At 44.5% G+C, this 122,702-nt stretch overlaps 7 protein-coding genes across 9 annotated transcripts; 3 read left to right on the forward strand and 4 right to left on the reverse strand.

The window, feature by feature from the left end:
* The first annotated feature begins 16,055 nt into the window (after window positions 1-16,055).
* On the forward strand, window positions 16,056-29,662 carry GDPD2 (glycerophosphodiester phosphodiesterase domain containing 2). 2 transcript variants are annotated; one of them, XM_048514759.1, is made up of 16 exons: window positions 16,056-16,393; window positions 18,930-19,052; window positions 20,343-20,446; window positions 20,537-20,630; window positions 21,426-21,485; window positions 22,223-22,321; window positions 23,655-23,748; window positions 24,207-24,352; window positions 24,843-24,925; window positions 25,130-25,280; window positions 26,209-26,424; window positions 27,364-27,515; window positions 28,130-28,277; window positions 28,417-28,499; window positions 28,837-28,865; window positions 29,274-29,662. In XM_048514759.1, the coding sequence occupies exons 2-16, from the start codon at window positions 18,951-18,953 to the stop codon at window positions 29,324-29,326; spliced, it is 1,614 nt and encodes a 537-aa protein (XP_048370716.1). In that variant the 5' UTR covers window positions 16,056-16,393; window positions 18,930-18,950; the 3' UTR covers window positions 29,327-29,662. The 2 variants fall into 2 exon arrangements, with proteins under 2 accessions (XP_048370716.1, XP_048370718.1); XM_048514761.1 differs by having other exon boundaries at window positions 16,056-16,251.
* A 3,612-nt stretch (window positions 29,663-33,274) lies between these two features.
* FOXO4 (forkhead box O4) lies at window positions 33,275-52,385 on the reverse strand. Its single transcript, XM_048514685.1, has 3 exons — window positions 51,503-52,385; window positions 38,968-40,208; window positions 33,275-36,818 (listed from the first exon to the last, which is right to left on the reverse strand). Exons 1-2 carry the CDS (start codon window positions 51,947-51,949, stop codon window positions 38,985-38,987), a joined length of 1,671 nt encoding a protein of 556 aa, XP_048370642.1. The 5' UTR covers window positions 51,950-52,385; the 3' UTR covers window positions 33,275-36,818; window positions 38,968-38,984.
* A 3,297-nt stretch (window positions 52,386-55,682) lies between these two features.
* On the forward strand, window positions 55,683-61,043 carry SNX12 (sorting nexin 12). The gene is made up of 4 exons (XM_048514687.1): window positions 55,683-55,968; window positions 58,424-58,519; window positions 58,673-58,797; window positions 59,405-61,043. Exons 1-4 carry the CDS (start codon window positions 55,804-55,806, stop codon window positions 59,505-59,507), a joined length of 489 nt encoding a protein of 162 aa, XP_048370644.1. The 5' UTR covers window positions 55,683-55,803; the 3' UTR covers window positions 59,508-61,043.
* A 660-nt stretch (window positions 61,044-61,703) lies between these two features.
* Window positions 61,704-73,314, forward strand: LOC125442905. The gene is made up of 6 exons (XM_048514686.1): window positions 61,704-64,607; window positions 66,546-66,738; window positions 67,998-68,148; window positions 69,196-69,290; window positions 69,685-69,768; window positions 71,086-73,314. The coding sequence occupies exons 1-3, from the start codon at window positions 63,570-63,572 to the stop codon at window positions 68,078-68,080; spliced, it is 1,314 nt and encodes a 437-aa protein (XP_048370643.1). The 5' UTR covers window positions 61,704-63,569; the 3' UTR covers window positions 68,081-68,148; window positions 69,196-69,290; window positions 69,685-69,768; window positions 71,086-73,314.
* Window positions 73,315-75,447: 2,133 nt separating this feature from the next.
* SLC7A3 (solute carrier family 7 member 3) lies at window positions 75,448-82,970 on the reverse strand. Its single transcript, XM_048514161.1, is given in 12 exon segments — window positions 75,448-76,089; window positions 76,596-76,704; window positions 77,753-77,919; window positions 78,286-78,497; window positions 78,668-78,770; window positions 78,865-79,004; window positions 79,105-79,327; window positions 79,879-79,991; window positions 80,647-80,827; window positions 81,132-81,290; window positions 82,594-82,804; window positions 82,806-82,970. Coding segments are annotated over 12 exon segments (1,914 nt in total). The 3' UTR covers window positions 75,448-75,958.
* LOC125442645 (nuclear cap-binding protein subunit 2-like) lies at window positions 75,448-113,142 on the reverse strand. Of its 2 annotated transcripts, XR_007246024.1 has the most exons (15): window positions 112,966-113,142; window positions 109,059-109,237; window positions 106,856-106,994; window positions 106,049-106,165; window positions 82,594-83,010; window positions 81,132-81,290; window positions 80,647-80,827; window positions 79,879-79,991; window positions 79,105-79,327; window positions 78,865-79,004; window positions 78,668-78,770; window positions 78,286-78,497; window positions 77,753-77,919; window positions 76,596-76,704; window positions 75,448-76,089 (listed from the first exon to the last, which is right to left on the reverse strand). XR_007246024.1 is itself a non-coding variant. In XM_048514163.1 (4 exons), exons 1-4 carry the CDS (start codon window positions 113,050-113,052, stop codon window positions 106,067-106,069), a joined length of 504 nt encoding a protein of 167 aa, XP_048370120.1. In that variant the 5' UTR covers window positions 113,053-113,140; the 3' UTR covers window positions 105,616-106,066. The 2 variants fall into 2 exon arrangements, 1 of the variants encoding a protein (XP_048370120.1); XM_048514163.1 differs by lacking the exons at window positions 75,448-76,089; window positions 76,596-76,704; window positions 77,753-77,919; ... (6 more) ...; window positions 81,132-81,290; window positions 82,594-83,010 and having other exon boundaries at window positions 105,616-106,165; window positions 112,966-113,140.
* Window positions 113,143-115,744: 2,602 nt separating this feature from the next.
* On the reverse strand, window positions 115,745-120,719 carry NCBP2 (nuclear cap binding protein subunit 2). Its single transcript, XM_048514162.1, has 4 exons — window positions 120,564-120,719; window positions 118,720-118,901; window positions 116,912-117,050; window positions 115,745-116,292 (listed from the first exon to the last, which is right to left on the reverse strand). Exons 1-4 carry the CDS (start codon window positions 120,648-120,650, stop codon window positions 116,197-116,199), a joined length of 504 nt encoding a protein of 167 aa, XP_048370119.1. The 5' UTR covers window positions 120,651-120,719; the 3' UTR covers window positions 115,745-116,196.
* Between the last annotated feature and the right edge of the window lie 1,983 nt (window positions 120,720-122,702).

Consider the following 122,702-nt stretch of genomic DNA (forward strand, 5'->3'; position numbering starts at 1 on the left):
ATTTATAAGTTGGCTGAAGGCTCAAAACCATTCCTATTCAGCCTATACATCTCTGAAGTTAACAGTCCAGGGACACTTGCGCTTTAATTTTCCTTGGTTATGAGGAAATTGCCTGGTTCCCCCTTGTTTCTTTGAAGGTTGGAAATGTGGCAGATCCACCTAGCAAAGAAGACTGGCTGTGCCCCCATTTCCTTGGGTGATGAGTCAGTATGGAAAGATACAAGCTGCACACAGCTCTGACTCAAAGTACTGCAGAAATGTCCTTGATAGATCATGGTGGCTGCAGACGCAAGCAGGTGGGTCGCTGCGACTTGGCCACAATGCTACAAACTGCCCTGGTTGTTTGTGCTAATGCTAATTAATCCATGTCATTGGCAGTGAAAAAGTGGAGGTAATTACACCCCCCCCCCCATAAATAAGGGAACACAGGGGACACAATGGGTGTTTTAGGAATGTGCGAGGCAGCTTCTTCCAGGAAACTGAAACAGTTAAGGAGCACAGGAACCTTTTGTGCGTTAAGCATCATCAACAGCCTTGAAAATCTATGTGGTACAGAACACAGTGGTTGAGGTCACTGAGTCAAGCGAATCTTCTTCCTTTCCCAGCTGACCCTGACAACAAACATGAGATGATCAGGAGTAAACTAAAGTCTAGCTCCCTTCACTTGCACAGTTCAAACACATTGGTGGATTCCGCTCAGGCCAAATATAATGAATGTGGGGCACAATACAAAATGTTTGGGGGGGGGGGGGGAAGGAGCTTCTGACAAGTCCCATTCCTAAAATGAGTCTGGCCCACTTTAGTTCCCTCAACCCAGGATTTTGGAAAGTTGCTAAACTAGCAATTCTTTTGCAAAATCCCGGGTTTGAGCAGCTCCTGTGTGAATGGCCAGGCAGGAGATGCTTTATTTCCCCCCACCCCTTCCACCCGTTCACTGTAAGTTCTCCACCATCCACCATGAGGGATAATCCGCTCACCTGCCATTCTGTGCAGGTTGCTCAGCAGGTTGTGGGCAGACTCTCTCAGGGCCCCACAGGGTACAAAGTCCGCCAAGCATGTTTTCTCTCCATGGCAGCGAGTCTGACCAATCTACAGCAACACGTTCATCATTGCCCTGCCATTGCAGGGAATTCCCTTTTTCTTTTTCACGTTGCACATGCGCAGCTACACAGGTGCAGCTGATCAGATTGTGGGACAATTGGCATGGCTGTGGGGGTTTGTTTCTGTGTGCCTGTGCAGCTACGCATGTGTTGCATGAAATTAAAGAAAGAGAGATGCATCTCCGTGTGAAGGCGCAAAAGCAACCGGAATTGTTTCCGTGTGCTCCAATCCTTGCCTGCATGGCATGCATATAAACGGGGAAAACGGGTTCCTTTATATAATGACTGCAACCCATCATACATTTGCTGAGCAGAATCCACCATTAAGAGACTTAAGGAAGGATTTTTTTTAAAAAAATTGCAGCGAGCTGGTTGTGCATTTCTCTACCATGCATCTCACCAAAGAACCGGGAAGGGCTTGAACCTCTCATGTGCGAAACAGCAGCAGAGCCTCCCTGCTGCTCATGCTTGTGAGCATACTTGATCCAGAAGTTTTTTGAAGGTCAGGAAGTAGCACACCTGGCTCTGGGCTCTCTCTAGTATGGTTGGCTTCCTGTAGTTCCTCCCTTGTCCAGAGCTAGATGATAGGGAAGAAGCTGGATCACTGTGTTGGCATCCCTCAGGCCCCAGGCTTAGAGCCTGCTGAGATCTCAAATCCTGACACTGGAAGAATAATAACTGTGTGTCGTCAAGATGCAACTGACTTGTGGCAACCCCAGGAGCACGGGGGTTTCAAGGCAAGAGATGAGCAGAGGTGGTTTGCCACTACCTTCCTCTGCAATAATAATAACATTTAGATTTGTATCTCCCCTTTCTCTCCTGCAAGGAGTCTCAAAGGGGCTTACAATCTCTTTTCCCTTTCCCCCCTCCACAACAAACACTCTGTGAGGTGGGTGGGGCTGAGAGAGCTCTGAAGAGCTGTAACTAGCCCAAGGTCACCAGCTGGCATGTGCTGGAGTGCACAAGCTAATCTGGTTAACCAGAGAAACCTCCACAGCTCCTGGCAGCATGGGGAATCAAACCCGGTTCTCCAGATTAGAGTGCACCTGCTCTTAACCACTACACCACAGCTGGCTCTCAATAACATTGGTCTTCCCCTGTTTCCCATACAAGTACTAACCATGACCAACCCTCTTAGCTTCCAAGCTGTGACAAAATCAGGATAGACTAGTGTAGTGGTTCTCAACCTTCCTAATGCCGCGACCCTTTAATACAGTTCCTCATGTTGTGGTGACCCCCAACTCCGGGGGAGGGCGGTATAAAAATGCAACAATAAATAAATAAATAATAAATAAACCCTAACATTTATCCATTTTACAGATGGAGAACACTGATGCAGAGAGTCTTAGGCGATCCCTGTGGAAGGGTCGTTCGACCCCTAAAGGGGTCTCGACCCCCAGGTTGAGAACCACTGGACTAGGCTATACAGGACAAAATGAGCATTATATTCATATGGTTGGGAGTACCTGGGGTTTCCACTCTGTGTAATAGTTAAACAAGAGTTATAGGGAATAGAGGAAATGCATGGGAATAGAGGAAAGCATACAATTCACTAACTGTTGTACAGGGTGGGGACTCCACACCCAATGTGTATGCTGTAACGTGATTTGGCTACTCACCCAGCTTGTTAAGTGCAGAGATGTTGTCAACACCAGCAAGGCTTCATGTGGGAAAGAACATCTGGTTATAAGTGACAGATGACACAGACATAGCATGTGGATTGTTAAAAGTTGCTGGGAAAGTTTTTCTTCTCACAAGAATATGGTAGCATGTGAATTCAACCTTGTGGCACTGAGACAATAGCGAAGCTATTTGATCATATGAGGGAGAGGAACTTTTACAGAAGATCATTGGCAAGTCAAAAATCAAATGTAGAAGCTAGCAGAACAAATGATGTTTAAATATCTTGTGCATAGCATGCCCCCTGGCCAGCTTTAATCAAGCCTGACTTTCTTTTATGCCTCCTGTCTCTTTTTGTTAATTTCAGCCTTTTAAGTGAACGAAGAAATGCAAATGAGCATATGGTCAGCCTGATCCCTCTGGCAAAGGAGAAGAACCCCACAGCTCGGCTTTCTTTTCTTTTCAAAATCAGTGGGAGGCACCTTCACGTTTTTGATTGAGCATACCTCCGTGTTTCCCTGAATCTCTTCCAATCCTTGGAAAAGAAGATGGGCATGTTTACCTGGAAAGCACAGTTAGCGTAACAGGGCTGTGGATTAACAGGATGTAACCAGAGTATTCGAAAGTGTTAAATTCTATTGGGGACAAAACGCAGTTTATTTTCAGAAACTGACAAGAAGCTCTCAATGTGTTATTTTATTCCGTAAATCAAAAGGCAAGGTCACATTTTGCTAAATATACCAATGCTTCTGCAACATATTTTACATTTAAGCCACCAAGCAAAGTAGCTTGACGTGAATACTTAACACAATGAAAAATCTACATTTGGGGGCTGTCCTGTTGCTTCTTAATTCCCACAGCAGCGCCTATTGGTGGAACCATTCTTAACACCCCAGAGCAGTCACTGTTCTATGTTGTACTATACAGGTGCATTGGTGGGAAGCAAGGACTCACATTTGGACATGAGCCTGCACGGTATAGGTTAGATTATCAGACTAGGATCTGGAATTCCTGGGACCGAATCCCTACTCAGAAACTCACTGGATGACCTAGGGCCAATCACACAGTCTCAGCCTAACATATCTTACAGGGTTGCTGTGAGGATATGATAGAAAAGAATTATGTTAGCCACTTGCATCCTCGTTGGGAAGAAAGGCAGGATATAAATGAAATAAACAAACCAATAAAAATTAACTGAAAATACCCCATTCTTTAATATTATTATTACAACTAACCAATCACAAAATTAATTTTAAAATACTTTTAAAATACAAAATACTTTTAAAAATTGCATTTATTCCAGTCTTGTTTGAAAGTTTAAGAACATTGTGACAGAGGACAGAGCCATATGTAACTATCAGGGACATTTAACAACAGCAGAATCACACACAGGTCTTGCCACTGGAAGTATTGTGCTGATTGCCTTGCTGTGTGTTTCTCATACCAATCCCACTGCTCAGGCATGGGGAGTCTTTAATATGATATTATATAAGCACCAGTTTGCTTGCTACTATCTTCTTTTGGGGACAGCAGTTGCTAGGCAGAGGAGCAAAAATTTTGCAGGCACTACCATAAAGACAGGAAGTGGTGGGTGCAGTCACATGGCACACTTGCCTCTCTTCCCTAGGTCAGTCACCTTCGGCCATGTTGTCTTAACCCCTCCCATATACACACATTATTGCAAGAGAAACAGAGAGACTCAGGGGGCACTTTCAACTCCCCACTGGATGGTACACACTTCTTCAGCATTCTCACTTGCATTTTTCAGAGCTGCTCCCACTGCCTGCCCCAGTTGAAAGCACAGAAGTACCTTTGCTGGTAGCCTTCGGGGAGGCAGGTTTCTTTTGCAGAACTTCTTGCCAATTTACTTTTAAAAACTGAGTTTGGTTCCACCTGCTGGATTTCTCATTATTGAAAATTTTTAAAAAGATTAGAGGGAGAAAAAAGGACTAATAAAGAGGAAAGACAAAAGGGAGCGGGAGGTTGTTTCCAAGAGCACAACAGCTCACTCACACTGCTGATTCTGGATTTTCTCCAAACTAGTAGGTCTAAAATCCAGACCCTTGCGCTCCACCTGACAAATTCAACGTCCCCAATACCTGGGGAGGCGAGAGCTGAGAAAACTTGCTCTGCAGCTGGCAAAGTAGCCCTTATCAGCAACGTGTGGAGTGGGAGCTATTAGAGGCTCAACCAGCTTGAAACGTCATTCCACCTGCTGGGTTTCTCCTGTACACTGCTGTGTTTGATACCCATGATACTTTACTGTGTGTAAAGGCAGATTAGTTCTGCATATAAGCGTGGTTTAGATTAATCCATTTTAAGGTGTTTGTCAACTATCTTCAGCTTTACAGAAAGGCAGGATACAAATATTTGAAAATAAGTAAATAAAACAAACAGATCTTAGTTTACTTGCTTCCCCAGTCCCTTTCCCAAACATCCTCAAAGCAACAATGAAGATACACAAATACACACACACACACTATGCAACATCGCATTAACATGACAGGTCAATATAGTGTAACAGTTCAAGATTAGGGCTGAGAAGACTGAAGCTCAAATTCCTCGGTCATGGAGCTTATTGGGTAATTTTGAGCCAATAACTCTCAGCCTAAGCTACCTCTGAGGGTTGCTCTCAGGGTATTCTGGCAGAGGGGAGAAATAAGTTTGTTGCTTAGAGCTTGTTGGAGGAAGAAGGGGAAGAGGAGGATAAAAATGTAATAAATTTCAGAAGACTGACTTAACAATAGTACCACAAATACCACTAACATTCTCATCCAACGTACACCCACTGAATGGAAGAGTTTTCACCTTTCTAAAGAAACCTGTTAAGGTTGGGTTTAAGACTCATTCACACATGCATACTTAGCGGCTGCAGCATAAAGTGGGGACTTGCTTCTACAAATGGAAAGATGTAACACTATAGACCCAACTTCACATCTCCAGATGCCTACTGAAATGCAGCATTTTGCAAGAGAAATAATTCATACACTTTCAACGTTTGACCAGCATACATGCATGCATAAGCTTGCTCTTAGGTTGGCCTCTCGGGAAAGAGAAGAAGGCAGAACTAAGCAGCTGAGGTTGCAAGCACATAATGAGGAGTCTCCGTTTTGTGCCACTGCAAGTACATGTGTATTGACAACAGAGCATTCACATGGCAGTTTTCTGCACACTTTCTGCCATCAGCTGCCCTGTTCCCTGCATTTTCCCTGCTGTGCAACCAAGACTTTTCCAGGGACTTTTTATTTAAACAATAAGTATTTGCTTAAGTGTTATTATAGCAGCATAGTAATTGCAGGAACAAAACGCTGCACAAACTCTTTTGTGGCATACCAGGGAAGATAGTGGCCACATGGGGTTGATGGAAAGTCAATGGTTTCCATGTAGGTGGGACCTTTGAAAATGAACAGCTTCCTGCCTAGATGGCATTCTAATACACCTGGATTTTATTCTTCCAGAAACGTTTATAGGAAAACAGGTTTCAGAAAGCATGTGCCAATGAGGGGATGCACTGAAAAGTGGGTGATTATATGATGAGGTTATGTAGCTGCTCCAAAAAACACAAGCTGCAGTTTGGGAGCAAATACAGAGGAATAGTTCATGTAGAAGCAACCTGAGTTGAACACACAAGAAAGGCAGCAGCATCGGCCACTTATCTAATTTGTACCTCTGGCTTTCATCTCCAGTTGACCATGGTCATGTTGGAAGTGTCCATGGTCATGTTGGGAACAACAGCAGCTTACAGGCAGTGGGCCTATGTCAAATTATTGGATCCAGTTTTCATTTGCTTAGCGTAACAGCAGCCGCTTTGCAAGACCTAGTCTGATTTGTCAACCAGCAGGATGGTATTGTCCTTTGAGCCTGAACCACAGCAGCAGCAATAGATCTCCTTTCACTGCAGATGAAACAGAGTTGTGTGAATACAGGAACGTGGATGGTTCTTGCTCATTGATATTACCAGTGCAGGACTGTTTCATTCCTGATACGTTACAATAACGCAGTGGCAATGTCACCGTTTCGGAATTTAAAAAAGTTGTTTTCCTTTTAGAGCCCCCAGGAACAGACATTTTTCAAACTGAGATGGAAAGCCTCCATTTCAGCCGCCTTTTATAGTAAAAGGAGGCAAAACACAGTCACCGCATAAGATATACTGTCCTAACTAGCACATTTATAAGTTGAGACAGCCAGTTTCATGGCTCTGCTCTTTTTGTGCACAGGCCGCTTTGATATATGGTTTCAAATGGATTCTTACATTTCTTCATAGTTAAGACATATGTTGAAAGCAGAGCAAGAATATGCTGGGAAGGCCTTTCACTATCTGTATGTTGCTATCCTCCTTTGCTGTTCCAGCATTCCCTGCAGGATACCTATTAGCACTGCCAGTATATGAGCTTTCTGTCCTATAAATACATTTAGAAAACACCAGACAGAACTCCAACTTCCAGCCTGAGCCTTCAAGCACAGCAACAGGGAGAGATGGAGGCTGCTGCTCTGGCTGGGGCATTCCTGGGCTCTTTCCCCATCCCGTTGCGTCTCTAGTGTTGGCATGCTAAGTTGCCAACTGCCCTTTCGACCTGCCCGCACAGGGCTGCTAAGCCTTCAAGTGCAGTAACAATGACGGACAGGGATTGTTGCTCGTATTGCAGGAAGGGACTGGCTTGGCTCCCCCATTTCCCTTTGTCCCACACCTGCGCAGCCAGCCAAACATCAGTCCTTTGTACACAGGAGTGGGAAAGCGGCACTTGCATCTCCTCCTTGCTGTGTGCCCAAATGGCAGCTGCCAGTGTCCTCTTTGTCCTTGTCATTATTCTCCTCTTCTCCTACTCTAGGTAGATCCCACTCTCCTCCATGAGGTTTTTCTATTTGAGAATACTTCAGAACAGTTATATCACTACATTTTTTACAGAGAAATGATTGAGAACTACAAGGCTGAACTCCCAAATGCCGCCAACTTTTTATTTCAAAAATATGATGCCTCTGATTAGGACTCAGAGGGGTCTTTGGCTGGCTAAGCAGGGAGATTAGTGAGACCAAGGAAGGTTACCTGGGGGCCTCTGTCTCCCACGGCACATGTGATGCCCAATATTTCTTTAGCAAATATTAAGCCAACAGAATAGAGTTTTAAGTAGCTTTATTTGCAAAGCAAGGGGAGCCGTCCCCACAAGGGCAGACTCCACCGAAACAGTATATTCACAGCATGTTTATTCCCTTCTCCTGAATTCGTCACACCCTTTCTGTTCTCCCATTGGCTAAGGGTACATAGAGTCATAACTTTCCAGTTTGCCTATTTACACGTTACTCCTTAATATGTGGCCCCTCCCATATTCTTCCAGTATGTTCATAATAATACAGTTTGTCATCAGAACAGGAGGAAAAGTTAATATGTATTAGTCTATTAAGCATGCTCAATATGAACAACCTGATACATGCCTTGCCCTTCAGCCTAGTCATCCAGTGGTCCTCCCTTATGACTCATCTCCTCATTCCTAGTAGAAAACACATTGCTCGTTTATCACACATAGAGCATGACATCTTTGAACATCTTCTCAGGAACCTTTAGGTCCTCCTCTTTGCTCACCATAGTCTCCCCCAACTAACAGTCAGACCTTTTGCCTTACCAAGGGCTGCAGCTCCTCTCTGAGGCTGGGGTCTCCCTCTCCTTCCTCTTCACCTCCAGGCGGCTACCTAATTGGGGAAACCAGTCACATGCCTGTAGAACAAGTTATCAATGGCTGATTCTGCAAGGGCAGCAACGGGTTCGTGGAACTCATTTCTGCTGCCTCTGCAACCGTTTGCACAGCAACTGCAGGAGCCAGCCGGGATTGCTGGGATCCCAAAGGCAGAAAGCAGCGAAGTTTGCACACAAACACTGTGTTTCCCCCACCTGTGTTCCCCCCCCCCACCTGCATGACATGGCAGCACCCTATTAGAGTATCCCCTTCATTAATGATGGAGGGAAGGGGGTGGGGATTGAACGCTCCTGATTGCTGTAGTTCACACAGCCAAACAGGAAGCATTTGCAACCTAGGTTTAAGGGGGAAAGTCACAGAATTAGCGATTTTCATTAAACCTGGGTTCTGGCCACTAAAACAGGTTACCGGTGGCAATGTTTTGGGGGAGAGTTCTGTGCGCACTTCCCCAAAACACTTTTTAAAAGGGCCTCAAGCTGCTTTCCTTGGCCCATGCAGAATAGGCCTCTGCTGGACAATTCAGCCTGCCCCATCTCCTAGTAGCAGTCTATTCAGAGGCACATGTGCTGCAAAATGAGCTATCTCTTCCATGCATTGGAGCCTACCCCACCTCTTAACAGCAGCCTAGTTGGAGGAATGGGACAAACACACTGCAGAATGACCCACCTCCTGCAGCTGCCCTCTCTCTGCCTGCTGCCCAGGATACCTGCTCCCCTCTTACCCACCTTAGATCCAGCCCTGATATTTGGAGAGTTTGAGAATGGAGCTGGGGAGGCGCGGGGGACAGGGTTTGGGAAGGGGAGAGACCTCAGCATGGTATAATGTCATGGAGCCCACCCTCCAAAACAGACATTTTCTCTAGGGGAACTGATCTTGATCATCTGCAGATCTACTGTAATAGCAGGATACCTCCAGGTGCCAACTCTTCCCAGAACACAGGACCCAAGGTAGAGACATGAGGACTAAGTATGATTAGTTCTATTGACTCCTCATTATTTAGGCTAAGCTCCTTGACTGGATTGTCTTTTTTGGCTTGCATTACTCCTTAAATAGTCAAGAATATCAGTCTAAAGGTAAAAGCCAAATAAGCACCCTTAATTTGGACCAATGAGGAAAAAATAACATGAAAGCTTCTGAATTCTCCAGAAGTCTTCATTAGGCTATGATACGGGGAGGGGGGGGGGGCGGGGTTGAGAGATCTTAACTGTGCTGGAAAAAAATTACCTCATAGGTTTTCAAGGCAAGGAGGTGCTTCAGATGTAGTTTGCTATTGCCTGCCTCTATGTGGGCTGAGAGAGTTTTGAGATAAGCGTGACTGGCCCCAGCACACTTCATGGAGGAGTGAGGAATCAGAATCCAGTTCTCTAGTCCAGATTAGAGTCTGCTGCTCTTAACCACTACACCACACTGGCTCCCCATATTAGCCACTAAGCTCCAGCAAATCAAGTAAGAAAAGAAAGCGGACAAGAAGGCTGGCAGCAGAGAATTGTTAACAAAGACAGCTTTCACCAGATGTCACTTTGTTTTGGCACAAAACGAGATTCCTCAGAGAAACATCTTCAAGTGACACTTGGAGATTTGGAGACAGGAAACAGATCTGACCCTGAGGCAAAGCCAGATTCCAGGAAACTGCATGAAGAAGCTTGGAGTCACATGCCCATTAGCTGCTCTATGAGAACCGCACTGAATCTATAATCAAGTCCGAGATACATTTTGAATACTGTCATTGTCCAAATAACTTTGAATAGAGAAAGCACAATCTCCATGCCCTGGATCTGTTACTTGGGAAGCAAAAACCTACTTATGTTATTCTAAGTTGATGGAGAAACACTCATTGCGTCTGATGCTTCCAAAGCTCCCTGCCCTGCTGCTTCTGTACGAACAGATTCGCATTAAGAAATTAATTTTAATTCCATGCCAGTCTGCAGTATTATTGATCTGACACCAGCAGGAATTATGTATTTTTCCAATGCCGTCTACTGTACAGCTTAGTTAGCAAACTTCCTTCGGGGAGAGGGAAAAGGAGAACATGAGCGGGGAGCTTACTGAACTCAAGTTGAAAGGAAACATTTGTAAAGCTTCCTCAGACAGAAAAACAAACATTCTGTCAAAGACTCCTTATAAGTCTCCCCAATGCCCTGGGGACGAGCTGCAAAGATGAACACAATGCTGCATAAAAAGCTCTCCCGCCCAACCCAGGAAATAAAATAGCAGCATATTTATGCTTTTGTTACCTGAAACCAAATACAGATGGGACTACAGTTCATGTAGCTGAAATAGACATTAAGATCTCTGGCCTGTAAACCGCCACAAGGCACAGCAGCCTCCTCACTGGGGGTTGTTGCTTTGTGGAACCCACACAGCACAGAAAGCTGCTGCCACTAAAAGGTTCTTTTTGAAGCAGGGACAGGGAACATTGCTGCAGAACTGCTTTGGTTTAGAACAAGGGTATCCAACTCTGGCCCCCCAGATGCTCATGGACTACAATTCCCATGAGCCCAGAGGTGGGATCCAACCAGTTCTCACCACTTCTCTAAAAGTGGTTACTAATTTTTTTCTGAGTGCCGAGAAGGGGTTACTAAAGCAACCTCCCTGCCCAATAGGGACTGGAGGTGCGTGTGTGTGGCGGCACCACTGTGTGAATCCCACCACCATCAGAACCTGTTATTAAAATTTTTGGATTCCATCACTGAGCCCCTACCCGCCCCCCCCCCTCTCCAAGCAGGACTGCTGGAGTTTTAACAGCTGTGTGGTAAATGCAGCAGAATCACCTTGCAGTCTAACAAGGTTAATTAAAAACAAAAGCTTTAGTGGTCTGTAATGCATTTTGTCAACTGCATGAAGGTGGTTTGTACGTTTTTCTTGATGGCAACAGGAGCGTCTGATAAATCTTTCCAGATACTGCTACTCACCCAGAGCCTCTAGAACTGCAGAGCTTAAATAGCTCAGTAAGAGTCTTTCAGGGACTGGTGAACCTCTCTTGTACAAACTGGCTTTTTCAAACTTCAGTCATTCCAGAGAAAATCTTATACAGCCGTATCCAAAGTCCTCCTGGCAGCTACAACCCACCTCCCAGCATGCCTTGGTGGTGGGAAGGGGCTAACCTTTTAAATTTGGCAGAAAGAAACAGAACAAAGGTTTTTCACGCAGCTGTTGCTGTTCAGCTGACCACATAAGCCAGAATAAGTGTTTGCTCGATAGTGTGTCTTGCTTTCTTTGCTGATGAGAAACCAGGCACTTCGACCTAACTTCTTCTTCCTTGGCAGCACTGGGAAGCTGTGACTTGAGAGGTATATTACTGAAAGAATGAAGGTAATGTGGTTTGGTTTGGTTTACCTTGCTAAGGTTTACCTTCTTATAGCACAAGCAGAATGTGTGGGTCTATCTATCCTCTGAGGAGTTCTGAGTATGTGGAAGACCACCCTCCTTCATAACATTGATCTCAGTGCATACTATGCTAGACTGGAAAGAGCAAGGAGGGTAGGGTGTAGCTAGGGGAAGGTGGGATGGAGTTGAGCCCTCAGTCCTCCCTTCCATCTACTTTGCTGATGTCAAAAAAGTAGGATAAATGCTGTGCAATGAAAAATTAAAATTGGGTGCGATGCTAAACTATTTGCCTAATCTGTTTTTAATGTTTATGGGGTTAAAACGTCAGATTACTGAACTCTCTCACCCACCCTGCTGGTATCATGTGGTACTGCATTTAATCAGACACTTAAGCACTTATAAACCCTTGCTACCTTGATAAATTGCTTATTATTTTTCTAAATGAAGACTGAGTTTCTGGGGCAGTGCAAAATTCTAAGTGGCAGTGCAAAAATATAGTTGAGAATACACATTGACTGGGGAGTATTCGTCTGGCTGCTTATTGCTTGAGTCTTTTGGCAAGTGTATTTGAGCGTGTGCAGTTGAGCACAGTTCGTTTTCCTCATCTCTGGACACCCACACCACACACATGCATACCTGGGACTAGGGAGAAGGCTTTCCAAGTCAGGTGCCCATTGCAGGCTTTTCTTCAGCCCCTCTTCATGCAGCCATAGCCTGCAAGCTTTCTAGGCTTTACAGGCCTCTATCATGGAACGCCAGGAGCCCCACAGGTATCTGGTAGAGTCTTCTGTCTTGCACGCTAGCTAGGAAATCTCTGCTTTTCCAGGTTTGTTTGATTGAACAATAGCTGTTTATCTTGAACATTCTTATGTGTTCATGCAAATGGTAAAGTTTTCATTTTCAGGAAAATGTTATTTGTCTCTAATCAATTCTTATTGCTAGCACTCCAGCCTTCTCTCTTTTTTAATGAAGAAAACCCATTTTCAGGAAATGATGGCTATTAGCATATGAATATGTGTCTAACTGTCCTCTCTTCTAACTCTGGGAAGTAATTGACAATGTTTGAGAAGCAAGAAGGTTAAGGAACAAAGTCCTGCCTGCATTGGTGATGGGAAATTATGCCTCTTCTAAATTGCCACTACCCAGGCACTGTCTTTCCTGAGTACAATAGAAACCTGTCATTGCACCAGTAACAATAACCTCAAAGCTTTTCTTAAAAGAATTGCAATTACACACTTGACAATAGACATTGCAATTAACATAACTATAGTGTGGAAGCTCAATTGAATTGGTCAGAGTCCACAGACAAAATGGCCTTGAAGATTGTCCCAGGATCACACACACACACCCTCTCTCTCCTCTAACTTGAAAAAGAGAGCTTCATGTTTCTGATCTAGAATGGAAAGATAATGGGTGTCTAAAGCGGAAGTACCACTGGCTAGTATAAGTCTACCCCCCCCCCCCAACTGTAAAGCAAGAATTAAGTGTACCATGTTCTTATGCATATTTTTGAGGACAGGATGCCACCTAGAGGCTGAGTATTTCCTTAATAAATGGTTTATAATAGCATTATTTGTCATAAGAAGGATAACATAAAGGCAATCCACCCAATGTGTTTCCCAGAAAAGGTATATATATAGTCTGCCAAATGTCATGTGGGATTTTTTATTGGGACGTGTGTGGGTGCTGCTTGCAGGATGGTGGAGCATTTGCTGTTTCAGCCAGGATAGCTGTCCTCTAGAATGCATGCAGCATGAGGTTACTTTAGAGCCAGGTGACAGATGAAAAATGTTTTATTTAGCTGTGGTTTGAGTTGGTTTGAGTTGGTTTTACTCCCAACCATGATCCCATAACTGTCTTCTTATGTCAATGTTTTAATCTGTTCCTCTTCATGCTATTGCTATGTTGCTGTTTTTAATTGTTTAAAATCTGCAGCTCTATAACCTATTTAATTAATACTTGTGATCTTTGCTTAATTTCTGAACTAAATAAGAAAATCAGGGTACAAATGATCTGCAAAACATAGTTCCTGATTTATGTTTACAATCCACCCTAATGATGGTATGCGCCCGCCCTTCTGCCTACAGGGCGGGCAAGGATATATATATATGGGTTTTTTTAACCTTTTACTTTGCTTATTCGAAGTGCATGAATGCGCCCGCCCTTCTGCCACCACAGAGTGGCGGAGCTTAAAGGGATAAAAAAGTCGGTGGCTTTCGGCCTGGAGTCGGCCGCCCGGGGAAGCCGCCCACCCAGCTCCAGCGGGGGCGGGTGAGAAAGGAAACCCAGCCAGTGCGGCTCAGCCAACCATGGGCAGTTGGTGCGCCCGCCCTGCTGCCTGCAGAGCGGGCAAGGATGGGGCTGGTGGCTCGACTCATGGAGCCACAGTGCAAGGGCAGAAGAGCCGCATGCGGCTCTCGAGCCGCAGATTCCCTACCCCTGATCTAGACAGTATTTGGAACTCCCCATATACTATTCTCCCCATATACAGCATCCTAAACTGTATGTGGAACAGCCACAATTCTGCTACCTTGGGATGTTTTTTGCCTCTACTCTTCAAAAAGTGAAAAAGACGGAAGCACAATGTAGGAAAGATGGGCAGAACTCCATATTCCATCAGGTCTCATAGGACATCCTGCTTTAGGTAACGCAAGCTCTTCTTGTTTGCGCCATTGGGGGACCCACAGTCTCCACATACACTCAGGTTAGGTAAAATGTTTACATTCAAGAAGCACATTTCATTTTGAAGGATCTCAAGGGGCATCATATACTGTTCACTGAACAGTCTTCAGTTGCTTGCAGCAAATACCTGGGCTTTAGCAAAGCCCAAGAGGAGGAAAGTTGGAGAGAAGTTCACAAGACTGCAAACTTGTATGGACAGGTGCAGGAAGGATTATTGCAATGTGCTCTCCAGCTTGTATTGTTACAAGGGTGACCCATGTTGTTTATGGGACACATGGGGTGAAAGCCATCTGAGAAGAACATAGGGCCATATAACTGTGCATTGTGGAGGTACAGTGATCCTTCAGTGGTTCTATTCTCTATACAGTATTTATTCTGCTCACAGAATATTCCAGGTCTGGTTTTTGTGGCATCAGCGTCTAAAAGGTTCTAAAAGGTTCTCTGATACTGGTTATAAGATACACAAACACGCGTGGCACATAGGCGCTGGCTCAAGCAATTTATATTACCTATTAGCTACTTGTAAAGTATGCCAAATTGTTGGCTATTAGACTTATCAAACTATTATATCTCCATAACACATATATATCTCCTCTTTAAATCTGATACTGGGCCTGCTTTTGCTTGGGAAGTTGTAGACATGTTGGACAGGGTAGATCAATGGTCTGACTCATTGTACAACAGCTTCGCATGCTCATGCATGTAAAGGTATATTTACTCTTAGTCATACCAAACGGAGTGGGACAAGGTTTTGTCTTACTAACCAGAAGCACAATGCTAAACTCAAAAATTAGGAGGGGCAGACTTAAGGCTGCTCTGTTCCAGTTTAGCACATTAAAAAAAATTTGCTACTTCACCATACTGAAATGTGCAAGACAAAGGCAATCCCTCCCCAGCTGTCGAATCAGGATGGAAAGCTGGAAGAAAGAGTGGAGAGGCACAGTCAAGGTCCACCAAGAAGGACTGTTGCTCCAACACTCTAGCATATAAAGGACACTGTTTGACCATAGTGATCATTTATATCCCGCACCTTTTCAAAGCTGCTGGGCAGAAACTGCTCTTCCTGAACCTCTGGTGTGTGCTGGAGTGGAGACTGTGTCTTCCTACAGGGCAGCCTAGCACAGCACTACAAAAAGGTCACAATGGAACAACAAACACGGCAGCATCCCGGAAGTGTGTGCACCTGTGTGTATTTCCCCCTCAAGAGAGCTCCAAGGGGGCACTCCCTTCTTCTGCTGTGCTCTGGTGAAGAGCCAATTGTACTTGCCCAGGTCAAGGGGAGGCAGCCTTTTTCAAATGGCAGGTTTGGGGTTACTGCAAAAAAGCTGCACTGCCAATTGTTTGCTTGATCGCTGTTTTATTTGCACTTCCCGCAAACAAACACCACAATGCCCCAGGCCATTTCTGAGGATACAGGGCCAGGAAGGATTCCACCCACCAACACCCTGGTCAAAAGGAACCCTCCCCCCGCCCCGACCTGCACCTAAGAGCTCCTATTTTGACCACCACTGCCCTTTGTCTGTCTCATACCTCCGTCTAATCCAGTTGGTGCGTGGGCTGCCTGCAAACTCGGAGTCTGAGAGGTGTGAGAGAGGCTTCCCCCACCCCGGGCCCCTTCTCTAGTCTCCGAGCAGCCACAAAACAAGCTGCCCAGCCAGGCCTAGAAGTAACAGGACTGGAGTGAGCAGCACAAAAGCAGCTCCTTTGTTGGCCCGCGGCTGCAGCAGCATCGCAACCAACTGGCTCTTGCCTCTCCGCCTCTCCCAAGTGCACCTGGGCTTGCCTGGCCCTGCCCATTAGCGGCACAGCCTGCCTTGCCAAGAACTGTGCAGGTGAGAGATCTGGAGCCTGCAGAGGAGATCCCAGGATCAACTGCAGCCGTCCAGTTTGCGAGGAGAAGGGCAGCTGTCAGCAAAAGTGCTTAGTAAGGCTGCTGTCCGCCTGACCTCCAAAGGAGCTGAGCCCCTGGGCAAGGTGAGTGAGTTGGGAGGAGCACCAGAGCCCAGTTTCCACGGAGCCAGGCCAGCTTGGAGCAAAGAGGGAACTCTCTGAGACTAACCCAAAGGGGAATCATCATACTGGAATGATGCAGGCTGGGGGTGGAGGCAGTTCTGAACAAACCGCTCTCTTTAAAGGAAGGAGCTATCTGCAGATGCCTCTGTACATTGAATGGGAAGCACATGCTGGTGAGCTAGAAAGAAACGTTTCAGTTTCCAGTTCACATTGGGCAGGGTTTCGTTTATAAACTTCTTTTCAAATGTCTTTTTGCAATGAAAGTGAGATCGTCGGGTGTTGCCTGGAGCAATTTTCAGTTTTGATTATTATTATTATTTTGCGCAAAGGCACATATTGTTCCACAGAGAAAATGTGATTTTAAGTGAGAAGGGAGAGATGGCTCTGTAGATTTTAGAGGATGATATCTTCCTTCCCCAGTAACCTTATGTTGAAATGTTTCCGGTTAAAATGTTGTTGTATAATAACCAAAAAAAATCTGTTGAAGTTGAGCAACTTCTTTAGAAGAGAGAAAATGAGTTTGATTCCCCCTTCCAGACTCATCAAAATGTCACAATGTGACGTTTCGCAGGACATGAATGGGAATTGTGCTGACCGCATCATCAGCAAGATGTGCAAAGGCATCTCCTGACTGCTCCTTTTATTACACTTTACCAGCACGATGCTATACCCACCCCCCTTACCCCTTCGTTTACTAGCACTATTACAGTCACTGCATAAGACTAGAGTTTTTGAGTTGCAGCACAGCCAAACTGCCCTCACCCTGGTGCCTTGTGCACCAAATCCTGAAGCCTCTCTGGTCTCCATGGAAACACCTTCCCCAGGTCTGAGAGGCCCCTGCAGGGTTGAACTTCCTTTGCCTCTCAAATCTGCTTTGCACAGGACATACTTTACTTCATGGAATTAATCTTCATGTAGGAAAAGCTTTGCATGCTATATAATGTGTGACAAACATGCAAACTTTTCCGACGTCATGGCTGCCTCTTCTGCATGTTTAGGGCCAATCGGTGCTACCGTGTTTCCCCGAATATAAGACAGTGTCTTATATTAATTTTTGCTCCCAAAGATGTGCTATGTCTTATTTTCAGGGGATGTCTTATTTTTCCTGTGTTCTGTTCGTTGGGCATGCTTCCAAACAAAAACTTTGCTATGTCTTACTTTCGGGGGATGCCTTATATTTCGCACTTCAGCAAAACCTCTACTATATCTTATTTTTCGGGGATGTCTTATATTCGGGGAAACAGGGTATTATAGGTTAGGCCTGACAAATGCATCTATTTATTACACAAGATGGTGCCCAGTTGTTTCTCAACACAATTTTCTCTGAGCAGGAAAAAAATATCCCCAAAAGCTTCCCATGATCCCATCCCTTTTAGAGCACATTCAAGGCTCAAAGGGACCTCTTGTGTCTTTCTTGTGCAAATGCAAATAACGTTCAGTGTGGTTTGAATGTGAAGGGATAGGCTTTGAATTCAGTTGAGGGCGGTTCAGGAAGTGGGTTTACTGCCACATTTCAATTTTAATATACTTTTGCGTCCTCTGCAAACAGACCCTCCTCCACTTCCACCAAGCACTCAGTCAGTCCTTCCTTGAATATTATCCTCATAGTTTTGAAGATTCCTTTATTCCCTGGAGGGGCACGCCTTGGGACCAGAAAGGGGGAGTATTTATGCAGCATGTGTGAATGGGGCAGAGAGTTAGTTATATAGGAAGCAGCACCAGCCTAAAGTTGCCAACAACCTGGAGAAAAGCGTCCAATCCCTTTAAAAGCGGTTTAATGTGTGGAAATAGGCAGCTGAAGATTGTCATAGCATGGAGTTAAATAACAGTCCTTTAAGCTTCTTTTAAAGGAGCAGAACACCTTTTCTCCAGGTGTTGGCAACCTTAACCTGCTATCAAGTACAGCTTCTGGGCAAAATTTCCAAACAACAGCACGGAGGATTTCCCAGCTCTTCTGTTTCATGCACTACTGCAACTCTCGCTCGCTCGCTCTCTTTCAGTAGAAAGCTGCAGAATGAAGCTGTCTGCAGCCCTGGGCTTCACGCAGCACGGGCCTGCCCTGACTTGACTGTTTGGGGTGGGGAGGCCAAGGTGTGACTAACTGTGTAGGTTTCCATTGGCTGCCTGCCTGATCTGGATTAGCCTCTGCTGGGAATCTGTCAGTGAGTTTGTGCCAGATGATGAGAGTGGCGAGTTTGAAACGTCAAAGAAACCTCAAAAGTTTAAACCTCCTCAAGCTTCATCTGTTCTGGGGCCGGGTGGGTGGGAAGAGGAGGAGGGATAAACTGGTTGTGCATTTAAGCTGGAATCGTGTCTCTTCTCCTCTCCAACTTTGCCACCGTGATTTCCTCTTGGAAATTCCCACTCTGAAACACACTGTATTAGTGGATCAGAGCCAGGGGGGGGGTGGGGGGTCGTCACAGTGCATGCTCAAGGATCACAGGAAGTACATCCATCTTTCTCAGACTTCTTCCTGTCTCTGTGCTTTTTCCTTTAGGGCTTGGCGCCCCACCTCATCATGGCAAAGGATGGGGGCTGCTGCCATGCCTGCACCACCTGCCTGCTTTGCCTTTACAGCTGCCGCTGGCCTCGCAGCAAAAAGGGTATGAAGACCAGCAAGGTGAGTGAGTGGGAGTCTTCAGGCAGCATCTTGGAGGGTCAGCAGAGGGCTGCCCTGGTTCGCTGAGCTAGGGGTATAGAGGATAAAGTGCTGGAAGACCTGGGTTCAAATCCCCACCCTCCTGTGGAAACGTGCTGGGTGACTTTGGGCTTGTCGCTTTTTCTTAGCCTAACCCTAACCGCTACAACCACAACGTTGTGGTTGTGAGAATAAAGGGGAAAGAGAAAAATGAAATAACACCAGCTTGAGCTCTTTGGAGGAAGGGCACTAATCAGCAGAAACATTTAAAGATTTTTTTTCCAAATTGCCAAGCTGTGGAGAGGGGCAGAAGGATTTCAGATCTGGCCTCCTTCCCTTTCTAGAAGCAGCCTGGCTGTGTATCTCTCCCTGCATCCTTGTGTGATGCACGGTTTTACTAATTCATTTGGCTTCCTTGTTGCGACAGCAAGATCTTCCCCGCTTTTCTTTCTTTCTTCCTGACATTCCCAGTATATGCACAATCCCCTTCAGGTGGGATCAGATTCATGCTCTACTGCCAAATATTGGGCAATATGGCAGCAAAAACAGGAGAAAGCACAGTCTGGTCTACCCCATGAGCCGACAGAGTGAACGGAGCAAGCTGGGAGGAGCTGGAAGTTGGCATGGGGGGGGGGGGGCGCTGCATCTTCTTCCTTCCCATTTCTCCTGCATTGTAGTACCGGAAACAATGCAAGTCTGCAGTTAGTCCATGTTTGGAAGGCTGTGGGAAAGGTACAGACTCTCATTCAATTTTTGTGTCTGGTAAACAGGTTTAACGTGATTCTTTATTTCCATTTGTTTACTTGCCTAGAGGCAAGGGTGGCATAAGCAGAGGATGTGTGCGCATTCGTGCCTCATGCATAGTTGCACTACTGCCACTCTGACTGGCAGCAGCTCTCCAGGGTCTCAAGCTAAAGTCTTTACATCATCTTCACTGGAGACGCCAGGAAGTCAGCCTAGGATGTTCTGCATTCGAAGCAGCTGTTGTTCCACTGAGCCTGGCCCCCCGCCCCCAAAAAGCACCATAGAAAATTCTACCTTCCTCTAGCCTTTATCCAATTCCAGCCCAAGCTTCCCTTAGGACAGAACACAGAGTTTAGTTTGAGACCCTGTTTACAATGCTGTGCAAGACAAGACTGCCTCTAAGCAAGTGCAGAGTGACGCTGAGCAATGGCAATAGGCTTCCCAGTAAGAAAAGGTGTCTTCTAGGGATCTTGGTGTGACGATGTCACTTCTGGGGTCCTTTTTCTAATACAGTCCTTTGCCTCACAGTGCGACTGTGCCTGGTTTTTCTTCCTCTTCTGTGTGTGTCTTTTCACACTGGCCTGGCTTTATCTTGCCCTCGTCACCCTCAACGACTTCCACATCCTGAATGAGTGAGTAGAAAGCACCACGGTTCCCACCCTCTACTGCAGACCCTTCCTGATCCAGGCTGGCTGTGACCTGCCCTTCTTTCTTTCCAACAGATTTATCTTCCATAAGTTGGAGTGGTGGCTTGATTGGTCTGTGGTGATGCTGTCTGGAACAGTGACTGTGGTCACCTACTCATCCCTCTTGCTGGTATGATCTTTGTTCTGATCCTTCCTTCCAAAGTGTTCCATCTGAAATTCTCTGATCCAGCTTTGGGAAAGTGTCCAAGCAACTAACTCTGACCAAGAGCATGGTTGCCCCACCTGCTACTTGGAGTTAATGGTTGACATGCTACAAACTGAAAACAGTTTAAATGTTTCAGCTGCCCTGTCTGATTGGGAATGTAGCTTTGCAAGAGGGCAAGAAATATCCAACATAGGAGAGCTACTGGTATGACACAAGTGTCATCAGCAACCTGAACTCACAAGTCTCAGAGACCTTAAGAGAAGCCAAGGTTAAATCAGCACGAGAATACCAGCTTACTTTTAAAAAATAAAATTATTATTATTATTATTATTATTATTATTATTATTATTATTATTATTATTATTATTTATTCGATTTGATAAACCGCCCTACCCCAGAGGGCTCAGCAAGCTTCTGAGCAAACAAAATAAAGCAGGCTTCAAGACAGAGTGCATGGCAACGCCTAATGAAATCTCAGGAGCCAGAACGGGATGTTAAGAAAGATTTTGGTGCTCTGCATAGTCATGGGGCACTTTACCAGCAGTTGCAGCATTAATTACGTAGAGGAAGCAATGTTCATAATTCTTGGTATTCAGCTTTTCTCTGGTCAGAATGGGGGTTGCCTCAGTGTATGATTCTGATTTATTGCAGGATCAACAGAAGGTTTTGCCCTACACAAGTGTCATGTTCTTACACTGTCCAAGAAACTATTCGGAAGCAGACTTATAGGTTGTGATCAATTTCCTCTTTTTATTCCAGGTTCTGGCACTCATTCTACAGTTTTGCCATCAGCCTTTAAAGATCCACTGGCTGCATAAGGTAACCTTACCCACAATTCTGGCTGCACTTCTAATTTCTCAGGGCTGCTCCACATTATGGCACTCCACATTATGGATTTCCTAAATGGAAAATGTAAACCCACCCACAGATATCCTGATGTTTCATGTACAGTAGGTGGATAGCCTAGATTAGGATGTATATCTTCCCAGTGTATGTACTCCAGCATCAGTCTAATCTACCTCATGGGACTATTGTGAAAATATAGTGGAAGATAAGAAGCATGTATGTTGCCCTGAGTTCCTTGGAGAAAAGATAGGATAAAAATATACTAAATTAAAAAAAAACCTATCCCAGTGAATTGCACAGAAGAAGGGAGATGTGGACCCAGATCTCAGATGCTAGTCAGACACCCTAAGCCAGGGGTGTCCAACTCTGGTGCTTCAGATGTTCATGGACTACAATTCCCATCAGCCCCTAGCTTGTAGTCCATGAACATCTGAAGCACCAGAGTTGGACACCCCTGCCCTAAGCATCACAACCTTCCTCACAAGGTTGTTGTGAGGCTGAAATGGACAAGTGAAGAATGTTGCAAGCTGCTTTGGGTCCCCCATTGGGGAGAAAAGCAGGGTATAATTGAAGTAAACAATTATAATTGAAGTAAACAATTGAAGTAAACAATTAAGCACACTTCCTTACAGAAGGAAGTTTTTTTTAAGCATCTGCAAACCCCATTGCCCTTTCCAGGTGTTTGAAACTGTTTTCCAAATTTCTTCCAGGTTCTGCTAATCTTGACTGTGCTTATAGTAGCAACTGCTTTTGTGGGATTGGAAATTCAGTGGGCAGAGCAGTGGGAAAGCGCTTATATTGCCTTACAGGTGAGTCCACAGTAGATGCATTTTTGAGAGGGAGGGTTGTGTTGCAATTGAGATCTGCTGCACGGATGCTGCTTTGAATTGCACCATGTTTTTGTGTCCATGGGGTTCCAACACCTTTCCTTACTCTTCATATGTGCTGGGCTGCTACACTTGATCAAGACAGGGTAACAACCCAAGCAGCTTCTGCGTGGCAGCTCTTAAACTATTAAACCAGTCCTTGGGGTGCATATTTGGTGGCAGTTGCTTGTGTCCCTTGTTGGGTGTTGTGCTGTATCACAAGGAATGTGGGAAGTATCACAGGAAAAGCAGGAGATCCCACAAGATCATACTCAGTGGATACCAGGCTGCAAATGCTGACTTGATCACCAAAGACCACAAGAATTGATTGAAACTCCCTACGTATGTGCACAGAGTAAAAAGAGTTCCACTAATAAAGCAAGTTGGAACATGGCCTTTCCTTCTTGATGTTTGGGGACAGCAGATGTTGCTGTCCTCTCCCCTCGTACATGACAGGGTTCTTGGTAAGTGACAAGTTTTTGAGGCCCTGATGTGGCTTTTGTCTGATCCCTGGAATTGGCCCCTCTTCCCTATCCTTTTTCAGGACGCATTGGCTAATCACACATGGCAAGGTTCCCACGACTTCAAAGAGAATTGACCGGGGAGTCTTTGTTTCGGGGCATGTTCGGCCTTATTACCCATCAGCTGACATTTTGCTTGCGTACAGGGGGGCAATGTTTCACAGGTTCTCTATCACACATGTGTGCTTTAATTTTTAATATAATCTTTAATTTTTATCTTTAATCTTATCAATAGATCACTGTATCAATCTATTGATAGATCGGCATATCAACATCAAAAGGCAAACTATTAAAGAATAGGGCGTCTGTACACTTTGCCTGAACCCCGACTGTCTTTCGTGGTGGCAAAGGGGGGGGGAGTAATGGCAGTGTGTGCAAACTGCAAAACCACAAAAGGACAATGAGGGTAAGGGGAAAATGTGCAAAGCAGTCCGAGGGAGTTTAGGGGTGGGTAAGACTAGGCAGAGCTGGCTGCAGGCAGAGGGAAAAGGGAAGAGGTCCAGAAGAGGTCCAGAGCAAATCTGTCCTCCTGTGGCAGCGAAGCAAAATTACAATCATGCTATAAGTGCATTGCTTGCTGTGGAGAGAGTAGAAAGTGAAAGTGGGGCTAGAGGAAATATGTCCATACAAAAAAACTTGCTGTGGTGGATTTGCCTCTACCATGCAGCAAACGCCTTGTGCGTAATCAGCCATTGATGCAGCTTGAGTTTCCTCCACAGCCCTAGATGACACTGCCTTTTTCTCTGCCATACAAGGCAACAGGCCCCTTCCTACACATTGGAGCTGTGGTTGGTGTGACGCTGCTTGCCTGGCCAGTGGCAGACTGCTTCTATCGTACATCCCGCTCAGGTACCAGGGAGACCAAAGCTTGCAGGTTGGGGCTTTCAGCTGAGGTCACTGGAAAGTCACTTTGGGTCCTCTTGTCTCTCCCTGTTCCCCAGTATTAAGTCATTCAAGCCCCTTCAGGACACCTTTACGTCTTTTAAAAATGTGATTTTTGGTTTTACTCACGAGCTTGCACTACAGTGGAGTGTGCTGGAGTGAACTATGTGGGCTAGCTGTCAGCAACTGGCACTATTATTCTATTTAGCTCTGCTTTGGAGATTTAGTACCTCATTATAAGGAAAGGAAGACACGGTCCAAGATATGAGGGGGGCCAGGGCAGGGGTTCACAGTAGATGCTGTCATAACTAGGTCTTTGCAAGGATGGGTCTGCAAGCCTTATAATCCGTCACATACTTCATGGCTGCAGGAAGAACATCTGTTATGGTATCTCATGTGCATTTTCCATTCACGTGTCTTGACAGCCATCAGAGTACCACTTCTGCTACTGTATCTCGGAACTGTGATTGCTTTGTATCTGGTTCCATTGGGCATTGATTCTCCCTGTCTTTTGGAGCATAGCCAGCTACCCCCCAAGCCAGCTCTGTTTGGGCATCGTGGGGCTCCCATGGTAAGTAGCCAGCACCTCTAGTTGCTTCTGTAGCACAAGGAAGCACACAGTATAAAGTGGCATTTGCAACTTGCAAGCCGCCTTGAGTCTCCACGAAGTCAGAAGACAGCTAATAAATGTTTTAATTAAATACATGGAGATTGGGTGGAAGAAACCACAACCAAGAGGCTGAAGGGAGGTATTGGAGGTTACTTCCTTGCTTCCTTCTAAGGAGCAGTCCTTGGAGGCTGAACTGTTTCCATATCCCTGGATTCCTCCCAGATGTCAGCAGCAGAAACCTATACAATACCTCCTACAACCTATTCCCTCAGACTCTTCCAACTAGTGACATTCAGCCTCACACACTCCATGTTGAGATGTGCCACTTCATAGATCACTGCTGAATTCTGTCAGTGGCTCTGGGAGTGTGCACTGCCTACCAAAGCCTCCAAATTAGATGGCTGATGAGGGATCAAGGTCACAAATCTTATCACTCTTTCTCTTCCTTCAGCTAGCACCTGAGAACACACTGATGTCCTTCCAGAAGGCCCTCAACTGTGGTGTGCATGTACTGGAGACTGATGTCCTAGTGAGGTAAGGGCAGAGCAAGGCAAATGGCATGATTTTCAGGAAGGGGAACCTTCCCTGGCGTCTTGGGGCCTCCTTTGGAATCTTTCAGTCATTTCTAATAATAGATTTCATTTGCTTTCATCTAGGTTTTTTTTAAATAAGTTTTTTACTTCTTCAGGAAGTAGAGATGCATCTACTGTCTGGTCACACACTCTTTATTCCTTCCAGTGCTGATGGAATCCCTTTTATCATGCATGATGAGAAGCTCACCCGGACAACAAATGTGCAAGAACTCTTTCCTACTCGGGCCCAGTCCAATGCCAGTTCCTTCAACTGGACAGAGCTGCAGCAACTGGATGCTGGCAGCTGGTTCCTGCAGGTGAGGATCCGGGGAGACTAAGATGAATCCTGCACGTATTTGATTTAGAAGAAGATACTGCTCACAGGCTTTACAAGCAGAAGGTTGATCTGTGGAATCTCCAGGTGAAAAGTTCTCTGGTAGCAGATATTGGGGAAGGCTTTTTTTGCCATAAGTCCTGGAAGGCCTCTGACAGTCAAGACTAGACAGTGTGGAGTTTGATTGGTCTGTGGTCTGATTCAGTATGAAGTAGCTTCATATATCTGCGTGTGGCTTGGCTTTCTTGCACAAGTCATACGTTAGTTGCTGTCTTCTGCAGTGCACCTGTCCTCGGCAAGCAGCACAGTGTAATCTGGGTTATGGGAAGTCTGCCCGGTGAAAGACTGCACCATGAGAAAAGGAATGAGGAAACTTATTTTTTTTCTTATCAAATGTTTATTTTAATAAAGGGCTGAACTGCAAATTCTTGGAACTAAAGTAGCACTTGGTAAAATATAACTTCTATGCTGCCAGATAGTTAACTGTAACCGCATAAATACGGCATGTCATCAGGCCCTGAACAGGAACAAACCTCTTGAATCCACTGAGTCTGTGGCGGCTGCAACAATGGAGCAAAACTCCAGTTTAGGAATGGCAGGTCCAACCCAATAGACATATAGAATTCTATGGCTGCAGGCTGACTTGGGAAGGCCTCTAGAGATCCGCATGATCTGTGAGGGTAGTTGTGCCATCCCATTATTGTAGCCCCTTACTCCTGTTTTCTACAAGTGAATGTATAGTTCTTATGTGTCCCTTTCCTACTCCCTTCACATGTATGGAACAAGAAGAGAGAGTTGTTTCCCCAGTGCATACCACAACTTTGTGGGGCAGGATAGAGAAAGGCCTGGGTTGGAACACGCTAAAGCAGTAGGTTCTGACGTGTTCTTGATGGCTCCCTCTGCCTTCCCAGAACTCCCCCTTTTTGCCAGCGCAGAGCCTCTCAAGCTCAGAACAGGCCATGGTGCACAAACAGAAGATCCTATCTCTGAATCAGCTGCTGGGAGAGGCTGCGAGACACAACATATCCGTCATGTTCGACTTGCGGCCTGAGGAGGATCCCCAGTACGAGCACTTTGTCAACATTACTGTAGAGACCATTCTCCAATCAGACCTCCCCCCCGAGCTGGTGAGTGTGGCTGGGGCCAAGCATGAGGACTGGACTTCTAAGTCAGCATCTCAGCAGAGCATTGGGAAGGGGTTGGGTGAAAAGGGAGGAAGACTTCCCAAGAAGGGGAGCAAATAGGCTTGTCTTGAGGAACTGAAAGTAAGGTTATCTCTCCCCTGTTCTAAAGGTGATGCAAAACAGAAAGCACTTGGACTAATCCCGTGGTGGCGGACCTTTGGCACTCCAGATGTTATGGACTACAATTCCCATCAGCCCCTGCCAGCATGGCCAAAGGTTCACCACCACTGGACTAGTCTCTTGATGCGCAGCTATCCAGTTAAAATCCATGCTGTGTATCCTGCTTCCATGGACTTCATCATGTATCCCCTTGGTTTTGTGATACTGGCTACTGTGCCGATCCTTGGGAGAGTACGGCCTACTCTCTCACCGCTGTTCCCATTATATAGACTGAAGAATTGAGGCTGAGTTTCAGAGTAAAGGGCCATCAATGTGGGCTCCTATGTAGCCAGTTAGATGGCCCAGGGCAGTTCACAAGTGGATGTAGTAATAGTGTTAATCTAACAAGCAGGCAGAGACAGCCTTCAAGCAGAAGGGGGAGTATTTGCCCAAACTTATTCAACCAGTCTACTTGAGCAAGCACTTCAACCCAGGTCTAAGACCAGTTGTCTGTTTATTGGATAAAGTCAGGTTAGCGCGTGACTGTTTATCTGGAAGCTGCAGTATGTCATCTTTTTTCTGTCCTTCCTTTCAGAAAATCTGACTAGCAGAAGTCTCCCATGTCATCCTCTGACATGCCACCTTAAGTACATGTAACGCACAACCTCATGCTCTGGAGTGTGCCTTAGGCCTCCTAGTTTTATCTTCCACTGACTGTTAGCTGCTTATGGTAGTAGAGAATGGGGAAGGAAGCATACCTCACATGTTTTATTTCCGCTCCAGATTCTGTGGCTACCAAAGGAGTTTCGAGAGAAGGTAAAGCAGCGGGCACCCAAATTCCAGCAGATCTATGGCCGGAAGAGGCTGAACAATGAGACAAATGAGTCGCTATACGTCAACCTACCTTACCAAAATCTGAGCATCTCAGAAATCAGGTTTGATGGGAAAGGGGGTGGGGGGTAACTAGACAGTGTCAATAGAGGTCTGTGCATAATCCAATCAGCTGTGTTCAAGTGCAGTATTGTAAGCTCAAAAGTCAACAACCTGCCCATTGCTACATGTGTATTAAGCTTCTAGCACTTACAGCTGCAGAGATCAGTTTTAAGATGTGAGTGGAACTCAGTAAAATCTTCAAAGCTAGAGAGGAAGTAAGCAACATCAATAGAGTTCAAGAAATAAGACACCAGTGCTCTGCATAGCAATCATCCTTCCCCATTGCTGGCCGAAGCAGAGTAAATTAGAAGGTATCTGGAAATCTTATATAACTTATGCAGATCACAAACCCTCAGTCGTTTGTTATAGGATGGTGATATCCATCTCTAAGTACTGAACAACTCTAGAATGTGGTAGCAGTACTGGAAGATAATGCTCTGGAAGTTGATATGTTCAGTTTCCCTGCCATTGCCTTCTCCAGGGACCCACCTTTCCTCACTTTATTCCAGGAACATGCAGTCTAGCCACTGTGCTTCTTCTCTGGAAAATCTATTCAGCCACCTGTTTTTGTGTTGGTACTAGTGTGTCCAACCCCCCCTCTTCCATTGTTTCCTAGGGAATACCGCCGTGACAACATCTCTGTCAACCTGTATGTGGTGAATGCTCCATGGCTGTTCTCCGTCCTGTGGTGTGCAGGAGCCAGCTCAGTCACTACCAATGCCTGCCATGTGTTGCAGAAGATGGAGCACCCCCTCTGGATGCTGGTGAGGGCTACTCCAGTACCCACTGACCCCCTCTATTTGCAGTGTAGATGGATGTTCAGGGAGATTGGCAACTGCCTGTTTACTTCTGCCCTCCCAACCACTCCACTGATCACCACTCTCTTTACTGCCCCCAACCCAGCCTCCTGCCACATACCAAATGATCTGGATTGTTACCAACTGTGTCTCCTTACTGCTGATTGGCTGGGCCTTCCTGCTGCTGAAGTGAGTACCTTTTGATTTTGTGCCTTTCCTGCTGCAATATCAACTCCCTTCAGTATTTGGAAAGACATAGTCCAGTGGTAAAAGAATTGCCAGCTGGCTGACACATGTGCAGGGGTGAAGTCGCCCCTTGAGGGCTTTTTGAGATCCCTTTCTCATGGAAGCAGGTCTTGGCTCCATGCAAAGTACACAAGTGAAGCATTCCATTTTAGCAAAAGGCAGAGGCCTGTTTTTGTTTTCTAGCTGCAGCTCAAGGGGATATCTTCATGCCCACAAACCAGACACACGTGGCAGAAGATGGATCTCTTTAAACTAACTCTTCCTCTTTGTCTCCTTATAGAAGATGGTCCCGGAGAAAAGAGTCAGCAGGTAAATAAGAGCAGTTGTGTTTCTGGAATTGTTGATATTCCTTGTGCCTTGCATGCATTGCAGGCCTGTTCAGTGTTGAAATGTGACTTTGTTGTTGATAGTTGCAGCTTAAGAACTTCCCCAGCACACTCTTCTAACCTTTCTTATGGACTGTTACAATTATGCTATTGGCTATTTATGTAGCTTGTGCATTGACTCTTCCGCTGCACTTTCCTTTTAGGACAAAGCTGCTTCACCTCCAGACAGGGCTTCTTCAGGTGGTCCAAACATATCTTAGATGCATCAGTAATTTAAAATACAAGTGCATACTGAGCTACTCCCTCAGGCAGAGGGTGAACAGCAGTACTCAGGCTGTTATATTACAGTTCAGCGACTCCTGTGCTGAAAGCCGTCTCCTTGTTCTTCTAGGTTCTGATTCAGATGTGCTGCTGACAAAGATCCACAGCCTTCTGTCTGAGTGAAAGGGAAGTAGCGTGACGAGATCTTCAGGTCCTGCCTCCCATGACTGGCTTTGAGGCCCCTCTTCCTTGAAATACCCTCATGGGGCTTATTGTGGTCTTTCCTCACTAAATCCAAGAGCAGTGGCATTGGGGTTGCCTTGAACCAGAACAAACTGGACTCCTGTATTTCAATCTGTACCTTCCCCTGTGGGGCACAGTTGGGGGACTTTGCAGGTATTTGTTCACCCCAGTAGATTTATACCATCCATCTCCTCGATGTGAGAACCGATAGGATTTTTTTTCCACTGTGGCTGAAACATTTGTAAATAAAGCATCCTCTGTGGGTTAGAGGTGAAATAGGCTGTGATTCTTTTTTTGGCAGGGTTGGGTATCCTTTTGACCTGTAGCAGTCAGGCTGGCTTGATCTCAGAAGCTAAATAGGGTCAGCCTGGTTAGTATTTGGTTGGGACAGGGTTGCTATGCAGAGCAAGACAATGGCAAACCTCCTGTTAGTCTCTTGCCCTGAAAACCCTGTGGGATTGCCTAAGCCAGCAACTTGACAACACTTTACACAGACACCCTTTCTCACTGCAATCCCCTGAAAGAGTTACTACAGCTTTCACACCCTATCTTAGGAGTGCCATCTGCTGGAAGTTTTATAGAATGCTTGCTGGAGCAGTGGTGTACTCCAGCTCCCCAGTAGTTGGTAAAATGCTTTCTTGCAACCTTATTGGTAATTGCTTTTTTCCCCACTTAGTTCTCAGCCCCAGAATCTCTTGCACCAAAGTTCACTCATATAGTGTGTGAGGCTTTGTTGCTGGTTGTCTCTTAGTGCTCCTTTGAGATCAAGAAAAATATTTGTGCCTGTCACAGACAGATTGAGGAGAGAAGAATACAATTGAAAAGGAAAAAAAAGGATCCAATTTATTTCCATACTACATACTTAGCAATAACCTCTTTGACAGCAAAATACATTGGGCTTGTTTTGATGGGTTTCTAGAAGAATGTTAGGTCACCACTGACAAGACTGAAGGAGGTATTCTTCCTGGCTGCCTTCTGTGTCAGTTGCACAACAAATTCAATCTTCAAAACATACAGGACTTCACAGGTCTGCAGCACCTTCACAAAGAAGATAAGAAAGTCCACGAAGAAGCCAGAGCAGAAGCAGGGTGGGCATCACTCCAGCTTCTTAGCAGCTTCAATAATGCACAGTACAATTCGTCACATTGCTTACAAAGCACTTACAGATCCTGTCTGATTTGACCAGCAGGTGACACTCTTTCCTTGTAACTGGCTGCCTGTACCCAAATGAAACTTGGGGAGAGCTAGTTGTGTTCTTTCAATCATTCTACTGCAACAAGATCAGCATAATTTTTTGTGTTTTATGTACCGTATGTACTCGAGTATAAGTCGACTTTTTCAGCACATTTTTAATGCTGAAAAAGCCCCTCTCGGCTTATTACTATATATACCGGAGCTGTGGCACACCGAGAAAGGAGATTACACCAGCTGTGGCAGAAGCATTTTGCCTGCATCCAACTTTGAGTATTAAATTCACCATTCCCTTTTGTGTTTTTATGTAAAGCTAGAATTGTAAATCCTCCAGCTTTGATAAAGCCACAGTCTTTGCAATTAGAGTCGCTCCATTGGCTCTGAATGCCGTGTTAGGTATTACTCTGTGCCCTTGAAATTTGTGTTCTGACAGGCATGGCATCCTCTTGGAGAGAGATTCCATTGCACTTGTAGCATTTAAAGACTGCAAAATGCAAGTAAAGATTTGTTACTAGTAAATCAGGTCAAGCTGAGTTTTTGTGCAAATTCCTCTCTGTAAAGCAGTACAAATTAAAGGTGAAAAGAGCGGGTCTTACAGTTCTAAGGACAGAAATACCCTCTGTGCTATTTAGCAAGTATGGTAGGCGACAAAGAGACACTGTAGATCTTCTTAGTGGCTAAATCTTACCTTTGAATAAAATATGTTCCTGAACACACAAGGATAAAAGCGTACACTGTTCACCAGGTAGTGCTAGCAAACAGTATCTGCTTCCTTTAAAAACTGCCTTGCTTAATGACATTTTAAAAATTCTAGTGAGCCAATTTTGAGGGAGGCCTTGTGGGTACTCACAGTCTTTGGCATGAAGCAGCGAGGAGGTCTCCCTTCTTGTTTTTATCCTGTTTGTCCTCTGATCATGAAAATTGCTTTTAGTCACCTTTTCTTACAACCAGTGAAATACCTTCATGAATTTTATTGGTATCTATTTTATTTTTGAAATTTACCAGTAGCTGCTGCATTTTCTACCCTAGATTTATACTCGAGTCAATAAGTTTCCCAGTTTTTGTGGTAAAATTAGGTGCCTCGACTTATATTCGAGTTGACTTATACTCGAGTATATATGGTGAGTCAATCTGCATAGTCACTGGATGGATGAAATGGGAAAAAAATTACCAAAACTATGAAAACCAGCTACCTGGTTTCAGCTCTAATGGTTATGGTTATGGTTTCAGCTCTAATAGCTCTAGGTCTTTTGCCTTTGGTAATGTAAATATAGCCAAGATTGTGTTTATCATATCTTATATAGGTTACATGCTTTTTTGATACAGAAGGGGGGGCAACAACCAACCATAGTTGAGAGAGCGAAAGGATTTGTGCCAGAATCTAGTTTTCCATGGGCCCATACTCACTCTGGATGCACCTAACCCCAAAACCTCCCTGCGGCTAATAATACCACAACCGCAGACAGGTCACAGCTAGGCAAGGAAGAAGAGAGCAAGCTGCTTCCTAAGAGTGCATAGAGCAGCCACCAAGCTTGGATGCAGTTGGGAGCAGGCGGTTATGTTGGCAGAGACATACAAGGGCTGCTCCCAAGCCTGCTGGTGGGAGGAATGGAATGGAATGTGCTGGCTGCCTAAGAGCAACTCTCTGTGCTGGAATGCAGCCTGCCCAAGAAGTCATCCAGAGCAGGCAGGGCTGCTCTCTCCACAGAGCAGAACACAAAGGGGTTCTCTCCTCTTCAAGGCAGGGGCAACAACGTGAAAAGTGAAACAAATGGGTATGACTAACAGAAGGGCCAGCAGCAGCTTAAAATCAACTGCAGATGTTCTTAACCCCCCCCCCCCAAGCAAATAGGGCCCTGTCACCTTAGAAGATAAGAGACTCATTTAACTCTTCCACTTTTATATCAACTAACACCTCCAAGAATCAATATACAACCATCCATTGGGCACATCAGTTAAAACGTTGAACCTTCATGATCAAACCAACTCTGTCTCTCATCACCAGATATTGGGGACAAGCAGAACATTGTTTTCCCCTTCATGCCTGGCTTCTGAGCATCCCAGGAGCATCCAGAGGGCCACAGGCACAGAGGGCTTGAAGAAACAGATGGTTTTGATGCGGCTCAGCAAAGCAATTCTTATTCACTTGCCAAAGCACAAAACTGTTAAGACTAGGGAGAAAACTACACAACATGTTTAGCCTGGAAGCCACCCACTCCAAGATAATCCTAATGTGTGAAGACTGACCAGACATACTCACTAGCAAGGAAATGCACTTTACACATATTCACGTTTTTACTAGATTGCTTGTTCCAGAGAGAGACCTGCCTGGGTGCAGTCCTTAAGACAGCAGCAAGATGCCCCTTCTAGGGCCAACTACAGCTCTAATATTTTGCTGAAGTTCTGGAGAGTTGTCCAATTACTCCAACACTACCAGAGGGAAGCTGAACTGGTGTGTGTGTGTAGGGAAAGGAGCTTTTTCTCATTTGCACATCAACTGGACATGTCCTACCACCTAGCAGTGGATTTTGCAAAACTAACACACCAAGCTAGTTTCTTCCTGAAGAATTACAGAGAAGCTTCTGCCTCCTTGTCAGCAAATGTCCCCATTTACTAGTATTCCATACCCTTCTTGCAGACTTCAGGAGGTCCTGGCTAGCAACAGGACATGAAGCATGAACTGCACTGACACAGGCAGAGGATTACAGAGATTTATTTGTCACATTTTGCCCTCTAGCACATTCCATACAGCCTCCCTTGCAAAGGGGGATATTGGAAAACCCTGGAAGAGGACAGAGATTCTATGGCTACGTGGGACAGAACTGAAGTTAGAAAGGGCAAAAAATAATTCCTCTGAAGAAACAAGGTAGGATCTATCCAGATCAACTTTCTTCCTACAATCTACCAGTCCCAGTGGGAGAGACAGGACCAGCCTGGAAAAGTATACACACTGCATGAGCTCTACCACCTCCACGACACACTCCTAGGAGGTGCATAGTTCCAGGTCACCTGCTTCTAGGGGAAAAAACCCATCCTGAGACATGCATAGAAATCTAACAGGTAACTTCCAGATGCGCCTGAATCCTACTGCATGCCATAGATGACACTGCAGGCAACCTTAGCAAGAACTCCTTAGTGAGAGATGCCATCAGGACCTGTTCTAATCCCCTGTCATCTGCATCTTATTATTAATCAACAGCAGAAATATTATCATCATGCACCAAGATCAGACCTTGCATGCCAGCTCTCTTTTCATGTATACCCTACTAGCAGTAGGGGAAGAAGAGTGTCAGGGCGTCTATTTACTCTCACAACGCAAGCTAGCTAAACTGACACGCTTTAATGTTCCTTCAATTGAAATCGGCATATGGGTTGATATCGTTCACTCTTTTGGTGTATGGTTGTGAGCGAGGTATAGATTTCAAGTCTACATTAGTAGTTGTGAATATGAAAACAGGTGGGGACAGTTATACCATTAATCAACTCTAATTCAATTTTGCCCTGCAAACATAACACTCTTCCTAGAACAAATGAAAGCATTCAACTGCCAGTCTTTTGGCTGCAGTATTTCAAGCTTTGGCTCACATTTTGAAGGATAGGGAACTTCGCTAAGCAGCCCTGACTCTGGATCAGATGTTTTAAAATGCAGTTATTGTATTTACCTGAAAGGAAGACATAATTTGTCCCAGTTGTGTTGGCAAGAAAAAAATGTATTAAATTCATGCATAAGTTACAAGTAGGTAAAGCAATTTTTAAAAGTTTGTGCATAATATTTTCTTTTTAGAGAGAAGGAAAAGTAATTTTACAGTTAGGTCATCTTCCTTTGGGGTAAAAATAGGTATTCAGGTATTTGCCTTGAGGAAGCAAAACTGATGTACCAAACTCATGCCCATGAGGGCTTCTAACCCTCTGCCAGTTCCCTCACTTTCATGTTAGTCCTACTGCTGACTCAGCTCCACTATCTGGCAAGGGACAAATCCACAGGGAGTGTTTCTGCTGGCAAAGTGTGAAAAGGCTTTTCTGAGTCAGACCATTGGGAGTCTCCCACTGAAACACAACAACCACTGGTCACAAAGTGCACACATGACATAGCAAGACCAAGATACAGTCAAAAGGCTGGTACTAGAAACCTGTGCTGCCATGGCAAGGAGGTGATGTCTGGTCTGTCTCTTCTTTCCAGCAAAACAGGCTTCCCAATGCTACAGTCTATACTGAAAGGGAATTACACATAGCCAGAAATTCCCTAACTGCAGGAAAAGAATGCAAACTGTGAAGCCTCCATGGAAAGATTTTATTAACTGTGGGTGAGAAGAGGGACCTGTGCCACTTAATTCTTTGACCAGAACTTAGTCTTGATTCATAAAGCAGAAGCCTCATGGTTTCACCTTCTCCAGTAATAATAATGGGTTTCCAAGCATATCAAAGGAAGGAAGGATAATCTTGAAGCAACACCCTAGATAAAGTGAGAGGGCCAATGATAGAAGAGAGCCCATCCGTACCCCCTATTCCTGCCACAGTAAATACACCAGTGCCGATAAGGAGCCACCAGATCTGCCCCAGGGCCTTCCTGGCTCCCAAGAGTTTTTCCCCAGAGCAATGAAATGATCTCCAACCTCAGAATCCAAGCTGTTCCCTTTGGATCCTGCCTATCAGGCTAATTATCAAAATCCAACTCAAGTTAAAGCTACAGATCCAGTGAATGCCAGGCCATTGAATTACTAAGTGGAGATAGGATGTACAACAAAGTGACAAGCGGGCTACCTGCCCCTCCAATTCTACAAAGCAGTCAAGACTCCAGAGGGTTCACAAGTGACAGCTGTGAGCCAGCTATTATAAGGCTTAATGGCTACCTCCTCCCCACCCTGCCAATCCCTGAAATGCAACCTGTTGGCAATTCATGATTAGTTGCTGAAAGCATAAGATGGCTGGAGGATCCTGCCAGGCAGGAAAGGCCTCTAAGCCTTGTCCCCGGCACACCCACTTACCCCTCCCCCCAAGAAGCTTCCCCTTATCCCATCTTCAGACCCCCAGACTCATGTACTGTAGTGTCTTGTCTGATAAATGTATAACAGTCTGTGCTTGTAGCCAGAAAACAGTCTGTGCTTTTAGCCAGTAATCTCATAGGATTCTCTGTTAAAATATAGACTGCCCCCTACACCCAAGGTTTACAAAAGCTTCTAGTTAATCTGCAACTAACTGTACAGGCTACCTATAATGTACAGCCCTGCACTTGCCCCAGTTCCAAGGAACATTACTTGCTTGGTGCCCCTCTCCCTACCCCACTACCCCAGCTACATGTCCGAGAAGGTGCAAAATTATTCTTAATGCAGCTCAGAGAAGCACACCTCCTACTGGGACTGTCCTTGAGGGAAGGAAAGGCACCCAATATGGAGACACTTATATATTGGTTTGAGGACTACCGCAGAAAGCCCTGTCCAGATTACTTTTTTAAAAGCCTCCAAAATAGTTCATCTGTAGAAAATGCCCCTCTGGATTTATAAAAAGAAAGAAATACATGAACATCAGGGCTCTGCTTAAGGCCAGATCCGGGTTTTCCATTTCTTGGCTGCAGCAGGACAGCCAGAAAGAAACCCAAGGAGAAGTTTTGGTTTCTTAGCAACAGCTTTTAGCACCTGCTTGTCTGCTTTCGGGCAGTCAATGTTTTAGGGAAGTGCTACCAACGGCTCAGGCAATGCCTTCGACAAAGCCAGACTTCAGCTTCCAAATGGGCCCGATGGCTAGCACAGAGCACAACTTTCTCCCCCACCCATTGCTCCCACCAGAAAAATGCAGAAAGGTAAGGACCTCACAAGTAGCCATATGACGTACATATTGCCTTCCCATCCCATTTACCCATCAAGGCTTAGGGTACTGAGTCAAAGGATAGCTGAGGCAGAGATCAGGTGGAAGGCTGACGTCAGCACAAAGCCACTCCCTTCTGACCTCACTGACCCATCTCAGCTGGTGCTATCGTATCAATTCGGAGAATGCTCTTTCAGAGCGCAAACAGTCTTTGGCCATGTTTGGAACGCTTCTCTGGCTCCTTGCAGGGAGGCTCGCTGTGGCATGGAGGGCTCATAGTAGACTCAGAAAGAGACATGGCACTTAACAGGATCTCCCTCTTCTTGTTGCAGTTAGCTCTTCTTCCCAGCTGGCTTGAAGAGCAGTAAGACCAACTCCAGGTGCTTCCTGCATTCCAGATTCTTCTGGGGGGGTGCAAAGCTCCAAAACCAGAAGGGCACTGGAGAAAGAAAGAAGCATGCGCTTATTTGTCTGCAGGGTACAGATAGCAATGGAAGTACACACAAGCTCAGGATACACCAAGCCTCAAGTTTCTATATATTCAGTATTCCCCTTTAAGGAGAACCTCAAGTTCTCAAGCCAAAATCTGCAAACCAGACACAAGGTCCCTTTGACCTAGGAGTCTGTGTTTACTAACAGATGTTTGCGAGATTCAGCACTCCCACACCAGACAAATGTAGGTTAATCTCCCCCAACAGAGGCTCCATCGTAATCCTCCAGTGTCAGATTGCTTTTAGTCTCAAAGCTCAAGAGATTGTGTGCTTTGCAATAAATTACAAGTTTGGAAGCCCAGGCTGTTTTCCCTTTCCAGTTTCTGGCTTCAAGTACATCCACTCATAAAAAGTTCCACGAGCTAATTCTGCCCTTGGCCTATCTTGTTGCTCTACTTTCCTCTACTTAGAGAGTCTGGAATAAACTCCTAACTCTATATAGTAACTTCCCAACCACCATGTTACCCTATTCAATAACTGGAATGGGAACAAGCATCTGAGTTTGGGGAAAACCTGACATGGCTTCCTGGGTAATATTCTCTTGAACACACAGAAAGTGGAATTAAAATTGGGTCAGAAACAGTGAAGAGGATTGATTATTCTACCAAAATGGCCAGTCACATAATTATCCATGGCAAGAACACATTATATCCAGGCAACCGGATAAGTGAATCTTTACAGAAGCTGGCTCCTCTTTTGATATGGGCAATGAATGACAAGCATGAATGTATCTGCAGGCAGGCAAACTACTATGCTTTCTGTGGCCTAGAAAATGCTAAAGGCATACTCATAACATGAATGAGAAACTTCAGAACAGTGCCTTCCTTTTCTGTATCTCCAAAGGCCTCTGTCCACTAGAGAGGATGACTATGGCCATTCTAGAAACTCCTTGTATGATAGAACTTTCCGTTAGCCAGTTAGGGCTTAGAAAGTGCCAGTGTGGCACTTCTGCACTATTTGTACTGAACCTTTCATCTTTTCTCTGGCTTCAATACACATTATATTGTGCAGTCTTGTTGCCGTAGCTAGGAGTTTTGTATTCTTTGTAAACTGGTGCGCATGATTGTTTCCTTTGCATTATATTATGATATCCTTGCACCTTTCATTCAATATAATTTATTAAACCTATTATATGTATTGTGTAGTGCAGGTATAGTGCTTTTCCCATAGTGTACCTGGCCATGCCTAACAGGACATCCTTGGGCAAAGACACGTCTGCTGTCCACAAAGGAGACAAGAAGAAGAGTTCATAGCATATTTAGTCTCCAATTAAAAGGACCTCACTGACTTGATGTCGCATCCACCTCCCAACAAATGACAAGGCTCTGAAGACTGGAATTAGGAGTACTTTGTTAGGGTGAGTAAAGTAAAGGCATGCAGATTAGTCTCTGCATAGCCACTAGCAAGTCACCAACTGTTGTTTGAAGTTGCTATCCTAGAAACATTAAAGCAGATTTAAAGACATTTAAGTTAAACCTCAACCTAACAAGACAGGATCATGTTTAAGGACATTCCCACGATGAGATCTTGAAACTTGTATTTGCTGTTCCTGTTTTATCATTCCCACAATAAGAGCCACCTATTTACAAATAATTAATGGGCTGCTGTAAAGCTGGACAGACTTTCACTTGATGGAGTCAAAACGAAGTACTGGGAGGGGAAGCTGGAAGAAGTTTCCAAAAGAAGCAGAATCAGGTCTACCAGCCATGCCATTTAATTTTGGCCTTTCCACTTACCTTCCAAATTCGTGTGAAGAGAGGCATAAATTCCAAAGTAACAACTCCTCAAAGTTAGCCTGACATAACAATTGCTTGGGCTAGAACAGCAAACTGGATTCAATCCAAGATTGGATAATTCTTACCAAGAACTGGAAACAATTTTCAGACCTATTTAAAACTGGCACAAAAACGCAATACTGACTCCTAGACATGTAAAATATTTTTCCGAGCCCTGGGCAAAGCAACTCTGGATCTTTCCCTAATTTATGACTGTCTGAAACAAGAGGAAACACTGCTTAAGTATAAAGTTGGGAGAATAATAAACAATAAACCCATTGCAACCTTGAATCTCAGCTCCAGCTGTGATACATTTACTTACCTTTGTCAATCTTGAAGTTAACTGGGTACCCATGTGTGGTTGGAGGCCTGCGAAGTGCTGGGATAGGTAGGAGCAGAAGGAATGGGTTCAAAATTGAAGTCCAGCCCTTCTCCGTCCATGAGGTCGGTATTGATAATGTAATCCACATCACATTCAAGGTTCTCCATGTACATATCAACATCCAAGTCATTAGGCAGCCTATCCTGATTACTTCCAAAAGGAGTAAGAGTGGCAGCAGACACAGGTGGCAGAGCACCCAGATGGACCACCTGAGTAGACTGCGCTGGGCTGGACGCCTTCAAAGTGACCAGGCCAGCTGCATTTTGCGGAGCTGTCACCATAGTAAGTGTGGAGGCCAAAGTGGTGGTACCAACTGAATCCAGCTGCTGTTCCAAAGGCTTTCTGAGCAGGTTAATTGGGCTTATCTTGCTTTTAGAGGATTGGTCCCCCAACAGTAGAAAAGTCTGGCTGTTCAACCTGCTTCCACTCTGTGGGAGGATAGGATCTACCTGCGTCATCATCACATCACTAGGAGGTGGTGAATTGGAGGTCAGGAGAGCTTCTAGCGTCTGTGGGCCAGAGAAATGGCCCCCAGAACTGTGCAGCGAAATATCAACAGGGTTGAACAGGGAGCTACTGAACGATGGTGCTGGAGTAGCTGTGCTCTGGGTCTGCAAGGAAAAACTGGAAGTTCTCTGGCCCAGACCGCTCGAAGTATGCTGCTGAGCTGACAGCAAAGATGAACTTGGTGACATCAAATTTAGGCTATCAATGAGTTCCAGCTCCTCTGTCACAGTAGGTGGAACGTTGCTAGATGCACTGGAGTAGACGAGGGAAGGGAGAAGCTCCTCGTCGGGAAGGTCATCCTGCTCAGTCAGGATTGGAGAAAGTCCTAAACTGATGGTGCTGGCATTGGAACTGGTTCGAGGCCGGATACTGGTCCATACATCAGAGTCCTCATTGCTTCTTGCCGAGGGGCTGCCTGGCCACTTGGGGAACTGAGAGCCTGGGCTGTCAGCAGGAGGTTCTGGGGTCACCTGCATAGCCGCTTTTTTCTTTGAGGCTTTCCCCCGCACTTTTGCCAGTTTGCTGCTGTTATCCATGGAGGCAGCTCTCCTCCGTGGAGCTTTCCCACTTTTACCACCTTCTGGATTGAGCATCCACCATGAGCTCTTCCCTGTAGCTTCATTGTGAACTTTAATGAACTTGCTATGGAGAGACAGGTTATGCCGGATGGAGTTCTAAGGGGAAACAATGGGAAGGACAACACATTAGCATCATTCCCATCATCTCTTTACATAATCTAGACCAAAAAACAACACCCCAGAGGAAACAAATGGCCCACAGGGGAGCCAGCAAGCTTAGAAACATTTCTTGGCTATAAATATGGTGCCTGGATTTCTAGTAAGTCGCTCATTCAGAAAAGTCTCTCAGTGAAATCTATTTAAAACATTTGTTCAAGCAGCCTGTACTATTCCTGACTTGAGAGAGCATTCAGTTGGGGGTGGATATCCAAAGTGCAAGAAGCCTAAGACGACGCGCAAGCCAATAAGCTGTCTTTTTTCCTTCCAAAGTGCCTCTAACATCTTTCACCTGTTTTCCCTTTCCAAGTATCTCCTTGCAACTCCTATGCCACATCTTCTGCATGCAAAAGAATATTTAACAGAGAAGACTCGCTTGCACTCACTGGTATGCAGACAGAATCAGACACACCCTTTCACGGGTTCTAAGCCTGCAGTAGACATTCTTATTGTGGTGACATTGTATTTTCGTTAGGCAGCAAGGTGCCAATTCAACCTGCAAATAAGGCCAAAGTCAAATTCCAAGCAAGAATGAAAATAGAAGCAATTATCCCTTCCAGGCCTATCTAAAATTACAGGAATATTCGACTAACCTCACCATTGATTTTATGCATCCAGCCCAAGTGAAATAGAAGATAGTCCAGGAATACTTTCCTAACTTTGCCTAGGCCTCTCATGCAACACAAGGATCCTTGCCTCAAAAAAGGGTAGGCCTTGAAAATGTTGAACTGCTGCCCAGATTGGACTGTGTCCACTACTATTAGCTGACCAACATCTGGTGGCAACAAAAGCAATTATATCACTTGACTTCTAAACCTAACTATGGCCTTTTCCGCATGCACAGATTACTTCCAGTTTTCCTCCCAGTGGTCAAACCTTGTGTGTTGGAAATGTTTTCTGTGAAATCATTCCACACAGCTCAATTCTCCCCATTGTTTCCCCCCTTGTCTCTTCAGTTGCATTTATTCCATATGCTACTGCTGAAAATGTATTATTGGTGGGATGTCATCTGCGATGAATAAGAACAATGCTTCTCCCCTTTTTCGTTTTGCGCAAGCACTCTAGCGTTACTGCACAGTTACATTGAAGCAGCAATTCAAAAAATGTCTCACCCTCCATTTCTATCACTGAGAACTTCCCAAACCAAATGGAAATAAAAAACCCTACAGAAGCAGAGACTATTACCTGAAGGAAAAAAACACATACCTCCCCAACCCCCACATTTTCAGCCAAATTACAGCTGCAGTAACACACAACAGTTACTGCAGCAATCCCTTGCCATTTCACTCACTCCTACTTGCCTTAGTGTTACATAGCTAGTTTAATATGAAATTGACAAAGTTGATCCAATTCACTCTGCTTCTTTGTATCTCTGTCTCAATGTTACATCTCTAGCTCCATACAAAAAATAGAAAAAAATCCAATTGTGGTGGGTTTTCCGAGCTATGTGGCTGCGGTCTGGTGGATCTTGTTCCTAACATTTCGCCTGCATCTGTGGCTGGCATCTTCAGAGGTATATCAGAGATAAAAGTATGTTTCCTTTTCTCTGTGATACACCTCTGAAGATGCCAGCCACAGATGCAGGCGAAATGTTAGGAACAAGATCCACCAGACCGCAGCCACATAGCCTGGAAAATCCACCACAACCAGTTGAATCCGACCATGAAAGCCTTCAACAATACACAGAAAAAAAAATCTGTTTGAAAACAGACGCGAAAGGGGTGGAGAAAATGGCTGAAGGGGAAATTGGGAGACTAAATAAGGGCGTGGATAATAACCAAGTGTTTGGTGGGGAGAAATGAAGACCATTTCAACATGATAGCACACTCAAGGGGAGATGCCTTGGAAACAAACATTGCAATAGAAGTGCTCAGGAAAAACAACAGAGGAAAAAATTAAGCACAAGCGTTTCCAGAATCAAATAGGGGGAAAATGTAGTAAATTCAAAGAAAAAAATGTAGAATTTGGAGGCAGGATTCATTTTAAAAAACATGCGCAGCAATCATGAATTTATTCATTTGCAACATATAATGCTGTTTTTAAAAGAATCCCAACTCCCTGGGATTATTTTACTTGCAGGGAACCCCTCTACAGGGTTTGTACAAAAAAAAATCCAGTACACCACAGACCACTCATGGCTGCTCCTGATTTAGAATGGGAGTCTCATTTACTATCCCAGTGGTTTGCAAACTATGAGAGGCTATACAACCCCACCCCAGAGGGAATGAGCCAACTCGCTGGCCAAGAACATCCTCCTCCCCGCCCCCAAGGAATGGCTGCTGTCTAATTGCCTAACCACAAGACTTTGGCTCTGCTTACTTCAGTGTGACTTGAAACCAAGAGGTTCGGAACAGCATGTAACTTCCTAGGAATAGTAATAAGGTTTTGTTTCTGGGTAACAGGCCGGCTCAGCCAGAACCACAATGTGCTAAGCCTTGCGTCAAGAGGCATCTTTGGCCCAACAGCAGAACTGTTCTGGTACACTGGACTTGCCGGATGAAGCCATAAAGCCTTGATTTCTCTTATGAAAAGTAAGGCACTTTTCAAGATTTTTGGGTTATAAATAAAAAGGCAGAAATGATGGCATGACAGCACACATATGTACCACATGATAGTAACCTTTTAGTCTGGTACCCAGGGTAATCCTGATAGTTTAGAGACTACTACACTATAACTGAGATGGTTAAAACATCCAGGGCTCATGTGAAGACAAAAATCTAATTTTTAAAAAAGCAGAGTTCAAGATTTACCCAGCCTCAAATTAGATCCTGTTACCATAAACAAAGCAGGAGTATCAAAGAGCAAGCAATAATAGGAAAATTCAGAGGAAATCTGGAGAAGGGTTAGAAAAAAGCTTGGAACCACATAGCTTCCAAGGCTAAATTGGTCAAATGGCATTTAATCCAAATTAAGCATTTACAGTTATTGACATCTTAATTTACAATCCAAAAGCACTTATCAGCCCCTTCCCAATTTTATGTGCAATTTCAACAGCACTTTCTGCTACACCCAAAACAAGGCTGTATGAACATCATTTTTTATAAAAGAACGCTACAGGGAATTATAAGACAGTTCTGTTGTGACTTAGAAAGCTGAATTAATAACCCCCTGCGCCTAATTCCCTCTCACACAAACAGAGGCTTAGAGTATGTATTCTGTTATTCTACTTGTTCTTTAAGACAAAAATATAAACAAATAACATTGTCATTCAAAATACCTTCCTACTGGTTTAACACCTAGTTAGTTACCCATGCCTTTCATAGCAGAATAGGTCACACACCATCTCTGGGCTCATGTTTCAGTGATCCTTCCAGGGAAAGAGAGTAGCAGAGTCACAAGACAGCTACCTTGGATGTTCTACTGCATACTTTTGTCATTTAGACATGATACATATATGTATTATGGTGATGCTACTAATGAAACCCAAATGACTTCTAACCATTGGTTGAAGTGGGGCACAGAGGAGCAGCATCTCAAAATCCACAGGACTTAAGTCACTTAGCATTTTATATATCCCATCCCCTTCCTCCAAAAAAAAACTCCCACCAGCTTTCTAACACAGCACATTTTGGGGAGAGAGAACTCCAAGTTTAGAATTTAGAAATAGCTACATTTAGTTAATATGAATCAACCAGGCCTGTACCTGAAGCAACATCACAGAAGAAAAAAATCACTGGCTTTATTTGTATGTATTGCCTCATGTCTAGTACATCCCATTAACAAATGTTTTAAAATATAAGTTAACAAAGGAATTAATAGGGAAAGAAAAAAGTCAGCCCAAAACCTCCTTGGCAGGGTGGGGAGGAGAGGTGACAGAACTTTTTCATGTATCCATGAACTTGCTTTAAAAATAGCCCCCTCTTTTATTTATGTTTTTCCCGTGCTCTTTATCTGAGGGATGCTAATTCAACACAGCCCTTGATCAAGAGTGAACATAACTAACAATGACTATTTGTTTGGCCCATTTTCAGTAACAGGCTTTTAAGAAAACTCAGAAAATGCTTCTCATGGTAGATGCCATTGACTTACACTGACCTTCATTCGCCTTCACTCATGTCAGTTTCAACATTATACACTTTTCTCTGTCCTCCAGATTTCCTGGGCATTCTTCCTCCTGGAAAGCTACCGCTTTCTTAATTTTCACTTTGCTTTGGAACATCAGGTTCAATGAAAGTATCATTAGAGGATACTTAAAACTCATGGTTCTCTAGGTTCTGCCTCCAGACACTGTCCATGCCAATTAAATGTGACATCTTTCACTTGAGCTAGTTTTGAAAATGCCTGGTGCCCACTCAGAGTTCCTTAAACTCTTCAAGGATTTAGCAGCAAACCAACCTCATCAGGAGAGGAAATAATGTTTTAAATAAAATTTGATATACCAAATGTTCAGACTTGCCCCAGACAAAACACACCTTTTCTATCAAACTGCAAGATCCTATTACATGCCAAGGAAGAAGCTAGTATTCTCCAACACAGCTGGAAGTTTCAGAGCCAGAGAGCATCAGTCCACTCACTACTTATTTGTACAGTAGTAATGTACTTTACAATAGAAACAAGAAAACTTACAATTTGATGCATGATCCAGGGATGGGGGCTGGGCAAAGATAACATGATAGTAAGATACTGCATTCTATGCACTTTGGTTTCAGTGAGATCAGAAATCAAGAAGAGAGTCTAATGGCTTTACAAAAAGATGAAGTTTGAGGCAGAACATGAACAGAAAGTGACTGCATTACACAGGCATTCCAACAGACAGAGAAGCAGATTTTCTACAGAGAAGCTGATTATACCCCACCTCACAATTCTGTTACCCTCTGCAAGCATGCTATACTAGAGAAAACCCTGTCCCTGGGATTTTTCCAGTTCACAGAACTAGACAATTCAAGTGCCACTGACTCAGCCTTCCTTCTTCATATCCTGACTCTCAGTGAAAGCAATGAACTTCCACAACATTCAGATATGTCAGTAGGAAGTTCCACCAAGTTAAACTAACAGAGTAGCCAGTGGCTCTATTTCCTCCAGTTAATAGCTCCTCCACCTCAAGCCTCATAAACAATGCTTTCTAGTATTTCACACAAAAACTGCACCCCATCAAGTTCTACCTTGTCAAAGTCTACCTTTCTTCTCCCGCAGAATTAAATTGGGAAGGAAGAGAGAATAGGAGGCAACACACAGGGCATGTGCTAAAATATGCTTCAACCCAACTCAAACCACATGTGTGTGTGTGTATGTGTGTTAAGTGTGTTAACTTTTTTCACCAGTCACCATTTCAAGTTTTCACAACTGTCTGCTAGTAATGTGGAGTCATCTTCATATCTCAAATTGAAAATGTCCTTTCCACCAATGTCCACTCCACCTTCTTCTAAATCTAATCCATTTTATATGTTCTGCACATAGACTGAAGAGATAGGGAGACAAAACATATCCTTCTCTGACACCTTTGCCAACTAGTAACCATTCTGTTTCTCCATATTCTGTCCTAACAGCAGCCTCTTGTCCAGAGTACATGTTGTGCATCAAAAGAAGCAGATGTTCTGGCACACCCATTTGTTTTACAACCTACTAAACCACACAGGAAACATTAAAAGACAGACAAGGAGGGGGGGGCATCAAGAGGGGTAATCAGTGGAGCTGCATTAGTATTCCTAAAGCAGCTTTCTTGGGGCCCCAACACAGCTCCAGGGCACTCTTGGCACATAGTCTGCAAGGGGAAAAGCTTTCATAAACTGGTAAGAATAACAGTAAAGGTTTCCCAAGATATTTCAACCTGGGTTACAAACAGCAATCAGAACATTGTGTGAAGAAAGAGCGGGAAAGTGCCCTCTGGGACTCTGAACCCAAATGGCTCTGGGGTGGGGCATGTTTGTCCTGTTCTGTTAAGCACACCCTGTTTTTAATCTACAGACAAGGTTGACAACACCTCAAGAAGGTGCTTTCTGTGGGTTGCCAACCAAAGATGCCTACTGATTCTTGAGCAAATGAGCCTACTCCTCTCATTTTTCTTTCTACCTGTCATCTTCACTGGCCACCCACAGTCAGGATTTCTTCCCATTCTCTGACATCAGCAGCTCAGAACTCCTTCTTGGCTTCTTTTGCAAACCCCTACCAATGCTACCTAAAGCACAAATATTTGTGAGGGGAAAAAAGAGTGACATGTTCTTCCTAATTTTCCTACCCCTTCTATTGCCAGTTTCCTGCTCCTGCCTCAGTTTCATCCACCCAGCTGACGTGTGCCAAGCAAAAATTCCAGTAGGTCATAAACATCAAGCAATCATGCAAGTCAATAATACAATTCCCACATCACTAGGATTATTATAGCCAGTCTTTACCTGGACACCAACCTTTTCTAGATATGTGCACAGCATGAAGCGGCACAATGTTCAGATCAGCACTACAACATTTACTTTGCTCTACACCTACCACAAATCTTTCCAAATCATCTTGCTATACCACTACTTTCTTTGGATAATATAGTTTTACAATATAACTCCTACCCTGCAAAAAAAACAACAACCCCCAAACAAACAGCTAGATATGTTTGGATTACAGTGCACCAAAGCTAAAGCAAACACAAGGTTAGCCCCTGGCAATTCTCCAGAAGACCATGAAACCACTTTCCTTGGTTCTTCCAGGAAGAATTCAAACAAAAGTGTACCCAACCTTACAAAGAGGATGTCTCACAAAAGTCTAGTCTTTCATTGAGAAAATAAGCATAGCTACCTTTTGTGTACCCTCACATTTCAGAGTGCTGCCTGTAGGGCAGGGGTGTCCAACTCTGGCGCTCCAGATGTTCATGTACTACAATTCCCATCAGCCACTGCTGGAATGGCCCAATTGGTCATGCCAGCAGTGGCTGATGGGAATTGTAGTTCATGAACATCTGATGCTCCAGAATTGGACACTCCTGCTGTAGAGTCTTCTTCCACAATGCCCACTTAGATGGCCAATCAGTCACAAACATGGAAGTAAAGTAATTCCTTCCTGACCCCAAATAAATTTGGACTCTGTCTACTTTTGATCTGAGTCAACCCTATCTACCATAAACTTTCAGCTCCAAGGGGACAAGCTCGAGAACAGCAGGCTACAACAGACTGCAGCAGCACAGGAAGGCAGCATAGCTGTGTTTATTCCACAGATCCCTATATGTGGATTGGGGCAGAATTTCTAAGCACTTTACTTTTAAAGTATCTTTGTCATTAAAAAAAACTCCACACTTATGGCATGTATATTCCAAAGGACATTTTCTCTGCTTCTGCTTAACAGATAGAAAGCGACTTCACTAGTTAGCAAGGCCAGAAGAATTTAAATCATTATTCACAAGGCATCAACAGGACCACTGAATCTATCACTGAATTTTTTAGATTCCAGTTAATTCTTAAATTCTACATTGCAAAGAGACAAGTCACAAGGCCAGGATCTAGGATTCAGTTTAACTTGTATTTACAGAATGCTACTCTTAAAAAATGGCAAAGGAATAGTAAAATGTAATTTTTAGAGATATACGTCTACATTGCTATGCTTCCTGTGCAAAAGGTCATGGCACACACACATGAGCCTTTCGACTGCATGCTTAAAACCTGTGTGGGAGAGGTCTACAACAGGCACTGCCTGCTCTAGATGAAAACAGTCTTCATTGCCTAGCAATGCATTTCAGCTTCATCTCATACGAGACCTCTCCTTCAGTGATTTGATCTTACTTTTGGTTATTCCAAAAAAAGAAAATGTTCCCTAGACATAAAATAACTGCAAGTTTAGAAAGGCATGCCTGCAGACTTGAACCATGTGCACCTTTGAGAAATACAAGCAAATGAAGAAGTGAATAAAGAAACATCAGTGAGTCAGTGTAAGAGGTAGAAACTGTTGGATCTGTATGCTGGAATCAGGGTTAAAACTCCTATAAAGCTAGGAAGCTCACATGGTTTCTGGCAAACCTCAGCCTCTCAGATTAACCTACATGTTAAGGATAAATAGATCTATTGTAACCTTGTGGCCATTAACCATATTTTGCAAGCTCACATTTATGACAGCAAAAATATTACCCTAGATACCTAACAGAGGGTCAGAATGGGGTCCAACAGCCACACTCAGTTGAGAAGTAGCCCACTCAGAACTTCATAGTCTTTTGTAGATGTTGCAACGGGGAAAGGGGGGGGGGGCATAACTACTTGAAATGCAAGTTTGGTAAGTCTGGATAATCACACAGGTGCTGCTATTCTGAGATTCAGACTAGGAATGGGGGAGAAGAGAATGCTCTCATCTAAAAAATCACTACAGGAATCAACTCGGTTTAACGCTGGCATTTCCCATTTTTGGAACAAAAAAGGCTCATATTTTAAAAGAAAGAGCCTTCTTTCCAAGTGCCGTTTCATGCCTGAGCTTCCTCAAGAGAGGGCAGACATATTTTGTCTCTGCCCAGAGTCCCCTTTCTGAAGGAAGGGCTGTGTAAGCCAGGAATGCACGCTATGAAGGAGTTATTTATACCAAGCATCAGCGCAACTGGGTGACAAAGAACTGAAGCCCAGTACTGAAATCAATTCAAATGACACTTGGCCTTACACAGCAGCCTGGCCCAGCGGCTCTGATTGGGCTCTTGTCTTTCCAGGAAATATCCAAGAACATTTACAAAGGAGCCAGGGAGTGGCCTTTCTTGGAAGTCCTGAAACAAAGTGAACTGAAGGGTCATGCACAAGGGACAACACATATACACCCCTCCCCCTCTTCACACCTTTTATCAGACAGCCAGGGATAGGGGAGCAGTCTGTTGTAATCTCTCACCACCAGATTTCGGTAAAGCAGTGATTTGTAACCTGTGGGTTGGGACCTTCAAGTAACTTCATTTGCTGAATCATCAACCTCTTCAGAGACTATACCCCCTCCCTAGTTTTTGAGAAGGACCTGCTGCTACTGCACATACAGCAAGTACAAATGCAAACAGAACAAGGGTGTCATGCTCCTTGTCTCTCATTGTATATGCTTGCACCTCAGCATCAGAACAACAAGATAATGTCACTAATGAGTGCACAGGATTCCTATTCTTGAACAGGGAGGTTCAGATGCCACCCAACCCTCAATCCCTCCCTTGCCTTCTTTCGGTCCCCCTGCCCAGCACGGAGAGGGCAATTGACACAACCCTCAATTAATGTCTTCAACATCTCACATATCTGCTTGCTGCATGAAGCTCCCACTTCCCACAAAAGCAGTTCTTTGTTTTCCCTCTCTTTTCCCTCTACTTAGCTCAATCACTGCTGCTCCTCTTGCCAGTGAGAACTTCATTGTTCTGCATGTGTGTTTCCTACTTGTAAGCCCCTTCCCCTCCAAAATTCCCTCTTGCTTTCTTTCCTTCTCCCTCAACACAGCCAAGATCCACACCCACCAGTCCAACATTCTGCACATTTGCTTGCAGAGTGAAATCTTTGGGAAAGGAAGCTCCACACAGCCAATTCACAACCAGTGGCGATGGCAAGGCATGGGAGGTGGCGGAAGAGAGAAAGGGCAGGGGAGTGTTTCTGCAGCAGGGAGAGATACCTGAACCTGTCTGTGCTGGCTTGTTCGTCTGTACTTCCTGCTATGCCTAGCTCTGTCTTCAACTGCCCACTGTCCCAGCTCTGATACTGGTGAAGTCATAGTTCTGGCTCCTCCTGTTCTCATCACATGTCCAAGGTCAGTATCCTTTTAAGCAATGTGCTTGTAAAGGAGTCCAATGCTGCTTCCTGGAGTCTATTCAGAATAAATCTGAGCGATTATTATAGATAATATGGCATCAATAGGAGAGGGCTTTACTGTTATCAAACTTATAGACATGTGAGCTTTTCTGAGTCTCGGAGAAGACCATTCTTGTCACTCTTTCCAAGCAATGAAATCAACAGTATTCCCTAAACTTGCACTGCTCACAGCTGCAGATGGGGTTATGGTCTCCAAACTTTTGCCCTAAGACACCAGGGAAAGGAGATGACACCAACACTAGACTCCTAAACAGACAAAGTCCTTGCAAAAATCAACAATCATAGAATCTGCAGAGAAAGCACAGCACGGGAATTCCAGTCAAATACACTTGCCTTAGGCCCATACAAGGGTTAAGCTCTAGCAACTGTAGCATCCATACCAGACAGAAGGGTCAGCACCAATGACTCATAGGTGATAAGTGACAGGTCAATCAGAACAGAGTTTATTTGGACCCCTTCTCTCTCAGTCTCTCTCAGCAATCAGAATCAAAGATCTTAATGAAAAAAAAGGCCATCTAATCCAGCCTACATCACCATCACTCCAAACCAGTCTAACCTACCAATATATCACTTTTTGACTAGAAAGCCTTTCCTCCTAATCAGAAATGTTTTAGAGGTATACCTTCCACCACAGTTCTTAGTGGTGTAAGAGTTCTAGATCAATGCTGGCTCATGTTACGTCCCATCAGTACACTTTCAACAGGAACTACAGTAGTAAATTCTGGATCTGCTGATAAATCACACCCCATGACCCAGAAACCTTGCAAACTAATTCCAGAAATATGGAATTGGGTTGATTACTCAGCGCTGAAGCCCAGACAATAAACAAAAAGATTTTTAAAACCATATTCCAGAATTGTAGCTTTGCACTGCAAACTGATTCCTTTGGTGGATCTAAACAATTCCAATAGCCACTTCAGAATGCCTAATCCTCTAATGATTCCATTTTCTTATCCTTAGCTGAAACAACTCCCATGTTTCAGTGACATCAACAGGTTTTCTCCTCCCACTCCTGCAACTCAGACTGAAGAAACATCACCTGTTGAATTTTATTGCACGCAATTCCTAAAAGCAAAAGGACAACAATCATTTTATTGTGAGCTTTAAAAAGTCACAAGGCAGCAGCAAATGATTTCAAGAGGCAGGGAAAGGAGGAGGAAAGACACCACTGGCAAAGGGCCTGAAATGCGTTCACAGTACAGTAACTGTGCTGTCAGTTACACGGCCAAGACGGGAAAGAACCCCTGCCAGGAAAGGAAAGAGGAAGGGGGAAAGACGTAGAAACTCTACACTCTAGTGCAGCCCGGTGACGACAGATCAGGAAGTCCTCGGTTCGAATCTGGCCTTTCACAGAGCGGCCTTAGGCAACTCTTGCAAGCTGAAACACATAGGGCGAATAGGAAGCGACAACGCCACCGGCCTTCCTCTCAAGTGCATGTAAAGAGTGCAAGATCACGCTGCAGCCGTGTCATTAATTCTCTCCTTTCCCTGCCCCAGCCGTCGGGGTCTCACCTTCCACCCGGCGGAGCTGTTGCTGTCTCCCTTGTCGCGGAAATAAGGCACGGAACGGACCATCCACTCGTAGATCTGCGCCAGGGTGAGCCGCTTGTCCGGGGCGCTCTCGATGGCCTGGCTGATCAAGTCCGCGTACGACTGGCTACCCCAGGCATTGCGACGCGCCCCGCCGCTGCTTTTCCGCGCGCCACCACTGCCGGGGCCTGCCGCCGTTGAAGCCGCCGCCGTGGCGACTCCGCCGCTGCCGGGCTCTTCGGGGCTGCCCAGGCCGCTCCCGGGTCCCACCCCGCTCCCGGGTTCTGGGTCGGGCTCCGCCGGCGGTCCTGCCAGCTCCGGCCGGGGTAGCGGCCATGTGCAAGAACGCGGCCGGCTCTGTGGAGGGAAGTCGGGGTCCAAGACGGCTTCTGCACCCGCCGCCGAGGGGCTCCCAGACGCCTCCGCCATGGCGCCCCTGCCGCTCTCAGGCTGCCTCAGCGCCGCCACATCACCGCCGTCTCCTCAGGGCCACCGAGCGCGCGCTGAGTGACTAGCGCGCACGCGCTCCGTAGTCCTCCCCCTTCTCTCCGAGGAAGGTACAGCCTAACCCCTTCAGGCCGCACCAAAGTTCCCCCCTTTCGATTAATGGCACCGTCCGCCTTGCCTTTCTCTCTCGACGCTCGGCCTTGGCGCGCGCGCGCTCGCTCGCTTTCTCCCTCTCTCCCCCCGCCTCGCTCCCGCCTCTTTGCCCGAACAGTCACAGCCGCCAACCTCACGGCGACACAATGTTTACCGGACTTCGGCAAAGATGTCTACGTTTGCCCGCCGCAGTGTATCTTGGGAGATGTAGTTTTAAAAACGGATTGCCTGCAGGAACAGACGCTCAAAAGGACTCAATCTCCCATCGAACAGAGCGCAGCCCGACTCAAGAAAGAATACAGTGGCAAGCTGTGCCAGCTGGAAAAACTGCAACTCCCAGAGAGCGTCGCGACAGTTTTCCCCTTATTTTTCCTCGGGCCTTACACTTTACATAAGCGTCCAATCGGCTCGCTTCAAAACAAACCTTTATTGCCGAACAGGCCGACACGGCACTCCCACTTGTCTGTTCTGGTCAGCAGACGGTAGACCCTTTCCTCCAGCTCCGTGCACTGTGTGTTTCCTAACTTTCAAAAGTTGAAGCTAAATTTTGAACAGCGTAATTCCCACGTATTGTGTTTTAATGCACCTGCTATTGCGAGTGACTCTTAAGATGAAAAATAGTCGGTCTGTAAATTAAGTAAAACAAACTTTTTGGGTTTGCTTGTGCCTTACAGTCCACTACTTTATTATTGGCTGGCTTCCCAAGCAAAATTGGGTGACTTCACTTGTCCTCAATAGCAGTGAGAAGAACAGGGCACACAGTAAGAGAGTCCTCGAAAAATGCTGACTGCCCCCATCTCATCAGTAGTTTTAAAAAGTAAAAAGTTTTTAAAAATTTGACAGACAAAGTATTCTGGTTGTATATACTTTATTGCTATGTAAACTTGTAATTTTACTCTGCAATCATTTAGGACTTGTAATTAGGGAACTCACACAAATCTCCCATACCATCAACAAAAGCATGCATAGTTTTTCACAAGTCTAATCAACTGAACGTTTCAATAAACTTGCAGACAATAAGCCATATTGCTGCACCACAAAGACTAAATGGCAATTCTGGATGAGAACAACCAATCAAATGTTTCTAGTATATACCAATGCTAAGTCTCCCCCGCTCCCACTTCCCTTCGTGATGTGTCATTTGTGAATGCTATGGCAGCACATAAACCAATAAAGTGAGCATGCATTCTAGTCAATGTAGTGTTTTTAATTGTAATTACAAATATAGGAAATACCAAATGTTATTTTTAGACATCAGATATGAAAACAGTCTGAACAGTTACTCCAGAAACTCCTTTTGTTTTCTTTATTTTTCACATATGCTGCCCCCTTCTGAGATACGACCAACAGTGCAAAGTTTTGGTCATACATTTTATGGCAAAAGCCTTTCCCATCTCGTAACCAAACCTTCCAGTTGTAGCTGTTTTGATACACAGATAAATTCTATATGTACTGGCACTTATTTAACAACCAAATGTAGTCTAGAAACAGTACAATGTCAAAGTCACACCTTACAATGTTGTTGCATCAAATTTTGACATGTCACAACTTTTTAGTTTTGGGGGTAAAATGCAACAACTAAAATTTTGAATTTGTAGCATCTGAAACTGCATCTATGCAGTGTTATAATCAGGCTGAACTATTGAAAATGTGATTTCAGGAGGTGTTTTTTTTTTGAGCTATCAAGTCACAGCTGACTTCTGGCACCCCTGTGCAGTTTTCAAAGCAAAGGATGTTCAAAGGGGGGTTGCCGTTGCCTACCTCTGTGTGGTAACCCTGGACTTCCTTGGTGGCCTCCCTCCCAAATACCAACCAGAGCCAACCCTGCTTAGCTTAAGTGATCTGACAAGATTGGGTTAACATGGACAATGGAAAATACTAACTCTCCAGTACCTAACTAAGGCCAATTGTGAATTTTACAGCATATTTGTGTATATGTAATAATTATAATTAGGAAAGGGAGAGCACAGAGGAAAAAATGCTATTTTTATTTACTTTATTTATAACCTGTCTTTTACCCCAACAGGGACCCAATGCGACTTATATTTTTCTCTTTCCATTTTAGCCTAGTAACCCTAAGAAGTTGGATAGACTAAGAGTATGTTGCTGGCCCCGGGTCACCCACTAAGTTTCCATGGCCTGAGTGCAAATTTGAACTGAATTTCCCAGTTCATAGTCTGACACCTTAACTACTGCACCATGCTAACTCTCAGCCTTTATCAGGGGTTGATAACTTCAGTTTTTCCTTTGAGCAAAGGAAAATGATATGCTATCTATTTTTTAAGTTTATTTTCCTCTAATGAATTTAAGTTTTTCCTATTGACTGTGGGATGCATAATGGTTAGCCTGTGAGTTGCAGAAGTTAGATTAGACATTATGGAACAATTCCCATAGCTAAAAATGTAATGCTGAATATTAATGGCTGCTGACAAGCGGAATTCCTAAGACAGTTTGAGTCGTAGGCAGTTTCCGTAAGGCCAAAAACAACGGAGTGAAAACGGTGTGAAAACGGTGTAAACCCTTTTAAACCGTTTTAAACCATTTTACACTGTTTTCACACCGTTTTCACACCACTGTTTTTGACCCATGCAGAATCTGCCTCAGATGAGTTTTTAAAGCTACATTTTAAAGGTTACAGAACAAATTCCCCCTCCAAAACTGTACATTTTAATGGTACCAAATGGCTTAATAATAAGAATCAGGAACAATGCTACAATGGGAGCAAACTTTCCCCAGTATGGCCCCCAAACCCACCCCACAAACTGTCAGTTAAATGTATCTCTCAAGGTGGCTTACAAGTGTAAACTGATAACATTACAAAAATATCAACATAAATAATTAACATTAAAAACCTGTAAGATCACTTCATACCATCATGTACTTTGCCAGCTGGATAAATATTTTCAAAACACATAAAACCAGCAGATCCACTAACAAAGTCACCATAGTAGAATCAGACCTTTTAAAAACCAACGCAGGTACATGCTCAAAAATAGAAACCAGTTTTATAAAGATCAGGGAAAGAGTGATACACACAGAAAATATAAACTCAGCATTGTCTCAAGCCAGTTCTCTTTTCCGTAGAAATATTTTACCCTTTCATCCCGCATTGCATAATACAAACCCTCGCAATCCCTTGTACGCTCATTCAGACGCGCAACTGAACTAACACCCAGCAACCTTTCTCAAGTCACCGAGAAACAAGGTTGCGCGTGCGCATCAAAGTGACGCCTTGGGGCGTCTTCGCGCCTATTCCTCCAATTATACGAGTCGTTTCGAGAATAACCCTTACCGTAGAGTTCAAAAGGAAACTGGCAGCGGCCCTAAAACATGAATATCCTCTTTTCTTTCGACAGGGCACTGGCGATAGTGCTGAGCCATACATGTTCCGAGGATGAACCGCTTATAACCCCGCGCTATGGATGAAACAATCTCCACTTCTTCAGAAAAGCTACCGTGTAAGTTTATACAGAGTGAAGGGCAACATGACCAACCACCCAGGGCCCTGAATTGCCACTATTGTTATGCGCGGCGGAGGTGGTGCTGTGCCTGTGCACGCACGTTCCGGGGCGGCGCTATGTATTGCGGCGCCGCGGCGCTGGGGGGAGAAGAGAGTGGCGGTTCCGCTAAGGCGGTTCTGGGTGTGAGAAAGACCGTCATCGTCCCCGCTACGAGCGCCCGCTATGTCTGAGGCGGCGGTGGCCGATACGCGGCGCCTCAACTCGAAGCCGCAGGATTTGACGGACGCCTACGGGCCGCCTAGCAACTTCCTAGAGATCGATATCTTCAATCCGCAGACCGTGGGCGTCGGTCGGGCCCGCTACACCAGCTATGAGCTCCGCATGAGAGTGCGTGAGGAGAACGAGGGGGGAGCGCAGGGGGCGGGGCTACAGCGCGTGAGGGGTGTGGCCTGACTTTCCCTGGCTGGAGGAAGTGGGGTGGGTGGAGGGCGCCCCTGGATGTTCTTCCTCCTTGGGAAAAGCACCGTGCGGTTAGAAAGTTAGGTCAAGAGGGGGGCTGTTTGCAGAACTGGCTTTCTGCATTCGGTTACTTTTTATTTTTAAAATGCAGTTCCAAATTGTTGTTGTTTTGCCTTGCCTGGCTGAAGTGGTGGAGTCCATTCTATCTTGCCATATTCCTGCTTTTCTTGCATGTGTGAACATTTCTTAGATTTCCTGTTCGTGTCACACAAAGATGCTCTACGTGGTGGCGCCTATGGCACTCCAGTTGTTCATGGACTACAACTCCCATCAGCCCCTGCCAGCATGTAGTCCATGAACATCTGGAGTTCCATAGGTTCGCCACCACAGCAGGGCAGGAGTATGAGAGTTTTTACTCTGTTGGAAAGAGAGGATTTATGAGATGGAGTAGTGTGGTTTCTCTCCATATTTCTTGCCTCTCACTATGTTTATGAATTCATAAGGAGCACTGCTGGGGGGCATGCACGTATGATGTACAAAGACTGTTCTTGTAGGGTTTAGTTACAGCTGAGGATGGGACTTAAGACGTGTTAAACCAGACTCTTCTGGGTTTTTTAAGAGTCTTATTCTGAAATTTTTGCACCAACAACTTATTTTGAATGGTCACAGAGTAGCTTCTAAGTCTCCTTGGTATTCTGTCTTGCTATGAGAAGCCTGGAATTAGAGCTTCTCTTGAGCACAGTCAGAGCAATTCTTGTAGCCTTCTTCTATAAATGAACAACTGTAAAATGGGCTAGTTGCGTGGTAGTTCCGCCACCTTTTGTGCTCAGGGCCCGAGACTGGTCTTGTTCCTGCTACTGTTAGGCTAGCACAGGGGTAGGGAACCTGCGGCTCTCCAGATGTTCAGGAACTACAATTCCCATCAGCCCCTACCAGCATGGCCAATTGGCCATGCTGACAGAGGCTGATGGGAATTGTAGTTCCTGAACATCTGGAGAGCCGCAGGTTCCCTACCCCTGGGCTAGCAGAATGTCTTATGACTTCTTTCTACACAAAGCATCTCAGGCCTTGTCCCAAAGATTGCAGTTAAGTCTGCAACAGATGTGACAGCTGTTTGTTTTTAGAAGTACAAATCTATTCCCTAAAATGTTCAAGGCTGAGGTACCAAGAACTTGTGAGTCAGCTGATAGACTTGAAATTTGTGCAGAATACACAATTTGTCGTGGAAATGAAAGGTCCATACTCTCTCAGCGTAGTAGTAATTTGTTTCTGGTAGCCACGGAGACTGCTCTATAGAGGCAAAGTATGTTCATTCCATACCTACACCCCATTAAGAGGACTTTATAGAGGATATATAGCAATTGGTCCTTGGAGAGCATTTGTGGCAATTACCCTGTTTCAACCCAAGATGATGATGCAGCCTAGTGCAGTTTTGAGAAATGCACTTCTGCCTTTCTGTTGCAACAGTACTTTTACAAACTTGTTACTCATAGGGTGTGTATGTGGTTTACTTACACAATTTGAAAATGGCATAATAAACTTAAGGCAATCAGCAATAGATAGGACACAACCAAGATCACGGTAGCCCCAAGTCTCAAAATAATGCATCAGAAACTCCAAAAACTTATCCACTCCAAAATAATCCTCTGTAGTGGAGGTGATTGGAGGAGAATCTTGACTAGATATCTAAAGGAAAGGAGTGCGTGGGCAAGCTAGGCTTCTTTCTCAGTTATTAAAGTAGCTGCCCAGGGCATTATGGTGTGACCTGAGCAGAAGATATAAGATGATGGGTATGTTCACATGCATGGAGGAAGTACCATTGTTACTCTGGCCCAAGCCTTTTAGGTATTAACTCATCCCCTATTACTCTGAATCAGGTCCAGAAAAAGTCTGCAAACCAGTGAAGATGATTAATTTCAGAATTACATCCCCGACAGTGGGTTCATGTTAATAATTTTGCTGCTGTATTCTGCACCAACACAATTTCTGAATTCCTTCAAAGGCAGTACGGAGACTATGCAACATTAATCTAATCTGTGTATCACAAGGCCTGTATTAGTGTTGTCATATCTGGCATGAAGAAGCTTTTTCTGCTGGTTGCCAGAACTAAAAGTAAGCTGATAATAATATCTGTGGATCCTAGATACTCATAACTTAGCCTTGCTCTAATTGCTTGCATAACATATAAACAGAAAGAACTGAAAATTAATTTTTAATATGTCTCTGTGTTTTGCTCTTGGTAATTGCCTTCTCTGTGGTCTTCTGTGCCCTTCTGTGCCAAGGAAAGCAGTACATGTGCCACTGGGCTGTAGCGCTGCATGTATTGTAGAGTGAACGGAATGATTTGTAAAGCAGCTGCTGAGTGTTATGTGTCTTCTTGCAGACAAATCTACCCATTTTCAAACTGAAAGAGTCTTGTGTGAGACGACGATATAGTGACTTTGAGTGGCTGAAAAATGAGCTGGAGCGTGACAGTAAGGTGAGTGCAAGGGAGCATCTACTGGATGTAGTCCTTGACCTTAACTACAGAATAGATACATATGTGTCACCTTCCATCTGCCACAGAAATACTCTCTTTTGTCAGTTAATCTATAGTTTCGATGGTTTAAGATTCTGTTCTCTCTGCTTCCAGATTGTAGTGCCTCCACTTCCTGGCAAAGCCTTGAAACGCCAGCTTCCCTTCCGAGGAGATGAGGGCATCTTTGAGGAGTCTTTCATAGAAGAAAGAAGACAGGGCTTAGAACAGTTCATAAACAAGTAAGATGCACACTGGTGTTCACTTTTTAGGGAAGTGGAACACTGGGAGAAAGGAAATAAGTTGAGTCCAAGTCTCACAGCACAGCCAACATGTGCATCACCGCTATTTTGCTAGTGGAAGTGGCCATTGCCAAGTGAACTATAAATATTTATCTTGTACACAAAAGGTTATCTTATGAGGACTGATTCTGTGTGACACAGATTGGTAGAAGCTTGACTTTAAAAAATCAGTTCCTTCTCATTGCTTCTGTTATCAGCAATTTAGGGCATATCAAGTGTTGCTATGGCAATGCCCCTTCCCTCTGAATTCATGCCAGCATGCTGGCATGGGCTGATGGGAATTGCGATCCATGAACATCTGGAGAGCCACAGGCTGCAGACCCCTGCTCTAGAGGCTGATGTATTTCTGCCCCCCCTTTCCCCCCCAGAACCTGGAAATTGGGGTAGTACAGGATTATCTTCTGACCATGTTTTGTGAAGTCCAAAATCAGATATCTTTCCCCAAGAGTTTCTGTGTTTGCCAACATTTTTTGGGAGGGTCAAGGTCAGATATAACCACAATGAAGACCTACTGAAACCTAACCACCTTCTTGATTTTTCCTGGCAGAATCGCTGGACACCCGTTGGCACAAAACGAGCGCTGCTTACATATGTTCCTGCAAGAAGAGACCATTGATAGGAATTACGTCCCAGGGAAAGTTCGCCAGTAGGGAGAGTCTGACATTCTCCATTTCTCTCTCTCTCTCTCTCCCCCTGCAAAAATGACATTTATTTTTACAATGTCCCTTCTGAACCAGCTTCTTCTCTCTGAATCTCCCCACTTGTCCAGTGTTGCCTGCCATGCTGTCCCATTCCACCCCCTTACCAGGCAGCAGTGTTTGGTTCTGTTGGTCTTTGGTCTCTACATTAAAGGTGAGAATCTCCACCTGTTGCTTGTTGAAAGTGAGCCAAGAACTAGTGTAAGGTATTGCAGCATGCATCAGATCTTCTTGTCTCCCCTTGTGCAAAGATGTGGGGAGTTCTGAAGCCTAGGCATTTGTCCCCCTTTCCATGCAGCCACAGACCTCCGATGGTGAGTAACTGATCTTGAAACTCTTCCCACAGCTATTGTGGATGTTTCTGTGGGTGTTCTTATGGGTACCCTTCATCCCAGAATCACTGGAAAGTAACAAGTATCTCCAATCCCTGCTAGGTTGATACTGCAGACCAGATGCTCCCTTATTCAGACCTTGAAAGCTCCCTTAATGAGCAGGAAAAGGTATTCTGAGTTTTTAGCTGCTGATGCCACTCCTAGGAATGTCTTTAGCTTTGAATCATCCATATCAAGGGGGAATTTTTTATCCAAAGCATGAGGCACCTTGTTGAAAGCCACTGCACTCCACAGAAGGGAGCCACCCTCCTGCTCCTCCAGATGTGATTAGCCTAGATGCCAGAATCCTACTGAGCAAATAAGATAGCTGGTTTCTTGGGCAATTTGACTTTAAAGCCTGCACAGCAGTGTTTCTCCAAGGATTCCTAAGATAGTGGCATAGAAAGTAGTCAAAGCTAAAGTATATTTAAAATACAGATTCTGTGGCTGCTAAATGTCTTCAGTTATACTTGTTTGCCTCCATTTGTGGCTACAATGTAAACTTCATTTTTATTATTCATCAGCAGTGTATATTAGAAGGCCCTGCAGTTGCTCTTTAGGTAATCTAAGGAGCTTCTTAAAAGGGCCCCCCTTAATCCTGGATGTTGTGGATGAGGGTGGGTTTGGGGTTACAGACCTCAAAAGGTGTGTATCTTCTGCTTCTTCCACTACTTGGCATGGGAGAAGATATCAGAGAGCAAGAAAGAACCTTTGTACAAAACTCCATATATGCTTGGGTGGGGGGAAGAAGGAAAGACAGGAGTAACTCGATACCTAATGTGGGGTTAGGCAGAAAAGAATGTCATCTGGGCTGCCACAGAAAACACTAAGAGAAAAACCTGCCCAAGCCCAGGGTGGTCGTATCTGTTGCTGGAGAGGTGCTAACTGTTGTGGAACCTTGCTAACTTTTCTGTTTGAAGCAGCCTACTGCTTCCTCCTGGACCAGTATTAGCTAAGGGTTTTTTAAATCCTTCATTGGTGCACAAGGCTGAAGATCAAAGGCTGTTAATGCTGTGCATATATTCCGATGTGGGGCTTATAATTCAGCAAACTGTCTTTGGTTTACTGTCTAATGTAATGTCCAAGATTTGTTCATATTAAACCACTGTGAAGCCAATATGTGTGTGTATGATCAGCAGTGGTCTTATCTAAATGTCTCTGGATAGGCCTTGGTGAAGTCAAAGCATCCTAGGGGCTGTTATCTTATAACTACTTTCCATTCTACTCCCACATAACTATGGAATGCTAGGGAACATTGTAAATGGTATGTAAGGCTGAAATCTTATACAATTTAGGTGAGAAGCCCCATTGTATTCAGTAGGCCTCATGTCTTAAATATGCCCAGGATTAGACTTTGTGTTCCCATGATAGAGTGCTTGATTATGGGAGAAGCAAAAGGAAAGTCACTTCTGCTCTGGTCTTTAGAAATATAAAGGCCTGTTTAAACTAGGATGCCTGTTTTGGGATTTAATTGTAAAAATAATTCAGATTTTTCAAAAGGTGTATGAATGATAATAGAGTTTTGTGTTGTCCATTCTAAAACAGCCCATTCTTCCTCAAGGTAAATTGGCACTGTAGATCTTATCCTTCTATTGAAAGGCATATGCTCAGTAGAGCTATAGTGTTCCAAGTGACTCCTAAATGAATAGGTTCTGAGTCTCTGGAATGTAGTTTAACAAACATGAGAAATTAACCCTGCAAATAATGTGCCCTGTTGTCTCATGTTTCTCTTTCTTTGCCTCCTACTATCATGTTGGTGAGAAAAACCATAATGGTATTGGAGTCAAGTGCTAATTGTGGATTGAACTTATTCTGGGATTTCTATGCTGGATGCCAGGCTCAGCTGTGAGCCATGTAATTAGGAGACAGTTACAAATGAGAAGAGACAGAAGGCAAGAAATATAGCTCCTAGGACAGTTGTGAGACATGGCATCCTTTTTAGAAACCAATTACTGGTCCTTATCAATTCATTTGATTTTTTCCTACCTCCTTCAAGTGAGCTCAGGGCAATGTACCTCCCCCCAACCTCCTACCTTGCAACATTGTTGTGAGAAAGTGAGATACACTAACTCAAGAACATCTGGCGAGCTCTGGGTCAAAGAAAGTGTTCTAAGCTGGGCCTTTCGAGTTCTAACACCACTATACCCTTGCATGCTTTTGCTGGGGTATTTAGAGGTGTTTTATTTATTTAAAATATTTATATCACAGGAATATATGATGGATCCTTATATTATAATTATAATGGATCAAAGCATTGGTCTGTTAAGGTTAGTATTTTCTACTCAGAGCAACAGTTGCTCTCCAGGGATCTCAGGCTGAAATCTTTCATATCACGCACTACATGATCCTTTCAGCTGGAGATGCCGGGCACTGAACCTCGTGCTATTTGAACTGGACCCTGAGCGGCGGAAATTAGCATGTTAAAGGGTCTATTCCAAGAGAAAAAGCAATAGATACCGATTCAAACTAAATGAAATATTTATTTACTAACAATCAGACACACAACTAAAAGTAGACAAAAATTGTTTCTCATCTTTAACACAACTATATACATATAACTCCTTCCCTATAAACACATGCATGCACAAAACTGACAATGGGGGAAAGAAAGGAGAGGGAAAATGGGTAATATACTATTTGATTCAAGGAGGATAATAAGTTAAGAATTGCATATAGAAAGGAAGCTGCATATCTGTCGCAGGGGTGTTCAACTAATGGAAGAAACCTGACTCACATTGCGCAGACCTGCGCTTGTCCTTTTATGGGAGAAAAGTCCGTAGTTTGGCATGGGATCTGACCTTTCCAGGCTCAGGACTGGTCCAAGTAATAAAGTTCAAATTTGATTGGGCAGTTTGAAGAGCAAATAACCTTCACAGGACAGTCCATCCTGCGATAGCTGAAATAGTATCGTTAGGAAGCTTGATACTATCCAATCCGGCCTGTAATGGCAATTAAATTAATTACGGGTGGGATTATAAAACAATGAATCAGTTAAGAACGTTAGCAACCACTGCTTTTGTGAATAGTCAAAGTGCTTGTATGCTTTGAGTTTACCTCTTTTTTCCCCCTCCAGGACCTTTGTGTTTGTAATCTGCCAGCTGAAAGATTGGAGTCTATCCCACAGAAGCTTCTGCCACAATAAATGTGTTAGTCTGTAAAGTACTGAAAGACTTCCGGCTATAAAAGAGCCCACAGATATCGCGATCTAATTTAATAAATGCAATCCAACGCCTCTTTAGATCAGCCTGGTTTGCTGCTTCCCTCTTCCTTCCCTTTACTTCCGCCCGTTGCTGCTCATCAAGCACCGGCAGCCAACCTCATCCAATCGGAAAAGCCCAGGGCTTCTTCCCACCATAGATAAAAAGGAAGCACCAGGTTTTTAGTGCCTAGAGAAGAAGGAAGGGAAACCATAGCACGATCAGGCTGGACCTCCGTCCCACCCCTTGCTGGTCGACAGGTGACCAGCCTTTCTACGATGCTCATTGGAGGAAAGATGGAAGAGGCGCGTTCGAGCGATCTAATAGGCGCAAACTGAGCCAATGGGGAGCAGGCGCGGAATGCGAAAAAGCGACTGTTGCCTCCAGGGTGGGCCCGGGGTCTTTGAGGCGCCTGAGGGACTAGCGGCCTTGCTTTCGTGGCCGTTATGAGGCGACGGAGTGGGCTGCAGAGCGCCGGCTCTTTCCTGGAGCCGCTTTCCCAGTTGTGCTTAAGCCCCATGTCCCAGACAGAGCCCGGCCAGGAGGCGCCCAGCTTCCTCTACCGCAGCTTCTTCGCCCAGGAGTGCGACGCGGTCGTGTCCCAGCTGAGCAGGGCTGCGAATGAGAGGCGGCCGCGTTGCGTCTCGACCGTTCAGGATGAGACGCTGACCCCGCTGGAGTCTCCCAGCTCCTTCTTGGAGAGTCCCGACGGCGGTTCTTCACCTCGGCCTGTCCCCGAGCCCGCCTCTGCCGGCTTTGGCCCGCCTGATCGTTCCGCGGCAGGGCCGTTCAGTGAGCAGAGCCCGAGCCTGGCAGGGGCTTCTCCTGGCGCAGGAGCACAGCCAATCGCCACGTCCCCTGGCTTCGACCTGGTAGGGGCTTCGTCCAGGCCTGAACGGGAGAAGGACTCGCCACCGCCTAGCGTGGCCAACATCACGTATGACTGCATGAGCTCTGGTGGCTCTGCCGACGCCACGTACCTCTGCACCGGGTCCACTTCGCCGGGGAAGAAAGAGATGGCCGTAGACGCAGCGCCCGCCCATCCTGGCCTGGAGGTTTGTGGGCAGCTGCTGCCCATTGTCACGTCCACCCCCTTGATGGTGCCTCCCCGTTCAAAAGATGCACCCCCGACAACAGAAGGCCCCCTGAATAGGGAAGGCTCCGCGCCAGACTCCTGGCAAAAGTCTCCGGAAGATCCGCTGCAGGAGGCAACGTTCAGGGTCAGTTTTACATCCAGCCATGAGAGCCTTCCTGCAGCTGCCAGAAATGGGGCTAACCAGGTGCCTCGTGTTTCTGGTAAGATTCCCCTTGCCAAGAGAAGTCTGGCTCTTAGAGCTCGAGGGGCTCAAGGCATAGGAGGTCTTCCTAGAGGCACTGGTGTAATGAAGAAAATCCTGCAGTCAGCTGGTGGATACAACTTTCGGAACTTCCTTGGGCCACCAGAGAAATCAGGATCAGCCATACAGAGCCAGCCAGTGGTTCAGGTGAGCAGTAGCCAGGAGGCACTGTGGTATTACCTACCTATTCTGTTTAGTGCATGGGCACGCACAAAAAAAATTCAAAAGACCAAGAGAGTTATTATTGTTCCTGCTTCCCTCTGAAAATCGTCCTTTTTGTAAGACATGTATTGGTTTAGCTGGGAGAGGGTCAAATTCCCACTCACTCATGAACCTCATTGAGTGACCTTTGGCCAGTCATCCTCATCCTGACATGTCAGACAGGATTCTTAGGGTACAATGGAAAGTGTAGGACCAAGCAGATTTCCATGGGTACCCAGGAGAAAGAGCAGGATAAACATGCTGATGGGCTAATGCGTGGAAAGTAGCCTGTGCCACCTAAGCAGCTTCCCTGGCGTGCTCTCACTGAACACACAAAGCTGTCTAATGGATTTTTTATTCCAATATATGTGATTAAGTCTTCTCATAAAAGTTTTGTATATAGGAATTAATCTGAAGATTAGAACGTCTGTAGCTGGATCTGTGGCTAATTGTCCACAAATGGGAAGTTTCAAGGTCTCTTTCTAGCTAATTTTTAAATACTTATGGTAGTGGTCATGGTAGAGAGGGATTTTCCCCGCCAGTGGAAGGGAGATTTAGATTACAAGATATATATATATACTGAAAATCTGATTGATTTACTACATGTATTAGGGGACTACTGATTGCTAGAAGCTCTGAGTCGTTGTGAGAGCTGCTTGATATAATCTGTGATAAAACTAAATAAGTTGTGTTCTCCAGAGAAACTTTTCCTGGACAGGTGTCTTTTATCTGAGCATTGAGGAAGTAGTGGTGGTCTCTTTTTTGTAGCCGAGGAGTTCTCTGAGAGTGCTGAAGCCCTCTTCCGAGAGCCACTGTTTCACAAACCTTATTGATAAACACAGGATCATCACCTTTACTAATTAGCCATGATTTACATATAAAGTGCACATAAAGAGGCGGATGGCCTCTTATTTGATCTGTGTAAACTTTAGGGTGCTCATGCAGCTCTATATCAAATAAGAAGTCAGCTTCAGTCTTGCGTTCAGAACCTGTGTTCAGACTTTATGGCTGCCAAGAATTATTTGCATGGTTTGATCTGGTGGCTTTTGCACTTAACTACTTTCAATCACTAGCTGCCAGAACTAAACTTTAGAATAGGTTGTTAGTTATATTTGTACAGAAAGGTTTGTCTGCATTGCCAAATATTTAACATTTATCCAGGATACAACTCAAAACCAAGTTGGTGATTTAAGTAATTTCTCTTTGATGGAAGCCTTTAATCTTCTCTGAATTCATCATATGCTGTTGGCATTGCAGGATGGGAGATACAGAAATATTCTGTTTCCTCTGTGGTCACGGGAAATACAGATCATTCCTCATTGTGTTTCTGTTTCCTGTCTCTGACACTGAGCAGAATATATCTAATTTCGTGATTTACAAATGATAATGAAAGGCCCTTGGAAGCCTATGTTAATGAGCTGCTATTTGGACAATGGGACATTTCTGCACTTTCTTTGGTATTGAGTTGATTGTGTAATTGTTAAGGGTGTCGGATCCCTGTTCTTGCCATGGAAGCTTGCTGGGTGACCAGGGGTCAATCACAGCCTAATGGTCTTACAGTGTTGTTGGGAGGATAAAATGGAGGAGAGCATATTATTGTTGGCTGCTTTGGGTTCTTACTGGGGAGAAAAGTAGAGTATAAATGAATTAAATTTTTTAAATTGTTCTGTAATTCTATTTTCTGACGCATTATATATCATATATTATATATCATATATTCTGATGCATTTTATATAATATATTATGGTCTGTGATTAAATATTTAAATGTTCTTAGAAGTGTTAAATCATTCTAATGTTGGTGTTTGGAAGTATAGAGAGGGTGATGGATTCACATCAGACTTCTTTTAAGGCCCATCTAATACTTGGGTCTTATATCATGTAGAAACTCCTGCCTGATGAGATAACAAAGGCAGATTTGACAGAACTGCCCTGCAATAAGAAGCCCCCGATTTCCATCCAGCCTCCCTCCAAACTTGCTGGTAGATCTGGAGTTCAAGGCTCCCTAGCATGTCTGGGTCTGAAGCCCCACAGTTTGTCAAGAGATACTTCAGCAACAAGGCTTCCAGGTCCTGCAGGTGAGCTGGGTTGGCTTCTGGATGAATGGTTGTGGGTAACAGGGAGGCTGGTCTGTCTGACAAGAATGAACCAAAGTGGGTTGTTCTGACCGTGGAATGTCTGGTTATTTACTATTTTTCTTCAGAGGGTTACAAATAGGGAACTGTTTTCTTCTCATCAGCTGGCTTGTGCATCTGTACCAATGGTCCAGAAACTAAATATTAACCAGTTGTCAAATATTTTGTGTGTGTGTAGTCAAGGAACAGGGCATGTTTAGAAAGGGTGCAGACCACATTAAGAAACCCATAAGCTAGAAAGTGGGTGGAGTGAGTGGATCTTCAGAAGACCTTGCAGCCTACTGGGGCTGGTAGTGGTGTCATCACTTCATTGTGACCTGCAACATGCTAGTACAGAACTTGTCAAATCCCAGGAGCCAAAGTGCCTAGCATTTTAGCAGTAACTTTATTGCCATGTAGCTTGGAGGTTCTTAGTAGAAATACAAATCTTATTTATAATTTCAGATTAGAATGTGTTGTAGTATGACCTAAAAGGTCAAAGTTGTTTGTTTGTATATTAACTTTACACCATTCAGTGGCGATAAAACATATCCATTCTTAACTATTGCTTTCAAACTAAACCTTTTAAAACAACAATAAAATTGGAGAGATCAGGTTAGACAGGTTAGCTTTTCATTGCCACGATGATAACCTGGATTACTCCATATTTTTTTAATATGCTACAATACTTTTCTCAGAGCTTTAATAAAGCTATAAGAATCTGCAAAGAGCGTAGGGTTAGGTTCTGTAGCAATAATTAGATGATACAATTATTAAAATACAATGCCATGTCGAAAAATTAGCGTGGTTCCTAAATTTGGAGGACTTGCTCTTAAAGCGGAAAACATTTGTCAAGACTTATGCTAATATTAAAGTGGCAGTTGCGTTTACTGGCAAAATTAGAGGGCCAGTGTGGTGTAATGGTTAGAGTGTTGAGCTAGATTAGAATATGGGAGACCCAGATTCAAATCTCCACTCTGTCATAGAAGAGTGCTGGGTGACTATGAGCCACTCAAATGATTTGAGCTGCTTTGTATCTTCTTCTAATGTAAGTAGATCTTTCCTTGGAAGAGGACTCCTTAGAGTGGGGAAAGGCATAAAACTTTGCTCTGTGGTGTGATAGGATACATGCCACCATGTGGGGGTCCAGAACACTATGCTTTGTCGAGAGGTTAAATGCATCTCCAAGGTTTTGTTAACATTTTTATTACTGTGACATTCAGGCAACAAGACAACAACTAAGAGCATAGCTGCGATTCAAAAACGCCCTCCGTGCGGACAAAAACCAATTCGACAAAACTACTAAGCATCCCCCCCCTGAATCCAGCTTTCATTTTCCTCAAGTTGCCGCATCCCATTTGCTTCTGTGCAAAAGTAAGTTGGAAAAGATATTTTATCTCAGTAGTAAATGCAGTGAGTTCATTGGGGGGGGGGGGGGGGGCGGCAAGAAGGGTGAGAACTCTGCCAGGTTAGAGATGCTAGGAATACCTAGTGAAACTGTTTCTGGTTCAGGTTGCTGTATACACTGAAATGCAGGAGCTTCTCAAGCCCAGTACTATCCAACTATAGCAGTGATGGCGAACCTTTTCAAGACCGAGTGCCCAAACTGCAACTCAAAACCCGCTTATTTATCACAAAGTTCCGACACGGCAATTTAACCTGAATACTGAGGTTTTCGTTTAGAAAAAACGGTTGGCTCCGACGTGTGCGTTACTCAGGAGCAAGCTTGGTGGTAGTAGATGGCTTTGCTTTGAAACAGCTGTGCAACTCTTTCAATGGGTGAATCACGACCCTAGGAGGGTTTACTCAGAAGCAAGCCCCATTTCCAGCAACCGAACTTACTCCCAGGTAAAGGATTGTGCTTTAGTTTAACAGCGCTTAACAGGGTTACCTACACTATTTCCTCAAAACTAGGTCTTAGGTTTAATGCTAATAATCGAACCCAACGACCCAGGCCAGTCGGGGGGGCACTCTGTTTGCGCGTGCCCACAGAGAGGGTTCTGAGTGCCACCTCTGGCACCCGTGCCATAGGTTCGCCATCACTGAACTATAGCCACAGTGGAGGCACTGTCATCATCTTTTGGGCTATAGCAATTTCATGGTCATCTATTATGGAATGGAATACATGCTCCTTCAGAGAGTTGTGAGAGTGGCTTCAATCAAGATATTGTGTATCAGGTGCAGAGGTGATAGTTTGCCAGTAGAGGGCAACAGCAGACCAAAGACGCTTCTCTCCCTTTCCACAAGCAGTCTTCTAAGGTAGGAAAGTTTTAGGTATCCCTCAGGGGAGAGGGAGGAACATCTTCACCCTTCCCAAAAATAGTAGGTGAGTATATCTTAGGTTAGGAGTTCCACAGAGCAAAACTCTGAGACTCCAGTTTGTAAGGCAACAAAGATGGGAATCACTTCTCTTTCAACCAGGTCAGAAAGAGAAGTCCACAAGTAGTGATCTGATGGCTGTTGGACAAACCCGAAATGCTGCTCTGAAGAAGGACTTCACTGCATCTTGCCCAAAGGTAGAACTAGCAGAGTGAATGGCTTTAAATCACCCAAGAAAAAGAGGGTCGGTCTCTCTCTTAAATGTTTAGCATCTCATTCATGTTTCATAAAGAAGCATGTGTTCTCACAGCAAATATATATATATATATATATGTGAGAAGGTTCTGTCAGAGTCAGACCACTGGTATGCATAACCCAGTATTACTTTCTGTGGCTGCCCACAGCTCTCCAGGTAAACTTGAGGCTGAGAAGGATCTTTCCCAACCTTGCTGCCTGGGATTTTGCAACTGCAAACACTGGCATTGAACCTGGAACCTTGTAGTTGCAAAATAGTCCTTGGTTCTCTGTTGTTAGGAATATAGCCATGTATTTGCTGTGATGGCTAACATGCCATCTGTTTTGCAATTTCAGTGCCAATGGCTGGCTGAAGAGAATCAGCGGTTGAAGAGCATGTTAGAAACATGTCAAAAGACTATTGCCTCCCTGAAACAAAAGGTAACCTCCTCGGGAGCCCTGCATTTACAGTTCTATATGCAGATTGTGTAATGCAGTGCAGTCTATTGCAGGCAGCTGCTAGCCTCAGCAGAATTGCTTTCAGTATTCACACCTCTAGTAGAATGGAGCTTATCCACAGTGCCGGTAAATGGATTGTGGTAGTCTAGTCACTTGACCTTGTTATCCAAATTGGTACAGTGTGCAAAGACCCAGTCACTGAAGCAGTTATTTTGGAACCAAGCAGTCTACCATATACGGGAGTGCCACTCTGATACACCATTTCAATTTGGGAAGGAAAAACAAAACACAGAGAATCTCAAAAGAAATAACCTGTATTCCCCTAACCAGATGAAAGACTAGAAAGAGTAAATACAAGGAAATGCAAAAACATTGAACAAAACCTTATATATTCTCCAGAGAACTTTGTGCTCTGCAAATAACAACTTGATGATGGTCCCTGGCCCCAAAACTATTTGGCTGTCCTCAAGCAGGGCCAGAGCTTTTTTGGCTCTGACCCCTGTCTGGTAGATCACTCTGTCAAATGAGACCCGGGTCCTGCAGGATCTATCACAGTTCTACAGAGCCTGTAAGATGGATCTGTTCCACCAGACCTTTGGTGGAGGGCAGCAGTGGTGTCTATCTGGCTGGCCTCCCTGCTCTTCCTTCTCCTTTCTTTGCTGTTTGTTTTGTTGTCTTTTTTCTTTCTTTTTTATTGTTCTATTAGCATAGACTGTTGCTAATTCCATCCTTTTAACAAGATGTACTTAGGGTGCCATGAGCTATGTATCTGTTTTAAATCTTTATGGAATTCTTTGTTGGAAACTGAGCTTGGATGGAGAAATGCTGCTTAGAAATCAAATTATAAATAAAATAGAATTGCAGTGCGGTAATGCATTGCTGCCCTTGGTTGTTGTCTGAGTGCATGAGGATAGTCATCTGTGAGGATAGTGGGACCATTTAGGTGAAGTGTTAGTTATTGGAATGATGGACCTGAAAAATGCTTAGCAGCTTTGTTTACATTCCACTGGGTTGGAGATTCAGTTACTGGAGTAGGCCCTAAAGTAAAAAGAATTGTATAGCCTTAAGGTATTAGGCATCAAATGAGACAATTACTCCACTGGTTTGAGGAAACTTCTGGACACTTGAAGTCAGAGGTCTGTAATCAGTTTGCTACTGTTGGGGGAGTATATTTGCCGTCGGTTCCAAATATTAGTAATGAACAAATGTTGATAGAATTTCAATTGTCATAATCATGATTGTTCTGTATATCATGTAACATGTACCCATTTTAATCAGTTCTTTTTCCTGTTTTCTTAGCAAGCTGCAGTAGAAAATGAAAACTGTCCCCCTGAGACAGAAGCTAAATGAAGAGGCTTCTTGGAGTTCCTGTGTCAGATTATATAAATGAGACTTTTTAAATGAAGAATACCAGTGGATATTTTATAATAGACAGGGCCTTTCTGGATATATATTAGGAGTATAATGAATATAATAAAATGAACTTTTGCTGTAAAATAAATATAGTCCCTGTAAAGCAGAGACTGTGTTTTCTTGTGTGTAAACTGCCTTGAATGGTCATAGAGGCATGAGAGAAATAACATGGTTTTAGACTGCCTGTCAGGAGCTTTGCTAGTCCCTACACCTTAACTGTCGGTTGTAATCCTTGGTTTATCTGGCCATACCAGAGTGCTCATCTGAAAATACAATTTTGCACTCCTCCCAATTTCAGTGACATGGAAATTAAAAAAAAACCCTGCCAAACTCCTTTTCATCTGCCTGTCTGTTTCCTGCTGTCTTGCAGGCTGGGCTCTGGAAGATGTCCAGCAGATGGAGTACAAACTTAGTTAAAACCATGGCAATGCTGATTATCAGGATATAGCATAACTGCTGTTCTGAATCTGTCTCCCTCTGGGCAAATTGCTGGAATCCAGATCTACTGACAACAAAGCTAAGTCAAGACCCAAGCCCTTTTTCTCTGCTCTTTTGTTGAGCTTGATTTCTTTCATTTCAGCAGTTGTACCAAGGTCTGCCAGCCATTTCTGAGGCTACAGCAACCTATGAACTCAGTCACTATTTTCTTCAAAGATGCTCCTATCTATATACCTTCTACCTTCTTAGAACTCCTTCAGTGCAACTGTGCTTTGGAATGTATACCAAATACATGCTTCTAATTAGTGGAACAGAGGTTTTCTTGGTGTGTACAGACCTGTCATCCTACATTGCAGGGAATAATTTGGCCTCTAATTTATTTAAAAAAAACACCAAATCTCCTGTCCACAGTGGAGTTGGTAACAGTATCGTGGCCTGCTAGCTTCCTTCTTCCTTGTTAGAGTGCCTTGCCACCTGGCCATCTTTAGGGTTTGAGGACTACGTTAAGTTTGTGCTGCTCTTACTTCCCTAAAAGTTAAGGCAAGGGGGAGCTGCATCCTATTTGGTCTTTCAGAACGAGAAAATGTTACTTTAGTCAACTTAAAAAAAACACCTGTATTCCACATTCAAATGGCATGAATTCCATTCTTGTGCTGTGAAGATTTTATATCTAATGTTGAAAGATCCAGAATCTGCTCTTAACCCAAGCTAGTAGTGTGGGACTTAGCAAGCTGTAACCATAAGATATGAAATCACATGATATAGTCATGAGGTTTTGAGACAAGAAAAGGGAGAAACAGACTTTACTAGTGTCAAGGCCAAGTCTGTGTACAATAGACCAAAAGAGCTAGAGCTTGAAACTGCAAACTGAGCAGCAATGCTAAGTCATGAAGAAATCTTCTCTATTAAGTGACCCCCATATTTCTGTCCAGCTGCTTCTGGAAGTCTTTCCTTTAGAAATAATGCCTCTGTAGGGGCCTGGCACCCAGTTGGTGGTGGTTGTCTGCAACCTACCTGATGGTCCCAACGCATGGGCTGAATACTACTGTTCTAGAGCATCTGACTGCTAGAAGCAATCAAATACAATTATAAATCCCGACAATTGTTGACGTTAACCAGTTCAATGAAATTCATCATATTTTTCCTCCCTTATTCCATGTTCTCTTTATTATAAAGCTGTTCTTTTTTTCCTGAAAATTTATGTTATCTGGACACTGGAAATATATGTAAATGTTTCCAATTAGAATTTGCTTTCACAAATTTAAGCAGAAGACTTATGATCTTATATTATTATTAAATTTATAGACTGTCCTTCCCCAAAGGGCTGGAGTTAAATTAGGCTGGAGTTAAATTAACAGGACTGAAAAGGCTTCTGTACTTTATAATTTGGCATCGGATCAGATTTCCTATAGCCCTTCTTGAATGCCCAAATTTGCATGAAAAGCAGATGAGTCATTGTTGACCTTTCTTTGGAGAGTTCTGGACTTTTTTCTCTGTCAAAACAGTAGTGACTTGTTTTATGAAGGAAAACTATCCTGTGCACTTAGAATACAGAAACAACAGGAAAGAGGTTTATACATATAAAAGATGAGAATAATTCCAAACAAAACAGCTCACCCTGCTCAGCATAAATGTTGTATATCTAATTATTCTCCAGAATAAAATATATAAATAATCCATCTGAAATGTGTGTACTTGTTCTTCATAAGCAGAAGGTGAGGAAGAACCGTCTTAGTCAACACAGTCATGGGAATGGCTGAAAATTAGAAGTGTTGCAGTAAAATCTGAGTTTACCGTTATTTATAACCTAGGGTGTGTGATCTGCTTTCTTTAAAAATACCCTCCCTAGATTGGAGCCAGTAGCTCTTTATTAGCTAATTTGCAAATTGTTTTGTTAATACTGATGGACAACAGTTAACGATTTGGCCATTTGCCATCCTTTCCCATTGGTCTGTTGCCCTTACTTTGGCTACCTTGGCAAGCTGTTCTTTTAAAATTACCAGGTCTTATGAATTCTTCAGGATGGTCAAGGTTTTTAGGCTTCTTGACCATCAAAGGCCCTAATTTGCAACAAGTGTTGTCTTCATGCTTACCAGTTTGCAAAGGAAGGAGGTCATGAGTTCTGCTTTCTGGCACTTCTCTTATCTCCCATTAACAGTATCAGTATTGCCTCTGAGCTTCCTCTAGCTCAGCAGCCCTAGTAATGCCATGGCAACAGGAGGGCAACTTTATGACCTAATCCCCACTACCAACTTTTTAAAAAGCTATCTGGCCTTCCAGATTCTCTATCATCTTCTCTTCAGCCAAAGATGACAGTCTTAAGAAAAGGCTGTAATTAGGAATGTGAATGTTGAATGCCCTAGCCAGCCTTTTCAATGCTCTGCGGATTAGCAAGATCACAAACCTGCCTGGCTCACACTATTAAACTGGTCTAGATGCTGGGCCCCTGCAGGAATATGCATTGTGGCTACACGGGAACGAAAATGGTGCATGCTTTTACAGGAACATTTCATCAGCCTGTGTTGTGCTCAGGAAATCCTCCTGTAACAGAATATACCTGCCTTAAAAAAGGAACCATATGACCCAGATTGCTGACACAGCACAGATACCAAGTGCTTCATGGGCATGCATCCAACTACCCCACAGATCTACTAAGACAAACACCGCCATGAACTTGGGCTGCCTCTGCGCCTGAAATTATACCACACATGTCCATCCATTTGAACAGAACTCTGCTGAAAATTTCTAAATTTAAAAATAATCTAGCGCAGGCAAGTTCCTAGGCTTTATGACAGAAAATAAGCCTGAAGGCATGAGAGAGATACAGGAGGAAGGAGAATTAGTTTCCAATACTTCAAGTAAATTCCTTCAGCAAACAGCAGCAGGCTCTCACGTCCTACATTTCCAGCAGGCATGGACTTTGTTATTTAACACCATACTACAAATGATAGAAATACAATGGAACCTCGGTTTTCATCAATTTTTTCAGTGAAAAATTTGTCTCTGTTTTCATCAGTTTGCCTCGGTTTTCATCGATTTGCAGTAAGGTGCAGGGGTTTGTGGAGAAAAATCACCCGGACAAAGCTGTTGCAGGCCATGTCTGCAGCTTGTTTAATGACAATGTCTTGCCCCATTTCAGACAAATCTGAAAGAGGCGTCAGAAACAGACCTCTTTGGACAGCTTTCTGGTGCTACATTGTCCACTGGCTCTGAAGTTGGTCCTAGTGTTATTGTTTGTTACTATTTTCAGCATTAAACACTATGTTTATTCACCACAAAATGTGTTTTTGGTATGTTTTTTGGAGTGCCTAGAACGGATTAATTGGCTTTACATTGATTCCTATGGAAAAGTTTGCCTCGGTTATCATCAGTTTCGGTTTTCATCTATTCTTTTCGGACAGATTACCAATGAAAACCGAGGTTCCAGTGTACTATGAAACCACTGAGAAAGCAAGTGTCTGGTTTGCACAGTGCTCAGTTTCTGGCTATAGAAGATTTATTACCTCTACATACATCATCATCTGAGTGGGCTCCAGCTAAAAGATAGCCTGCCCACAGGACCTGAGATATGCTGGACAGTGAATGAGCCATGCTTCAGCAAGATCTACAGCAGGGTTTCAGTTCGCTCCTGCCATTTAAGAGGTGGGGGCGGGGTGGGATGGAAAGAATCAGTGATGCTGGATTCTTCAGCAGCCCGAGCATGAGGGAATCTTGGCTGAAACCTGGGGCTACCAGGTTCCAGAAGAACCATTGCCCAGTACATAGTGGAGAAACTTCATAAGGAAATAAACTGGCACAAAATGCTGGCAGTAAGACAGATCAACCTTCCTTATTTTTATGAAAAAAGTTATTTGGATTTTTAATCATATAAAACACAAACATTTCTGACAAAAAAAATACAAAGAAAGTTAAAAGGAAAGCAAAAACTTACAACCAAAGCACACTGGGACCCCATTTTTTTGACCTCTAATCACCTTACATACACACATGCTTCTTACTACAAAAGAAAGGCAACTGTATGGCCAGACAATAAATACAGACATCAGGTATATATGGCAGTTTGCCTGCCGGTCAGCTTTTTCCAAGGGCAAGAGGGCTGCAGTGCTTTGCATCTGCCCCCCTTGCCCTTCAGGTTGGTGCTTGCTTTGTCTCCTCAGCAGGATAACCTTGTTTGGGTTTACTGCAGTGTACAAGGGGAAGCAATGTGCCCAGGATCTTTCCCTCTCCTGCTTGTTATGTGGAAGGGCAGGAGACAGGCAAGAGCTCAAAGACAGCTGTCGTGTGGAGGGCAGGGCAACTGGAGAACCATCACCTCCTTCTCTCAGATAGTTGTATCTGGACTCGGGTCAGAGCTGGCAGAATTCAGAGGCTTGTTTGTCGTTAACTGTGATTGCCGAGTGGTCTGTGCTTCTACACTGTGCCGGATCCCATAACCAAAGTAGATGGCAAAGCCTGCATGAGTTACAAAAAAAGCTTTTATTTCATGTGTTAGTAGCTGCTAAATTGCTTTATCTCAAACATTCAGTGTGGTATAGTGGTTAGTGTTCTAGACTAGGACTGGGGAGACCTTAATTCAAATCCCCATTTAGTCATGACACTTGCTAGGTGCTGTCAGCTCAGTCACTGGCTCTGCCTGAGCTATCCCACAGGGCTCGAAGTGATGACAAAAGGCATAGGGGGGGATTTCTGGGAACTCCTCAGAGGAAGAGTTTCCTCTCTGGATCACCTTTGGATTGTTTGGATTCCTACTTGGCCAAATGCCTCCTAAAACTCTAAATCTCTGTTTGCAGATTCAAGGTGTAGTTGGCTCATCAGATAACTAAACACTTAAATGCCACCCCAGATAATGTCTCCACACAGAAAAATCAGTACCTCCTTGCTGTCCTGTTGAAAGACGATAGGCCATTATTGAGATCAGTCCTGCATAACAAAGTTTCAGACACTATCATGCTCCTTACCTATGGCCATCCAGACACCAAAGCGGGCCCATGTGCCTGCATCCAGCTGCATCATGAGATAGATATTCACAAAGATACTGAAAAGAGGGAGCAACGGCAGGGCAGGCACCTGGAAACGAAGAGAAAGCACCCAAGACAAGTGTATATAAACATTTCTCAAGATTATGGAAAATTGAAGTTCTTTCACAAGATACACAGTTCAATATAAAACTGGACTAAATTCCAGTGAATTGTCGGAGTCTTCCCAGACAACAGAGAAAAAGTAATCGAGGGGGGGGGGGGAGGGTTAGATGCAGTGTGAAGACTGCCTCATTGAATTCCTATAGCATTGATATCCAATATGCAATGGATATTTCCCTTTTTTAACTGCAAGGGAAAATAGAATCTTTCATTTTCATTAGATTTTGTGGACATGGTTTTCAAAATATCTTTCTCCCTTATTAGTTCTGAAATACTACTATTCAGGAGAAGATAAACCTGTTACTTTATAGGAGATTACTCTGCTCATTAGAGTTTCAGCAGTGGTTACATGTATGGGGAGGGGGAGATGGCTAAAAAAAGATCTTTACCAAACTGAACAGGAATTGGAGACAGCACACTCTGAAGTCACAGCTGTTGGCCAATAGATGCTCAAGAACCATCACCCACTATTCCACACGTTCGCATTTCCAAATGGCTCAGAAGTGGCTTCAGAATGCTTGAAAAACACGTTTCCAGATAACAGAGGTACTAAGTAAGGGGAATGTAAACTGGACTGTCCAAGCCAACTTAGCTTTCAATCCATTTTTTCTGTAATGATTCAGAAAAGCTGCCCTGATGTAGAAAAGGACACTTTTTTGCAAAGAGCATGGAAGTTGCTAAGGCAAAACAGAAGTCTTTTCATGCCTATGGGAGGAATCAGACTACAAAAGCATTGTGGGAAGAGGGACCGGAGGGTTGGAGAGACAGGAGTTATTCCTTCTGAAAGGCAGACAGTGGGGTTGCTATTTGAATGGGATGATCCAGCCATTCAGAAGCAACAGCACAAGTGTTACGATTCCTTCAGCAAACGCTGCCCACAAAAGATACCAAGTGCAGCATGCCAGATCTATGCCAACACCCAGCTCAGTCACCGACATTCCCAGCAGGATGAGCAGTTTTCTGGCCAGGACTCTTACCTTGAAAGTGAGGCGCTTCTTGCTTTCTGGCTGCCTCCAGATGATAATTGCAAAAATCACAGAAATACCCAGGAGAAGTGCACATGCCACAGTCCAACCAATGCTGCCATCCATGAGTGCTTCCCGCTTCTGTGCCAGGAACCCGCACAGGACAGCGATCACGACAGCTGCAAAATAAACCTCCACTTTATATCAGAGGGAGCGTGATCTTGATCTAGCAGAACCTCTCTAACGTTTCCCAGGAGTCGTCAAATAGAAAATGTTCAGGGCCAGAACTGAAAAATGGCTTGTAGCATTTCAGATCTGCTACTGAGCAAGATCTATTCTCCTCCTGGTCTCCAGAATTGCTGTTTGGGCTCTCCCAAGGCAGAATGCAGTTGTCTTAAAGTGCCCAGTTGACCAACTGATGTTGGACCTCCCCTTCCCCAACTTTGCTGGAACTTTTAAAGCACTTCTAGTCCCAGTGCCACTGTTGGCAGAACTTCCAATACAAATCTAAATTGAACACCTCAGTTCCACCCCCCAGAACTTACAAACAATTGTGGTGCAGATGTAAACAGTGCGTCCCGAAATGTTGGTTGGGAACTCCCCAGAAGGGCAGAAAAGGCTCCCCCAGGTGAACTTCTCTTTGAGTCTAGTCTGATTGCTGTTGACTGATGAATTCATTATCACCTTCTCTTCTTCACTTCCATTCACCTCCAACATCTCCACGTCCTTGGAAGAGCTGCCGATCTCAGGCTGGTATCTAACAACAAAAGCATTAAGACAATCCAGCATCAGCGCTTATGCAAAAAGAGTCTCCACCACTCAGAGATCAAGCAACCCCCCAGTCCCCCAAAACACCCAGCTGGGACATCACAGTGTTTGGATGGACTTTGAGTACCCAACATCAGTAATCATTCCTAAGACACCCACCTGAGGATGAGAACGCAAACAGCTACCAGTGAGTATGCCAACAAGGTGCCAATTGACATGAGGTCTACCAGGGCCTTCAGCTCAAACAGGAATGCCATCAAGGCTGCAAGAAAATACATGTTACATGAGATTCATCCTAACCCACGGTTGGTTGGGGGAAGAGCAAGGGAACAGACTTCTTGGCTACCTATCCTTACCAGATATGATGCCCGACACAACGGTAGCCACCAAGGGAGTCTTGGTGCGGCTGTGCACCCGGGACAGCCACGTAAAGAGGAGCCCATCTTCAGCCATGGAATATATGACTCGCGGCATTGGGAACATGGAGCCGAGCAAACTGCATTGAGCAGGAAGAAAAGTGGTCAGTACCTGGGCATGAAAAGAGGCCTTGGACAGCCACTGTCACTGCCAGGCTCTGCCTTCCACCCAGACCTTACCTTGCGCTGAGGGCGCAGAGTGAGCCAATGGCCACGACATAACGGGCAGGCTCCCACCCCACATCCTTGAAAGCCTCAGGCAGGGGGCTCTCCTTGTTCACCAGGAAGTAGGGTACCATCAGGGTCAAGGCAGCAGAAACCCCAAAGTAGGCCACAAAGCAGATGAGAAGGGAGACAATGATGCTGATGGGGATGGAGCGCTGGGGGTTGCGAGCCTCCTCACCTGAGGATGGGGATGAGAGTCCAATGAAATCAGCCCGCTCTTACAGTGCCCAAGACAGGAAGTGACTGGAAAATCCCCAATTCAAAAACCAGCTAATTTGAGCAGGAAATGCAGATTTTCTTTCAAACGTGAGAACATGTAGTACAGAATTTGTTAATAGTTGTTATTATTATACACTGTCAATCTATTACCTGGGCACGTGACTGTCACCGTGCATGAGCACTGTTCTGTGCAAAGGAGTCCTCAGAGCTCCCAAGCTAAGCAGCCATCTGTGTCATTGGGCTGCACGGCTAATGATTCATTTCCCAGACCACAGGGAGATGCTTTCTGAAAGGAGTGCAACAGGCACAGCACAGCAGCCCCCACACCCCTGGCTGAGCAGGGATCCCATGTGAACGTGCTTCTGTACACAGCCCCAGTGCCCAGTCACTCAGCATGAAATGCCCCCTCCAGGACTAAATACCAACCAAGTGTTCTGTGGAACAGGGGAGGAGGGTGAGGGCATGGAGCAAAGTTCTCCCTACTGTTCCGTTCTTCCTGCAACTGTTTACCTGTGGTTGCGATGCAGTCAAATCCAACAAAGGCATAGAAACAAGTTGCAGCACCAGTGAGGACCCCCTTGAAACCAAAGGGGAAAAAGCCACCTGACCCAAAATTGCCGGCCCTGAAAGAGAAAAGGAAGGAGGAAGAGAGGGAAGGCCTCCAGCTACACTCAGAGGACCCGAGCAAGCGACTGAGGGGGTTGTCTCCTCCACACAGGGAGTGGACATTAATACTTAAATGGCTGTTGGACAAGTATTTCCCTCCAGCTCTATTGCTTTTCCTTTCTCCACCAGTCTAATGCCCCATGCCTTTTTTTGCTTTGCAGCATTTTAAGAAAACTTGGTGGAAAGATCTGTGTTGCCCAGAACAGTCAGATGCAGGAGGAGGAGGAAGAAGGAGAAGAAGAGTTTGGATATATATTCCCCCTTTCTCTCCTATAGGAGACTTAAAGGGGCTTACAAACTCCTTTCCCTTCCCCCCTCACAGCAAACACCGTGTGAGGTAGGTGGGGCTGAGAGAGCTCAGAAGAACTGTGACTAGCCCAAGGTCACCCAGCTGGCGTGTGGGGGAGTGCACAGGCTAATCTGAATTCCCCAGATAAGCCTCCGCAGCTCAGGTGGCACAGCAGGGAATCAAACCCAGTTCCTCCAGATTAGAGTACACCTGCTCTTAACCACTACACCACTGCTGCTAATCCCCGGGGAGCTGAATGAGAGGAGACAACTCGGAACAGCAAACCAGGCAGTTGCCACCTCAGGACGAAGGCATCTTCTTACGTGATTCCAGTCTTCAGAGCTTCTTGCGACCGGTTCTGATAATACTCCTCAGTCACACTCCAGTTCTTGACATCGCCCTTCACAAAGCCAGAGATGATGACAAAGCTGAGGACCAGCAGGTTGATTGCAGTGAAGATTTTGTTCACTAGCGCAGATTCACTCACACCAAATGCTAGCAAGCCTGGAAAGGGAGGAAGCAAGAGGATTGGGGGGAGAGGAGGTCACAGGAATATACCGACTCCCCTAAACTCAGCAGTGCTGGAGTTCCAGCCTCCTTGAACATACCTGCCCTCTCCTCTAGAGAGCCTGACACCTAGTCCCAGATGCCAAGGTTGGCTGGTTTACTTTTAGTACTACTTTCCCATGCCTTGAAGCTAGTCCAGGCACTGAATAACCATTTCGAGGGAAGTGTGGTTCAGTTTAAGCTCTACAGCTTGTGGGCTTTTGCAAGGGAGGGCAGCTTTGCCACCTTAGGATCATCCCACCTGTCAGCAGCAACACCAGGAAGAGGGCAAAGAAGTCAGGATATTCAGCCAGCACGTTCTCCAAGTGCAGGGCAGTGCTGTTCCGGAAGAAGGTGGAGATGTGATTGCCAATGATGTTGTCAAAGGCAGAGCTCCAGGCACGAGCAACACTTGCCGTACCTGGCAATCAAGAAAAGAACCCTTCTTTAATCCAAGAAAGCATCATAGACACCTTATCAACACTACCCAAGAAACATCAACAGCAGAACTACAAAAGAGCCTCACAGCTATTTAAAAAAATCCCCAAAGCTGGATGGTTCATCCTAACGCATCAGCTTTGCACACATCCCTTCTTGATCGACCTAAACCTCCACAGAGGAGCACTTCAGGGTAACTCAAGTAAAGAATCCTAGCCTTGGTCTCTGGAGAAAGGCCTGTTCCTACAGCCCTCCTCTATCATTGTTGGGGCTACCCAGATAGAGTCAAAGATAGATTCTGCACAGCCTTGTCTTGCCCAGCTCAGATGCCCGTGCTCTTCCACATTCTCCAGTTACAAAATCAGATTCCAGTTATGGAAATCAAAGGGGTTTTCCCAGGGAGCTTGGATATATCACATACTTCTGGGTCCTGAAAAAAACTGTTCCAAAGAGCAGCCTTAAGAGCCAGAAGATTGGGATGAATGACTTCAAAGGGGAACTCTGTATCTAACACTGAACAATACGCCTCAGAAGTGTTGGAACTGGCCTCACACAGAGAAGCTCTGCTTTGGAGAAGGGGACACTTCAAGGGACTATTTCAGGCCTGGAAAAGCTTTTGATTGTGTTCTGGAGCAACATGAACAAGAAGTTAATATATTCATCAATTAAAATATTTATATTCTGCCTTTCCTCATGACTCAAAGCAGCTTGCAAATCATCATTAAAAATAGCACAATTTAAAACCAGCCATATATCACCCTCTAATAACCCCCATCAGATGTGAGGAATCGTGACGAATAGCGATTAAGGGCCAGTGTAGTGTAGCAGTTACAATGTTGGACGAGGATCTAGAAGACCCAGGTTCAACTTCTGCTGGGTGGCCACGGGCCAGTTATACACTCTCAACCTATCTTACCTCACAGGGTTCTTGTGAGGATAAAATGGACAAGGGGAGAATGTTGTAGGTTGCTTTGGGACCCTATCAGGGAAAACACTGGGATACAAATCAAGCAAATTAACAGGGGATAAGTGTTCAAAATATCTGTGTGATATCTCTTATAGCAGTGTCTGGATTGTAGTGTTGTTTGGAGTTATAAATGAAAATCTAGTCTGGGATCTCCAATTATGAGAGGGTTAGCCTGCTGAGGAAAATGCAACAATTATGTTTCTTCAGAACAAAACAGAAAGCAAGCTCTGGTTGTGTCAGGAACACATTCTGTTACCATGATCTTTAAAAAAAACCCCAGAGGTTCCTCCCTCCCCACACTCATCCCAATGGCACATACCTATCACATACGATAGGATGAGGTTCCATCCTGTGGTAAAGGCCCAGATCTCCCCGACAGTCACAAAGCTGTAGAGATAGGCCGAACCAGCCTTCGGAACCCTGGCTCCAAACTCTGCATAGCACAGCCCAGCAAGAATTGATGAGACAGCCGCAATGAAGAAGCAGAGCACAATGTATATGTGTCAGCATCCTTCACGCCCAGCCCTGCCAAGCTTACATATAACATCCGTCCCCCAGGGTGCTACTCCGGCCTCCAAGTTCTACCAGTCCCACGGTGGAGAGGCAACGGGCAAAACGGGTCTCTTCTGAGCTCAGGTCCAGCACACGTCGCCGGATCAACTTTTTGCCAAAGTTTGTCATGGCTTTCTGCAGCATCTTGCTACTTGTGTGCAAGGCCTCACTTTTCCCAAAATACCTAGAAGAGAACATATTACAGCATGACAGGCAGCAGTGCAAATGCTATGTTGGCAGATAAGACTGCAACAATGATTTGGAGTTCTAGCAGGTCCAACCCAAATGCAATATTGATACAAGGTTGAGCAACCTGAGACCTTTTTCTGCTTGAAATGTAGATAGCTTGCAGAGAATTGCCATGATGGTGTCTCTCTCCTCCTTTTCCACGTGGGGAAGGACAACTATTCAAGGCAGGATGCTAAAGGTTCAGGCATATAAAAGCAAGCATAAGAATATAAGAGCCACGCTGGATCAGACCAAAGGCCCATCTAATCAGGCATTCTGTTTACACAGTAGCCAACCAGCTGCCTCTGAGAAGGCAACAGCATCATTCTACCTGTGCTCCCCAGCAACTGACAGAAAGAGGCATGCTGCCTCTTGTATCGTACTACATATCTACAATACTGGTTCTAAAGAACAGCATCAAAAACTGGGTTTCCAAAACCCTAGCTTCCTTCTGTGCTGGAGAAGAGAGAGGGCCCCAGAAATCAAGGCATTTCAGACTTCAAATCTCAGTCTAGCGACTTGATCTGCTAAATCTAGTGTTGGTTCAGTGCCATTATAAAAATGAAAAAAAAGAGAAAGAAACCTAGACAGCCACCATACAACACAGTTTCCAACAAGCTAAGGCTTTGTTTTAGAGAGGGCCTGCAGTGGGATTTTGTCGACAGTCACATGACAGTGTCAGCCCAAAGTATTATGCCTTTAGAAGTGGCAAGAGGGCAGCTTACGACTAAACAGGCTGGGGTTACACATTACCTTCATGCCTGTTGCAGATGTCCACCAATATTAGCACAAAGCAAATCTCAGGATAACTGTGTTTACACAAGTCATTCATTGGATAAAATGTCAGGAAGCCATCTTCAGCGATTAACCAGTTTAAGCAAACTTTAGACCGACACTTAGAACAAACTATTCTCCAGAAAGCCAGGCTGTGCAATAACTTATGTCAGCATTAAATATGGCATGTAATACCTGGGACAACCTAACACTACATATCCCAATTTATGGTTAACATTACGATGCTCGTTTTTTAGTATTTCAAGATGGTTTATGCAATGTTAAAACACGGTCAAGCAACCAAAACAGAAAAAGTACAGGGTGATTCAGCCTTGACGATATCCACTAAAAGAGAAAGGCTAGAGAGAAAAAAGTTTTCCTGGCCCACTTGCTCGATGCATGTCAGTGTCAATCAACAATGGCACATCAATATCCAGGAGAAAGAGGAAATCCATTCTCATCCCATTTATGAAAACACCACTGTCTGCTCGTCTGCAAGCAGTCTTTACTGGGCACAAGCAAGTCAATGAATGATAATTTTCAACAATGACATGCAGGTTCAGGTCTGGCAGGATTCACCAACATTCAGAGGTGAAGTATGTAATCTAACCTTATTCTCACAAGACATTTCAAGTATGGAAAAAAGGTAAGCCTGGAAACTGGGACCAGTTCTACGCCCAGTACCAGTGTCTGTGATTGGATCTTGAAGCCACAGCAAAGGCACAAACATGGCCACAAGCTTTCAGAAGCTGCAGCCTGTTATATCAGGTGCAGAAAAATGGACTGTGAAAGCTACAGAAGACACACGCTGGGGTACAGGATTTCAAACATGAGCATAAGATATGTCCACCTTGGAAAGAAGTTCTCCAAACTCAGCAGCTTACAAAATGTGTTCTTAGCTCACACATTCCTGGGTTAATTTATGGCCTTGATTGAAGAAGGAAAAAGCACTCTCTCTTTTTTAGATTTCAGCAGTGCCTCTATCTGATTGCCTGTTCTTACACGACATAAGCAACTGACTCTTTGCAACGACACGCTTAGCTAGGACTCCTGGCTTTGTTAAGTGGCTAGACTGTTGGACTGGAGCCTGGAACAACCAAGTTCAAATCCCTGCTCTGCCATGGAAGCTTGCTAGATGATCTTGGGCCCATGATACTCTCCCAGCCTAACCTATCTCACAGGTTCTTATGAGGATAAAATGATGTACATGATAAGCTGCTTTAGATTCCCAATAGTGTAAAAAGTGTCATATAAATAAAACACTTAGCTTAAAACAAAATGCACACAATAATAATTAATTTGGAATAGGGGTTTGCAATGCTACTAGAATCTGAATGTGCATTAGTTTTTGAATTAATGTTGAAAGATCAGGTGATTTTAATTAATAAAATAGTTGTTTTCCCCCCAGATATAAATCCTATATAATCAGTCAACGGAAAGCTCCTGTTATTTCCAAATGACCTCCATCATCTAGTCTGGCCCATGGAATCAATACAGGTACCAGCCCGTCCATCAAGCTGAATTGATAGCACTGACAGAGGATACAGCAAAACAAAGACCTACTCATTTCCCCTTTCTGCAGCACTAATCTATGAAGATTAATGACTGTCTCCTGCTACAAGGTGCCTTCGGTATGAGAGGGGGCGGGGTTGTGTGCACTCTGAATTGCAAGGGCAGGGAAAAAAGAACTGGCCAGCTTATTACCAAAGGATAGTCCTAAGTCAGCTCTATAGTAGGCAGGTGGGATTGAAGGAGCAACACAAGCTCAGTTGCAGAAAATAAATTGGAGGGATACACTGCAAAAACCACATATCACCAACAATATAGGCAAAGCAACATTTCTAGATTAATTTGGATTTTATTTTAGCTAGCATGGGTTTTTTTTCTTTCTGTCCCTCTTTAGACACAAAAAGAATATAAATCAAAGAGAAGCTGAAGTTTTTCCAAGGAGCTGATTAGCAAATGGCAGACAGCCAGAGCCATCTACCAAGAACCTCCCGGCACGTTTTCCACAGGCCATAAAAACATGTATGGGCTTTTTGATGGGAGTTCCTTGGAGTTTGTGTGAGTCAGAAATCCCTTCAGAAGCAGGAAAGAGCAGACTCCCTTCCCCAAAGTCCAGGAGTCACATGCACAGTGCCCTGCACAACTACCTCGGGCTCCTAACCAGCAGGGAAAATGATGGATGAGCACCAAAAGAAAACAAACGTCTGCTTTTAGCTGAGCAGAAGGGAATCTCACACTCTCTCCCAGGAAGCATATTTTCCCCACAATGCTGGAGTGTGGCAGAACAAACTGTTGAGATAACAACTGTCTACACAAGCAGCAGAAAGAAGCTTTTACCCTGGGCTGCTTCCTCTCACAAACCAAAGCACTTACACAACACCAGAAGTTGCCAAGCGAGGGGAGCAGATAAAACCTACACAAACAAACACCAGGGCAGCTCTTTTCCCCTCACCAAGCCCAGCCAGCACCTCCGGGATCAAACAGTCCAGCTCAACATCATTTTTTTCTCAAAAGCTAGCAGCTTTTACTCATCTCTCTCCTTTCTGCAACCTTTTCCACTTTGCACACAAATCTCTTCAGCAAAATGAGGGACAAAAGGCAAACCTGCTCGTTTCTGAACTGGGAGCCCTCTTTCCTTACAAACCCATCCGGTGTTGATTCTTGGTCAAATAGGAGGCCCTGCTGTCGTCACCAGGGACTGAAAGCTTTGCAAGAGAGAGGCACCTCTTTCTGCCAGGAACCTGCTTATGGGGAGGGGCAGCTGCCAAGCAGCATATTCTACTTTAGAGACAAGGCAAAGGGGACGGCTAAGCTGCTTAGAAGGCCTTTTAGTGCAACGGCAAATGTATCACAACCCCAGTACAAGATTAACTGGCCAGACGTGCCCACTGGAATACTGGACTGAAATATACATACCTGCCTGGTATAGAACACCTGGAGGAGAATGCTTGAGCACCTGCTAGATCACACTGAACATAAGTGTTTGCAACACAGCCAGTCAGGGAAGCTATCTAAACAGACCCCAAAGGACTGACACATAGGGAAGTGTCTTATTAGAAGCATCACCATCATAAAACCCTAGAGGGACCCAACTGGTTGCTTGCTTCCCGCCGAAGATGGAAGTCTTGAGGCTCACAAAGCTTGCTGCCACTCATCTGCTTCAAGCAGTGTGCAAACGAGAGGCTGGAAAGGGTCTTTGGAGGATCTCCAGGTGCAAGCATTCAATGCTGATGGCACAAGCAGGGCAAGGGAAAACAGGGCTGAGCAGCCATCCAGAGACGGAGGGTTTGTGTAAGAGGCACCAGAACAGGAAAGAGGAAGAGAAGAGCTATTGATTATAGGTCCATGTGAGGGTAACAGAAACAAAAGAAAAACATTAAGGATGCAGAAAAACTCAACCTGCTTAGAAGTCCAAGCCTACTGCATATCAAAGATGTAGGAGAAGCTTTAATCTGTGCGATTAGCAAATACATGCACGTACACACAAAGCCGGTACTTTGTAATCACATTTCAGTACCCCCTTCCTTTCATTTAATAGTGTACGCTGTGAAGTGTAGCCTAGAAACGCAGATGTTGCTCAGAACAAATTAGAAATGTGCTGGAGAAATTTTTACCTGCTCATTTCATTTACACCTTGCCTTTCTCCCCAGTGGGGACCCAAAGCAGCTTATATCATTTTCCTGTCTTCTGTGAAAACTAGATGATGGATAGAAAAGCACAACCACAGTGGGTTATAGATGACGAATCTGAGAACTTAAGAAAGCAGCCCATTCACTTACACATTGGGCGATTCCGCACATGAGTAAAATAGGTTCGACCCAGTTCCCTGAGAAGGGTACTAACCTAGGTCGAAGCCATTGTTGTTCCCCACTGCAACCAGCTTGATCCCAGCTCAGAGGGCGGGATCATCCTGTGCCTCTTCGCCGCTCCATTCCAATTGGCTACTGTTCTACGGCCATGTTCCATCTATCCCCACACACATTATTAAAAAACTGCCACAGGAATGGAGGGACGAAGGTGGTGTTTTTTGATTGGCCGCTTACATTGGTACGTGGAAATTGTGCGCCGTTTGTGCGACCAGCCATTGCTTCGAATGCAAGAAAGAAGAGGGGGGAAAATTAGGCACGATTTTTGCCGCGGCGGTTCTCCAGCTGTACGCATGCCTAAAACACTCCGCTGTGATTGGCTGAATGGGGGACTCCTGGCACCAGAGATTCCGCACTTTACTGGAATCAAGCTGAGTTCGAGCGTGGTTCCCTGAAAAAGTAGTAGTTCCCAACTGGAGTCGGGGCAAAGCTGGAACAAAACCACGTCGATCCCAGTGGTTATGCGGAGAACTTAGGTTGAATGCAGCTCGAACTTAGGTCGATAACGCAAGTGCAGAATCGACCTTAGTGTAGTGGTCAGAATGTTGGAGCAGCCTGGAGAGACCAACATTCAAATGCCCACTTAAGTCATGAAGCTGACAGACCTTAGGCTAGTCACATGTTCTCAGACTACCCTGAAAAACCATTGTGAACATAAGGGGATAGGAAGCATATGTGGCCAAGTTGCTCAAGAGGAAGGGAAGTATAAAAATATAATAAATATAAATATAATAAATATAAATATATTAAAATATAATAAACAGCATCACAAATTGCTCTGAAAAGGTCATATGGCATACTTTCAAGGAGTTATCTGGTTCAAAGTATATCAGTTGACTGTCCCATGGGTACATGTATAAATTGGAATAACCAAGTTTAAGTCCTATTTGAAGGGATCAAAGGGTCCCCCCTCTCACACCTGTTATTCTGACTGTAATCCAGCCTTTATACAAGCAGCTGCTCAGTCCAGAAAAATATTGAGCGTGTAGAACATGAGCGGCCAGAAACTTTTAGCACAAGAACCCTGGTGAATGGGCATATTCTTCCTTTTGATCCAGAATCCAACCTGCAGAAACTGAAAGCGCTCAGTGAAACTGTGAATTGGTGGTGATTAAGTCAGAAGGGAAGAAAAGCACAGTTGCATTTGTAGCAAAAAATGATACCTCTGATAAGAAGCAAAAATTACCCAGTTTTAGCCAGGGCTTTGCATTTGTACTTGGATCCATGCACAGCATGAACAAGGAACCAGAACGGGAATGGAAAGAAAAGAATGAGAGACTGCAAATTTGAGGGGATTCATGGATCTGAGGTCCAAAGTAAAGCAGGAAACCCAGGCAAAAGATAGCTTTGCTGAGGGAGAATAAGATCGGAATGTGCATTTGTTCTTCAGAAAATCCTATCTCTAACATCAGGAATCCTTGTAGTAAATTGTTGATTTAAATACTAAAAATTGAATTTTGTTAATGGGAACTTGATGGCTTGGGCTACAGGATGAAATTACACTTTATAAATGTGTAAACAGTTAATTGAAATAATTTATAGTCTTAACCTGTCCACATATTGTGTCTTCTATGAAGCACTGTAAGTGTTATAGAGAATTTGTTTGGAGACCAGACTTTGCACCCTTCCCCCACCCCATAGCACACCTACCCACCCACCCACCCCCCACCCCAAGCCACAGACTCAAGACCAGATAAGTGGAAAGTGTTGTGCCGGGAGGAGTAGGCAGCTGCTTACAGACCTGGTTAAACCCACTACAGGAAAAAAATGCTTTCTCTCCCCACCCCACTCCTGCTAGTGGCCATTACATCTCCTATAGAACAATAATGTTTACGACTAGCGTACTAGACATCAATTAAAAGTAGAAAACACCGCCAGTCGTACTGCTACAACAATTGATACATCAAGACCTGTGTTAAACAAAACCATTTACTTTGTGAGGTGAAAAAGTAATTAAGGTGCCTTAATAATAGTATAAACACAAAACCTTCCACCGTGCAAAAGTACGCAACACATATAAGTTCAAAACAATTCCCTTAGTAACAGTGTTGACTGTACTGTAGGGAACTAAAGAGATGCTGTGCTTCTTCTTTTGGAATGCAAAGTGTTCAGCAGAAGGCCATTCTATCTATAACACTGTTTCGTGGGTTACTTCCTCAGTAGATGAAAAACAATCCTCTGCACTGTGATAAATAAACCAAAATATTATACAATTATCCACACAAAGGAATTTTAACTCCTAGACATTTTACACACTTACAGTGGATAATTCAGTATCTCCTTAACACAGCTTGCTTAACCATTTTTAAAGCACAGGTTTCAGGACATGATCAGGTGCAGCATATAGGAAATTATCCGGACATCCTTTAAATAGGTTGTCTTACCACAGGTGAATGACATCCAATTAAGGAAAATGTCTATACAATTAAGGTAAATGTCTAATTACCAATTAAGGTAAATGTCTATAAATGTCTATACTGTGTAATTAAACAGGCTCCATCTCTTTACTATACAAAATTATTTACCATTTACAAGACAGACAAGTATAACATTACAACCACAATCATGCACTTAAATTTTGTGATGTAATGGGCTTTGCTGCTAGTCCATAATAAAGCACTCTTGCAACTCCTCGGATCCTTCACCCAAGCTCTCCCCAGTGAAACAGAATTGGCACAGCAAAACACAGAACCAAGTGAAATACCCAAACACTGTAATCAGTATTGGGCTTTGCCATCACAACTGACAGAGGCTGGCAGCTCAGTCGGCAAAGCATGTAATTAAACGTTCCGCATTTTATCACTTCAGTATGGAAGCTGATGGTGCCTTCGAATGCTCATCTAATTCTATTAATATATAATAAAACTGAATTCGGCAGAAGAGAGAGCCAGAGAAGGTCAACTTTGCCGGAAAAGCTGCACCAGAACCTATGCAGTGTAGCCCAGATTGTTGATGGATAAGGGGAAGTCTGCTCTTGACTGGCAGAAGCCAGAAGCCACTGCCATATCATTATCAGCTTCCCTTTCTCTAGTTAATCTCAGACTGTTGTGCCATCTTCCAGGAAGTCAATACCCACTTTAGTTTGCAGTTGAGAGAATCACACAATTGAATCCTTCTGCATTAACACCCGTCCCCCCACAAAAAAAAATGCAGCCCAAGTTTTTTATAAGCAGTGATTTTTTTTTCTTCTGAAGGATTTCATACTAAATTGCCTCTCAGCCTTTGCAGAGTGAAGAGATACAGACCAAACACAAATTGACTATCCCAATTGCTGTTCATGAAATGCAGGTCTGTAGTGGGAATCTAAGTAAAAATACACAAGGGGGAGGGGTTCGCTATAAGTCGAGACTGCAAAAACTTGAGCTTATGTCTTCCATTATTAAAGTTACATAATCATATTATATAAAAGGGCAGCCATGGTGGCGACAACTCACTTCTAGCCAATTGCCATGCACACATGGCTTGCGGGCGGGGCTTACAGAGAACGGTTAAAAAACACATAAACAAAACAGTGATCACTCACTCTCTCGCACATTCACCCTACTCCCTCACTGTTCCATCTGCAAATTCCTGAGGAGGAGCAGGCACTCCCCGTGGGACAATCACAACTGCTGGCAGCCGCAACTGCGTGGTTAACTGTTGTGTGGTGATACAGACATCCAGGAAGAGGAGCAGGCATCCAGGAACAGGAGGAGGGAGCTGGTGCCTGGTGACAAGAAGTCTGGGGAGGAAAGGCAGGAAAGAGTTGCCCTCTTGATAGGCACTTAAACCCACCAACAATTTTCTACAGTCCATTGTATTTGTTTCGCCAACAGGCTTTACTGCTAATTTGAACATAATTTGATTTTAGTTCCAGGTGCCCAACTGCTCTTCTAGGATCTGAATTCCAGGATGATTAATATTCTATTCAAAACAAGGGAGCATCTAACAGAGCAAATGTTGCACAACAATTTGTATCTGACAAAGTGAGCTTTGACACACAAAATATTGTACCCAAGAAAAGTTTGTTAGTCTTTAAGAAGCTGCTAAGCATCTGTGGAAATGGGCCATACTGGATTCCTGCTCCAAAACAGTATCTGAAGAGTCCAGGATTCCAACCAATGTAAAGGAAATGAGAATGGCTGGACCAGGGGGAAATGCCCTACTAAATTATCAACCAGGCAGCAAAATACTGTATTTTCACCTTTTGCTATCATAATTTATATAGCAGTGCAAAGCCCCATCAACTTAGATCACCTGACTGTAAAAATGCACTTCTAGGATTTGTAAAGCTACTTGGATATCTTAATAATAGGCAGTTGTCTTCAGTTTATGCCAATCCTAGCACATTCTCCCTAATGGCCACAAAAGATCAACCTGAACTACGTGGGGGAGTCAAGACAATGATATGCATGCTATGCATGTTGCTCTCTGTAGGTGGTGTCTTCTGGGTACCACCACAAACTGGATACCATTACAAGCTAAATCATTACGTTCCACCTAATAGTTAGAAGGCATATAATGGAGCTATCTTGCAGAAGCCAAGAAGTCCCAGCTTTTGTGTATGCAAGAATGGGAGACCACTTGGGATACCTCCACCCATACCCCATGTACGCCACGGATCCATGATGGAAGAAAGACAGGATACTGATGCCATTAAGACAACAAATATTACAAAAAACAAACCAAGAATAAAATGTTTAGAGCCTCCCTCTATCTTGTCTGAAAGGCCTTTGAAGCCAGGGGGTCTAACCACAACACAGGAAAGCTGGCAGTGGTGGAGTCAACATTTGAACCAAGATATCCTGCTTATTAGAAGGTGGTCAGAAGAACAAAGAAAAATTTGGGGCAGAGCCAAGATAGTTTCCCTCAGGTTGTGAGGGAGGCTGCTTTCACACACAGGTTTATCATTGCTTCACTGGCCAAACTGTAGTGCCTTTCTTTGAAGCATCTGTGTGACAATCATGATGCAATCACCTTTTCTAACATTTTGCCCACATCTGTGGCTGGCCTCTTCAGAGACATGGCATGGTAAGAAGTGTTCCTCTCTGTGGCACAGTATGTAGGCATGTGTGCCACAGAGAGAAACACATCTTACCATGACATGCCTCTGAAGAGGCCAGCCACAAATGCAGGTGAAACATTAGGAGCTAAAACCACCCGATGCTCGGAAAACCCACAACAGCCTGTTGGGAAAACTGTTTTGTAGATGCTTTAATGACATTACAAATGCTCCTGTATTCACAAAAAGCAGTGAGCGCCACATGCAAAATTGCTACCACATAACAGCAGCAGAAATCAGAAACAAAGAAGACTGTCAATTCTGGAACCCTTCTGTCAGTGGTGTTTCCCACATTTCAAAGGCCCGTCAAATGGCAAAAGATATAAGACAGACTGCTCCCCCTCCCCCTTTTTATTTTTTGAAGTACTTTTCAGTTGGTTTATTTTCATCACACTAAGCCTGCCCTGGAGGACCATTTAAAAAAAAAACACAAGAAGGCCACAGTAACAGCACTCAGTCTGTGGCTCACATTGTCCATTATGAGGGAGAAGCAGACACAACAGGGAGACTGTGGGCATTCATGAGGCAAAACTCATTAAACAGTAAGATGTACCTTTGAGAGAACAGGGCACACCAGCCAGAGTAAAAGGACTGTTAGAATTGTTGCTCTGAGGGAAGCCAGTACCTCAAGGATGCCCTCAGCATTCCAACTGCCCCTTCTCTTAGTCTATTCCAGCTGCCCCTCAGCACCCACTTTAATACTATTGAGCTTGCGATATGTAAAGCAACCAGGGCCACATTTTTTCAACTGGAAGGCAGAACCTCCCTCCTTGCAGACAAGGCAAAACAAGAATGACCTGCAGGATAGGATTTGCCACTGCATAGATCTGCATTGTGTTTGTGATAGACTGGAGCATCACCCCGCCAATTCACACTTTGTAAATGACAACAGACTCACAGAAACAGTGGGACTCTGCTGAGTGATAGTTAAGGAGCAAAAGGTGTCCTGGACATAGTCAACGATGCATGAATTGATGGGGGTAAAAGTCCTGGACAGCTAAGAACAACAAAAGCAGAGAAGGCCAATTACATTAGCAAACTCAATGAGGAGGAACTGCCTCCTCCATCTGTTACTATTCTCTGCACAGCCGCCCCACTCCCACCCAACTATTGACCAGTAGGTGAAGGGTTTAAAGGGGGGGGGGACTTTCACACCAGCAATGTGCCAAGATCGCAAAGCTCAGTGATCCTCAAACAGCGGGCCTGCGAGCCCTTGGGATGACTCACCATCTTCCAGGTTAGATGGCATTTGGGATCAATGCACAACAGGAATTAAATGCAGCTTTGGCCACAACGGTAAGGTCGAACCGAATTAATTTACCTGTCTACTCTTCCCCATTTTTCATTAAATTCCATTGGAGGGTCCTATCGTTTGCAATGCCAAAGCCTCTGGATGGCCATCATTCCTGCACCCCCACATGCAAACCTTCCCCATACCCATTGGAGGGATCCATTCCCCAGTTTAGCAGAGCCAGAAGTTGAGCTAGCAATATTTTACAGCCCCTGCAATTGAAAAGCCCTTAGCCCTCACCTCATCCTGAAACTAAACTTAATTATGTGTTTGTGCATATTTGTGCAAGATCATTCTCCAGGTCCTGTCTCTCTCATTTTCCCACTGTCAGTTCTTAAACAGTAACCTCCTTGGAGAAGGAACCTGACCATTTCTTCATTAGCTTATGTTACTCTGTTCAGGGCCATATGCACTCAAAGCACTGCACAAATAAAATAGCAAAGATTTGTCTCCTGACATTTCCCAAAGGGATCTTTCCCCACACAGCTCTATGTACTCTTCTGCCGCTTTGAAAGATTTCAGACCAACATCCCCAACACCTGGCAGCCTAGAGGAACTAATCTAGGATGTAATGTTAATGCAGTCTGCTTTAAAGTTAGTTGGGCCATGAAAATATATATATATATGAAACTGAGTTCCACAGAAAACATCTGAGTATCTAATTGGGAAGAAGAAGAGTCTGTATCCGTACATGAAAACATGGTTCTCTTTCATCATTTAGGCCATTAAAATCTGTTAGACTCACTGCAGGCTCACACTTGGCTCAGTGATTGCAGACGGAACTAAAATGGCCCTCCTCCAAGATACCAGTGCTACTCACATCCACCAGTCCCATGAAGACTGAACAACTGGAAACAGACCAAAAGTTTGCCACACAGCAAGAGCAAGTACGCACATGAAGCAGCTTTATACCGAGTTGGACCACTGGTCTATTCATGGTCATAACTGTGTACTCTGACTGGCAGCACCTTTCCAGGGTCACAGGCGGATGATTTTCATATCACTCACAGCCTGATCCTTTTAACTTGAGATGCCAGCTGGGAATTGAACCTGGAACCATCTGCATGCAAAACAGATGCTCCGCTGCACTGTATCTCTGTATACTGCATGGGATCTCCAAAAGCCTGGGATCTCTGCAGCCTGCACATCATTCAAGCAAGCAGGTCAAGCCTCTGGATAGATGGGAAGGCTTCTATACCATTCTACCATTTTCAGCTGGGAACAGTCCTTCATTTCTTTGGGCTCAAAAAGCAGCTAGCAGCACTCTCCATCTAAACATCCTCGGTACTCCCCTCAGCAGACGGCTCCAGGAAAGGGGCAAAACAAGTCCTGACTCCTGCCCCAGTTCTTAACTCATTCCCCCCTTCATGCCTGAGCCTAAGTTCATAAGAACAAAACAGCATCAGTGCTTCTATCCACTGGAGCTATTAGCAGCACATGCCTCAGTTTACAAGGAAACCAGGGAAAGATGTCCCAAGGCTCCTTTCTGTCTGCTCTGCAGAAAGACAGAATGATCCTCATTATTACGATGGCCGCAGGCATCTGGAGAAGAAATGGGCAGATCCCATTCTGGCAGACAGTTCAACACAGTTCAGAAGCAGGGAGGGGCACAGCATGTTCTCTGGAAGGGCTCTCATGCCTCTCAGCCTGTGACAACAAAGCTGCACAGTTCACCTGAAGGCCAGATATGAACACCAACAGAATAGGTGATCTGTGCTCACTGAAGCGAAGGCGCTGTGATGGCTTCGTTCAACTCAAGAGGGTGTTTGCGTGAACGTGGTCTCGGACTCTGTCCTCGCAACAGGAGAGGTGGTCAGCCCATGTCGGCGAGAACAGGGTAGGAACAAAAAAACAAAGCAGCAGGAAAAATAGTGCAACCTCAAACCGCAGAGCACCAGGTAGGAGCAGAGAGGCCAGCCACTGTTCCAGAGCCACTGCTTGATTACTGTCAAGCACTTAACTATAAAGGTATTCTAGGGACAGCAGAAACCAGAAAGCAAGCTATCCAATGGCAGGCATCAGCTTGGTGGTAACCAGTCTTCCTCCTCAGTCTACCACTACCTGGGTGGTGTAGTGCACAGACACAACATACCTTCTCCTGCTTCTTTTAACCTGGGTGGTGTAATGCACAGACACAACATACCTTCTCCTGCTTCTTCTAACATCCAGCATGCCCTACAACACTGTTTGTGCAGGAGGAGAGGAAGACAGATACATATGCATAAATGCACAGGATATGGTAGATATAGGGGGCAAAACTCCCCACAGCTTGAGGTACATGCAGGAAACAATAGTAGGAAACAGGCAGGGTGGGGCTCCTGAAATGTACTATGGGCGCCCTTTAAACTGGTTCCAACACCCCACTGGGTCACTCCCTATCCTGGAAGCACCTATTTTTGTTGCAATTCCTGTTCCAAATGCAGACATGAGAAACAAAAATGCGGAACAGGTACATCCTACTAACATTATTTGAGGAATACCACAATTGCTGTGCTTGAGGGTGAATTAAAGTCTGAAGAGGAATCTGGGCTGCTAACATCTTCCCATGTGTGCAAATAGCCAGTTATTCAGACCAGGGTCTCAGAGGAAATCCTCTTACCTATCTCCCACAACATCACACCGACTCTATCCTGTACTTCAACACTGGGCTGAAGGAAAAGGTTGCTGGAAAGCACGTTTCAAAATCTAGATTGCACAAGAGCAATGCAGAATAGAGATAGAGAGGCAAGAGCTGGTACTTGTTTCTCTTCTGGGATACCAAAGTCTCTGACTGGCAGGGTTGTCTTAACAGCATTGTAGGTTCCTGGGTAAAACAGTGCGTGAGGTACGTACACATACATGCATGCACGTGTGGATGCAAGGTGACTATAATATTAAATCAGAGGTGAATGCCAATATTCACTCGTTATCACAAAAATCAATATTAATATCTTTCATTATCTTTAGTAAAACACATGCTAAATATGAATTTTCCAAAAACAAATATTTATAGTTTAATTTCGTATGGTAGTTATTGACAGACAGCAAGTCACGACATACATAGATTAGCATGCTCGAGGGCCCCTTGGGCAACTGCCCAGCATGCCCATGAATTAAGATGGCCCTGCTGACTGGACTAACTGTTGTAATCAGATGTGCCAGTCAACAACAAGGGCTGCTTTTTGGAAACGGCTCAGGTCCTCATTCCCATCCCCCCCTCCCCCCCCCAGCTTCATTTACTTACCGTTGTAAGAAATTGGACAAGGTGTGTCAGAGGGACTGAGTCAACAGAATCTGCCTCAGGGAAGGCAGCTAAGACACAGGGTGACGTGAACACCCCAAGCCACCCTGGAGGACTAGGAAAGATCACTTCCTGAAAGACTGACTGAACCCACACAAGTGCCTTGCCAAGAGACGCAGCCCATCCTACTCTCCCTTCCGTGAACTTGGAGTTAGGAGCGACATTATTTTCCCACACCCCATTTAAAGGACTCTTTGGACAACCAGCAGCCCTACAATCCACACCTGCCTGTTTTCCTTCCGACGGGGTGTCTGTGGGGATAGCAACCCAGCCTCGGATAGACACAAATACCCAACTAAGCCATAATCTTCCTCGCCCAGCAATCATCACTATTTCCCCCTTGTTCCAACCCCGACCTCGCGCTCCCAGCGACCTCTTCTCATCCCCTTTGACCAGGAGGCCACTGTCCCTCGCCCAAGGCCTTGACAGGCTCCTGTCGCTGCCAACCAGACTCAGCCCCCAAACCTCAAAGGGCAACTGAGCGCCAGGACGCCTGCTGGCGCACGCGGAAGGTGAAACAGCAACAGTTAAGAGAAGGTTCCGCAAGTACCCACAAGTTCCCAGCACAGAGATTCAACAGGTGAAGTTTTCCTTCCCTCCCTCCACCGGCTAAATGTCTGCCTGCTGGGCAGCTACGAAGGGTTTGGAGCAGGGCCGGGGGGCATGAGCCTAACCAGGGCTGACGCAACCAGGAGCTCCGCTTGCCAGAAGCAACAGCGAGGCGGGGAGGGTGGAGGCGCGAATCTTGCACCCGTCCTTGCACCCTCGGCAACCTCGTCTCCGGCAACCCGGGGCCCCCCAGCCCTGCTCCACCGCTCTGGTTTCTCACCCGCCAAAAGTGCGCAGCTCCGCTATTTCCTGCAACTAGCAAGCAAATGAATGAGCGGAGAGCGGGAGACAAGGCTGGCCCCTGGAAGAAAGCAAGGAAGGCGTGCCCACAAAGCGCCCTCCTCCAGGCGGGCCCATCGGCCGCCCACTGTGAGAAATTTGGGGAGGGGGCGGGTCCGCAAGGAGACTCTCCAGCCTGGCTGGAGAGAGACGCACAGGCGCTCGCGTGGGAGCGACGCGTGATCCAGCGCCCAAGCAGCCAGGTGTCTGCTCCCTAGTCTCCTTCTGGGGTGCTGCCTTTAGTGTTATGTGCCCCGCAGTCCCTTCACCGCCCCCTTGCTCATGGACACAAGCTGTTTGCGAGCCTTCCGGCATGTAAAAGTCGACTGGATTCTTTGTGAGAGCGGGGAAAGCTTGGATGGTCAGCCCGCATGGGGTTCAAAGCAATGGTGGGATCCAAAAATTTTAATAACAGGTTCCAATGGTGGTGGGATTCAAACAGTGGCGGCACCGCACACACACACCTCCAGTCCCTATCAGGCAGGGAGGTTGCTTTAGTAACCCCTTCTCGGCACTCAGAAAAAATTAGTAACCACTTCTAGAGAAGTGGTGAGAACTGGTTGGATCCCACCTCTGGTTCAAAGCCGCCGAAAGGGGAATGTTGGTATGTAAAGGATGGCAAAATCCTCCTGGGTTGTTTTTGCAGCAAAGGATAATTCGACCACAGCTCCCTTTCTTCCGGTCCTTTCTCCATGGCTTAGTCAGTCCTCCAGAGTATGTGCTTGATGCCTTTCTTATCTCCTGCAAACTCCTGACTGGAGGAAAGGCTGCTGCGTCTTCCTTGTGGCTAACGTTTGGGATTAGGATCTGAGAGAACCAGGTTCACATCTTCACTCTGTCATGAAAGTTTGCTAATTGCAGTCACATACTCTCAGCTTGCACTGCCACTCACACGGTCAGGAGTTCGAGCCCCCTGTGGGTCAGATATCCTGGCAGCTGGCTCATGGTCAACTCAGGCATCCATCCATTTCTTGGTCGGTAAATGAGTACCTAGCTCATAGCTAGGGGGTAAAGAATAGCCAGGGCAAGCAATGGCAAACTACCCCACAAAAAAAGCTTGCCTATGAAAACTGCTTGCAGTGGAACCCCAGGGTCGGACACGACTGAAGGGGAAACTTTACCTTTACTCTCAGCCTAACCTATCTCACAAGATTGTTGTGAGAATAAAATGGAGAAGAGGAGAATTATGTTTTGGGTTTTAATTGGGGACAAAGACAGGGTATAAATTAAATAAATACATTTATTTTCTCTTTGCCTATCCATCCCACAACCTCTCAATCAATTTTCAGATTATAAACCCCTTGAAGCAAGGTTCTGCCTTCTTCTACTGAGGAAAGAGCCATTATCATTTTTATCATCCAAATAATCATTGTTTAAAACTGAAGTCCCCCCACCACCACCCCCCCAGTGTCAGGACTACAACGCCCAGCATGCACCACCTTCAGCCTTTTTCCAACAAGAGCGGGAAAACAAACTGAGAAGCTACATCCCACTGCATCTTCACGGCCAATGAGAGGTCAGAGACTGGGCGGAGGGAGAAAGCTGATTGGTTGCTGTTGAGTCCAGAAATAAAATGAATACTGCAACTGAGGAAACGAATCATCTGTTCCAGCACCCTGTATTTAGGGCGACGCAAATCAATAAAGTTTTTTTCTTTAAGTTAACTGCGTTTGAGTGTGTTCAGCCTTACATCCAGGATCACTTACAATTTTTTTCCTGGAGATTTAAGGTTGCAAGTCTATCTGCTGTCCTGAACATTGCTTCCACATTACCATGCATTGGGCTAGCCTGGCTAAGTCACAGAACTATTTCAGCGTGAGAAACAAAATTAACAGTTAACATGGAAAAAGAAGGTGAAGAAGAACAGAAAGCAAACAGCCAAGACAGCACAAGCCAGCCAGAGAAGGACCCATAGGCACATAGCAAAACAAACAAACAAACAAAACCACAACAACCAAGGATTGCCTATGGAGCCATCACAGTCCTTTCCAACTGGATTTTCCTTTTGGGGGCAAGACCATCCAGAAGGTCAACAATTGTTCTAGCACAACAATAGCAAAATACCCAACCATCTATCTGTGGAGGGAGCTTTGATAAGACTGTGGCTGGGATAAACATTCAAAACCCATCATACAATAACTACAAAACGCTAAGGCCACACATCATCTTTGCCTCCATCTCAGAAATCTCCCATTTAGTTGCAGCATGTTGTGAGGCTTGTAACTTGCACAAGATGCAGCCTCAATCATGCACACAGTGTGTGGTTTGGCCTGTCCTCATCTCAACTGCTGCCCTAAGGGTTGTAGTGTAGAAGATGCTGCTGAGAACATTCTCCCTTATAATTACTGGGTGTGTCACTCCTTATTAAGTCTATTCGCCCTTTTACAAGTTCTGGTAAGTAGCCCAGACAAGCTGCCCAAACTGATTCTACTGAATCAGCCCAGGAAAGCAGCTGCCAGCATTTTACTGCTCTTGTTCGTGTGCCTTTAACAACAGCATCCCATTCAAAAATTAATTTATCATTACTCTTTATTCTGGCCAAGAAAACCATCCCTCCCCCTATAATTTCTCCATGCCTCGCTGATGTTTAAAAGGTCCAGAGGTAAGACTAGTTTTTAGAAGCTGGAAAGTCCATCCAGGAAGAGCCAGCACAGGTGAGATAGTGTGCTGGAAACAGAACCCCTTCTTCATCTAGTGCAAAAGAACCTCCCTGTAGATAGCTGCTTTTGTATGTGTTTTTCTAGCATTCCTTATCTGGGTGAGTGCTGAGAGAGCAATAGGGTAATTGTAGACAACTTTAGAGAGTGCACATTGTACCAAACTACATTACCCAGGATGCTCTGCTTCCACTGATGCAAGCTCTCACCTGCTGTCATCAGCGCCTCTAGTACAGACGCCAAGCTCCTGTTGTTGCCAGCAGATGTATACCTTGTCCTCTCTTGACTCCAGAAATGGTTGAGTTGCTCAGAACAGGATAGACTAGTTGACTGGGGCTCAGCTTCCTGCAGTCCTTGTTCCAGGCCACCCATTTCAGTGTTCCCTTCTCCAGAGATGGGATTACTGGCATTTCCTTCCTTAGAGCATTCAGTGCTTGGACTGTGCCTGTAACTCCTCCCATTTTGGCTCCTTTCAGTTTGCTGAATCTCATGTCAGCAGCACTGCCACCTTCTCTCTTCGCTCTGCCTTCTTTTGTGCTGCACCCCAACAGCTGCCACGCCACCCCCCTTTATTCTTGTTCCCCACTCACCAGCTTTTGTCTCTCTGGGGTGATCCTTCATTCTTTGATGCTCCTGGGTTTCATGAGCAGACTGAAGCACCTTTCACACATTCTGGTTGTTGTGAAGGTTGCAGTACTGTTCTAGAACTAGCAGCTGTTATTCATGTTGTTCTAAACTTTGGGGCGAGGCTACTGTAAGCCATTCTGGATCAAGTAGCTTTGGGAGAGCAGTCACAATAGTCTGAATCCTAATCCAGAATTAGATCTCTGAAGCAGAGAATCGCAGGACATTTTTCACTTTTTAATGGTGGCCACAGCCTGTTGCCAATGGCAACCACCTTGCTTGCTCTCATTGGGCCAGCTCTGTCTTATCTGTCTTCCCAGGGCCATTCCCCCACTCCATCTCTTGCACTGATGCAATACGCAGAAAACATTACTACATAAATCAGGTCAAGGATTTCCTAAAATGCTTTTAGGAGAGAAAGGGTCTTCTTATTCTTAAAACAAAATCTGTTTAGGGCTCCCAGGCCCTACACTAGTAAGATGTTCAACATAAAACATGTAGAACTTGTCAGGGACTGGATATGGGACCTTCTGCACATGAAACTGCATCTTCAGCAGTGGGAGTACTCCCTTTTCTTTCAGGACTACTTAGGGCTAAATCTGCCCCACTGCTGACCAGAGTTTCGTCCCTGAATACATGAAGTTGCCGTACACTGGCTCAGATCATCAGTCTCTCAAGGCCTATATTGTCTACTCTGACTGGCACCAGCTGCCTAGGGCAGGAGTCAAACATGCAGCCTTGCAGGGGCTTATCAGCACTACCAGCCAGCTGAGGCAACCCAAGCTTGCCAGTCCAGATCAGGAGGCAGGGTGGAGTTTGCCTCAGTTAACTTGCGGGTCTGATAAACCCTCTCAAGGCAGCTGCAAGCTCACCAATTCACCCCCCCATCCCCCAGTGCCATTCTGGCCCAGCCGAGGAAGTCACCTCCCACCACTCCCGGGCCTGGCTTGATCAAGTCACATCAGTTTGACATCCCAGTCTAGGGTCACAGGCAGAGGCCTTCCACATCATCTATGACCGTGGTGGCGAACCTTTGGCACTCCAGATGTTATGGACTACAATTCCCATCAGCCCCTGCCAGCATGGCCAGTTGGCAGGAGCTGATGGGAATTGTAGTCCATAACATCTGGAGTGCCAAAGGTTCGCCACCACTGATCTATGACATCCTGTTCAGGCAGACACTTGAGACTGAACCTGAGAACTTCTGCCCATAAGGCAGATGCTCTTCCACTGAGCCACGGATCCTGAACCCTGACATACTTCATCAGGCCACAGCCCTGTAAAAGCACAAGTTTCTTCCCTACAGTCTGAAGATAACTACAGATAATGACAGTCCTCCTCTTACTCCTCGGTTGGAGAGCTGAGCTGCTAGCCAGGCTAGTGTGTGAGCTTCCTAGCACCTTTGAAGCCTGATAGACTTATTCTAGAATCATACTCCTCTAACAGCTTATAATTGAAGTATTTTGTTTTTTTATCAGTTTGAGGCACTTCACCTTCCAGCTACCTGGGAGGGAAACTGAGCAGGTTTTGCAGTAACGCCAATCAATCCATCACGTGAGAATAGTTTTGGCTCCTGAGCTAGGAAAGTCTCTACTGACATTGTTCATTCTTGCCTTTGTGGTCCAAGATTACTTTGCTATTTGGCTGTTCTATTTGCAAATCTTGTCCATGATCACTGCAAACGTCATATGTTCAGCGTCTACCCTACGGGCCTACATTTATTCTCTTCAATACATCGCCCTCTGCTGGATGCCTTCTACAGTCTATGACGCCATAAACTTTTAAACCTGTTTTGTGGCATTTGGATACACAGGCCTGGGTTTTGCTAAGAGCTAATTGTGTCTGTTGGAAGCCAGAGAATTGCCGGTCTAGGACAAGAGCTGGGTCAAAATAAAGGGCTTTGGGAGTTTCCTCATTCCCTGCTAGAATTAGCCTGCCTGGAAAAAGACTTTGAGCTCTTCCGTAGGAAGGAGAGGAAACATGGGATAAAGTAAGAATGCAGATGGGATAAACTAAAGTTACTATTGCAGCAGTCTCCATAATTTTTGAGCCTGCAGATGTCTTTGTAATTCTGACACAGAATGGTGGGCACAGCTACAAAATGGCTGCCATAGGAGACACAAACTGGCTGATGCAGGTTATCTTCAGTCACACAGTGAAGATCCTTGTGCTGTGGTAGCAGCTGCTGCAAAAGCAATTTTGGAAAAAAAAATCTGACCACCATGATATCTCCAATAGCCAGTCAGAGGTCTTGCTGGGCAAGAGATCCACCTGCTTTCTAAAGACAATTGATAGGTGCCAGAAAAGTGCTGGTGAGCATCATTACATCCATGGATACCACATTGGGAAGCTCATGTACTGTGGTACGAAGTAGGTAGCTTGAATTGAGACAGGCAGTAACAGAGCTGGGAGGAACCCCAAGATCAACCATATCAGGGGCCAGAATTAATCTGGATCTTAGCTCACAAAGCATATATTCCATTTCATTTAACTATGAATTCTCTCCCTTTCTCTAAATAGAGAATAGAAGCTGCTAAGGAGAAGAAGCATTACAGCATGCCCAAGCACTTTCATGTATGAAAATCTGATCCATTTGAAAAAGAAATTTCCTTCTTCCGCATCCAAACTTCCCATCAGGCCCGAAAAGCACAGCAAATGCTTTGGAGTTAAAGTGCTATCATGAGAAAGACAGCTGCAAATTCAGGGAAAGGGCTGTCAGGACTCAACTATAGCTTTTCAGTGCCTCCTGCTGGCACCTTCTGATTCTCTCTCTCTTCTATAAGAATTGCTGGGTCTGTATTCCTTCATAAAATAATTATTTGGATCTGAGTTTATATCCCCTGAGGATCACACTATACCACAACAACTAAGTAGGCCATATAGACCAACAAAGTTCCTGCCACAATAGTGCGGTTAATCTTTAAAGCACCTCATGACTCTAGTTTTTGCTGTAACAGATTAGCACAGCTAAATTATAGGAGTAATAGTTAAGCTACTTTTGTCTGAGATTGCATTTGCTTTTTCATAACGTCTGGCTACTTCTGAGCTAGGCCTTAGGCTCTTACTCAAATTGAAAGGGGCCATATTACAACCAGTGAGTATATGACCCACATAGTAACTCTAGTGAATCTCTACCTCTTCCCTCATTTCTCTTGCTTTTAGTTGGTTCACAATTTCCCACAAGTGACATAATAATGTCCACAGCTGCTGGCACAATCCTTCAACATTTGCCTGTCGCTCAGGTCCTCAGTTACTAAAGAGTAACTTGGAACAAGCAGTAACATGTCTTGGTTGTATTCACATTTGCTTCAAATAACTTTTGATCTGGAATGGCCTGCCTGATATGGTGAGGAAGGCTCCCATTTTCCGGGCATTCTGTGAACGATCACACAAGTAACGGGGCTATACTATAAGAAAATGATTGGAATGATCCTTAGAAAAACAGAATGTGGACAGTACATACTGTGGTATAGTATATACTATTTGTTACAGAAATTACACAGGTCACACATACATCATTTAACATGTTATGTGAAGCTTATGCTCTGTTTCATCTCTATTTTAGAATTCTGCATTCCTAATCCTACTGCATTGCTTATTAGATGTCCCATCTTGTCCACTTTATGGTCTTACACTGTGCAATCTACCTTAAGTCTCAATGAGAAATACTGGCTACAAGCAATGTAAATTTGCATTTACAGGAGGGCTGTCTCTCTTTGCCATAAGGCAGCACCAACCACTTGCCTTTCTTTCTGTCCTTTCCTATTGGTTGGCAGAGTCTGGAATTCAGTCAGCTGCCAGAAGCTAAGAGACACTGGTGATTACACACTAATATATTCCTGAGACCTTGTAACTTTGCATCAGATTTGAATTTGTGTAAGCTATTTTTGGTCTCTGCAATTGAGCAGTCTAAAAATTCCAACTAAAAACACACAACACCACTTCTTAGATCACACCCCTGCAGTGTAATGCAGGTCATGGGCAACCTCCCCGTGCCCCAATTATTTGTGGTCTGACTTCCACTCACTCCAGTCAAAGGCTTCTTGTCATCCCTTAAGTGCCAAAGCTTTGTCTGTAGAGAGAAAAATCCCAAAGTGACAGAAAACCAACCAGAAAAATCACAACTCCCTGGGCTGAGATAAGGATCCTTCTTTATTCACTTTACCAGCCATCTTATTTCAGGCTACAGCAAAAGTTACAAAACCCACTTTATTTAGGAATTTTTTAAAAAAGAATAAAATAAAGGATTCAAGACAGAGAAAAACTAGGGAACTAAAGTTACTACTCAGGAAAAGCAAGAAGAGCAAAGAACCAATCAAATTCCACAGACAATTGTGTCTTCTGTCATAATCCAGCTCAGACAGAGATTCTGACAACATCTGGATTCCTTGGTTCCGTGTTAACCAGGGCGAGAAGCCCTAAAGGGCAGATAGAGCAGCATATTGCCAAGAATGTTGTCAAACCATCATCTTGTTTCCACGTGAGTCCAGGGATAGTTCTGCCATCATGAATGGCCCACCCCCATTGGTCCTGGAACAATCCGGTCTTCCTCTTCTCCCACTCTTACCCTCAATCCAAGAAGCTGCTAGTAGATGACTGTCTGCTGATTTGTCTTCTGCATCTGAATAATCTTGCCAAAGCCTCCTCTTCCCACATCATAATCTCTACGATATTCATCGTGCATCTACAGAGGAAGGAAAATGAGATAAATACTTACAGCAACCAAGACATGGGAACTTATCCAGAACTATCTAAGTTGGTCCCTATCAGGATGATAACCTGGAACGTTTAATGCTGAATTTGTCAGAGTTCAAAGACGCTGCTTTAGAATCACGATTCCAAACAACCTGGAGGAAAGTGTCCTGTTCTTTTAATAGAGGTTTAATGTGTGGCATGAACAGTTGAAGCTTCTCGTGGCGTACAGGTAACTAGGAAGGAACATCCCATTAATTTTCTATTAAAGTGATAGAACATTTTTCTCCAGGCTCTTCACAAGCCTATGTAGAAGTCAAGTCTCTCCTCTGTAAATTCCGCAGAGGACAAGGTTAGCTCTTTGGCCTGGAAGAACTAGGACTAACAGGTAGGCAATTTCACACTCTTGCCTCTGGTGCAGTTTCCAACCCAGGTATTAATTTTGAAAACCTATTTTTGATAACAAGCCTACTTACTGAGCATATTGTACTAGCTATACATTTACTCACATATTTGGTCATTGACCGTAAATGAAGTATTACATTCTACATTTACTCACAGCCTGAGAACTTGGGGGAAGGCACACATCCAGACAAAAATCAAAACCAACCTAGCCTAACATCTGCCAGACTCCTCAAAATTCCCTAAGATCTGCAAGCATCCCACAAACTTTGTTACTCACCTGGCCACCTGTCTTCCCACGGCCAAATTGCCGTCCTTCTTGGAACCCAGCATCCCAGTCTGTTTTAATGACGCGGTCATCCAACCGGGTTCCATTGATAAACCGCATACAATGCTCAGCTTCTGCTCTAGTGTAGTATCTAAATTGTTACTATAAGGAAAGACTAATGGGACCATTTAAAGAGCTGGTTCTGGCTTCCCCCAAGCTAAAGAAAAAACAGCCAGAGATCTCCAAAGTTCCCATTTCCCTAATCAAAAGTAAATTGGTTTATAACTTATTATCATAATCCAGAGAATTCTAAGTGTAATACAGTGCTGTTTCACTACTAAAGCTAAGGAAGTTTACCAGTCTAGTTAGTAAGAAACAACTTCAGAGCTCCGCCCATCACCAATTTTGCAGGAGGGATGCAGGTAGAATACATAGATTCAAGTTAAATACATCTTTACTTCAATATGGTACATGACAATTCAGTCTCACCTACAATTTGAAGTGTTACAGCCCAGTCACAAAAATGCAGGCCTACCAATCACGTAGTTAGGTTATTACACAACAAAAGCACCGAAAGACCAGACCTTGCGCCCACAAAGGAAACGGAATTTTAGGTGTTTCAAACTGCTTCAAAACTTCAAATAGGCACAGAACATAGCATCCTTCCTCAGTGCCTTTTATAAATGGGAGGCACTATTCTGTGATTATTCTGATCTTACCTTGAGGATAGGCTACAGTGTGTTGCTAGGAGACTGCTGCTCTGCTCCCTGGCCTACAGGGTTCCCTAGGATTCCATCTTTCCTCCCATGTTGTTCAACACTCATATAAAGCCTAGTGGAAGAGATTTTTCAGAGATTTGGGATGAGTTACCACCAATATGCAGAAGAAAATTCCAGCGCTCGCTACCAGCATATCTCAAGGAGGCAGATTTGGAACGGATTATGGCTAACAAGCTGAAACACTATCACAACAAAATGGAGGTGCTACTGGCTGGGGGAGGGAAATGGGTTATCTTTATAGTGCAGGGATCTGCAACCTGTGGCTCTCCAAATGTTCATGGACTACAATTCCCATCAGCCCCAATTGGCCATGCTGGCAGGGGCTGATGGGAATTGTAGTCCATGAACATCTGGAGAGCCGCAGGTTGCAGACCCCTGTTATAGTGGATGGGGTTGAAGTCCCCTTAAATAAACATACCCTGAAGAAGCTTCTGGATCCAGGTCTCCAGCTGAATAAACAGATGGAAGTGGTGGTCAGGGGTATCTTTCAGCCAAAGAGCCTTTTGCAGCCCTTCCAGTACAGTGTAACAGCTAGATTACTGCTATGCACTCTACACGATTCATATCATAGTTCTTTCTAATACTATGTATTGTTGTAAAAGCTGAACAATGCAGAAAGCAGACAGGAACAAAGTAGATTCCTTTGAAATGTGGTGTGAAAAAGAGTTTAAAGGATACTGGGGGCTGCCAAGATGACACACAAGTGGATTCTCGATCAAATCAAGCCTGAACTGACCCTAAAATGACTAAGCTGAGGCTATGAGCACATTATGAGAAGACCGGACTCACTGGAAAAGGCAATGATGCTAGGAAAAGTCAAAGGCAACAATAAAACATGCAGATCCAACATGAGATGGATAGATCCATGAAGGAAACATTGGCCCTCAGTTTGCAACACCTGAGCAACACAGGTAACAGTAGGACACTTCAAAGGACACTGGTTCATAGGGTTGCTGCTGTAACTTGGAAGTGACTTGACGACACTTAACATACACACACGACATGGGATCAACACACTTAAAGACTGCCATTTCCCATATGAACCTACCGTTCATCCTCAAAAGCTCTGTTTTGTTGCTGCCATCTGAGGAAAGATGGGTGGCAACCCAAGAAAGGGCCTTCTCCTCTATGGCACCAAAAAATTTCAATTCCATCCCCAAGAGGAATCATGTGTGTCTCTGTATTGGTGTCTTTCACATGCAGGTAAATACTTTTTTTTTGTTTCATCTTCCAAACCCCAATAATGTTTCTGACCCCCTTTCTAGTGCTGTTTGTTTATGTGTTTTTAAGTAAATTAGAAACTCTTAACTATGTCCTAATCGTTTAAATGATTTTATGTTCACCACTTTGTTAACCCTGATTGGATAAAAAGGCAGCTAAAAAGTTTTAAATAAAAATAATATTAAACAATAATTAAATCAAAAGGCAAAGGATACTCCACAAAGCAGAAACCACAAGGGGTTTTCTTCACCTTGTCGAGCCCCATGATGATGCGCTTGACATCCCCACACTTAGAAAAGAGCTCATGGATTTGCTCCTCTGTGGTGTAGAAGGACAAATTGCCCACATAAAGTGTGCTAGAAGTCTTCAGAGCATTCTCCTGCTCTTCTCTGTTCTGGGATACAGATGGGGGTGTGGGGAGAGACAGCATCACATATATTCCATTTCTACGATAATTTACCATGCAAAGCATTATTCACTGTAGAAGAAGCAGAAATAACTTGGCTAGGTATACCAAGGCAACCCAAGTAACATAAAAGTGGAGGAAAAGGCGAGCGTTAGCCAACAACACTCAGATTTGGAATAACGTCTTCCATGGATCTAACATTTAAGAGGTGAAGTATAAAACAATGTAATTAATTAATAACTTGCCTCATTAGTAAGGAAAGATGTGCCACTCATCCCAAATTAAATGCCCTGGCAAAAATCTTAACTGCCTAGTCACTCAGAAATTTAAAATAATAATTATCCACTAATACCAGCTCTTAAAATAAACTGGCATATATGAATTTTTGGTATTTCCCACCCCAGCAAGACCTGTAATGTGGCAATTGGTTCTAGTATTATTTTGCCATATTAATTATATTGTATCTCTCCTACATAGAGATGCCATCACATCCATCCAAGAGACAATCAATCATATTAACATGGGTCAGAGTGGCCTTTTTTTTTTTGTTTCTTTGTGCCATCAAGTGACAACAGACTTACAGCAACCCCATAGAAATTACTACCTATATTTTCCATGTCACAAAAGCAGTACATTATCCCTCAAGAGGAAGCTTTATGCCTCCCAAACGTTTAATTTTCCTATGCTCAAGATCAACAAAGTTGCTTGGATTTGCAGCTCACTCTGCCCATATGCACAGAGGCAATTGGGCAAAGTGGGCAGTTGGGCAGTCCCATTGGGCAAAGTGGGCAGTTGCCCAGGGCGCCCCTTGTGGGGGGCGCAAAAACTGCAGGTTCGTTTGTGGGATTTTTTGTATTTTCACTGTTTTCACCATTTTTGGCCTGCAGGGGGCGCAGTTTTTAGGCTAGCAGCACCAAAATTTCAGGGGTTTTTTGGAAGACTCTCCTAATGATATCACCCAGGTTTGGTGAGGTTTGGTTTAGGGACTCCAATGTTATGGACTCCCAAAGGGAGTGCCCCATCCCCCATTGTTTCCAATGGGAGCTAATAGGAGATGGGTTCTACACCTTTGAGGGTCCATAACTGAACCAAACTTCACCAAACCTGGGTGGTATCATCAGTAGGGTCTCACGAAGATACTCTAAAAATTTTGTGCTGCTATCTTAATAATTGCACCCCTGACAGCAGGCACCCCCTAAATTGCCCCAGATTTTCCTTTTAAATCCACCCCCTTCCTGCCAATGCTTGTTTTCTTTCTTTCTTTTATTCTCTCAATGCCTAATAAAGGTTATTATTATTATTATTATTATTATTATTATTATTATTATTATTATTATTATTATTATTAAATCCACCCCCTTCGGCATGGATTTAAAGGGAGAATCTGAGTTTAAACATTGAAAGTGATGCTGTTTCAGGGTGGGGTATAATCCACCCCAAAACAGCATCACTTTCAAAGTTGTTTAAACTGGGAACCCCAGATTATCCCTTTAAATTGGATTTAAAAGGAGAATCTGGGCTCCCTAGTTTAAACATAATTGAAACTGATGCTGTTTGGGGGTGGATTCCAGCATTACTTGTTTAAACTAGGGAGCCCAGATTCTCCTTTTAAATCCACCTTAAAGGGAGAATCTGGGATCCCCAGTTTAAATAACATTGAAAGTGATGTTGTTTCCCCCAATTGCGGGGACTGGATACAACACCATAAAACGTTTTCATAGCAGTAATGAAACATTTCGAAAGCATTTTGAAAATGTTTTCAAAAAAATATTTCTGCTGTGTGGCATGGCCCATTGCTGTGTTCAAATTTGTGAGTTGGGGCATGTTCTATAATGTGATGGTGACTTTGAAATGACCTGGTGGAAAAAAATCATTGTTTGGTCATGATGGGAGAGGGTGGCCACCCATGGGGGGGCATCAAACTCAGGTTTTGCCCAGGGCTCCAGTTTGCCTAGGTATGCCACTGCATATACAGCAACATTTATACCATTTTAGACACAATCTGCACAAGCTACGCAAAGCCTCTGCATGTCACAAAACCCCACCTCATCTCTTTTCTCTCAGTCTACACAGATTGTCCCTCCTCTCTAGCAATGTCGGCTTCCATTGGTTTGTTACTTATTTAGAAAATGTCTTTGACGCCTCTACAAAGAACTTGTTCAAGCACCTTTCCTACATTTCCAGCTTCAAACACAGGATGCCCTGTTTGCAGAGCTCCACTTCTGAGAAACTGGCATAAACACAAGGCTGAGGGCCTTCTATCCCCTACAGTCACTCTCTACATGGGCTGACGACTCTGGGCTAGGAAATTCCTGGAGATTTGGAGGTAGATACTGGGAAGTGTTGGGGGGGGGGGGTTGGGGGGGTTGCACCTCAGCAGATAAAAAGAGCTACACAGTCCCTTCTCCAAACCAGCCATTTTCTCCAGAGAAACGGATTCCTGTAGGTAGTTTCTGCATGGTCCAAATATCCAGGGTTGAGCAAGGGAAATATCCCTTTGGCCAAGAGGTTTGCAGAGTTCCCATTCTTGAAGCAGGTTTGTCCCGCAATATTTCTCTCATCCCGGGATTTTCAAAAATCGCTACTATGCAAACATCACGGGAGCAGAACCAGTTTATATTTCCCACCTAGGCGCCTGATCCTCCCACCCCTCCACCCATCCCCAATCTCCCCACCTGGCATCATGTCAGTTTTCAACACTGCTGAGTCGTCGACCATTGGAGCCCACCATTCCCGGAAAGTTCCCCAGACAGAATTCTGCTCATTTTATCAACTGGGTGCCATTTCACCTGGGTTAATCAGGAGTGGAGTCCAAAAATGTCCCCATTTTCTTTTCTGTAGGTGTACTGGCTGCTCAGAGTGCATAGCTAGGGAGATGTGTACTTTGGGCTGAATGTTAGTGGGCATATCTCCGTGGGGGGTGGGGGAGAGGGAGTCTCTTGTTTTCCACAAAAATATGAGACTGAGTGGGAATGTGACGTGATGCTGTGCCTCATTATTTTTTGCTGCCATGTGTTGAGGCCTGCACTGGGCTCTATCCGGAAGTGGAAAAAGGGGGAGCTTTGTTTCCCCCTGCTGCTGCCCCAAAACAACAGCCAATCAGAACTTGGGACACCGGGAATGTTTGCGCATGCACAAATACACTTGCGATGTAAGTACAAAAGACCCAGGCTTGTGCAAAACAAAGTGGAGTATTTACTCCTGGTCTTCACTCAGTTCCTTCACAGAAATGGGCAGCAATGCAGAGGGAGATACTGGGATAAAACAGACCCTGATTGTAAAATACCAACTGTAACTCAGAATAACTGTGCCGCACAGAAACAGCCTTAGTCTAGAATAGATGACAGCTGCAATTCTGGCAGGTCTTTGGGCTCTACCTGAAGATTAATAATAAAAAAGCATGAATATGACCAATGGTATTAATATACCAATAACTCTAATATTCAATATGCAAAACATAATCTCACACTGGCTCATTACAAAGAAACATTAAGCAAATGTTTCCTGAAGGTTGGCAGCACGGTCTCTACAAAGAACCGAAGGATTTAAAAAACAGAACCGAAAGCGAGGACGTCTCTGAACATGTGCAAAGTGCCTTTCCGCTTAAAGAGAAATGGAATAAGCCCTTTGAGCACTAACAAAACACCTCCCCTTCCCAGGAGTTTCGGCAGGACCTCCTTAGAGTGAATCCCCTACATAGCTTCTCCCTTTCCTACCTGAAACTTCTGGTCCCGGTACAGGGTCAAGTTGCAGTGCGAGTCACTGTCAAGCACTCCTAGCGTCGTGCTCAGGATGCCCGACATCTTGCCTTCCCAGCCCACAAAAAATCTTCAAGCAGGCCTGCTCAGATAATTAGTTGCAGTAGCTGCCACTCACAATGTTCCTCTTGGTCGCCACGATGAATGCCATCACCCACTAGGCTCAAGAAGAGCCAATCAAAGCCCAGGGGCGGGTTGCCTTGTCGCAGGGGATGCTGGGGATTGTAGTTGTTGTTCTTCTATTCCTTGTCAGTTTGCCTAAGACCGGCCTAAAGGGATGTGAAAGGGCGTCTGCGCATGGTGCCGTTTGGGCGGGAACGTTAGTTTCGGACAGGACATAGCATCAGAAAATAATTGAAAGCTTTTGGAGTTGTTGGCTAAATGACAGAGATTTAAATAGTAATATAACAATGGCACATTGGGATCAGTTATGTAACGTTTAATCAATATAGTTTGGGGTAGATGTCTTTTCTGTTTAATTCTTCTTTATCCTCTGGTATTTTTCTATCCTGTTAAAATATTTTTTTAAAAAACAGCTAGGATTGCTAGGTGTAAGGTGGTTAGATCCAGGGTGGGAAACATGTGGAGGTTTGGGGAAGGAGCGTGGGGAGGACAGGAACGTCAGTGGGCTATAGTGCCCTGGAGTCCACCCTCCAAAGCATCCGTTTTCTCCAAGGATACTGGCTTCTGTCCTCTGCAGATGAGCTATAATCCCACCTGATCCATTTGAAGAAGAAATTCCCACTTGGAGGCTGGCGTCCGGAAAACCAGCTGTACCTTTTTTTAATTGAGGGAGGATGTGGAAGGTGGCAACGATTCAGGGCCACAGAACTAATAAGACCACCCCTGTGCATGTGATGAAGTGGACTATAGCTTACCTCAGGAAAGCATCCTTTTTCATAAACCTGCTGATTTTTAAGGTGCCACAGGAATTTCTGAGTTGGGCATGGTCCAACTAGGGTGTGATGGAATGTAGTATCCACATTTTGAGACACAACCTTTGCACATTCTGGTTTTCTCTCTTGCTACTGGAGCCATTTCCCCCCATGTTATAGTGAAGCTAGTCCACTATTGTCCCCTGGGCCTCAAGTAGTGAAGCAACAGCTTCTGCTTTTTCTATCTTTGAGAAGTTTGATTTCTGCTTAAGATGACTCCTTTTGTATTATGGTGATTGAGGCCTGCTACAACTATAACAAGGAGACTGACAATTGTAATAACAACCTTTTATTGTTTTCCAACCTTACAGTTCCTATTGTCAGATATACTTTAGGCTAGAATACATGTAATGTTAGGAGGTGACATGATGGTTCTAGGCAATTAATACATGACTGCAACAATAGCGGTCACAAAGCGGCAATTCAGAGGGAGAAGTTTTACATAAGCTTCTATTCTGGCTTTGAGGTACCATTCCAAATCATTCATCATTCTTCAGCGTGCTATGTTCAGATTAGAATAAGAGATTAGCTCTATTCAGAGTTTCTGCTGCACTGCCAGCTAGGCCAAGGGCAAGTGAACTCTTCTCTGCCAGAGTGAAAGAGGCAAAGGTGTTCTGACCAGATGAAAAGCTCCACTCAGCACAAGAAGATGAGCCTGCACTCCCATTCCCAAATGTTCCAACTGGTGGCATGTCCAGGGCTTTGGGTCTCTTTGGGGCACATGCAGTGCTAGAGTTCTCATATGCTACAAAAGACAGGATTGCAACAACACATCCCAAATGATTTGGCATAAGTTCCAAGGAAGCAGATTTCTAAACCAAGTGAATGTAGGAATAGCAGCCTGAGCTTGCATCCCATGCAAAGTTCTAATGTCACCCTGTCAATGGTGCTTCTTGTAACAACAGTAAGGTCATCAAGTTCCTGAGAGTTTTAGGGAAACATGGACAAGGCTGAGACAGATTCAGGGTTAGCTTGTTGGTATCTGCATGCTTCTCTGGAAAGGGTTGTTTTCCTGGGGCTGATCAGATCTGAAAGCAATTAGCCCCAGGACTGAGGGGCTCCTTAATTGCATTGAATCCAGAATGGAAGACTAACCAAATAGCAGAGATTCACAGGCATGCCACCATTGAGGTTGATATCCTTAGGCTGAGGCTCTTGCCATATTCTCCAGTTCTTGCCAAGTGGTTAACCTGTGCTGGCCCGCTATTCACAAGGTTGGTTCAAATACACGCTACTCCTACCTGAGCAGGGCTATGGAAAACTTGCTTCTCCCAGAACTACAGGAACTGTCCTTCCCCTTATTCTGCAGTTGCCATAGCACTGCTCCGAAGAGGTCACTGTGCTTTGGAACAGCTCCACTGAATCAATAAATGGGAAAGACAAAACCCTACATCTGCCCCTCTCTCATCAGCAGAGAAGACAGGGAGAAAGAGGAAGGAAGGCAAGGCACCTTGTCCTGGTTCCACAAAGGAGCTTCATGCGACCCAGCCGAGTACTGCAACCCAGTTGAGTGCTGGGGCCAGGCACTCAGTTCCCACCACAGTGCCCCAACCCACTTTAATCTCATCGCTGACTCATCACTTCTTAGATCATGCCCCTGCAGTGTAATGCAGGTCATGGGCAACCTCCCCATGCTCCAATTATTCAGTTTATAAGCAAAATGTTCAGTCTGGCTGTGAATTGACTTCCACTCACTCCAGTCAAAGGCTTCTTGTCATCCCTTAAGTGCCAAAGCTTTGTCTGTAGAGAGAAAAACCCCAAAGTGACAGAAAACCAACCAGAAAAGTCACAACTCCTAGGGCTGAGATAAGGATCCTTCTTTATTCACTTTACCAGCCATCTTATTTCAGACTACAGCATGAGTTACAAAACCCACTTATTTTGGAATTTTTAAAAAAGAATAAAATAAAGGATTCGAGACAGAGAAAAACTAGGGCACCAGAGTTACTACAAAGGTAAAGCAAGAAGAGCAAAGACCCAGTCAAATTCCATAGACCATGGTGTCTTCTGTCATAATCCAGCTCAGACAGAGATTCTGACAACATCGGGATTCCTTGGTTCCGTGTTAACCAGGGCGAGAAGCCCTAAAGGGCAGATAGAGCAGCATATTGCCAAGAATGTTGTCAAACCATCATGTTGTTTCCACTTGAGTCCAGGGATAGTTCTGCCATCATGAATGGCCCACCCACATCAGTCCTGGAACAAACCTGTCTTCCTCTTCTCCCACTCTTGCCCTCAATCCAAGAAGATGCTACTACATCACTGTCTGTTGATTCGGCTTCTGCATCTGAGCAATCTTACCAAAGCCACCTCTGCCCACATCATAGTCTGTCCGATATTCATCACGCACCTACAGAGGAAGGAAAATGAGACAAACACTTACAGACCAAGATATGGGAACTTATCCAGAACTATCCAAGTTTGGTGTCATGACAGGTTTTTTTACCAAACCCAAACCACAGGTGTTTATAAGGATAACCTGGAATGTTTAGTGCTGAATTTGTCAGCTCAAACAACCTGGAGAAAAGTGTCCTTAAAAATGGAGGTTTAATGTGTGGCATGAGCAGTTGAAGCTTCTCATGGCATACAGGTAACGAGGAAGTAACATCCCATTAATTTTCTATTGAAGTGACAGAACATTTTTCTCCAGACTGTTGACAAGCCTACTTAGAAGTCAAGTCAAGTCAAGGTTAGCTCTTTGGCCTGGAAGAACTAGAACTAACAGGTAGGCAATTTCACACTCTTGCCTCTGGTGCAGTTTCCAACCCAGGTATTAATTTTGAAAACCCATTTTTGATAACAAGTCTACTTACTGAGCATATTTCACTAGATGTACATTTACTCACAGCCTGAGAACTTGGGGCATGGCACACATCCAGACAAAAGTCAAAACCAACCTAGCCTAACATCTGATAGACTCCTCAAACTTCCCTAAGATCTGCAAGCATCCCACAAACTTTGTTACTCACCTGGCCACCTGTCTTCCCACGACCAAACTGCCGTCCTTCTTTGAACCCAGCATCCCAGTCTGTCCGAATGATGCGGCCATCCAGCCGGGTTCCATTAATGTACCGCATACAATGCTCAGCTTCTGCTCTAGTGTAGTAACTGGGTTGTTACTATAAGGAAAGACTAATGGGACCATTTAAATAGCTGGTTCTGGCTTCCCCCAAGCTAAAGAAAACACAGCCAGAGATCCCCAAAGTTCCCATCTCCTTCTGACCCTCTTTCCAGTCAGCCTGACATGAATTCCAGGGAAGATTCTGGAGCAGATCATTAAACAGACGATCTGCCAGCACTTAAAAGGGAACACTGTGATCACAAAAAGTTAGCATGGGTTTCTGAAAAACAAGTCATGCCAGACTAATCTTATCTCTTTTTTTGAAAGAGTGACAAGCTTGGTAGATGAAGGGAATGCTGTGGACATAGCATACCTTGATTTTAGTAAAGCTTTTGACAAGGTTCTCCATAACATTCTCGCAAGTAAGCTAGTGAAATGTGGACTAGAAAATGCTACTGTTAGATGGATTTGTAATTGGTTGATTGATCGAACTCAAAGGGTGCTCATTGACGGCTCATCTTCATCCAGGAAAGAAGTGACAAGTGGGGTGCCACAGGGTTCTGTCTTGGGCCCAGTGCTATTCAATATTTTTATCAATGACTTGGATGATGGAATAGAAGGCATGCTAATCAAATTTGCAGATGACACCAAAATAGGAGGAGTAGCTAATACCCCAGAGTCAGAATTCAAAATGACCTGGACAGATTAGAGAGCAGGGCCAAAACAAACAAAATGAACTTCAACAGAGATAAATGTAAGATACTACACTTAAGCAGAAAAAATGAAATGCACAGATACAAGATGGGTGACACCTGGCTCAACACTACATGCGAAAGGGATCTGGGAGGTCCTAGTAGACCACAAACTGAACACGAGTCAGCAGTATGATGCGGCAGCCAAGAAAGCCAATGGTTCTGGGCTGTATCAATAGGAGTATAGTGTCAAGATCGAGGGATGTAATTGTACCACTCTATTCTACATTGGTTAGACCTCACCTGCAATATTGTGTGCAGTTCTGGGCACCGCAATTCAGGAAGGATATTGACAAACTGGAATGGGTGCAGAGGAGGGCAACCAAAATGGTGAAAAGTCTGGAATTCATGCCCTACGAGGAGAGACTTAGGAACTGGGGATGTTTAGTTTGGTGAAGAGAAGGTGAAGAGGTAACATGATAGCTATGTTTACATATTTGAAAGGATGTCATGTTAGTGAGGGAGCAAGCTTGTTTTCTGCTGCTCCAGAGACTAGGACCAGGAGTAATGGGTTCAAGGTGAAGGAAAAGAGATTCCACCTAAACAACAGGAAAAACCCCGACAGTAAGGGCTGTTTGACAGTGGACTGCACTTCCTAGGAGTGTGGTGGAGTCTCCTTTGAGTTTTTTAAAACAGAGGCTGGATGGTCATGAGCCTACTGGGGAGGGTGATCTAAAAATATAATAAATAAATACATACATCTGTCAGAAGTGCTTTGACTGTGTGTTCCTGCATTGCAGGGGTTGGACTTGATGGCCCTTGGGGTCTCTCCCAACTCTATGATTATAGTGCTATTTGTTTATGTGTTTCTAAGTAAATTAGATACTCTTAGTATGTCCTAATTGTTTAAATGATTTTATGTTCACCACTTTGTTAACCCTGATTGGATGAAAAGGCAGCTAAAAAGTTTTAAATAAAAATAATATTAAACAATAACATAATTAAATCAAAAGGCAAAGGATACTCCACAAAGCAGAAACCACAGGGGGTTTTCTTCACATTGTCAAGCCCCATGATGATGCGCTTGACATCCCCACACTTAGAAAAAAGCTCATGGATTTGCTCCTCTGTGGTGTGGAAGGACAAATTGCCCACATAAAGTGTGCTAGAAGTCTTCAGAGCCTTCTCCTGGATTTTGTTGGTGCCCTAGGATATAGTTGGGGGTGGGAGGAGAGACAGCATCATATAAATTCCATTTCTACCATCATTTACAATCTAAAGCATTATTCACTATAGAAGAGGCTATGTATACCAAGGCAACCCAAGTAACATGAAAGTGGAGGAAAAGGCGAGCATTAGCCAACAACACTCAGATTTGGAATGATATCTTCCATGGATCTAGACCATTCAAGTCCTGGGGTATAAAACAATTAAAGTTAATTAATAAGGAACTTGCCTTATTAGTAAGGAAAGATGTGCCCCTCATCCCAAATTAAATGCCCTGGCAAAAATCTTAACTGCCTAGTCACTCAGAAATTTAAAATAATTATTATTCACTAATACCAGCTCCTAAAATAAACTAGCACATATGAATTTTTAATATTTCCCACCCAGCAACACCTGTAATGTGGCAATTGGTTCTAGTATTATTTTGCCATATTATTAATGGTATCGTATCTCTCCTACATAGAGATGCCATCACATCCATCCAAAAGATAATCAAATTAACATGGCTTTTTTTTTGTTTTGTTTTGTTTCTTTGGGCCATCACGTGACAGCTGACTTACGGCAACCAGGTAGAGTTTACGAATTTCCCATGTCACAAAGGCAGCAATACATTATCCCTCAAGGGAGCTCAAGAGAAAGATTTATGCCTCCCAAACTTTTAATTTTCCTTTGCTCAAGATCAACAAAGTTGCTTGGATTTACAGCTCACGCTGCCCATATGCAGCAACATTTATACCATTTTAGCCACAATCTGCATAAGCTACACAGAAAGCCTCTCGATCTTACCCTCCCCCCTTCATCTCTCTGTCTACACGGATTGTCCCTCCTCTCTAGCAATGTCGGCTTCCATTGGTTTGTTACTTATTTAGAAAATGTCTTTGACGCCTCTACAAAGAACTTGTTCAAGCACCTTTCCTACATTTCCAGCTTCAAAAACATGATGCCCTGTTTGCAGAGCTCCACTTCTGAGAAACTGGCAAAAACACAAGGCTGAGGGCCTTCTATCCCCTACAGAGTCACTCTCTACATGGGCTGACGACTCTGGGCTAGGAAATTCCTGGAGATTTGGCGGTGGATACTGGGAAGTCCGTGGGGGTTGTTGCTGTTGTTGTTGTTGTGTGTGTGTGTGTGTGTGTGTGTGTGTGTGTGTGTTTTTGGGGGGGGGACATCAGCAGATAAAAAGTGCTACACAGTCCCTTCTCCAAAGCAGCCATTTTCTCCAGAGAAACTGATCCCTGTAGTTTAGATGCCAGCTGCAATTCTGGGGGCTCTCCGGACTTTACGTGAAGAATAATAATTAAAAAACCACCAATATGGCTAACGGTATTAACATACCAATAACTCTAATATCCATTATGCATATACTTAAAACAAGCTTTTACGCAGCAAAACATAATCTCACACTGCCTTATTACAAAGAAACATTAAGCAAATGTTCCCTGAAGGTTGGCAGCGCGATCTCTACAAAGAACCGAAGGATTCAAAAAATAGAACCGAAAGCGAGGACGTCTCTGAACATGTGCAAAGTGCCTCTCCATGTAAAGAAAAATGGCAGAAGCCCTTTGAGCACTCGCAAAGCACCTCCCCTCCTGTCGAGAGCGCCTAAGAGTGAATCTCCTATATAGCTTCTCCCTTTCCTACCTGAAACTTCTGGTCCCGGTACAAGGTTAAGTCGCAGTACGAGTCACTGTCGAGCCCTCTTAACGTCGTGCTCAGGATGCCCGACATCGTGCTTTCCCAGCCCACAAACGACTCACAAACGTCTTCAAGAAGGCCTGCTCGGATAATTGGTTGGAGCAGCTGCCACTCACAATATTCCTTTTGGTCGCCAGGACGGGTGACATCACCCACTAAACTCAAAAAGAGCCAATCAAAGGCCGTCTACAGCGCAGGGGCGGGTTTCCTTTTCGCAGGCGATGCTGGGGATTGTAGGAGTTTCCTCACAGTTCTTCATGTTATCAGCTTGCCTAAAGGGATGTGGAAGGGAGTCTGCGCGTGGTGCAGTTTGGGCGGGAACCTTCTTTTCTGTCAGGACACAAAGCTGTGTGGTTGGAGGTCGAAACTGCCCGGCGGGCGACTACAGTTTCACCAGTGCGAAGGAGGGTTTTCGTGGGAATCTGTTTCTCGCTTCTTTCGTTATTTTCCCTCTTCGTTTCATTCCCCGCCCTTTCTAAAAACAGTCCTTACGCAGCCCAGATTGAACGTGGAAACAGAAATCAGTTAAATTATGACTAAAACGTGGTCAACATAAAAAGAAAACAAACCACAAGGAGCATCAGGAAATAACTGAAAGCTTTTGGAGCTGTTGGATAAATGACAGCGATTTAAAGATTTTATAACTATTTCTTTAGTAATACAAGAATGTCACATTGGGGTCCATTGTGTAACGTTTAATCAAAATATTTTGGGGTAGTCTTTTCTGTTTAATTTTTATCGATCCTCTAGTTTTTTAAAATATCCCATTAATTACTCTGAAAATGAATAAAACATTTTTGAAGGAAATAACAAAGCAGTAGACTCCATAGGAGTGGAAACAGCTAGGGTTGCTAGGTGTAAAGTGGCTAGATCCAGGACGGGAAAGTCCCAAAGGCTTGGGAAAGGAGCGTGGTGGGGACAGGAACCTCAGTGGGCTACAGTGCCCTGGAGTCCACCTTCCAAAGCATCCAAGGATACTGATACCCCCATATAAGTGTCAGAGCAGCTTACCAACTCTAGGCTGGGAACAGGAAATAGCCGGGAGACAAGAGGTAAAGATAAACAAGTTTTATTCAGAGTGACAGCGATGGAGAGGAGCTCGTGGATTCTTAGCCCCATATATAGGAAAAACCATTGGAAAGGAATTTTCTATGTAATAAAACAATAAAGGGTACAAATATTACAAAAGCTGGCACTTTCCATTAACACTTCAAAACTAAACATCCTGCTGTTCTCTGTTAGGGAGTACTGGTCTTCCTGGTCCCAGAATCCTTAACAGCAATTTAGTTTCACACTGACTGATCTATTGGTACCAGTTGTCAGGATAACAAATGGGGCTGTCTATGCTGACATCCTTTATTGAATGCCTTTATTGCTTTATCAGTAATACAAAATAACAAAACTCTGAATGACATATCTTAGATTCAGCAGGACTGCTATCAGGTCTGTATTTCAACTTCAAGGCTCTTCTTTAAGAACAGGAAGAATTTACAATTAGCACTTGTTCATTATGTCCTTTAAGCAAAGGCTTGCTTCCTCTACACATGGAGATAGCCCAGAGGGTACTCCATTTAGATGTGCTGATGTTTTGGGGGGGGGGGGGGGCTGGTTTAAACAACAACGTATGCCTGCCTGAAATCTTCTGACCAGAGATCCTTAAGGAAACCCACAACTTTAATAGTACAGCAGACATAGGGCCTTTCCCCACTTACCTTAAGCCCCACGCTACTCTCCTCAAGTAGCGCGGGGTCCTGAGGCACTCCCCATCGCGTGCAGGGCTGGCGACAGCAAGAATCAGCTTCCTGACGCTTAAAGTCCGCTTATCACGCAGCGCAGCTACGCATCCCTGGCACTCTTGTAAAGGGCGCCTTTTGATGACCCCGTGCAAAGCGCGGGGTCGTGGGGACACCCGGGTGCGCACCAGGGATGCTGCGCGCTGAAAGCAGCGCGTGGCACAGGGGGGATCGGGGTGAGTGGGGAAATGCCCTGAGATAACTAAAAACTAACCTCATTTAATATATGTGATACTGAGCAAACATAAAGCTATTTTCTGCTATTTTTCATTAGTGACTACAATACTGATTT

Source organism: Sphaerodactylus townsendi, linkage group LG13, assembly GCF_021028975.2.
Source record: "Sphaerodactylus townsendi isolate TG3544 linkage group LG13, MPM_Stown_v2.3, whole genome shotgun sequence".
NCBI lineage: Eukaryota > Metazoa > Chordata > Lepidosauria > Squamata > Sphaerodactylidae > Sphaerodactylus > Sphaerodactylus townsendi.

Bases quoted from the DNA above. Each gene is read 5' to 3' on its own strand.
- GDPD2 (XM_048514759.1), top strand. From the start codon at position 18,951: ATGGCAAAGGATGGGGGCTGCTGCCATGCCTGCACCACCTGCCTGCTT. The intron at 20,631-21,425 runs GTATGATCTTTG...TTTTTATTCCAG, and splicing joins CCTACTCATCCCTCTTGCTG to GTTCTGGCACTCATTCTACA. The intron at 26,425-27,363 runs GTGAGTGTGGCT...TTTCCGCTCCAG, and splicing joins CAGACCTCCCCCCCGAGCTG to ATTCTGTGGCTACCAAAGGA.
- FOXO4 (XM_048514685.1), bottom strand. From the start codon at position 51,949: ATGGCGGAGGCGTCTGGGAGCCCCTCGGCGGCGGGTGCAGAAGCCGTC. The intron at 40,209-51,502 runs GTGAGACCCCGA...GTTTCCCCTTAG, and splicing joins ACAGCTCCGCCGGGTGGAAG to AACTCCATCCGGCATAACCT.
- SNX12 (XM_048514687.1), top strand. From the start codon at position 55,804: ATGTCTGAGGCGGCGGTGGCCGATACGCGGCGCCTCAACTCGAAGCCG. The intron at 55,969-58,423 runs GTGCGTGAGGAG...GTCTTCTTGCAG, and splicing joins GCTATGAGCTCCGCATGAGA to ACAAATCTACCCATTTTCAA. The intron at 58,798-59,404 runs GTAAGATGCACA...TTTTCCTGGCAG, and splicing joins TTAGAACAGTTCATAAACAA to AATCGCTGGACACCCGTTGG.
- LOC125442905 (XM_048514686.1), top strand. From the start codon at position 63,570: ATGAGGCGACGGAGTGGGCTGCAGAGCGCCGGCTCTTTCCTGGAGCCG. The intron at 64,608-66,545 runs GTGAGCAGTAGC...TATATCATGTAG, and splicing joins AGAGCCAGCCAGTGGTTCAG to AAACTCCTGCCTGATGAGAT. The intron at 66,739-67,997 runs GTGAGCTGGGTT...TGTGACATTCAG, and splicing joins AAGGCTTCCAGGTCCTGCAG to GCAACAAGACAACAACTAAG.
- LOC125442645 (XM_048514163.1), bottom strand. From the start codon at position 113,052: ATGTCGGGCATCCTGAGCACGACGCTAGGAGTGCTTGACAGTGACTCG. The intron at 109,238-112,965 runs GTAGGAAAGGGA...TCTGTATCCCAG, and splicing joins ACCGGGACCAGAAGTTTCAG to AACAGAGAAGAGCAGGAGAA. The intron at 106,166-106,855 runs GTGAGTAACAAA...CTTCCTCTGTAG, and splicing joins GTGGGAAGACAGGTGGCCAG to ATGCACGATGAATATCGTAG.
- NCBP2 (XM_048514162.1), bottom strand. From the start codon at position 120,650: ATGTCGGGCATCCTGAGCACGACGTTAAGAGGGCTCGACAGTGACTCG. The intron at 117,051-118,719 runs GTATCCTTTGCC...GTAACAACCCAG, and splicing joins TGTGGTTTCTGCTTTGTGGA to TTACTACACTAGAGCAGAAG. The intron at 116,293-116,911 runs GTGAGTAACAAA...CTTCCTCTGTAG, and splicing joins GTGGGAAGACAGGTGGCCAG to GTGCGTGATGAATATCGGAC.